This window comes from Phoca vitulina, unplaced genomic scaffold (assembly GCF_004348235.1).
Source record: "Phoca vitulina isolate PV1807 unplaced genomic scaffold, GSC_HSeal_1.0 scaffold4, whole genome shotgun sequence".
Taxonomy (NCBI): Eukaryota; Metazoa; Chordata; class Mammalia; order Carnivora; family Phocidae; genus Phoca; species Phoca vitulina.
This window is the reverse complement of record NW_022589707.1, coordinates 63,563,149-63,706,788: the sequence shown is the minus strand read 5'-3', so window position 1 is coordinate 63,706,788 and position 143,640 is coordinate 63,563,149. Positions and strand designations below refer to the sequence as shown.

At 41.6% G+C, this 143,640-nt stretch overlaps 5 protein-coding genes across 11 annotated transcripts; 2 read left to right on the top strand and 3 right to left on the bottom strand.

The window, feature by feature from the left end:
• Positions 1–4,144: 4,144 nt before the first annotated feature.
• LOC116630559 (protein lifeguard 2-like) lies at positions 4,145–24,782 on the bottom strand. The gene is made up of 9 exons (XM_032401256.1): positions 24,500–24,782; positions 19,908–19,986; positions 19,138–19,191; positions 18,381–18,471; positions 13,305–13,342; positions 13,134–13,221; positions 11,293–11,382; positions 8,490–8,537; positions 4,145–4,297 (listed from the first exon to the last, which is right to left on the bottom strand). Exons 1-9 carry the CDS (start codon positions 24,762–24,764, stop codon positions 4,145–4,147), a joined length of 906 nt encoding a protein of 301 aa, XP_032257147.1. The 5' UTR covers positions 24,765–24,782.
• Positions 24,783–33,721: 8,939 nt separating this feature from the next.
• Positions 33,722–45,413, top strand: GATAD1 (GATA zinc finger domain containing 1). Its single transcript, XM_032402172.1, has 5 exons — positions 33,722–34,179; positions 34,974–35,099; positions 36,714–36,773; positions 41,896–42,079; positions 43,782–45,413. The coding sequence occupies exons 1-5, from the start codon at positions 33,928–33,930 to the stop codon at positions 43,970–43,972; spliced, it is 813 nt and encodes a 270-aa protein (XP_032258063.1). The 5' UTR covers positions 33,722–33,927; the 3' UTR covers positions 43,973–45,413.
• Positions 45,414–73,957: 28,544 nt separating this feature from the next.
• PEX1 (peroxisomal biogenesis factor 1) lies at positions 73,958–115,444 on the bottom strand. Of its 3 annotated transcripts, XM_032402168.1 has the most exons (24): positions 115,231–115,444; positions 110,606–110,749; positions 107,791–107,874; positions 107,260–107,374; positions 106,459–107,165; positions 105,006–105,125; positions 102,151–102,274; positions 101,834–101,934; positions 100,846–100,928; positions 99,349–99,481; positions 94,165–94,261; positions 92,783–92,953; positions 90,977–91,131; positions 86,037–86,226; positions 85,667–85,833; positions 84,108–84,242; positions 80,864–80,928; positions 79,860–80,002; positions 79,677–79,780; positions 78,864–79,040; positions 77,399–77,629; positions 76,336–76,515; positions 75,946–76,076; positions 73,958–74,449 (listed from the first exon to the last, which is right to left on the bottom strand). In XM_032402168.1, exons 1-24 carry the CDS (start codon positions 115,357–115,359, stop codon positions 74,365–74,367), a joined length of 3,771 nt encoding a protein of 1,256 aa, XP_032258059.1. In that variant the 5' UTR covers positions 115,360–115,444; the 3' UTR covers positions 73,958–74,364. The 3 variants fall into 3 exon arrangements, with proteins under 3 accessions (XP_032258059.1, XP_032258061.1, XP_032258060.1); XM_032402169.1 differs by lacking the exon at positions 73,958–74,449 and having other exon boundaries at positions 75,986–76,076; positions 76,341–76,515; XM_032402170.1 differs by lacking the exons at positions 107,260–107,374; positions 110,606–110,749; positions 115,231–115,444 and having other exon boundaries at positions 107,411–107,872.
• Positions 115,445–115,697: 253 nt separating this feature from the next.
• Positions 115,698–123,698, top strand: RBM48 (RNA binding motif protein 48). Of its 5 annotated transcripts, none has more exons than XM_032402162.1 (5): positions 115,698–115,818; positions 116,798–116,988; positions 118,850–118,995; positions 120,488–121,053; positions 123,381–123,698. In XM_032402162.1, exons 1-5 carry the CDS (start codon positions 115,708–115,710, stop codon positions 123,465–123,467), a joined length of 1,101 nt encoding a protein of 366 aa, XP_032258053.1. In that variant the 5' UTR covers positions 115,698–115,707; the 3' UTR covers positions 123,468–123,698. The 5 variants fall into 5 exon arrangements, with proteins under 5 accessions (XP_032258053.1, XP_032258057.1, XP_032258054.1 ...); XM_032402163.1 differs by lacking the exon at positions 115,698–115,818 and adding an exon at positions 115,876–116,078; XM_032402165.1 differs by lacking the exon at positions 115,698–115,818 and adding an exon at positions 117,827–117,920 and having other exon boundaries at positions 116,908–116,988.
• Positions 120,801–142,969, bottom strand: LOC116631044 (EF-hand calcium-binding domain-containing protein 1-like). The gene is made up of 6 exons (XM_032402167.1): positions 142,364–142,969; positions 137,254–137,409; positions 135,029–135,133; positions 129,423–129,574; positions 126,818–126,922; positions 120,801–120,876 (listed from the first exon to the last, which is right to left on the bottom strand). The coding sequence occupies exons 1-6, from the start codon at positions 142,380–142,382 to the stop codon at positions 120,838–120,840; spliced, it is 576 nt and encodes a 191-aa protein (XP_032258058.1). The 5' UTR covers positions 142,383–142,969; the 3' UTR covers positions 120,801–120,837.
• Positions 142,970–143,640: the final 671 nt, after the last annotated feature.

Sequence of the window (143,640 nt, the reverse complement as noted above, 5' to 3'; positions counted from 1 at the left end):
ATTCCTTTACAGAATCTTTAATCTTTAATCTTCATTTTGCTCAAGATCCAGTTCAAAGTTTTTCTGTGTTTGTTGTTGGTTTACTGTATAGTTTCTGATCTAGGCTCAGTCTGTTTTCTTTCTCCAGTGAAGCTCTCCCCACATTGGGCATTTCTTCACTTCTGTGGCAGTAACAGGTTAATCTCATGTCAGGAACCTACCTCCCTTTGTACAAGTGGTAGCTTTTTGAGTCAGAATCACTGGAAAGAAGGCAGAGGAATTTGGCTCAGCAAACCTCTGGAGATTCTAATTGAAATTAAAGTCCACTGTTACCTCCAGGCTCTCCTCAGTTCCACATCTCTCCAATTGGCTACAATTTAGGAAAAAGGGGAGGATGGGCAAGGGTCTTCTAGGTGTCTGAGGCTTGGCTTGCAGCAATTTGAGAGACATACACCCCCACTAAGAATTTCAGAATTGCACGTTGAAGGTTCAGCTCACTCAAAATTTGTCCCTACTGGCACCTGGTTTTCCTTTAGGAGACAAGGAAATGGCAGAAACTTTCTAAAGCAATGGTTAGGATGGCAAGGAATCCTAGAAAAGCTGCAAGAGGAATCCTAGAAAAGCTGCAAGACAAATGTCTGGCCCCAGCAGAAAACAGGTGATATTTGCAAATTATTTTGCCCAGTCAGGTTCACTTCAATTACATGTTAGTCTAATTTATGATTAACTTTGGACCTCTGGAGAACCAAGACTAACCTCCTCGATGGAAGGAATCAAACTTCCTTCCACAGTAAGCTTTTTATTCCCACAGCCTTGATTTTTCAATTTGATTCTATTTTATTTTATTCTATTTGTCTAATTTGCAATGCCGTAGCATCAAAAACAGACTACACGGGGGCGCCTGGGTGGCTCAGTTGTTAAGCCTCTGCCTTCGGCTCAGGTCATGGTCCCAGGGTCTTGGGATCGAGCCCCGCATCAGGCTCCCTGCTCTGTGGGAAGCCTGCTTCTCCCTCTCCCGCTCCCCCTGCTTGTGTTCCCTCTCTCGCTGTGTCTCTGTCAAATGAATAAATAAAATCTTAAAAAAAAAAAAAAAACTGTACAGACAACGCTCGCCTAAATCTAAACTGCTGGCTAACTGATCCATTTCCGATTGATGATGAAAGAATTATGCTATCATGATCTGCAGCCATCACAGAATTATAATCCACTGTCATTTGAAAGTTTCCCAAACTAGAATTCTTTGCTCTTGATTGTGTCTATTTGGAAAAGCTCATTTGCCTTATTCATAGCCTTCTTTTCTCTAATACTTTCGATAAATGAAGTTTTCCCAGTCCTCTCATGCTGACTCCCGCATGCACAACCCTTGGCAGCCAGATCAAACCTCCTCTGCTGTTCTGTGAGTCCTGATCCCCACAGCACAGCCTCTGCAGACCCTACTTCCTCTGCTTCACATCTCCCCTCCATTTCAAAAGAGGCTGCCACAGGTAAATGTTCCAATCCCTCTCCAGTTTTATTTATTTATTTTTTTAAAGATTTTATTTATTTATTTGGCAGAGAGATACACAGCAAGAGAGGGAACACAAGCAGGTGGAGTGGGAAAGGGAGAAGCAGGCTTCCCACCGAGCAGGGAGCCCGATGTGGGGCTCGATGGGGGGCTCGATGCGGGGCTCGATGCGGGGCTCGATGCGGGGCTTGATCCCAGGACCCCGGGATTACGACGTGAGCCAAAGGCAGACGCTTAACCACTGAGCCACCCAGGCGCCCCTCTCCAGTTTTAGAAAAAAGGGCCCTGGGCCTGTCAGGGGCCACCCCTCTTCCCGTCCCTACTCACCAGGATTTTTCTCCATTTCTCGTACCTTCATTTCCTTCTGCCTTCAAACATGCCCCAAATGTCCCCTGTCTTGGAGAGTGAAAAACCAAAAAGTAAAAAATGTACCACCTTTGCCTGCCTCTGCCGTTTCTCTCCTTCCAGAGGTGAAACAACCAGACTTCTCTCTTGGGGTCTGGCCTCCCCTTCCACGATAACCGTTCCTGCCTCCATGAAGTCTGGACTCGGTCTTCTCTGTCCCTCCAAATCAGTGATCCAGTCATTGTCAAATCCACTGGGCTTGCTCTTGCTTTTATTGTGACTTGCTTGACTTTTGGGTATAGATTTAATGAAACAGTGTTGTGTGTTCTTAAGGGTCTGAGACATCACAGCCCTAAGTGAATTATAGCCACACCTCACCAGTGCCTTCCTGAAAGGCTCTGCCAGCCTCCGTAATGTTACCCTCTCACTGTTGTTTTCATGACCCATATTCTTTTTCTTCCTTCCATCTACTAATTACTGGTATTTCTGGAATTTGGTCTTTGGACTCCCCTATATATGTCATTTCTGACTGTTTCATCCATTCTCCCTGCCTCACTTCTCGCCTGTGATGGTCCCCAGTTACCTCTAGCCCCAAGCTTCAGCTCTTGAAACTGCCAGATTCACGTTTCCTGTTTCCACATATTCAAAATATCTAAACCTTTTATCACATCACAACTCCCTAAGCCATTTCCCTCTTTCTTAAGATGGCTTTATTTTAGTAAGTGACAATTACCCGCAGTAAATATGGGACATCCTTATTTCTCCCCTACCCTGAAGAGTCATCCAATCAGACATCAACTTCCATCAGCCTTTTTTGTCCATTATCACGATCGCATGTGATTGACTCATTCTACCCCATTTATCATCCCAGGTCTGTTCTTACAGTGCCTTCAGTGTATGTGATTGCATTAGCTCTGAAACAGCCTTCCTCTCTAACACCTCCCTTCTCCACCCTAACCCACCCACAATGACCAGACTAATTCTCCTACAGCAGTGCCTTCACCATGATACTGCAATCGAAATCTTATGCCTACAAGATGGTCTGAAATCCTGAGCCTGAAAGTTGAGGTCCTCCATCATCTGGCATATACCGTCCCTCTGCATAAATCTCTTCTCTCCAGCTCCCTCCCTGAACCACCTGAAGCACACCACAAGTGGGCCTGCCCCGTGCCTGCTCATCCTGCAGACGTGACTTACGTGCTTCCTGCTGGGGCAAGCACCAGAGACTGGCTGGACCAACACTTGGAATTAGAAACAGGTGAGGCAAGGATGTAGCCATAGGTTCCTTTGGATGGATTTGAAAGTGTGAACTTTTATATCTCAGTGAAAATTTTCTCATCAGGCATCTCACACCAACAAGGTATGAGACTCCAGGAGGGTTATAAAGATCTGTCTAATCTATGACCTTCAGGAACATAATCAAACCAGTTATATAAGATGTGTATAAATAAATAAGTCATGGAAAATGTTATGAGACTTCTTGTTGATCAATGGGTATGGAGTTTCAGTTTTGCAAGATGAAAACATTTTGGAGATTGGTTGCACAATACTGTGAATGTACTTAACACTACTGAGCTGTACACTTAACAGTAGTTAAGATGGTAAATTTGGTTATGAGTATTTTATCACAATTAAGATCATTTTCTTAGTTGTTCCAGACAGTTAGGGGAGGTGGTCGCTGAGTTAAGCCCAGAAATACAGGTGAGACGGTGACAATACAGCTAACACTCTATCCTGAGCCCGTTACGTACATGAAGTCTGTTCATTCTCTCGAACCCCTACTAGGGAGATGCTATTATTCTCCCCAGTCTGACCCTGGAATACAGGGAAAAGGCAGAATTCTTCAGTTTATCTTACTCTTAAAAAAAAAGTCAGATGCGAAAATATTCAAGAATGTCCACAGAATGTCCAAGAAGAGAGAATGGGTAAATATAGGTTTCTGTAATCAAATTTATTCATGTACAGAGATGTTGTTTACAGCTTTAAAGACTGCCTGGAACACTTCAACAGTGTTATGGACATCTTGCAAATGTTTGTTAGTATGTAATTATGATACTCATCTTCTGAATTTATGAAAATCAGAAGTGTCCCCCAGAAAGTTTTGCAATGGGACAATGGAACTAAAAATATCATAGCTACAGCTACCATCTACTGAATGCTTGGTTTCATTTGACAAAAAAAAAAAAGTATTTTTAAATATTTTTTTGTACTAAAAGGCTAATGAAGTGGGGTAACCTCCACATGTCTGAGCCTGGCAACATGTCACAGGCATCCCTCCTTCCCTCTTTTCAACACGAACCAGTCTTGGCCCTATGACTACCGTCCCAGTCCAATCAGTTGCAAAATAAAAAGGAAGAGGTTGATGATATCCAAGTAGATGTTCAGGGCAGCAAAAATGTACTCTTCGGGGTGCAGATCAGAGTGATGGTGACGCCCTCCCACCATGAGCTGTACATCCATTACCAAGTACTTAAAGAAAAGAAAGAAGAATTAGCTACCTAAATTGTACATTTCTATCAAGTAGGTATCCTAAATTACCCGGAAAAAATATTTTAGCATCAGTAAATATACTGCAGAAACTCAATTTGTGGCTATATATATGTTCTTTTTACAGCCTCGACCATTCACTCTGTCCCCAAGTGCATCTTCTATCTATTACAGCAAGTGCTCCATCCTCCTGATGACGGTGGCACCAAGTCCATAAGCCTCCTTTTGCTTTCCAAATGCGGAAACCTTTGGGCCTTTAGCCAATGAAGTGGACCAGGTGGAACGATTGGACACAGAGATAAACTACAAAATTCCCTGTATTTGTGATTTCCCCACACGTTCTTGCTGAACAAAGAACGAAAATAAAGATGGTCCCTGACATTTAGATTCACACACAGCAATAATTCTGAATTCCTGGAGCTTTGGATGATAGCGTTTTTCAAACCTTGACATTGGGATGGTTTTATGATGCTGTTGGTATATCCAAAATAGAAGGAGGGGAAGATGGGGTTTGTATATGGTGAAATATTTCCCAAAATAAACGTTTTAGCTCAGCTACAGTAGGTAAAATTAGGAGTTCCTAAAACATCAAGGAAAAAGTCAGGGAGCCCTCTTGCCCTTGTGCTTGCTGCCAGGTGAGCAGCCCCGGGCAGCAGGAGTTCATTAGAGGAGGAAAAGAAAACAAGCGGCCCCTCACTTCCTTGTATCCAGACTCTAGACGGAGTCTAGTGCTATGGGGCAGAGCCACAGAGCCCCACCGGACAGATCAATGCTGGCACTACAGAGAATTCTTGGGGTGTTAAGGATGCTTTAAAATAACTCGTTTACAACAATATCCACTTCAGTAAGACCCATCCCAAGTGATTCTGGTATCAGCTCTCCGTGGGCCCCAGTTGCCACTCAGACTGGGAGAGATAAGGAGGAAGGGAGAGAAGACCAGGAGGAAAGGAAGTGGGCACTCCTGGGTGGCTTCATGCCAGCTCATTACAGACATCATCTCGTGTAAAATGTGACCCACCTGGTGGAGGCAGGGGAGATTAACTGAGCCTCCAAGAAGAGAAAATCACACTGTGGCGAATGGCAGAGAAGGAAGTCCAACCCAAGGCTGGGCAGGATGCCAAAGCAGGTGCCTCACCTTGACACTGAGTCCCTTCTCCTCACTGCTCCCCTCTCCCTCTGACTGATTCCAGCAACTTCGGGGGGCGGGGGATAAGCTAGGGTGACCAATCATTCCAGTGTGTCCTTGGAAAATGCCTCAGTGCTGGGCGAACCAGGACAGTTGGTCACCCTAGAAAACGGGCTGCCCAGCAGCTGAGCTTCCAGCCTTCATTTATCACCCTGGCGTCCTGGCTTCTATGGAGAAGCGCTTTCTCTCTTCCTCTCCTCCGAGAACTCCTGACTTTATCTTATTTCTTCTTATATGAGGGTAATAACTTCTAATCATTTCACAGACACGTCTTGGTGGTTAGGAGTGCACTTCCCAGGTGAAATGTTTTTGAAAGCGAGAGAGTAAGATGAGCTGGGATTCAGACCCCCAGGAGCATTTGGGGGTAACACCCTGCCTCACCCCTACAGCTCTCATGGTTAACCATCTCCTCCCCACCTCCCCGAAAAAAATTTCGATTTCCCTCTCCCATTATTTGTTTAGTGTTGGGTAGACCTGTCTGAGTCTACAAGAGTATTTGTTCTGCCTCCAGAAAGAGAAACAACAATGTACTTTTGCATGGAAACAAACTATGCCTGAAAACAGGACACAAGAGATATAAAAGCATGCATCAGTATGCAAAGGATGAGAGCAAAAGAGTAAAGGAAAATGAGCACAAGTCAGTTCTCTTCATATCAGCGGAAGGAGTAAGAAAACTAAAATGTACATACGTAACATTAGCCTCCTGGTCTAAATTTTTCTGACATTTGAAAATAGGACAAAATTCTAACAAAAAGGAACACAATGAAGCAAAATGTGGATATTTTTAAGCTGGGTGATAACGTGTGGAGTTTATTACTCCATTCTCTCTAATTCTGGGTATGTTTGGAAATGCCAAAAATAAATAAAGAGAAAACCTAAAATATGTGACATGATAAAAACATAAAATGGAATATCATGCAGCCTTTAAAAAAGAATGAACTCAATCCATGTCTGTTAAAATGTGGAGACCATTATTTTTAAGTGACAAAGCAAAGACAGAACAGTCTTTTTTTTTTTTTTAGGGCCAGTCAAATTTAGCTGTGGGGGGGGTGGGGTGGGCGTTGTATACCAACGTTAGTGTTAACAAGTTCTGAGAACCCACTACCATCAGACCAGCAAGACAGAACATTCTATATAGTATGACTACATTTTTTTTTTACATAAGTGTGTGTGAATGGCCATCACAATACTGAAGGGTGAAGAACAAAGTTGGAGGACTGATGCTACCTGACTTCAAGACTTATTATGAAGCTACAGTAAGTAAGACAGGGTGGTATTGGTGAAAGAAGAGACAAATAGATCCATGGAACAGGCTGGAGAGCTCAGAACTAGATGCACATAAATATAATCAACTGATCTTTGACAAAGGAGCAAGGGCGAGACAATGGAGCAGACATTCTCTTCAGTGGTGTTCGAACAACTGGACATCCATGTGCAAAAAACCCAAATCTAGACAAAGACCTTACACCTTCACAAAAATTAACTCAAAATGGATCTCTGGCTTAAATGTAGAACACAAAACTATAAAATTCCTAGAAGATGACATAGAAAACCTAGATGACTTGGGTATGGTGATGACTTTTTAGATATGACCCCAAAGGTACAACCCATGAAAGAAATAATGCATCAGCTGGGGATCATTAAAATTCAAAACTCCTGCTCTGTGAAAGACAAGGTCATGAGAATGAGAGAACAAGACACAGAGGGGAGAAAATATTTATAAAAGACACATCTGATACAGGACTGTTATCCAAAATATACAAAAAAAAAAAAAAAAAAAAACAACCCTCTTAAAACTCAACAATAAGCAAATAATCCGATTTTAAAATGGGCCAAAGAACTTAAGAGACCCCTCACCACAGAAGATACACAGGTGGCAAATAAACACCACTAGTAGATACCCTGCATCATATGTCATCAGGGAAATGCAAATTAAAACAACAATCAGATACCACTATTAGAATGGCCAGATTCTGGAACACTTACAACATCAAATGCTGGTGAGGATGGAGAGCAACAAATTCTCAGCCATTGCCAGCGGGAATGCAAAATGGTGAAATTACTTTAGAAGACATTTTGGAAGTTTCTTATAAAACGAAACATACTTTTACCATCCGATCCAGCAATCATGTTCCTTGGTATCTACCCAAAGGAGTTGAAAACTTACAAAAACCTGCACACGGATGTTTATAGCAGCTTTATTCAAAATTGCCAAAACATGGGAGCAAATAAGATGCCCTTCAGTAGGTGGACGGAGCCATAAACCGCGGCACCATAGAAAATGTAATGTTATTCAGCACTAAGAAGAAATGAACTATCAGGCCACGAAGAGACACAGGGACTTTAAGGGCACATCACTAAGTGAAAGAAGCCGTTCTGAAAAGGCTACAGACTAGATGACTTCCGCTATATGACATTCCAGAAAAGGCAAAATTTGGAAACAGGAAAAAGATCAGTGGTTGCCAGGGGTTGGAGGTAGGGGGGTGGGGATCAAAAGGTGGAACTCAAAGGATTTTTAGAGCAGTAAAAAAGACTCTGCGTGATGTCATAGTGATGGAACATGTCAGTATATATTTATCTAAACCCAGAGAGTGTGCCACACCAGGAGTGAAGTCTGATGTAAACTCTAGGTGACTGTGATGTGTCCATGCAGGTTCGTCGTGTAACAAATGTATCACTCTGGTGGGGGATGTGATCATGGGGGAGGCCATGCATGTGGGGGGGCACGGGGGGATATGGGAAACGTCTGTACCTACCTTCCTCTCCATTGTGCTGTGAACTTAAAAGTGCTCTAAAAATTGTCTTCATAAAGAAAAAGAAGAAGGATAGGAGGGAAAGGAGGAGGGGGAGGCGTAGGAGGGCGAAGTCTCCCGGAGGGTTTTCGAGTAGATTCCTGACTACTAGACTCTGGGGCCAGCACAGGCTTAGGGGCACCGGTGATGCAGATACCATATGCACTTTGTCAAAGTGAGGGAGAAATGGACTTACAAGTGAGAAGATTATAGTTCCAAGGCCAGCATACAGCAGATGCAACCACTGCAAGGAGAAGAAACAATTGTATGTTAAGAACAAGATTCAGAATAATGAAAGGGCTCACCTGGGTCACTGCTGTCAGATAAGGACCCAATATTACGGAAAGTCAAATCTGTGGGGAAATTCATCTTTTTGAACATCGTGGTCCACAGCATCCACTCCATTCCATTCAGCCAATAAATGAAAACCACCCTTGCCAAATCAGTTTTTTTTTTTTAAAGATTTTATTCATTTATTTGACAGAGAGAGACAGCAAGAGAGGGAACACAAGCAGGGGGAGTGGGAGAGGGAGAAGCAGGCTTCCCGCCGAGCAGGGAGCCCCATGTGGGGCTCGATCCCAGGACCCTGGGATCATGACCTGAGCCAAAGGCAGATGCTCAATGACTGAGCCACCCAGGCGCCCCACCAAATCAGTTTTATCAAGTAAGTGTTAAACATCTCATGCACGGTAGGGCAAGTAGAACATACTGGATATGTTTCACTTTCTGCACCATCACATAGCCCTTCTCCAGCACCTGCCCCTACACTCAGCTCTTGGAACAGGTCACTCTGGGAAAATAGTGACCCTCCAGCGCCCTAGCTAGAGCTGATTGACAAGAGATGGAAGACATCCACTCCAACAGCAGTGACTCTCTTGACTGACCAGAAACCTTATAGGTGAGGAGGATCAAACAAACGCACCAGGCCGGTCAGAAATTCCCAGAGGCTGTTGTATCATCAGCTAGTGCTGGATCTATTACTATCCAAATAGAGTTGGCCCGTCAGCTCAGCCCAAGAGAGGAAGGGGAGGGGACTTCCATTTCTGTGAATCCTGTCGCTTCTTCCCACCTAGGAGTTCCATGAACATCCCCTGGGTCTTTGCCTCAAGCTAGTCTGTTCAGTGGAACCAAAACAGCCCTGATCAGAATATAGGACTGATCTGAATGCCAAAGGGGTTGTCTTTACATGGGGGAGAGGATAAAGAGGTGGTGCATAACATATGAGAAAAATCATGTCATTCACTTTTCAGGACAAGAAAGCTCATCCTAGATAAAGAGAGCATTCTGCTAACCAGGGAAGATTCTTGGTGAAGGACATAAATTAGGAGTCAGTGACACCGTGTGGGAGGGGCAGTGTTTCTGGACTGAGCTAACACTAAGAAAACACCTGATTACTGGAGTCTGAAGAATTCAAAATTGCCCAAGTCAAACAAGCATGTATACTTACCACAAGGTCCTGTCAAAGTCTTCCGTTTAAACGTGTGTGTAAGATTATATATTGTAGATATTTGTGAAAGGAAGTTTACAGTGGGAACTGGGGTTCATCTATCTAGTAGGAAACACAGTTCCTTAACTGCACCAAGATGGTATTGTAAAGACCTACAGAACCAAGCTAATAAATATTTGGGTTATTACTACCAGTATCTGGGCTACCATCCGTAATAATAATTGGAGAGCTGTATGGCCTCTTAAAGCACATCTTTGTGATATCTTTGAGTTTTTATCTCTAAAAGATAGATGCTAAACATAAATTAAAATAAAGTAAATAAAATATAGATGCTATCTCCCTAGCTGTAAGTCTCTACGGTCATTCGGAAAGCTAAACCAATTCAGGCAGAGCTGCTGGTTATGTGTCTGAAGATCACTGAACAAGTCCACTTGTTATCAAAGAAACTCTGATTCAGCAGTTGGGCCAAGCTGGCCTTGGGGCTTTAGTCCAAAGGTCACAGGCCGCAGGCCAGTCCTCAGTGGACCCGGCCGCCTGTCCCCACACAGGGGCCAATGCCAGCCAGGCCACAGGCCCAGACGCTCTGCCTCCACTTCCCCACAGCCCTGCAGCCTCGGTCCGCAGACGGTGCGCAGTGCGGGAAAGGGCATGGCACTGGTGTCACATGGATGGGGCTTTCATCCCACCCCTACCACATACTCTCCGTGTGAACTTGGAGGAATTATTTAATTTCCCTGAGCCTGTGTCCTTACCTATATAGTAGATGACCTATGTACTTTTCAGGAAGGTCGTGAGAATTCAATGTAATGCCTATGTGAAAACCACAGGCTTGTGTCTAGTAAGAAGTCAGTGAAGATATAAAAGGAAGAAAGGAAGGAAAGCAAGCAAGCAAAGCTGGAATTGGAAAACAAGGAGCCTCCTCTAGGCTGTTGTCGGGGAAAGTCTTAAAAAGCCCATGTCTCCACTCCTATCACTTCAAACAAGCAGCACCTAAGGATAGGAGACGGAGTCTGACCTGCCCCGTGGGGAGATTCACCCCCTACACCGTCTGAGGGAAAGACATCTGTGGTCTAGAGAAGGAGCTCAGTCTTCATGCCCCACACCTCGTGTCCTTGGCACACTGGGCAGCCACAAGGACAGGCCTCACGGACCTCCAGCTCCAGGGAGGGGCCTGGCTGCCCCTTCTCAGTCACTGGGGAGCAGCAGAGCCCTTCCTGGGAGACACAGGAGTGCAGTCAACTTTAGCTCAAGGGCCCCTGAAGGCCTTGATGAACCTGCCTTGACTTCCTGTCTAGAAGGCTCCCACCACCCACCTTCCCCCTCCTTCACTTGGCATCAGATACGCTACTGGGGTTGGACAGGTCTTCCAGCCACCAGCGGCTCCCCGGCCCCTATCCTCCCGGAGACATTTCTCCCGTTACAATCCTCACGTGCTTCACGCATTTCAGGTCTGCTTCTCAGAGGACCCAGGCCAACACAACCTACACAACACAACCACGTCACCCTACATTTCTAACGATTCTCTGAGGTTCCCAAATGAGATCCTACTTACATATGATCGTATGAAGAGTAAGAGAATTCCATAGATAATAAGTACGAAGAGTAAAACAAACAGCATTCCATTGAGCATGGTGAAATCCCACTGAGGAAACACAACACAAAAACAACTCAGTTATCATCTATAAGGAATTTCAGGATGTTTAAAGACGCATTTTATACCCATAGATAGACACTGACCCATTTGCTAATATTTACCCAGGACATTTCTGAGAACCATGGAAATCCATTTGCCCCACCACGGAAAAATGCTACATTAAAAAGTGTGCTGCTGACTGGAACTTGCTTCAGGAGGGAGGAGTGGGTCAGAGTATCGAGGAAATCACAGGAGCCAAGGATACATGAGGGTTCATTATACTATTCTATTTTGTATTTATATGAAGTTTCCCCTAATAAAAAAGGTACACTGAATAAGTAGGATGTAAATTTATATGTATAGTATGATCATAATTATTCGTATCTTTAAAAGTGTTGTGCATAGGGCGCCTGGGTGGCTCAGTCGGTTAAGCGGCTGCCTTTGGCTCAGGTCATGATCCCAGGGTCCTGGGATCGAGTCCCGCATCGGGCTCCCTGCTCTGCGGGGAGCCTGCTTCTCCCTCTCCCTCTGCCTACTTGTGTTCTCTATCTCTCTGTCAAATAAATAAATAAAATCTTAAAAAAAAAAAAAAGTGTTGTGCATAGAATACAGTAATGGAATGAAATAGACCAATGTTAACTGGGCACCTTTTTCATGTTTGTATGCATATATTTTAATAAAAATACACTATGCTTTAAAAATTATTGCTAATGATTCTTTTGCAATTTTGAAATTTATTAATATGCTTTTTGGTTTTGCCTTTTTAATAAATCAGGGACCAAATCAGCCTGGGAAAGATGAGGATTCTTTTTTTTTTTTTTTCATTTGTCAGAGAGAAAGAGCACAAGCCGGGCGAGAGGCAGAGGCAGAGGGCGGAGCAGGGAGCTGGATGCAGGACTTGATCCCAGGACCCTGGATACAGGACTCAATCCCAGGACCCCTGGCTCCATGACCTGAGCTGAAGGCAGACGCTTAACTGACTGAGCCACCCAGGCGCCCCCAAAAGATGAGGATTCTTTTAAAGGAAGGGGAATATCATCTTCTGACCTGCATAAGATTATGCAGCAAAAGAAGACCCTTGAAATCTCCGATATTTTGTCAGAGCGTTTTCCTACTTCCTCTATTTCCCCCCTCACTCCCTACCCTTTGCACACCAAGAGAGTAATCTGAAGTATTAGGTCTCCAAGTGTGGTTCCACACCATCAGCCTCACCGGTGCAAGGCAAATTACTGGGCCCACGCCCCAGGCTTTCTGAAGCCGCCACCCCAGGGTGGAGCCCAAGGAACCTGCTTTCGCAAGCCCTCCAGGTGATTCTGATGGCTGTTAAAAAAATGTTTGTCTGCAGCGGTGCATTCAGTACTTGCGGCTGGTGGGCATTTGAAGGGTGGCTCAAGTGAAGTGGGCTGTAAGTTTAAAACACACTGGATTTGAATTTTAGTTCAAAAAAGGATGTAAAATAGTAAAATGTTTGTTCTAGCGATTACGGAAATGGTAATCCCTTGCATATATCCGGTTAAATAAAATGTATGATTAAAATTAATTTCACCTGGTCCTTTTTTTTTTTTTTTTTTTTTTTTTTTTTGCCTTTTTAACGTGGTTACTAGCAAAGTCAGACGCCAGAAGGCGGGGAGGCCACGGAGGTGAGGCCCGCAGGACAGCAGTGAGCAGGAGGGAGGAGGGGTAAGAGCGGGTCAGCAGGGGCAAAGGAACACACATCCGCACACTCGCTTAGGACGGTAATCGGTTCCGGTGATACATACTTTTGTTTGAAGAGCAAACAGAGTGAGCGATAACGTCACCACTGCGGTTGCAGCCGTTGCCCATAACACTTCCTCAGCGTTATAGAAACTGAAAGCAGAGACTGTGATTACTGTTGACATACATACAAGGAGAAGCACGCACGGAAAAGGAAATGTGTATCCAAGACTTACACTGATACGGCTCCGAGCAGCAGACCTTGAAGAACCGTCTAAAAACAAAATGCACAGTAAATCAGAACCCCGATTCCCGAGGCGCAGAAGCCAGAGGAGATGGTTTAAGGGGCGGGTGTTTTTGGCAGGGTCGAGGGAGCGAGCGGGAGCACGGATAACGCTAGCGTGCAAAACTACCGGGAAGATTAATTACGGGAAACAAAGAGTGGAACTAAACATTTTCCTAACATTCCCCCCAAGACTGACAAGATTCTTTTTTTTTTTTTTTTTTTAAGGATTTTACTTATTTATTTGAGAGAGAATGACAGACGGAGAGCACAAGAGGGAAGAGAGTCAGAGGGAGAAGCAGACCCCCTGCTGAGCAGGGAGCCCAATATGGGACTCGATCCCGGGACTCCAGGATCATAACCTGAGCTGAAGGCAGTCGCTTAACCAACTGAGCCACCCAGGCGCCCAAGATTCTTTTATTAGTAAAAATTCTTAGAACGCAGAGTAACTTTCAACATACTTAGGGAATTAAAGATGCATTCAATAGGAATATCGAAACCGTAATAAAAGGTTTATCTGTAGACCATATTGCCGTTAATCCCATGGCGCCAACCACACAGAATCCTAATTTATCAAAGCAGGATATGCTATTTCCACTGATGCTTCGCCAACAGCCTCAGTACGGACCTTCCTACAGTGCTTGGGTGAGAATTAAAAGCTTCAGACCTCAGAAGAAGGGGGAGGATGGAGGCCCTTCCAGCCCCGGGGACGGGGCTCGAGGGCAGTTCTCCACTGCGCGTGGAGCTGCACCTGTAGGTGCCAGTCTCGGGCTCAGAAGCGGGCTGCACCGGGGCTGCACGAGGCGGGAGCGTGTCCACTGACCGCAGCCGGGGCGGGGCCGTGTGCGAGAGAGGCGCTCAAGCCAGAGGAGGAGCCCAACAAAGGCAACAAGGAGGGCCCCAGGGGCACGGTCGGGCTCCAGCAGCAGACAGGTGGAGTGCGACAGCAGTGAGCAGTTGCTGAAGGGCCTGACGACATTCCCCAGCTGGTAGGGCGCCTCCACCAGAGGCAAGTCCGGAGCCTTGGCTCACTCTCTAGTCCGCGGCAAGAGCCAGGAGAGAATCCGCTAGTGCCCGGGAGTAAAAATGAAGACGCAGCCTAACCGCGGGGCGAGGACTGCTAGAGCGGCTTTGAGCTTCTCCAGCTGGCCAACGTTATCCAGGAGAGGAGAGGAGAACGACCGCGGTCCCCAGAGTCCTGGATTGCGTCTCTGCGTGTCCCAAACCCAGTGAGTAGCTGCCTGATTCTCTACTTTGTTAAATTTCCCAGAGCTGTCTTTATTTCCAGTATAGGTTTAAAAAGCTCTATTTGTTCCATGTACACGTGATACTTGAAAAATGTGCTTGCTTCCATCCTTCCTCTTAAGATTTTCTTCTCCTACTTGCTCGATTGCTGCATATTTCTCCATCTTTTGCAGCACGTAAGTGTGTGTGTGTGTGTGAGAGAGAGAGAGAGACAGAGACAGAGACAGAGACAGAGGGAGACAGAGAGAGGGGATGGTGGGAGGAAGACAGAGGTTGGAGGGAGAGGGAAAGATTTAAAGCGGGATACCAGGGGCGCCTGGGTGGCTCAGTCTTTAAGCGTCTGCGTTTGGCTCAGGTCATGATCCCAGGATTCTGAACCCCTGCTCAGGGGGAAGCCTGTTTCTCCCTCTCCCACTCCCCCTGCTTGTGTTACCCCTCTCGCTGTCTTTCTCTCTGCCAAATAAGTAAATAAAAATCTTTAAAAAAATAAATAAATAAAGCGGGAAACCACTCTTCAGTTTTCCCAAGAGGAGAATGAGAAGTCAAACCCGCCTAATGGCTTCAAGAGCACAGAACATGGGCTCTAGGGGCTTAAATGCTATGGGACAAAAGCTGTCCTCAGTGTGTGTGTTTTCATTTTCCCCTCAACTCCTTTTCTGAAATGGTTTTCTCCATATTTTTCCTAATACTTAGTCAAGACATAAAGTCTAGAAGATATAACTAATTCTTTGTCCCTCTATAATATTTTCTTAAGCTGTTACCTGCTTTGGGGTACACAACAAAACCTCAAAGATGAGAGCTTCTTTTGAGACCAATAACTTTGATCTCCTGTAATAATTTAAATTTTTTTCTTGGAAATTTTTAAAATAAAAAATTCGGGAGTTTTTGGGAAAAACTTCCCCACCCTATTGCCTCTGCTCCAGGATTCCCAATATCTTTCTGTGTCTGGCTTTTAGCCCCCACTCCTTCCTGAGTGTGGTCTCTGCAGGAACTGGGAGAAACCACCTGCTCTCCTCAGCAGTGAGCAGGGTATCCACGCCAGGTAAGAAAGGCCTTTCAAAGCTCTGGCAACCAAGGAAGTGCCCACATGTAAGCATCAGAGAGCTAGTCTTCTCCAGCCTCGGGATGAAGCTATTCTTCCCAACATAGAAATCACACTGGACACTGCACTATATGGATGCTGAGAATCTCGCCATTGGCATGTGTCCTTCCTCTCTTTGACCACCAGAAGGCACAGACCCAAATCCAGGCTTATCACACTCAAGTGTGTAGGACGATGCATTTTTTAAATTTTTAATTGAAGTATAGTTGACATACAATATTGTATTAGTTTCAGGTATACAACATAGTGATTTGACAATTATATACATTACAAAATGCTCACCACAGTAAGTGAGGTATCATCTGTCATCATACAAAGTTATCATGATAGGATTGACTACGTTCCCTGTGACTTATTTATAACTGGAAGTTTGTACCTCTCAAACTCCCAACACCTGTGTCTCCTACTCCCTCTCCCCCCCCCCCCCCCCCCCGCCCAACCTCTCACAACCACCGGTCTGTTCTCTGTATTTATGAGTCTGTTTCTGTTTTGTTTGTTCATTTGTTTTGTTTTGTTTTGTGGATTCCACATATAAGTGAGATCATATGATATTTGTCTTTCTCTGTCCGACTTATTTCACTTTGCACTTACCCACTAGGTCCATCCATGTTGTCACAAGTGGCAAGATTTTGTTCTTTTTATGGCCGAATAATACTCCATTGTATATATGTACCATCTCTTCTTTATCAATTCATCTATCAATGGACGCTTAGGTTGCTTCCATATCTTGGCTATTGTAAATAATGCTGCAATAAACATAGGGGTGCACATATCTTTTTCAATTAGTGTTTTCATTCTTTGAGTAAATACTCAGAAGTAGAATTACTGGATCGTATGGTATTTCTATTTTTTAATTTTTGGAGAAACTCCATCCCATTTTCCACAGTGACTGCACCAATTTATATTCCCATCAACAGTGCAAGAGGCTTCCCTTTTCTCCACATCCTCGCCAACACTTGTTATATCTTGTCTCTCTGATAGTAGTCATTTCTGACTTGTGTGAGGTGGTATCTCATTGCATTTCCATAATGACTAGTGACGTTGAGCAGATCATCTGTTGGCCATCTTGTATGTCTTCTTTGGAAAAATGTCTATTCAGGTCCTCTGTGCATTTTTTATTAGATTTTTTTGGTGTTCATTTGTATGAACAGATAGATAGATAGTATATACATATATATGATATTAACTCTTTATCAGATATATCATTTGCAAATATCTTCTCCCATTCAGTAGGTCACCTTTCTGTTTTGTTCCTTCCCTGTGCAAGAGATTTTTAATTTGATGTAGTCACAAATGTTTATTTTTGGTTTTGTTTCCCTTGCCTGAGGAGAATGATCCAAAAAGTATTGCTAAGGCCGATGTTCAAGAGTTTACTGCCTATGTTTCCTTTTAGGAGTTTTATAGTTTCAGGTCTCACATTTAGGTATTTAATCCATTTTGAGTTTATTTTTGTGTATGGTATAAGAAAGTGGTCCAGTTTCATTCTTCTGCATGTGGCTGTCCAGTTTTCCCAGCACCATTTGTTGAAGAGACTGTCCTTTTTCCATTGTATATTCTTGCCTTCTTTATTGAAGATTGATTGACCATATAGTTGCGGGTTTATTTCTGGGCTCTCTATTGTGTTCCATTGATCTATGTGTCTGTTTTTGTGCCAGTACCATACTATTTTGATTACTCTAGCTTTGTAGTAGATCTTGAAATCTGGGCTTGTGACACCTCCAGTTTTGTTCCTCTTCCTCAAAACTGCTTTGGCTGTTTTGCATTTACTATGCATTTTGTATACAATCTAACCACTGGCTTTATTTTCCTACCCTTATTTTTTTCCTTTCATCAGATTCCCCCACCAATTTATCTTATCTTCTTATATTCTGGGTATTTTTATAAGCTCCCTTAAATCTGATGTGGAACCAGATGAAGAATTAATCTGTTGGTAAGTAAATCTTCACAATGGGAGGGTGCTGAGATCCTGGAATCCTTGTGAGCAGCAGGGAAAGGAACTGGCGGCAAGAAAAAGAGCCACACGTTTTCTGTGGCCCAGAGCAGCACTGATCCACAGAGAAAGGACCAACGTGGCAAGGCCTTGTGAGTAGAAGCCCCATGGGAGGCGCTGTGAACCGGGAACTAGACCACGCGTAAGTGAGGGGAGGAGAGCCAAGGACCTGGAGCCCCCCAACCCCCAACTCTCCTGAACTGAGATGCAAGGTGAGGAAATAGGGAGAAGCTGCGCTGAGTTGGGTTTCTGCTCCCGGTGAGACTTGAAACAAATAAATCTTACAAAAATAAGGAAAATTACACTTCTCACCCACGAGTTTGTGAACCAAATGTGAAACCCACTTTCCATAACAAAATGGGTTTGTGGTGCCTGGCAGAGGGCCAGAAACAGTCAAGTTAGCTATTCCTGAAATGCAGCCCGGACTTGGAGGGGGCTCCCCCGTGTGGCCTCTCAAGGCAAGTTTGCCCAGGGTCCCCAGATCCTCTCTCTCAGTAATGGGGTGTGGATACTGTCTCATAAGTAAGTTTATGACTTCGTTACAACCAGAATCCAGCCAAGAGAACATCTCACAAATACTTTATCTGTATTATTCCACAGGAAGATTTTCCACAATAAAAGGAGTGGAATTACTAATGTGACAGGAATAGATTTCAGAGGCAAGCAACAAGGAGTGCTAACAGTCTACTTACAAATAATCCCAGGAGAATGTAATTCGCAGGCACCTGGCGGCGGAGTTTCCCGCAGCAAGCAAGTACAATCAGTACAACAAAAAATGCCGGCCTAAGGATAATTTAAAGCCACGTGTTATTTGCTTCCAGTGATTATATCATATGATACAGGTAGATAAATAGATAGAGATAGAGATACATTATTATATGTTATCATCTGATACTAAGTATAAAGTAAACAAAAATATATGCAGATGATTACCTTTGCTTTTTTTTTTTAGCTTTTAAAACTGACTTTGCTCATTGCCATCCATAGAATTTTTTAAATTTCATTTTGAAATAATTATAGATTGACAGGAAGTTGCAAAAAGACAGAGAGAACCCATGTATCCTTCACTCAGTTTCCCGCAGTGGTTACATCTTACATATATATAGATAATACCAACACCATTAATTTGACATTGGTACAATGTGTGTGTAATGCTAGGTCATAGACCTATGACACAAGTCTGTGTAGGTATGTGTAACCAGCACCACAATCAAGATTTGAAACTATCCCATCATTAAAACATCAACAAAGATCTCCCTCATGCCATCCCTTTATGGGAACACACAGACACACACATACCCTAGCTCCTACTAACCACTAATTTGCTTGTTTCTCATCTCTATAATTTTGTCATTTCCAGAATGTTATACCTTTACTTAATTTTTAATAAAGAACCTCAATCAATAGCTGGTAGAAAAATCACTTTTTATGAAATCCAAGAATACTTACAAGATTGCATAGGTGAACCAGGCATTCATGAGCACCCAAGATTTTAAACCCTTCCTGATTAAAAAAAAATTAATATAGTTTTAAACAATAAATTGTTTAATGTAATACTTAAGTAGAAATAAAACAATTTCATGAGAAAGGGGTAAATCCTAAATGACTGACAATGACAAATGAGGAGTGAAATAATGAAACCTAGAACTATACCTTGCTTCTTAAAATAGACTCATAAAAAGACAGTCATGTAAGTCAAATTTGTATGAATGTACATGTCCTGGTGACGTTTTTATTTTTAAAAAATACTGAGGTCTCTAGGTGTACAAAGCAAAAAAAAAATATATCAACTTCTCATAAATTTGTTTTGTAAATAGAGATTTTCATAGGCTAAGTTTAAGCAGTGATGGATCATAGCCCCGAAATAATTTCTGCATTTAACCGCGTTCCAAGTCTCCAAAGCCTCCATAATCTCCTTCTTCCTTTTATCCATTTTATCTGTGGAAATAGCTCAGGGGAAATAGAAAATGAAATAGTGCCCCAAATAAGAGTAAGACAAAAAGATCTCGGCTTAGGAAGTTGAAGCAAAACCATAGAAATCTACCAACACCTCGGTCTAAGAGTTGCCTCAGAAACCACAAAGCTATAGAGATATCATATCCTATGGATGTTTAAGAGAAAATAGATAATGTTTAATGATCAGAATTAAGTCGAGTCGATTCAATAAGAATTAATGTGAACAACTTAATATTTAATTTACATCAGTAGCAAAGACTTACCAGAAAATAAACAGGCTGACAATTGCCCCAGTGACCACCAGCTGAGCTGACAGGATCAGGAACACTTTGATAATGAAAGCTGAAGAGACAGAAACATTATTTTCATGACACAATATTCAAAACTAAAAATAGAAATGTAATTATCTATTTTTGATACTTAACAGAAAGAATATTTCCTCTGACTTTTTGAGGAGGGGAAAAGGAGCACTAGTTTAGGCTCAGCAGATGGAATAACCACAGAGATCCAGCTCTGCAGACCTTGTGGAAAGTATCCCGTTTGGATTGTTACAAGTGTTTTACTGGAGATCTGAGGGTTTATCTGTGGAAGCCCCCAAATCTAAAAGACAAACAGGAATTTAATTCCTTATTATGCACACCCCATCCTCCTTAGGACTAAAAGTGACCTGAAAGTCCCTGGCTGTCGCAGGCCATCATTAGGGGTCCGGGTCCACCCACGGAAGAAATGGAGCGCAGGCAGAGGGCAGCTAGCCCTCAGAGACAGATGCGGGCTGCCAGGTGTTCGCAGAGCCTGCCCACCACTTCTCTCGCCAGCCTGCCTCCCTTTAGCAATTCCCTTCCCTTCAACTTGAGCAGAAACCGGGTAACATGAGGAATCCTAAGACCACGGAGGTCCCCGCGGCGTGCCAAAGCAGAGGAGGTCAGTGCCTCTTTTGGCTTCCTTCCTCCTGCGCAGCTCTTCCCGGAACCCTCTGCATATGGTGCTGAATATGATGACAGTGAGCTGTTTGGTAGCTTTGTCTCAATTTTAAAGGAAAAAAAAATTCTGCTTAGAGATGACTGTCAGGGTTGTCAACTGTGTCCTTTGGCTAGGTGGTGGTGATGTGTTGGAAGGGTGACAACAAAGAAATGGGATTGAGCTATCTTAATCAAAATACCAGAACATATGTGCCCCAGTGGGGCCTGCCTACATTAAAATATTCATGTAGTCAACATTTATTGCACATCTACTATATATCAGAGACTGTGAGGGAATAAATATTAGATGTGGCCCAGCCTTATAAGACTAGACTAGACGTAAGATCGCTAGAATAGAATTGACAGTCCAGAAATAATCCCTTACATTTATGGCCAACTGATTTTTAACAAATGTGCTAGAACAATTCAAGGGAGAAAGAATAGTCTTTTCAAAGAAAGGTGCTGGGACAACTGGACATATACATACCAAAGGATGAATTTGGATCCTTCCCTCATGTCATACACAAAAACTAATTATTAGTTTAAAATAGATCATAAACGTAAACATAAAAAACAAAACTCTTGGGGCGCCTGGGTGGCTCATCTTAAAGTATCCAACTCTTGGTCCCAGCTCAGGTCATGATCTCAGGGTCTTGAGATCAAGCCCCACATCGGGGCTCCTCGCTCAGCAGGGAATCTGCTTCCCCTCTCCCTCTGCCCTTCCCTCCCTCCCCACCTCGCGCACTCTCTCTTTCTAAAATAAATAAATAAGTCTTTAAAAAAAAAGAAACAAAGCTCTTGGAAGAAAGCGTAGATGTAAATCTTTGTGAGCAGGAATCAGGCAATAAATGTTTTAGATATGACACCTAAAGCATAAGCAAAGAAAGAAAAAAACAAATTGGATTTCATCAAAAGTAAAAGCTTTGTGCTTCAAATGACACCATCAGAAAGTGAAAGAAAACCCCAAACTGGGAGAAAATATTTGCAAATCATGTATCTGATATGGGACTTGTACCTAGAATACACAAAGAACTCTCACGATTCAATAACAGGAAGATAAATAATTAAAAATGGACAAAGCTTGGGCGCCTGGGTGGCTCAGTTGGTTGAGCGACTGCCTTCGGCTCAGGTCATGATCCTGGAGTCCCGGGATCGAGTCCCGCATTGGGCTCCCTGCTCGGCAGGGAGTCTGCTTCTCCCTCTGACCCTCCACCCTCTCATGTGCTCTCTCTCTCTCTCTCTCGTTCTCTCTCTCAAATAAATAAAATCTTAAAAAAAAAAAAAAAATGGACAGAGCTTGTGTAGTGCCCCCCCCAACCGACACTGGGCTTGGCCACATGACTTGTGTTGGCCAATGAGACATTAGCATGCGTGAAGCCAGGAAAGGCTTGACAAACTTCTTGGCATAATGGGGCTTGTCTACCTGGTACTTGGGACCCAACTCCCAAGTGATGAGAAACTCAAGTCATAAAGAGAGAGCCAATAACGAACAGCAACTTCGAGCCATGTCAAGGAGTCGGAGTGGCCACTCAGCCTCAGCTGCCATCTGATTACAACTGCATTAGAACCCCAATTCAAGACCAGCACAAGAACCGCCCAACTGAATCCAGTCAACCCACGGACTCATGAGAGATAATAAAATGGTTGCTGTTTTTTAAAAAGTGGGCAAAGGATTTGTATAGATATTTCTTCAAAGAAGATATTCAAATGCCCAAAAAGTTTGTGAAAAGATGCTCAACATCATTAGTCACTAGGGAAATACAAATCAAAACTACAGTGAGATACCACCTCACATACACTAGAATGGCTATAATAAGAAAGACAGACAATAACAAGTGTTGACAAGGACGTGGAGAAACAGAACCCCTCATACATTGCTAGTTGGAATGGAAAATGGTGAAGCCACTATGTTTAACATTCCTCAGAATGTTTATATTTAACATATAACCCAGCAATTCCTAGGTATCTACTGCCCAAAAGAAATGAAGACGTATGTCTACACAAAAACTCAAATATTTATATTGATCACAGCATTATTCCTAATAACCAAAAAGTGGAAACAGCCCAAATGTCTGTCAACTGAAGAATAAATAAACAAAATGTGTTCTAATGAGGTGATGGAATACTATATGAGCATAAAGAAGGAATGAAGTTTGGACACATACTACAGCACGGGTGAACCTTGAACATAATGCTAAGTCTAAGTAAAAGAAGGCAACTGCAAAAGATCACATATCATATGGTTCCATTGATATGAAATATCCAGAATACACCAATTCATAGAGACAGAAAGTAAGTTAGTGGTTTTCAGAGGCCAGGGGGGAGGATGGGATGGGGAGTGACAGCCAATGGGTATGGGTTTCTTTTTGCGGTGACGGTTGCACAACTCTGTAAATATACTAAAAATCATTGAATTGTACACTTAAAAGGGGTGAGTTTTATGATATGTAAATTGTATAAAGCTGCTTCAAATAATGATAGCCCCCCAGTCCCATAGCTTTTCATCCATTACCCTGCTATACTTTTCCTTTGTTTCCATAAGACTTTCATCTTTTTGCATACCATATTAATTTTTTTTAAGTGGGAGAGGGCCCAGCCTCTGCCCTCCAGGAGAGACAGACGCAAATAACTAACTCTAACAGTGGTGGGGAGGCCTTCAACCTGATTTCCTCATGTGTTAAATGAGACTACAATGCTTTCACTTACAGGGTTGTTGTAAGGACTAAATGCAAAACTCTTCCTCTCGCACAATGCCCGGTGCTGAAGGACTGGCACCAGGGGCAGAAGTGGCTCATGTGGTGTCATCCATCCTCCCTGGCTTCCTCACCACCCAACCCCAATCTGGTTAAAGAGGACAATGGGCCCAACCAAAAAAACTACAGATGGAGGTGGCCATGGGATCCTGGTAGGGTCAATGACGAGCAAGTGGAAATTCTTGGGTGTGGTTTCTAGGAAAGCCTCTGAAAAGAAGTCAGATTTGGCTTACTCTCGGGCATCTGTCCATGAATAGCACCTCTTGGAGCTGTCGAGGCAGCAGACCAGGCTTAGCCTTTCATTGCCTTTGCCTTTCCCTACCTGGAAGGCTAGGGCCCAAAAGGCATCTTTCCAGCCACAAGATGGGAAGTGAGGGCCACAAGGGGACAGCAGTGGGGTTCAAAGCTCACAGTCCACCTTTAAGTTGTCCAGGCCCTAAGAGGGTCTAAGGATGACAGAGTGGTCACTCGGGACCGGTAGCATTTGCCTTGAACTGCATAGTTCATGAAAGAAAAAAGACGTTTATTGAAGCCACAGATTTTTAGGTTTCTATTGCTTACAGCTGAATGTATTTCCCATACAGCATTAATATCTAGGGGGCATTGAATTAATATGCTTTAAAACTAAAGCCAGTATAATGGGGCGCCTGGGTGGCTCAGTTGGTTAAGCGACTGCCTTCAGCTCAGGTCATGATCCCGGAGTCCCAGGATCGAGTCCCACGTCGGGCTCCCTGCTCGACAGGGAGTCTGCTTCTCCCTCTGACCCTCCCTCCTCTCATGTACTCTCTCTCTCTCATTCTTGCTCTCTCAAATAAATAAATAAATCTTTAAAAAAAAAAAACAAAACTAAAGCCAGTATCATAGCATCCCCTTGTAGGGAGGTGAGAACATTCTACAGTCGGTGGGTAATTCATATTTCCCCAGGGAACCACACATTATTTACCGTAATATATTTATTATGAATTTCTGAATACCCTGGACAACTAAGGGACCACCTACTACAGCAGCCCTACATCATGTTTCATGGTAAAGCGTAACTGGGAAAAACTAAAGGCAAAGTTAAAGCTTCTAGCAATCCACTCTGGGAAAGCATTTTGAGAGAACACTTGCTTTTCTCTTCCAAAAAGGTAATTTTATGCTCACCTCTGCGGACCGATGAATCTGAGAATGGATTGGCTAAATTATTGCTGTCATTTGGGGTGGTCTCATCTGAAATTTGTACCACATAGCTATCCGCTCGCTCTTTCGTCTTTGAATGTGGATTCCTGCGAGTTTTTTGTGGCTCAGAAGGTGAAGTTGTGTAGGACTGACTGGACTTGATCTGGACGTTACTATCTGCTGCTTTCCGAACCAGATGCTGATGATCTCCAGAACTAAGGTCTATTGGTTCACTGACCTCCAAGTCCATTTTCCTGGAGGAGGAGAATTGTTATTCAAGTCCTTGTGCTCATACCACTACAATCTTAGCATCCTTATAACATTCAAATAAGTTTTCTATTTTTTATTTTTTTTAATTAAAAAAATTTTTTTAAGTTTTTTAGTAGGCTCTACACCCAACATGGGGCTTGAACTCACAACCCCTAGATCAGGAGTCACATGCTGTACCCGCTGAGCCAGCCAGGCACCCCTCAAATGATGTTTTCTTAATTTTAACTCCCTTAGCTCAGGACTTACCAAGCCAGTACTTAACAAATATTTATTGGGTGAGTGATGAACCAATACTTTTAAGATGAGGCCTATAGAGTAAAGTAACTTGCATTTTATAATGAAATTAATATGTTTATAAATTCATCTGCAAGGAGTTCATAAACTCCCTCTTATGTGCCAGGTGTGGAGCTCCCCTCATCACCTCTGCCCTCAAAGTGCTTATATTTTGGAGGAGAAGATAATCAAACAAGCAATAATATGAAAGCCAAATTAAGCAGGGTCAGGAACGATGGAAGATGATAACGAGAGCCCCTCATAACGTCTGGAGGAACATGCAGGAAGTAGAAGAGGTTGTCACAAGCTTCCAGAGAAAAGGAAGTTAAGGCTGAAAGATGAGTAGGAGGAAGAGGTGGGGAAAGGTTTTCCAAGGCAGGGGAGTCAGCCTGGACCAGAATGGGAAGAAGCAGAGAGGGCAGGTTCCGGAGCAGAATGAGGTTAGACAGAGGGCCAGTTAGGGCAGGTCAGTGAGGGACCGGCAAGCAAATTCATCCTGAAGGCCATGACCACAGTAGGCTGAATGAATGGCCCCCCAAAGATGTCCACACCCTAATCTCTGCAACTTGTGAATGCCCCTCACATGGCAAAGGGAACATTGCCGATGTGATGAAGCTAAGGACTCTGAAGTGGGAATAGGATCCTGGATTCTCTGGGTGGGCCCAACTGAATCATAAGCATCCTTATGATCATACTTATAAGAGGGAGGCAGGAGGACCAGAGTCACGGAAGGAGAGATGACAATAGGAGCAGAGGTCTGAGTGACAGAGTTGCTGTCTCTGACGGCGGAGGAAGGGGCCATGAGCCAAGGAATGCAGGAGGCCTCTGCAAGTTGGAAAAGGCAAGGATATGTATTCTCCCCTAGCACCTCCAAATCCGAGTGCTGGCACTTTGATTTTAGGCCAGGGAGACCGATTTGGGACTTCTGACCTGCAGAACTGTAAGAGAATAGATTTGTATTGCTTTAAGGCATTATGTCTGTAGTGATTTGTTACAGCCATAGGTAACTGATACAACGTGGAATTACTGAAGGTACTCCAGCAGGGGACCAGGGGATCTAACTAGAAAGACTGCACTAGGGCGCCTGCGCGGCTCAGGTGGTCAAGCGTCTGCCTTTGGCTCAGGTCATGGTCCCGGGGTACTGGGATCGAGCCCCGCATCGGGCTCCCTGCTCGGCGGAGGGCCTGCTTCTCCCTCTGCCTGCCCCTACCCCCTGCTTGTGCTCTCTCCCTCCCTCTCTCTCTGTCTCTCATGAAGAAATAAATAAAACCTTAAAAAAAAAAAAAAAAAAAGACTGCACTAGGCGCAGTATGGAGAAAGGGCCAGAATAAGCAAAAGCGGAAGCAAAGAGACCAGAAGTCCGGGTAAGAGGCCCCGGTGGCTCCGGCACTGCTTTGGAGCAGAGCCCGGTTCTTAGAAAACCAGTACGAAATGAACCAAAAATGGCAAAGAAAAGCCCCCCGTTAGCTTCACGGGGACATGAAGACTCAGACAAGCCCCTGTTGCTGACCTGCTTCCCCACAGAAGATTGCTGAGAGGACCAGGGCTTGGTCAGACCGTACCCCACTCGGGAATGGCATAAAAAGAAGGTCTGAACAGAACACCACACTCTCGGAGAGGCAGACTCCATTTTACAAAGATGTCCTTCTCCTCAAATTAACCTCTAAATTTTGCAAAATTCACTGGGATTTTTTTTTCAGTACTTGAAAACATAACTCTAAAGTTCATCAGAAAGAGTAAATATATGAGAATAATCAAGAAGAAAATTGAAAGAGAAGGATTATGGGGAGCTGGGGAGTACTGATTTACCTTATTAGAAACCAAAATACCATGAAGCTACAGGATTAAAAGTATGGTTGTAGCACGTCAATAGATAAATGGATGGATGGGATGGAAGAGATGTAAGAAATAGACCCATGTGTATGAGAATTTAAAATTTGATAAAGGGAGGTGCCTGGGTGGCTCAATCGGTGAAGTGTCAGACTCTTGATTTCGGCTCAGGTCAAGATCTCAGGGTCATGAGATCAAGCCCCACGTCGGGCTCTGCACTCAGAGGGGAGTCTGCTTGAGCTTCTCTCTTTCTCTCCCTCTGCTCCCCCACCCCCGCACTCACTCTCTGTCTCTGTCTCAAATAAATAATCTTTAAAAAAATTTTTTATAAAGGTGGCATTTCAAATTATTGTCCCATAGTGTTGGAACAAGTAGCTATGCTTAGAAAACAAAGTTCAATAACTATTTCACATCTTTTACAAAAATGCATTCCAGATGAATTAAAGATATTATCATAAATAATAATAGCCATAGATACTCTACAAGAAAATATCAACGATTATTTTTGTAAGCCTTTGTAAGAATGCTTGGAAATGCTTGCCAGATGTGGTGTACAAAAAGCACTTTTAATATCATTACAAAATATACCAATAACTCTGAAATGCAAATTTGTGAAAATAAAACTTGCAATATTTACTATACTGTAAGAAGAAGCTTTTAACAAGGAAAAGATGAGCAACTCTTTAGAAAGATGAAAAAAGAATATAAATAGGCAATTCATAAGGGAACTTTAAGTGCTCAATAAACTTAGGAGATAATACCTCACAAATATCCATGCAATAAAAACAATTGTGTACTTTTTTCCCCCAAAAAACTAAAAAGCTAATTCTCAGAGTTGCAAGCGTGTAGAGAAATGGACAACCTAGGGCCACATTCTGACTTGTGGGGTTCCTACATACATTCGCCTTTGGGGATCCCGTCTCTATAAAAAAAATACATGTGCATTTTTTGGCTGCACTGGAATGAAAAAAATACAATCCAGGCTGGATTCATTGTACACTATTCATTATTATTATATTCACTTTTTTTCTACTGATTTTAAAAGAAACTGAAATATTTTCATGACCCTTAAAAGTATGTTGGGCCCTAGGCAATGTGCCTACTGTGCCTGGGGGCTAAGTCAGCCCTGAGAAAACCTGAAGCAGTTGGCAGGTGTGTAAACCTTTCTTTCGTCAGTAATTTGGCAGCATCAGATTCAAAATGTGCATCACTTTACGCCCAACAATTACATTTTCAGGAACTTGCCCCATAAAAATACCCACACAAATAGGCAATGAGACATATATAAGGAAGCTCATTACATTATTCACTGTAACTGCAAAAAAAATTTCAAACAGACTAAATATCAATCATTAAGGAATGGTTAAATTGATTTTGGCAAAGAAAAGTTCGAGATATATATATATATGGATTCATGTCAGAAGTTCACTCCAACACACTTTTGAATAAAAAAAGCTAGGGTGCCTGGGTGGCTCAGTTGGTTAAGCGACTGCCTTCGGCTCAGGTCATGATCCTGGAGTCCCGGGATCGAGTCCCACATAGGGCTCCCTGCTCCGCGGGGAGTCTGCTTCTCCCTCTGCCCTTCCCCCTTCTCATGCTCTCTCTCTCTCTAATAAATAAATAAATAAATCTTAAAAAAAAAAAAGCTAGAGAATAATAAGTAGTAGGATCACACTCATGTTTTATACACCGCACACGTACACATTTCCAGAGGCTGAAGAGATATAGGACAAACCGTTAACATGGGTATCCCTAACACTGCAGAGCTGGGGAGCATACTCTGAGTTGTATGAATTTTTATAATGAGCATTTATTATTTATATTAAAGAAGATATTTACATTTTGAAGAGAAAAAGAAATATTCCTCTTTTTGGTAATATCTGGAGCTCCTCTGAGGGGAACTGTCCTCACACGCAGCTGAGGAGCCCCGCAAGATGCCAGAGTACCCAAGTTGGTCTCCTCCCCGGCGGTCCTGCAAATCAGAAGGGGGAGAGGCAGCGAGAGAGTTTCAAAGCCCTCGGAATGAAAAACAAACAAAAATCAACGGCAGCTGAGCTTTCCTCCTGAAACTACAGGAGGCTGGTGCCTTAATCATACAATGAGGCATTCACCTGGTCTCAGAATGCTTCCCTGGCTCGGGAGCCAGCGGTCATCCGAAGGGCAGGCAGGCCCTGGGGCTAAGAGGGAAGTTCTGAGTGACAGTTGGGGGAGTGGCAGTTGGAGCTCGGGGTGGGCTAGGCATCCTGCTGCTTCCAGAAGACAGGGCGTCATCACCTTCTCCCAAGCAGGAGGAAGACCCCCACAATTATTTCAAATAAGGAAGATTTGTTTATGACAAAGCAAGCACTGGTTTTTCTGGGGGATGATAACGCGCCCCCCCCCCCATGGTATAGGGAGAAGCCTTCCCGGGGCGGCAGGCCAGTGAGGAGCCGGGGAAGCCTGATTTGGGCTGTTGGGTGAGAGAAGTCAGATGATGAGGTAGGAGGGCAGCAAGGAGAGGCATGGGAGCAGACACTTGTCCTGAATGGAGAGTGTTGCTGAGAACAGGCTGACTGACCTATTAACCACTCACTACACTGCTCATCAGTGCGTGCCTACTGTGTGCGGGGCATGGAAGAAACCCAAAGAGGAAAAAAGCAAGCTTCCTGTTCTCAGCACGCTCACTGTCCCGTGGAGGCGACGTGGGTGCAAAGGTACACCGTGAGGTGAGGAGGGAAGAGTCAGAGCGAGGAAGGAGTCGAGCGAGAGCAGAGTCGGAGAATGGAGTTGTGTCCTGAGCGAGAGCAGAGTCGGAGAATGGAGTTGTGTCCTGAGCCGATTCTGGAGAGGACAGGGTGGGGTGTGAAGTGCTGGGAGGGAGCACATTCCAGGCAAAGGGAACATCCTGAGCACAGGGCACGGGGCTGGGAGCCGTGGGACACCCGCACAACAGAGTAATCGCATCAGGTTCTAGCACGGAAGGTATGTCCACAGAGGGAGATGGACATCATGAAGCCCCTCCTGAGGATGAAAAAGGGGACGGTCAGCAAGCTTATCTGCATGGGCTCCCCTCTCCTGCACCTGCCGGCACTTTCATGGGTCTCACTCACCCTCTGTCCCGACCACAATCTCTCTCTCTAGTTTGTCGTCAGTAGACAATTTGAGTTAATTAACGTTTTCCCAAGGTTGCATGTCAGGAGGGTATAACCAGTGACTTGACTAATCTGATCAAAAAAATGCTTCCTCCTCCTCCTCCTCTGTAACTGGCCTCAGAATCAACCTCAATCAGGCACTTACGGAACGTAGACGTTGTTTACAACCTCACCCGCACTAACTCACCGACTCCTCACCTCGACCCTGTGAGGTGCGTGCTCTTGTCATCCTGGTCGGCCCAGTAAGTAAGCGGGGACACGGGCTCTGCCCCGGAGCTGCACAGGACAAGGACATGAGTGCTCAAGGAGTCCCACGCTGCCCATATCCACCAGGACACAAAATGGGATGAATAGTACTCTCTTTGAAACCAGACTGTGATATGTCTTATGCATCTGCTCTCCCCTTTTTTTTTAATTTTAAGAGTTTTGATTAATGAACCATGCAACACCTAAATCATGCAAATTAGCCTGCATGGCGGCATTGATAATCCCCTGGGGAATTCAGCTCTTTCCTTTCCCTTGGTGTTAATTTGAAGACCCTAGGAGGTATTTATTCCTGTCTTCACAGCACACACTTGCTCTCTCTATCACACACACACACACACACACACACACAGTGAGCAGAATTTTCTCAATTTTCTCCGGTATTCCCACAGGCACAGATTGTCTCTGTCTCTGTGTGCAGTTGAACCCTTCCCCTGCGTCCAGGCTGGTCTCTCTCTCTGTCTTTGTTTCAGTCTGAGATCTCTCCCTGGCACCTGGGCACCAGGGAGCCCAGCCTGGCCAGTTGTGGCTCATGCTCTTCCTGAGGCCCCAGCAAGGGAGCAGGGGATTGGGTCACTGACTTCACTGAGTTGCCTTCCTGAGTTCTGTCCTCGCATCCATTTCCCTCACCTCCTGACTTGCCCCTCCACCCCTGGCCCCATCACGTTCTCTGCCTAGCAGCCCTGTCTGTCCCCATGGCACACCACTCTGTTACACCCTAGTGTGGTCTGCACAGGACTTGCGGCTTTGCTTAGAGAAGCCCCACTTACTGACTTAAAACTATGAGCCAAGTTTAAGAACAGATCAAATCTTCACACAGCCCTGAGGTGGGCAATACTGTCCTCATTTTACAGACGATGATCCGAGCTACATGTGGAGGCCCGGCTGCCAGTCCTTGAACGAGACCTGAGCCACCATACACTGCTCTCTCCAGCTGGGAGAGGATTTCTAAGGCTGAAAACCTGCCGGTGTTTCCCTTTTCCCATTTGTGATATTTTCTTTCTTTCTTTCTTTCTTTTAAAATAAAAGGAACACATGATGTGGTGAAAGAAATTCAAACAATACAAAATGAAAAGTGAAAGTCTTCCTCACCGATTCTGTTACCATCAATTGACAACAGTTTTCTGTCTAAAGGACTAAAACAAGTATTCACACACATACAGCTTTTATATTTCCATAAAGTGATCGTATTTTATACATTGTTCTGTAAATTGCTTTCTTTCCTTTATCTTTTCATTTCTGCACGTACAAGAGCCTCAAATAGTTTCCTGTGTCACTCAGGATGTAATCCAAAGTCTTTACTTTGGCCAACATAATCTTTTTTTTTTTTTTTAAAGATTTATTTATTTATTTGACAGAGAGAGACACAGTGAGAGAGGGAACACAAGCAGGTGAGTGGGAGAGGGAGAAGCAGGCTTCCCGCGGAGCAGGGAGCCTGATGCGGGGCTCGATCCCAGGACCCTGGGATCATGACCTGAGCTGAAGGCAGACGCTTAACGACTGAGCCACCCAGGCGCCCCTGGCCAATATAATCTTGACGAAAAACTTGACAAAGATATTACAAGAAAGGAAAATTATAAGCCCATCTTACTCATGAACACATGCAAAAATCTGAAAAATATTAGTAAACCAAATCCAGCAATATGGGAAAAGGATAGTAAATCACAGCCAAGTTGGGTTCATTCCAGGAGTTGCAATGTTAATTTAACATTAGAAGTATATCCATATAATGAACACATTAACAGATAAGTATTATAATCATCTCATAGAGAAAACCATTTGATAAAATTGTACACATTTGTGATGAAAACAGAAATCGAAGGGAAATTTCTTAACCTGACAAAGGGAATCTACGAAATCTATGGTGTCAGAAGTCAGGTAGAGTGGTAAGGGGCAAGTAGGGGCTTTTGTGGTAGTAATGTTCTATTTCTTGATTTGGTGGTTGGAGTTACTTTGTCATAAAAGGGGTAAAAGTGGCCTTCTTCCTGATGATCTCAGAAGGGTGAAGGGTGTGACCAGAAGCTGCAGGAGCTGACAAAAACAGAAGATGGAGATGGGGGCCGAGGAGGAATGGAGGAAACAGGGTGTTGGGTGTTCATACATGTGGATGTTGACCCAACCCAGGACGGTGTCCTATGATGGAGACGAAGCTGGTGAGCCACGGGTCAAGGTTCTCAGTGAATGAGAGGGAGTAATTTGTGGATGAAGTGCAAAGAGAAGTATACACTGGGAGATGGAGACATGCATTAGGGGGCATGAAATTTACCACCTAGATGCCCTTCACAGAGTGCATGGTTCTAAAACGAGACAACAGTCCTTATCTATTTTCCTCAACCACTTTTACAGTTGGTCTTAATCCCCATACAGGTCCTGGAAAGTAGTTAATATTTTGTTCTACTATTGGGGAAACCTAGACTCAGAACAAGAATGCCTGAGCCGCAGCCCAAGCACCAGGGCTCTTTGAGGGCCTTCGGATGTGGTGTCAGAGCAGAGGTTGTGTCGGCCACAGGTCCAAATCATGGTCCCTCTGTTAATCATCAGTTAACAGTAAAACAGGGATAGTAACTCCTTTCAGGGTTGACATAAGCACTATATGAGATTTTGTGACATCGTAGGCGTTCAATACAAGTTTTCTTTCTTTCCCTGGGCCATGCCACCAGCATATGCATTGAGATGTCTCCAGGTGTATCAAGTCTAGAAAACCCAGGATCCTGAAAACAGGTACCTACCACTACACTATGAAGTGAGGCTGAAAAGCAGAGACCCTTTTCCCTGGTGAGGCCTGTTCTGATTAGGGACATTAATAAGAGGGGAACTGGCTTGTCATAATGCTCTTGTCTAGGCCAAACCAGTTGTTTGCCTTTCCACTCTCATGCTCACTGGCGTGCTGATCAGAGGCTACAGGACCTGTGATAACATCATCACCCAACGGCTTAGGAACGTGTGATTGACATTGTAGGCTTTAAAATGTGCTTCTACTCCTAATGCATAAATGTCCATGGATACAACCCATATAAATAAAAGTATTTGGGGTTCTAAATTATAATTTTTAGTACCGTAAAGGCGTCCTCAGCCAGAGTGTCAGATTAGCAAATAAAAATACAGCACACCTAGTTAAATCCGAATTTCAGATAAACAACGAACACTGCATGGGATGCACGCATATCAAAATATTATTCGTTGCTTGTCTGAAATTCAAATTTAATTTGGTGTTCTGCATTCTACCTGCCAATCCCAGGCCTAAAGCCAAAAAGTTTGCCAACATCTTTCCCCAGTAGGCGATCGAGGTCCGAACTACAGTCCACTTCCAGAAGTCCCGGGTGGGGCACTTCCGGTCGCGGGGGGGGTGGAGCCAGCGCGGCGCAGGCCCCACCCATCGCCGGAAGCCTTCCAGGACAGGCCCCGCCCCCGAGCCCGCCTCCCGGCGTTGTGGGCCGCCGGAGGCTGGTGCCGGTTGCAGAGCGGGTGGAACCGCCTTCCTGCCTCCAGGGGGCAGCGGCCTCCTTCGGGTCCCTGCGTGGACAGCTCGGCGCCCGCGCCGCTCTTCCTGTCGCTGGGAGTGGCGGGCCGACCAGCGGGCGGCCCGGGCCGGCGGTCGCCATTCCCGTGTCGCTGCGCCCGCGGGGGCCGCCCGAGCCCGCCACGATGCCACTGGGCCTGAAGCCCACCTGCAGCGTCTGCAAGACCACATCGTCCTCCATGTGGAAGAAGGGCCCGCAGGGCGAGATCCTCTGCCACCACTGCACGGGCCGGGGCGGCGCGGGCGGCGGGGGCGCCGGCTCCGGGGCGGCTGGCGGGACGGGGGGCAGCAGTGGCGGTGGCGGCTTCGGCGTGGCGACCTTCGCCAGCACCTCGGCCGCCCCTCCGCAGAGCAACGGGGGCGGGGGCGGCAAGCAGGTGAGCTCTTCCGGCGCTTCCCGCCCGCGGAGGCCGGCCGGGCGTGGGGTGGGCGGAGGCCGGCGGGGCCGAGGAGGGGGCGCGCGCGTGGCCCTTCCCGGATCGCGGTGGCGGTGCTAGAGAGGGCCGCCCGCTCCCGCCCCACGATGAGATCTTCACTGACTTGGCCCATTCTAAGCACCTTTGGTATTGTGAGAAATTGAAAATGTAAAGAAGCAAGACAATTTAAAACCCTTCAGAAATCCCCCTCACTGTAGTAACATTTGCGGTAGTAACCAGGCATCTCAATACACACACGTAAACGGGGTCATGCTACTGGACCTACTTTCCCTGTTAAAGGTTATTTTATTATTATGTCATGTTATTAAGTAAGATTATGTCATTGTTTTAAATGGCAGCATAAGTATTCCATTGTAGGGAAGTGCCACACCCAGCCCGCTCCCCGGGGTTGGAGAGTTGAGTTGTTAAGGGATGTTCTCCACTACAAACAGCAAACGAATAGTTCTTGCCTTGGCCGAGACTTACTCGTGCACGTCCCCCAGTGCCCTATTGTAAGTACCTCACACCTTTTCGGAGGCTCTGGAGATGCTTGTCTAGGGCCCTCCCTGTTTTAATTAGCCCAGTTCCTGTGATTACCCAGGGTAAAAAGAAAAGCCACATTCTTACTTAATTTTTTAAAAGTCAGCATAAAGTGCATACTCTGAGGTCCTTGTAAGAGGGTTGTATCGGGACAGCAATCTTTCTACAATTTTATTTCTTTATCTTTTTTTGTTCTTTAATTGTTTATGTAACAGAGTAAGCAGGAAATTCACAGGAGGTCTGCTCGGCTCAGAAACACTAAATACAAATCTGCTCCAGCTGCTGAAAAGAAAGTTTCCACTAAAGGAAAAGGGAGAAGACATATTTTTAAATTAAAAAATGTAAGATGATTGTGGACAGTGTCTTTTACAGTAATGGCGTCGTGTGTGTAGTGTGTCCTGTCACTGCCTTCATTTCTCATCTGAACTGTGCTCTTCCGAGCCTTTCTGCAGTATTCTGGGGAGTGGTCCGCACTTCTTAAAAGGAAGTGAGCTCTGTTGCAGGAGGCTTACTGTTTATAGTTAATAATATCCTTTTTCTCTTCTTTTAGCTTTTAATTTTTTCCACTGGGAAATATAAAATATGACTCTAAAAGAAACATAAACCTTGAATGCATTTGATTGGGCCCTCCATGCAAGGAGGAGGTGGGATTATGGTTCTTGATATGGTCAGATATATTAGGGGGAAAAATTTTTTTTATTCTTTAAAGATCTAAGTAAATAATACTGGAACTCATTCATTTCCATATTTGTTTGTTATTACAGCCCCAGAAAAAGTATCTTACTGATTTATGGTGATCAATTTGATGAATGTGAATCAAAAATTTTGCTAAGCCTTTCTTCTGCTGCTGTAAGAAACTAGATGGTTGAAAGACTTATGCTGGGGGTAGTTGAAAGAACCTTTTGTTGCAGTAAATTCTCAGTATTTTTGTAAACACAAGGCGAAAATGGTCATCCACAATGGACAGTGCGTTGTAGACTACTTTTTTAAACCTCAGTATGGTGTTCTTGCCTTTTAGAACAGGAATGCTTCCCTTACCAGTGAAGGCATTTCTGAAATTGGGCGTATTCATTTGTGAAACACAGAGTGGCCCTGTAGTAAATTCTTGTGCCGCTTGCAGATTCTTAGTCAGAATAGTTGACTAATTGATTTAAGACTTTTATAATTTAGTTTTCTTAAAATGAGGCACCTCTTGACAAAGCACGTTAAGTAAATGTGCATGTGATTGTAGTTTTATCACTTACACGTTTTCCTCTTCTGTGTGGTAGAATATGCTCTGCAATTATTTCAGTATCTATTTCTCTAGCAACCCCTCTCTTCAAGGATGGTACCAAGACACACTTGGGGAGGCCTGGTTTTTGTGTTGTGGCATATAAGCGTGTTCTACGGCTTAAGAAGGGGTTGCAGTAATGGCTGGGTGGTGGCAAATGACTAAGCACTCCAAGGAAGTTTCTGTAACCTTAGTTCAGCCTTGCTAGAAAATTACTTCTGATGACAAGTATCCCAGCTAGTTCCATAGTTAAGTTGAGATGGAAAGTGTCTTCAAGGAGACACTTTTTCACATTGTGTTCACCTGCACATTTTTTTTATTACTTCCTTTTTTTTGTCCTGCCCAGGCCTTCAGAGCCAGGATATTGTTTATAACCAGAATGTTAATATGTAATAAAGCTTCGAGAGCGGTTGAGGTAGATCTCAGCAGCTTGTGCTTTAGTTCTCAGCAATTTTTAAGCTGATGGTAGCAGAAATAGCCACAGAAATATTCAGACTGTGCTTTGCCACGACATTCAGAAAATCATTTATCTTTTTATTGCACTTCTGGTCAACCAGCAACAGATTTAGTATTTCTTAAGTTACAGAACTCTTGTAGATGACTGGGAAAATGCCTGTCTATGCTACACACACATACACAGTAGGAATGTGCTAATATTTTTACTTTTGTTTTTTTCTCCCCCTAGCCCATCAAAGCTCCTGAGTCCGTTTCCACTATAATCACTGCAGAATCAATCTTCTACAAGGTAAGCATCTGTAGGGTTACTGAGGGAAGGTTTGGGCCTGTCATAAGATACGCTGCCAAATGTTGGGTTAGTCCAAAGGCCTCTGCCCCTCTATATAATGTGTGATTGCTTTTCTTCTCTAAGCTAGTTTTCCCTGTAGGTGGCTGGTATAAAACATTTCATCCAGAGCTGAGGTAGGAGGGGTAGTTGCTTATTGAGACATGGTATTTTTAAGTATTTGAAGTATCTTAAAATGCTAAGGTATAGTGTGGCGTCCTGAAAGACTGAGCCACTCTAGTTACTCTGCCAGTCACTGTGGGAGGAGCATAGAGTGGGGACTTGGATGAGTAGAGGGAGTATAGACCTGATACCTAGTGGGTAGAGGAGGCACAGAGATTCTAAAATGCCTTTAAGCAGAAGTGAGAGGAATAAGGGCAATGGTGGGGATTAACATCTCCTAGAAGTAGATGGTGAGAGAGTGTCCAAAATGTTTTGATAAAAGAGTGAGGAAGTTGGGGCGCCTAGGTGGCTCAGTCGTTAAGCGTCTGCCTTCGGCTCAGGTCATGATCCCAGGGTCCTGGGATCAAGCCCCGCATCGGGCTTTCTGCTCCACGGGAAGCCTGCTTCTCCCTCTCCCACTCCCCCTGCTTTGTGTTCCCTCTCTCACTGTGTCTCTCTCTGTCAAATAAATAAATAAAATCTTAAAAAAAAAAAAAGAGTGAGGAAGTCAGTTTTCCAAGGGCCAAAGCCCACGGACACCTGCTTCTCCGGTGGAGACATGACATACCGTTATTTTTGAACCAGAAGCCTTAGGAAAGCAGTTGCAACACAGAAACAGCCTCCAGAGCCTGGCGGGCCTGGCACAGGCAGCAGCCGTTACATGCTGTTGATGTCTTGGGGGCTGAACTATCTTTTGGGGGGCAATGGCACGAGTTAGTGCTTCATACCTGACCCAAGTGGACCAAACACTGAAAAACTCAAGTATGATACTCTGTGTGTACCTTTTTTGTTGTTGTTAGCCCAGAATCTGTGTAGTCTAAAACAGCCTCTACACAGGCAAACGCCGTTCCTATATTTCCGGCATTTCACGCATTGTTAATAATAAATAAAGTAGCTAAATTTAGTATGCGCTTGCTGTGCATCAGGCCCTGAGGTGAGCACGTCACAGGCTTTACTTCACTCGGTCCACTCCATGAAGTGCTACTGTTATCCCCGTTTTATGGATGAGGACAGTGAAGCACAGAGAACTGCATGATCTCGTCAAAGATCCTGTAGCCAACAGGTCACGGAGCGAGGCAGTGTGATGGCGGAGCTCAGCTGCTGGCCCCACCGGCAAATGACTGTGTGACTGGGCCGAGACCAAGCTCTCTGGTGTTTCCTCATCTAGAAAATAGGGATTGTAAATAGCAGCCACCTCAGTGGTTCCAGCGAGCTCATGTCTGTTAAGCACTCAGCAGAGTAAGCGCTCAATGAATAGTAGAAATTGGCATCATCGTGTTTTCAGATGTGTGTATCACTCTCACAGCCGAACTCGCAGTTTACAGATTACGTCCGGAAGCAGCTGGCTGGGAGGCACCTGGTTGGCTCAGTCAGTAGGGCATGCACCTCTTGTCATTGGCGTTGTGAGTTCAAGCCCATGTTGGGCGTAGAGATTGCTTAAATAAATAAACTTTAAAAAAAAAAAAAAGGAAGAAGCAACTGGTTTGGCTAAGGATTTAGTGTACTAATGATTTCCAGGCATGTCTCAACCAAAAGGCGAAAGGCCTTTGAACAGGTGTGGGACCTGTTATTACAAGTATCATATTTCTTTTTTTTTTTTAAGATTTTATTTATTGGGGCACCTGGGTGGCTCAGCCGTTAAGCGTCTGCCTTTGGCTCAGGTCATGATCCCTGGGTCCTGGGATCGAGCCCCGCATCGGGCTCCCTGCTCAGCGGGGGGCCTGCTTCTCCCTCTCCCACTCCCCCTGCTTATGTTCCCTCTCTCACCGTGTCTCTTTCTGTCAAATAGATAAAATCTTTATTTTTTTTATTTTTTAAAGATTTTATTTATTTGTTTGACAGAGAGAGAGAGAGAGCGATAGAGGGAACACAAGCAGGGGGAGTGGGAGAGGGAGAAGCAGGCTTCCCGCTGAGCTGGGAGCCGGATGCGGGGCTCGATCCCAGGACCCTGGGATCATGATCTGAGCCGAAGGCAGACGGTTAACGACTGAGCCATCCAGGCGCCCCAGATAAAATCTTTAAAAAAGAAAGATTTTATTTCTTTATTTGAGAGAGAGAGAGAGTGTGTACGTGCACATGCACACAGCAGGGAGCCCGATGCAGGGCTCTATCCCAAGACCCCAAGATCACTGCCTGAGCCGAAGTCAGATGCTTAACTGCTGAACAGACTGAGCCACCCAGTCACCCCACAAATACCATATTTCTTATTGCTGTCTGCCACCCCTGTTTGTTAGACAATAAGGACAAAGTGCAACAAAATATTCAGGTACGCTGCCGATAGCCAGGATTGCAGAGGCTGCCGCTGCACGCAGCACCGGGGCGGGAGGACTTAAGAGGTCATTGCCATCTGCTGAACTAGAGCCCAGATCAGGCATGCGAGAGGGAGCTGAGTGGGAGCCACTGGGTCTGACGGCCAGGAATGTGGGCACCCAAGACCCCAAAGGGTTGGATGGCCTCCCTGTGGCAGAAGAGCCCCATGAACAGCTCTGCTTACTCCTAATCCAGTGTTCTTCAGTATATTGAGTTGACCTTTCTTTTCTGCCAGCAGCCCTGAATCCTCCCTGCAAATGAAGGAACTCCTTAGATTAAGTGCCTTAGTCATGGTTAGCGCTTTCTGTATATACATGCACAACACAACACGTGCTAATAATCACATAACCACGTGCCGGGTACTGCTCGCCGTTGGAAGCTTTTTTTTTAAGATTTATACATTTAGCGTTGGTGGTATAGTGGTGAGCATAGCTGCCTTCCAAGATTTATACATTTATTTTAGAGAGCGAGAAGAGAGCACTTGAGCAAGCAGGGGGAGGGGCAGAGGGAGAGAGAGAATCTCAAGTGGACTCCCCACTGAGTGCAGAGCCCGACGTGGGGCTCGATCTCACAACCATGATCACGATCATGATCTGAGCGGAAAGAAAGAGTCCAGTGCTCAACCAGCTGAGCCACCCAGGTGCCCCTGGAATCTTTCAGTAAGACATTGTCTTTGCCTTGCAGTTCTATTTTCACACTATTATATATTTTGAGTTAATATTCATTTAGCATATATTTGAGTGTCTATGATAAGCAAGGCCCTGTTCTTTGTACAAAAAAATGAATTAATCATTTATAATTTGGGAATAATGATTCTACGTGTAGACAAAGCAAAACGTAAGTGCAAAGTATTTATATGACAAATAACTTAGAACGTTGAGTAGTGGCTCTGAGGACCAGCTGATGATGGATATGAACTAGCCAGTGGCAGATTGTGGCCCGCATTGACTCTGCCCGTCCGTAGTGATCCAGATGCTACCGTAGCCCTTAGACACACGGATGAAGGGTCCACCAGGAAAAGCTCCTGTCATAGCCCACTCACTGGAAGTATTTCTTCAGAATTATTTTTATGGTTGAGGGCACACCTCAGCGCTTTACCTGCTGCCAAGGCCCTGTTTTGAGGGAAGCAGTGGTAAATTGCACTTGGTTCCTGCAAGTCAAGGACACCTTCACCAGCTAAGAACCACACCCACCTAAGGGAGTGCTGAGTACCATAAAGATTTGGATCAGACATTATGGATGCTCAAGGGAGAAATTATTTCCTTTTGAAGACCTAGGGAAGGAGACACGCAACAGATGGCAGAGGCAGGGTCATAGGGAGGGCTCGACACAGACATGACAGATGAGTTAGTTGGCTGCGAAGTGGAGCAGGGATAAGACCCGAAGCTGTGAATGCTGGAAACACAGGTAATTGTCTTGTGGGAGGATAGCAGAGTGAATGGCATGGGACCCATCCCGAAGACTGGTTATGATCAGAAGAGTTCCTCTCATTTCTTTGGGTTGGAATGTGTGGTGTCCATTTTCTTTACGGATGGCCGAGGAGGGAGGAGTGTAGAGCGTATTCTCATCAGGTAAGCACTGCTTTTCAATACAGGACAGATGGACCCGGGAGCTGGTGAAGGAGCCCCGGCTGCATTCTCTGCCTTAAGTAGCCTTCAGCAAAGTCACTTCCCCTTTCTACAGCTCATTGGCTGTAGGGATAACATTGTTCTGATACGAAATCAAAGTGTCTTTATAAACAAACGTTTTCTCCAGATGCACATTTTCGGGGGTGTGTATAATTTTTATTCAAGAGTGAACAACTTTAGAATTGGCATCAGGGGCACCTGGGTGGCTCAGTCCGTTGAGCATTCCACTCTTGATCTTAGCTCAGGTCCTGATCTTGGGGTCGTGAGATTAAGCCCCACTCAAGATTCTCTGTCTCCCAAAAAAACAAAACAAAAAGGGACGCTGGGTGGTGCAGTTGGTTAGGCATCCAACTTGATTTCAGCTCAAGTCCTGTTCTCAGGGTCATGAGATTGAGCCCCAGATCGGCTCTGTGCTCAGCATGGAGTCTGCTTAAGACTCTCTCCCCCTCTCCTTCTGCCCCTCCCAGTCCACACGAGAGCACACACGCTATCTTTCTCTCTCTAAAATAAATAAATCTCACGGTGTGCCTGGGTGGCTCAGCCGTTAAGTGTCTGCCTTCGGCTCAGGTTATGATCCCAGGGTCCTGGGATCGAGCCCCGCATCGGGCTCCCTACTCATCGGGGAGGCCTGCTTCTCCCTCTCCCACTCCCCCTGCTTGTGTTCCCTCTCTCGCTATGTCTCTCTCTCTGTCAAATAAATAAAATCTTTAAAAATAAATAAAAACAAAATAAATAAATCTTTAAAAAAGATTCTCTCTCTCCCTCTCTCTTTGTCCCTCCACCCCCACTCGAGCTCTCTCTCTCTCAAAAAAAAAAAAAAGAATTGGCATCAACCATATAAACACTGATGCATTGGACCATCTTAAAGGTGTTTTACTGACCACTTTGCAAACTGTTTATTTCTTGTTAGGGAGGTTTCATTTCATAGCTGGGGTGCTTTTTTCTGTTTTTATTTCAAATATGGGATTGTCTTCTATTTCCCCCAGGGAGTATATTACCAAATTGGAGATGTTGTTTCTGTGATTGATGAACAAGATGGAAAGCCCTACTATGCTCAGATCAGGGGCTTCATCCAGGACCAATATTGTGAGAAAAGCGCTGCCCTGACGTGGCTCATTCCCACCCTCTCGAGCCCCAGGGACCAGTTTGATCCTGCATCCTACATCATCGGTGAGTTTGACAAGTGGTACAGGTTCTTGAACTCAGGTAATTCTCCGTTATTACATAAAAGAAGGTGTTAGTCTGCTCGGACTGCCATAACAAAATACCACGGGCTGAGTGGCATAAACACAAAACCTATTTTCTCATAGTTCGGGAGGCGGGAAGTTGAAGATCAAGGTGCTGTCAGGGTCACTTTCTGATGAGAGCACTCTTCCTGGCTTGTAGGCGGCCACCTTCTCGCTGAGTCCTCACGTGGCCTTTCCTCTGTGTGTGCACATTCCTAGCTTCTCTTCCTCTCCCTAGAAGAACTTCGGTCCTATCAAATTAGGGCGCCAGCCTATGACCTCATTTAACCGGAATTACCTCCCTAAAGGCCCCATCTCTAAATACCATCACATTGGGGCTTAGGGCCTCAACATACAGAGTGGGGGGAATATAATTCAGTCCGTAACAAAGAGACATAAGCATCATTAAATATTAAAAAGTAAAGAGCTTTATAGAAAATATGAAAGACATTTTATACAGTTGGGGTTTGAGTGCTTTCAGTTATTTTGAGTTAGGGCAGTATATACCTACTAAAAAGTGATGTGGATAAGATTTTTCTGAGGGACCCAGGGTTAAACTCTATTAAAAGAATTTATTGATCAGGCATTAGGCTTATTTAGGCATATTTACTTATAAAAATCTAGTTAAAAATAATTTCAAAAGGAACTGTCCCCGTTATTCCTAGAATCTTACAAATTTTCATTATGTGTCCCTCTACATGTCACACACCTCATCCTAGACCTTTTATAACATATCGTCATGTACAGTTGAAATGGCAGCCACTGTGCTCTTACTCATTTCAAGGCTACAGAAGTGGTATAAATGTTTCTTGATGTAGACTCACAGGAAGAAGTTGCTGAGTCATACAATTTTAAAAGTGTTCAGAGTTTGGAAGTCACCCCATATTTTCAACCTTTCTGCAATGAGCATGCATTACTTTTGCATACAAAAGTTTTGTTTTGTTTTGTTTTTCCAGAGGGAACTCGGGCAAATAACGTACTGCTGCTCTTCTCACCTATGTGTGAAGTTTGATACATGATCAGTTTTAGTCTTCTGCTTGTAGGTACATAGAAGAGTGGATTTTTATCTACGTGACCTATAGGACAGGATTCTCAGCAGCGGCGGTGATGTGAAGAATCACTTCTGAGGCTCCTCTCCCACCCCCTCCTCCTAATCCTCGGACACTGGAGCGGGGAGCACAGCATAGGGGTTCAGAGCACACGCTCTGGAGCCAGACGATCTGGGTTCATAGCCCAGCACCTAAGACTAGCTGTGTGGCTCTGGACAAGTTCCTTCATTTCTCTTGTCTCGTTTTCCTCACACAAAAACCAGGAATAATAATAGTGGCTTCCTCAGAGCACAGTTTCGAGGATTCAAAGTATCGGTGTATATACAGTACTTAGAGCAGTGTGGGCATATAGTAAGCACTGTATAGTACTAATATTATTTTTAGAATCCTTTCTATATTGAATCACTGTTTGGGGGAGTTAAACAGCTAAAGGAGAAGAAAATGACGGAGAGGGACTTCAGAATAATACAGGTATCTAGGACTAATGGCAGGGCACCACCAGAGTGGTTTCTCCTAGCGTCTAGGAATTTTAATCTTTTATGAAAATGATATATATGTTAAAAAATGTGTTTGATCTTTCCATCAACTGCCTTTTAGGACCAGAGGAGGATCTTCCAAGGAAAATGGAATACTTGGAATTTGTGTGTCACGCACCTTCTGAATATTTCAAGTCACGTTCGTCGCCGTTTCCCACAGTTCCAACCAGACCAGAGAAGGGCTACATATGGACTCATGTTGGACCTACTCCTGCAATCACTATTAAGGAAACAGTTGCCAACCATTTGTAGTTTAGAAAGTGAAACTTATTTCCAGTCATCTTGTATTCATACTCCTCTAAGACATGCCGCGTGTTTCTTTCATGAAATTCTTAGATGGGAAGGTGACTAGAAATTTTTCCCTAACTACCCAGTAATCATTAGCTTGTTTATTACTAGTCACTTGGAAATTTAAAAGGGATAGCAAGGAATTAAATATATTTTGAAATTGAATATATTCTATATATGTATCTTCCCAGGCAAAGGCTGCAATTCCCAAGGAGACCAGTAGGAACAGGTAGTATCTATTTTTTTCTCCATGATGTATTTCTAGAAACTCATTACAATCAATGGATTGTATTTTTCTGCTAGAACAAAATATTAATTAAGGTTTGGATTTCTGACCACGGACTTAATCAAATAAAATGTAGCTATGACCAACTGTGTCTATCACAAAGTCACACAAGCTTTATTTCTTCATCTAGAAAATGCTAGATAGACTGTTTAACCTTAAGGAAAGTGATTGGTGGAAGATTCTGTTAGCCTGAGCTTTTTCAAACTTCATTCTGTAGCAAACAGATTCAGAATTATTTTGTTGATCGTCATTGTTTTCATCTCCCTTCTCAGTCAAGGTGAGGCTCCCAATCAAACCATAAAATTTTACAGTGCAGACAGCTTCATGAAGAGCACACAGGAATCACGTCATGTTCAGGCATCCCCCTTGGTAGTTTCTTGACTACCATTAAAAGAACCACTGGGCAGTCATAAAAATGACTTATAGGTCATATGCGTTAATATCTAAAAAACAGTTCTACTTAATCTGCTGTAGACTCATACTAACAGGCCTAAAATAAAGTCTTAGAATTATCAGAATTCAGGTGTAGGTTCTACTCAAGTGCAGGTCAGCTAAGGGAGGGAACAACAATGTGGAAATGGGAAGACGTGGGATTGCACACACGCACCTCTTCTATCCTGACTTAACCAGCATTTTTCAACCCCAGGAAAATTTGTCAAATCTAATTTAATTATAATGATTTTGAGTTGTAGCAGTTTTAACATTTTTCTGCACAGCTATGGTTTGTATGTTAGAAGGAAGCAACTGTAGATAGCTCTGTGTTCATAGTTCTCTCCACAGATGTTACTGTAGAACTGATTGTAAATACCATTGTAAATAGCTAAGTGCCAGTATTCAAACTTTTGGATTAAAATGTGTTTTTTACATTGTATTTACTTTGGGTTTATTTCATTTAAACAATTAAATGTGGGGCTTTCTACCTAAAAATGGTATAAACAGAAAACAGTGTTCTCATAATTTGGAGCAATAGATTGATCAATATATAATTGATTTTAGGAAAATTTCAAAGAGTGGTCAATTGCTAAAAGAAATAACGTATGATACTTATTTAAAATGAGGATACATTGGGGTGCCTGGGTGGCTCAGTCGTTAAGTGGCTGCCTTCGGCTCAGGTCATGATCCCGGGGTCCTGGGATCGAACCCCACATTGGGATCCCTGCTCAGCGGGAAGCCTGCTTCTCCCTCTCCCACTCCCCCTGCTTGTGTTCCTGCTCTCGCTGTGTCTCTCTCTGTCAAATAAATAAAATCATTTTAAAAAAAAGAAAGAGAAAGCAGTATATATACTTACCATGTGTTTATAAATTGGTCCATGTATAATATTTTTTTAAATAAAGATTAAATTTTCACTTTCTTCCTCAACAAATACCAATGGCTCCCACCGCCTACCGGGTAAATTCATTCCTTTTCTCCTGTTATTGAGGGCCTACCCTGATAGGGCCCCAGTCTATATTCCCAGCCTTGTCTCTTCCTTCTACCCACCACTGAAATGTTTCCCCCTGACACCCTCCTCATTTTCCTGGCCAAGTCCTTGTTCATATTGTTCCCTTGAACTCCACCCCAAAGGCCTTTCTTAAGGCCCTTGAATTCTCTTTCTCCATGAGACCCTTCCAGATTTCCATGGATCCTTGAAATCAATCAATAGCCTCTTCTATTGTTGCATTTAAGTTGCTTCTTCTATCACCCCTACTCCCACCCCTGTGCTTCCTGGAGGACAGACATTTTTTGGTTTTGTTTTTAAGATTTTATTTGTCAGCACAAGCAGGGGGAGAAGCAGGCTCCCCGTTGAGCAAGGAGCCCAGTGCAGGACTCGATCCCAGGACTCTAGGATCATGACCTGAGCCGAAAGCAGATGTTTAACCCTGGCATCCCAGAGATGGTGTGTTTTATTTACTCATTTTTATAATTCCCACAGCACCTAACTTGGGTCCTCACTTATGGGAGGTGCTTAGTGCAGAGTCCAAGTTAGATGCTGTTCACTAAAATAAATGCCTGTTGATATTTTAGTTAATATTTAGTTAACTAGTAGTTAATACTAGTTCATACTAACTTTGGCTTAAATTTCAAATTCTCTTGCAGTCAAGTAGAATTTCAGATTGTTATTAGATTAATATTTTTAAGATTATTTTGACAGGAAGTTTTTAGGATGAGCTTTAAATAGTTCCTGTACACAAATAAATCTTGACATGAGTATCTGGAAAATTTATTCCTAACCATTCAGGTTCTTGGCCGATGCAGGTTTAAGTTTGTCTTTCCTCTCCTTCACCTCAAGTCCATCTTCCATTCCAGCCCGCCTGCCCTGCTGGCCCCAGTGCCAGACACAGAAGCAAGAGCCTTGCACAGACTGTTCGACAGGCTCCCACAGCTGTGTAAGGTAAAATCTCTAACATGGATCCTTTACTCTAGCTCATCCTTAGTGGTTCTGCTTTTCTGATCAAATCCTGACACAGTTACTGAGACTCTGAAGGATAAAGCCAGGAACCACTGTTTTTCATCATAAGCTATTTAGAATTACTTGGCTTTTTTTTTTACTATTCGTACTACTTTGATAAATGTTTTAAATTTAAAGGTAATGAGGAAGGGGCGCCTGGGTGGCTCCGTGGGTTAAGCGTCTGCCTTCGGCTCAGGTCGTGATCCCAGGGTCCTGGGATTGAGCCCGCATCAGGCTCCCTGCTCGGCGGGGAGCCTGCTTCTCCCTTTCCCTCTGCCTGCTGCTCTGCCTACTTGTGCTCTCTCTCTATCTCTGTGTCAAATAAATAAATAAAATCTTTAAATAAATAAAGGTAATGAGGTCACCAAGGGAAAGCTGGACAAACTAAATTACAAGATTTTTGTTTTTTTATTTAATATAATGTTTTATTTTTTAAGATTTATTTATTTATTTGAGAGAGTGAGCATGAGCAGGGGGAAGGGCAGAGGGAGAGGGTGAGGGAAAGAATCTCAAGCAGACTCTCTGCTGAACACGGAGCCTGACTCGGGGGTGATCCTAAGACCCTAAGATCACGACCTGAGCTGAAACCAAGAGTTGGACACTCAACCCACTGAGCCACTCAGGCACCCCTATTTTTTTAAAATTTTTTTAAAGTAAGCTCTCTGCCCAATGTGGGGCTTGAACTCATGACTCTCAGATCAAGAGTCATATGCTCCAGGCGCCCCATTGCATAATGGGTTTTTTCTTTTTTTTTTCTTATGGAATTCGGTTATCCTCCTTGTCTTTCCTTTTTCTTTCTTTCTTTTTAATCAGTAGGCATCTTTAATGTTTGTTTTTTGTTTTGTTTTTTTTAAGTAAGCTCTATGCCCAACGTGGGGCTTAAACTCAAAACCCTGAGATCAAGAGTCGCGTGCCGTATAGACTGAGCCAGCCAGGCGCTCCATAAAATTTTAAATTTCTATCTGTCAGAAAAATGTGTATACAAAATAAAAACCAAACCAAAACAAAGGAGGAGAAATAGCTCACTCGTGTGGCTGTTGGCAGGAGGCTTCAGTTTTCCACAATGCTGGCCTCTCCAGAGCTTTGGTCACAACATAGCTTCTACCAGAGTGAACGATCCATGATAGAGAAAGAGGGGGAGAACACCCATACCCAAGACAGAAGCCACCATCCTTTTATAACCTAATCTGGAAGGGACAGGCCATCACTTCTGCCATATGCTGTTGGTCACACAGACCAACCCTGGTACAGTGTGGGAGGGGACCACATAAAGGTGTGAATTCCAGGGGCAGGGACCATTAGGAGCCAGGGCCCTAGGGACCGCTAGGAATCCATGTTAAGGAGATATGAAATGTAGACAAAAATGTGTGTAAGAAGAGGTTGTTTCTGGTATTGTTTAAAATAGTGAAAAGTAAGAAACAACCTGAAGATCCAAGTTCTGGTATGTTTGTAATGGAATTTTATGCAATGAAAAATGCTTATAAAAATGCTCACTGTAGGGCGCCTGGGTGGCTCAGTTGGTTAAGTGACTGCCTTCGGCTCAGGTCATGATCCTGGAGTCCCTGGATCGAGTCCCGTGTCGGGCTCCCTGCTCGGCAGGGAGTCTGCTTCTCCCTCTCACCCTACCCCCTCTCATGTGCTCTCTCTCTCTCAAATAAATAAATAAAATCTTTAAAAAAAAAAAACAAAAAACAAAACCCGCTCACTGTAGGGGTGCCGAGTGGCTCAGTTGGCTGGGCGTCTGCTTTGAGCTCAGGTCATGATCCCCAGGGTCCTGGAATCAAGCCCTGAGTTGGGCTCCCTGCTCAGCCAGGAGTCTGCTTCTCCCTCTCCCTCTCCCTCTCCCTCTACTGCTCCCCCCTGCTCGTGCTCTCGCTCTCTCTCTCAAATGAATAAATTTAAAAAAAACTTTTAAAAAATGCTCAGTGTAAAAAATATAGAACTACATGAACAATGGTTCTGATTCTGTAAAACACCTACATGCATATAAACATATAAAGAAGGGTGGAAATAAAATGTCAACAATTGACATATTTAGAATTAACAGTGAACTTTGTATTCTTATCTATACTTTCATTTTTTTGTATTTTGTAGTTTGTATTACTTACATCTACTACTTATATAATCAGGAAAATACGCTATTTTAGAATGGATAATAAGGCCAAAAGATGGTGTTACGAGCTGAATGTTTGTGTGCCCCCAATATGTATATGTTGAAGCCCTAACCCCCACTGTGATTGCATTAGAAGGTTTGGGCTTTGGGAATTAAGAGTTGGATGAGATCATGAGGGTGGAGCCCCCATGATGGGATTAGTGTCTTTATAAGAAGAAGAAGAAGAAGGGGCGCCTGGGTGGCTCAGTCGGTTGGGTGTCTGCCTTCAGCTCTGGTCAGGATCTTAGGGCCCTGGGATTGAGCCCCGCATTGGGCTCCCTGCTCAGTGGGGAGTCTGCTTCTCCTTCTCCCTCTCCCTTGTGCTCTCTCTTTCTCTCAAATAAATAAATAAAATATTTTTTAAAAAAAGAGGAAGAAAGACAAGAGCCTTTCTTTCTTTCTCTCTCTCTCTCTTTCCACCTTGATTCTGCCAGCACCTTGATCTAGGACTTCCTAGGCTCCAGAACCGTAAGAAATGTTTAAGCCACCCAGTGTATAGTATTTTGTTATTCTATCCTGAAATAAGACACATGAAAACAACCCAAGTGTCCATTAGCAGATGAATGGATACTCAAAATGTGGTATATTCATTCATACAGTGGAATATTATTCAGCCATAAAAGGGCATGAAATTCTGATACTCGCTATGACAAGCATGAACCTTGAAAACATTATGGTAAGTGAAATAAGCCAAACACAGAAGGACAAACACTGTATACTACCACTTGAGTGATAGACCTGGAATAGGCAAATTCATAGGGACAGAAGGGGGCTGGGGGAAAGGGGAATGTTATAGGTAGAGAGTTTCTGTTTGGGATGATGAAAAAGCTCTAGAAATGGATAGTGATGGTTGCACACCATTGTGAATATACTTAATATTATTTGTACATTTTTAAATGGCTAAAGTTAAATTTTACATAATATCTATTTTACCACAATAAAAAATAGGTATGTAGGAGATAAAGTCAGTAGAATTTAATAACTAGTCAGAAGTAAAGAAGGAGGGAGAAAGATGAATTAAGGAAGGCCTGAGTGTTATTTTGTGATAGATAACAAGGAACAGCAGTAGCTTTCCAGGTAGAAGTAACTGACGAGTTGTATCTTGTTTTGTAATAGGAGGGCTGTGAGGCATTTCCTGGATTTCAGTGTCCGTTAGGTACCTGGAAATCCGGATGTGAGAGTTCAGAGAGGCAGCACAGTAACAGCACTCTCAACCCAGCTACTTCTGTTGGGGAGGCAGCCATGTTGTTCTCGGTCCCTGGCCTCCAGGCCCCATCAATCCTATGAGGTCATGTCTCACTCAGGCCCACCACAGCCAAGACTCCCTTTCTCAGTTCTGATCCTCCAGCACAAATATCCCAGGTATAGAAATAGTGCTTCCCTGTCCTTGTGTCCTGGATTATAAATCTAGGAAAGGCCTCAGGAATCCAGAAGTAACAGCAAACCCCTGTGACTGCTGCATGCTTCAGGTGGCAGGGCATTTGGTAAAAAGAGGGCAGGCCACGGAAAGACAGCCGGAGGAATGGCTGCAGCAAGGCAGCCTCTTTCTTAGCAAGCTAGAGAACCCTGCAGCAGGGCCGTGGCACAGGGGTTAGCCATGGAACCATCCCAGTATTTCGATGCCCTGAGCATCAGAATAACACAATGGATGAGCACCCAAAGAGCTCACGTCCAGTTTTATAAGCTGAAACTTGCTAGATAAATATGACTTAATTTTGCTAACAAATCTAGGTTTTTCAACAAGTGCAAATTCTCATAGGTGTTAGTAGCTCATGATCCATAGAAGGAAAACAGTTTTTCAGAGATTCGTGGATTTAGAGACCATCTAATCTAACTCCCTTACTTTACAGAGATGGAAACCAAGGCCTGAAGAAGTTAAGTAAATGTCATGGAAATGTCACTGCAATGTCACTGCAGAACTTCCATAGGTAGGATCCAAAAGAGATTGGGAAAGTGCTATTGTTAGAGATACTATTAGCAAAAACACAAAGGGAAGTTCCTGGGATCAGGGACTGCAAGCTGTGAGCAGAACGGAGGAGGGGGAGGGAGGAAAGCAGGGAAAGAGTGTGTCTGTTTTGCAGAACAAGCAGCTCCCACTGAGGAGACAGTCCACCAGAGACCTCTTGCCTGAGCCAGCTTGAGCCATATGGGAGCTGAGGACCTGTGCAGAAGCCCCCCTGAGTTGCCCTACAGTTACCTTTAGCTCATTATACTACTAAGATCTCCTTGTTCACATACAATGTATGCACTAGCATGTTGACATGGTAAGTGCCTAAGTAGCCAAGTATGTGTAAGTTCCTTAATGCCTGAAGCTCCCTGTCCCTGGTTCCCTAGCACACTGAATAAAAGCCTCCTGAACTAACCCCACGGGAGACAGTGCTTTGGGAGCTACCTTCTCTTCTTACTTGTGACAAATAATAAAAACTCTGAACACTTTCTAGGGTTGTGCACCCCGAGCAGTGATCCCCCTGAGTTCAGTTACAGTACTAGGTTCCAAAGAATCTAGAACAACTTAAACATTTAAATTTTGTTTCTGAAATACCTCTGCATATGGCTGAACTTACATGGTTTCTCTCCCTTTCTTCCTTCCTCCCTCTCCCCCATCCCCACCGCTGCCATCTGTCTCTGTTAAAGAAGTGGGAACCGCTAACCAATATTTCTTTCTTTTTTTTTTTTTTAAGATTTTATCTTTCTTTGAGACAGAGAGAGAGAGAGAGAGCACAAGCAGAGGGAGCGGCAGGCAGAGGGAGAAGCAGGCTCCTCACTGAGCAGGGAGCCTGATGCAGGACTTGATCCCAGGACCCTGGGATTATGACCCGAGCCGAAGGCAGACGCTCAACTGACTGAGCCACCCAGGCGTCCCCACTAACCAATATTTCTTATTCAACATGACAGACTGGCAGGAGCTAATTACTGAGCCACAAGCAGAAAACTTGCAATCATAACATGAACTTCTTGTAACATCATCATTATTTTGAATTGCTCTAACTTCCATTTTCCACCTGCTTAGCAGAAGCCGGGTAGAAGGGAGAGGTTTACAACAAAAGCACCTTCAATACTTAAAGCACCTTAAATACTTCTCCCTGTAGCTAGGAAGATGTGAGTAAAAAGACAATAACTTTAAAATAAAGGGTGTAGGTGCTGTTGGGGAAATGTAATTTAAAAAGAAAACAGGTCATTTGCAATGAGATGTGGATGGAACTAGAGGTATTATGCTAAGCAAAATAAGTCAGAGAAAGACAAATATATGATTTCATTCATATGTGGAATTTAAGAAACAAAGCAGATGAACACAGGGGAAGGGAAGGAGAAATAAAATAAGATGAAATCAGAGAGGTAAATAAACCATAAGAGACTCTTAACTATAGGTAGAAAACTGAGGGTTGCTGGAGGGGAGGGGAGTAGGGGACGGGGTAACTGGGTGATGGGCACATGATGTAATAGGCATTGGGTGTTATATGCAACTGTTATATTCAACTGATGAACTAAATTCTACCCCTGAAACTAATAACATACTATATATTAATTAATTGATTTTAAATTTTAAAAAAGTGGAAAAGAAAAAAAAAAAAACGGGTGCCTGGCTGGCTCAGTCAGAGGAGTGTGCAACTCTTGATCTCAGGGTCATGAGTTTGAGCCCCACGTTGGGTGTAGAGATTACTTAAATAAATAAATAAAATAAAAAAAGAAAAGACAAAATCTTCTCTCAACCCAGAGGTGAGAAAACACTTACTGATTGAGCATTAAACCAGAATGGGATGTTCATCACACACAATTAGCTAAGAAACTGCAAGGATAGAAAGAAATCTCACCCTTTTATATAGTCAAACAGATACAACCCATCACATACATGTTCTCAAGATTAAGCAGTAACTTCCTCAACTCAGAGAACTTGAGAGCACCAGTAGTCATGTGCAGTTCATCCTGACTTGACCTGGTAATTAGGGTGACCGTCTGTGTGAGCTAACTGACTTGATCCAGGGTGGGTGGAAGCAAACTCATATATTTGTGACAGGATGTACTTACTTTTACAACTTGGAGCATTAAAGTTAGGTGCCTAGACTCCCACAGAAACTGGGGGAGAGTGCTATTCTCTCCTGAGGCTTACATTTCAGAGATGCCTCCCAGGTTCTTGAGAAAGACATTCCTGGGTCATAAAGCTGACACAAGGCTCATCGAGTTTCTAAAAAGAAACACTGCAAAGAGACTGAGAAAATACTTACATGTATAAGTTTTCTAAGGTAAATATTCTGACAGGGAAGGGAGAGAAATCTCTTCCCTTATTTTCAACAAGGGGAATTAAGCCTCTTATTTTAAATTCATATTTTCCTGACAGTGCCCACTCTAATTCGGAACAGGGAGAACGGGGACAGTGTTTTTACTCAGGCCTCCATGTCAGGCTGCTTTTAGTACATTTTGGTATCTTTGCGAGAGTTTCAAGATGGCAGCCACTTGGTGAGAGACCAGAGGCTGGATTCCATTCTCATTTCACCCAAGAACATTTGGACAGGGTGTAACCTGCATGACCATCCTTGGTGGTTCTCATTGCGGCTTTGTTAACAGGTCCAAGCGGTTCTGAACCTTAAAAAGGCCAAAAATGTAATTCTGTGCCAGAGGGAAATTCATTTTCTATTAATTCTCCTCCATGAGCATTTGTCAGTGCTTTGTACCTAGCAGGTTCACAATGTCTGTTTTATATTTCAATCATTAATCATACGGATTTGAACATGTTCTTAGATTCCTTTGCCCTCCCCCACCTTTACGCCAGTGAATCACAAATACTTTAGAATCATACCTGCAGCTATAAAAACAACAAAACAAAAAAGACTGCTAGGAACATCCCACAAGTAACCAATTAAATCAGAGTCGCTTGAGAGTGAGAGTGTGGCCTCACTAACTTCCAAAAACTCTAATAAAATTTAAAAATAAAAAAACAAGAGGGGCGCCTGGGTGGCTCAGTTGGTTGAGCGACTGCCTTCGGCTCGGGTCATGATCCTGGAGTCCCGGGATCGAGTCCCGCATCGGGCTCCCTGCTCGGCAGGGAGTCTGCTTCTCCTTCTGACCCTCCTCCCTCTCATGTGCTGTCTCTCTCATTCTCTCTCTCTCAAATAAATAAATAAAATCTTTAAAAAAAAAAAATAAAAAAATAAAAAAACAAGAAAAAACATTTAAAGTTCCAGAGGTGATTCTAATGTGCCGCTTAGAAATAACCACTTGCTTAGGCTAGTTCTTTCTTGGTATATAAAATACAGTTGATAAAAGCTCCAATTTCTACAAAGTGAAAAAAAAAAATCTGACAGCATCCTGTTTGGGGGCATTTCAAGAAGATTAATCAAAGGCCTATTTCTAGCAATGATTCCAGATAAAGTCAATTAGTATATCAGGACCCACAAAACGCAGGCCGACCCGTATCACAAACCTAAAGCTAAGTCAGCCGCACTATGAGTAACACCTGGGAGGGAAGGCCATCCGCCCTACGCCACATCCGCCCTACGCCACACCCACCACGCGCATCCTCCAACGCAGCGGGAGCTGCTCGACTTGCCCCAGAAAACAAGCCGGCTAGCCTATAAGGCAACGCCAACGCCGACCTCCTAGCCAATCATGCCCCGCTTCCGGGTTGCTGCTTCCGCCCGGGTATAAAACGCCGTCTTGCCCACCATCCCTCAGGAGAGCGTTGTGCTGCTTGAGAGGCGCTGTGCTTTCCCCCAGCTCTGGGTTCTTTTCCCAGAGTAAGGACATCAAACTCGTTGCCACATTGTTTTAGTTGTGTCCTTTGACCGTTTTAGCAACAAAATGGGACCCCAAAACAGCAGTTGAAGACTCTGGGGCGGCTGAAGGTGCCCACGGAGCTCTTTTGGCTCACTGCCTTTCCTGCTGCTCTCCGGAATCTGCAGGGAGCTTTTCTTGAGCTTAGCTTGTTTTGCGTTCTGAGCTCTGAGTTTGTCCTGATCCTTCTGGAGACAGAATCGGTGTGTGAAAGACTCCAGATTTTTCACAGTGAGACCTAGTGGGCCAAGACATCTGGTTTGCGGTGGACCTCCTCTACAAGGTAAGTGCTTTTTTTTTTTTCCTGTGATGAGAAATTAAAGATTTACACTCTCAGCAATTTTCAAATATGCAGTATAGTATTGTTAACTGTAGTCACCGTGCTGTACAGTACATCCCCAGGACTTCTTTCGTAACTGCAAGTTTGTACCTTTGACCCTCTTCACCTATTTTGCTAACACCCCCCCACCCTACCTCTGACAACCATTAATCTGTTCTATGTTATGAGCTCATGGTGATTGTTTAGATTCCACATATAAGTGAGATCATACAGTTGCTCTTTGATTTTTTTCATGTAGCTTAATGTACTCAACATCCATCCATGTTGCAAGTGGCAAGATTTCTTTCCTTTATATGGCTGCATAATACTCCATGATATATTATATGTCGCTTTTCGTTTATCCACTGATGGACATTTAGGTTTCCATATGGATAAATACCCAGAAGTAGAATTGTTGGATCATAAGGTAGTTCTGTTTTTAATTTTTTGAGGAACCCTCAAACTTTTCCATAATGGCTGCATCCATTTACATAACCACCAACAGTGCACAACGGTTCCCTTTTCTCCACATCCTCTCCAACACGTACTTGTTTTTCTGATAATAGCCATTCTAATAGGTGTGAGGTGATCTCATTATGGATTTGATTTGCAATTCCTTAATGATTAGTGATGTTGAGCACATTTTCATCTCCCTGTTGGCCATTTGTATTTCTTCCCTGGAAAAATGTCTATTCAGATCCTGTGCCCATTTTTAGATTGGATTATTTGGGGTTTTTTGCTATTGAATTGTACGAGTTTTTGTATATTTTGCACATTAGCCCCTTATCAGATATATGATTTGCAAATATTTTCTCCTATTGTATAAATTGTCTTTTAATTTTGTTGATGGTTTCCTTTGCTGTGCTAAAGCTTTTTAGTTTAATGCAGTCCCACTTGTTTACTTTTGCTTTTGGTGCCTTTGCTTTTGGGATCAAATCCAAAAAATCATTGCTAAGACTGATGTCAACCTTAAAAATAAAACTGTCAGTTATTTTGCCAGAAAAAGTGGGTTTATTCGGGAATAGCAGAGAATTGCAATTCAGGACTATGCAATCAAGCTATGGTAAAACCATAGGCAAGTCTGGAGAACAAAGGACAGGAAAGCTCATGTATAGAGGAAAGGGGAAATGGGAGGGACTGTTAAAAACAAAAAGTCCATTGGAGTAAACTGAAAGTTGGGAGAATAGTGGCTTTTCGTTGGCTGAGCTGTGACAGTCTCTCATGGGCTAGGCTGTTGACAGACAAGAAGAAAATCTTGCTTCCTCCAGTTGTAGTAGTTAAGTATAGGTTTCTTCCTCTTGGGATCTGCAATTGATGGGTGATAGGGTGTGAGAGCTTCCAGCTCTGACCTCCCAACTCCATTTTGAATGAAGTTTCTTTTTATTAATTTTCACATGGTATATGTTTTTTTCTAGGAGTTTTACAGTTTCAGGTCTTATATTCAAGTCTTTAATCTATTTTGAGTTAATTTTTGCATATGGTATAAACTAGCAGTTGAGTGTCCTTCTTTTGCACATCGCTGTCCAATTTTCCCGACACCATTTATTGAAGTGATTGCCCTTTTTCCATTGTATATTCCTGGCTCCTTTGTCATAAATTGACCATGTATGTGTGGGTTTATTTCTAGGCTCTCTGTTCTGTTCCACTGATTTATGTCTATTTTTATGCCAATACCATACTGTTTGATTAATATAGTTATGTAATATAGTTTGAAATAAGGGACCTTGATGCCTCCAGCTTTGTTGTTCTTTCTCAAGATTACTTTGGCTATTCAGGGTTCCATAAATATTTTAGGATTCTTTGTTCTGTATCTCTGAAATACCATTGATCTTTTGATAGGGATTGCACTGAATCTGTAGATCGCTTTGGGTATACAGGCATTTTAACAATATCCATCCTTCCAATCCATAAACATAGAATATCTTTCCATTTATTTCTGACTTCTCCAAGTACTATCTTTTTTTTAAAGGTTTTATTTATTTATTTAACAGAGAGACACAGAGAGAGAGGGAACACAAGCAGGGGGAGTGGGAGAGGGAGAAGCAGGCTTCCCACTGAGCAGGGAGCCTGATGCAGGGCTCGATCCCAGGACCCCGGGACCATGACCCGAGCCGAAGGCAAACACCCAACAACTGAGCCACCCAGGTGCCCCTCAAAGTACTGTCTTAACCGAACACCATGGAGGTTTTCAGAAATCTTGCGTGTAAAGTTGGTCTTAGAATGTTCTCCTTGACAAACACAGAAATGGAACTAAGTGAACAGGGTAGAACACAGTAAGGCCATGGGGTTTGGACCCTAACAGTCAGAGTCAAGTACAAGGTTATTGAAATAATCTTGGACAAGTTACATACCTTCTCAGCGGGTTGATGTTAAATGTAATAACACATGTAAAGTGCTTAGGCACAGTGTCTGATACATAGTAAATGCTCAACAATGCTACTGTTTAACATCTTAGGGCGTCTAGTTAAGTGTAACATAAAGAATGGATTTTAAATAGAGAACGATGTTTGGGGATGCCATTCAATTCAGTTGGTGACCATCCCAGTTAGGCTGGCCCTGTGCTTATTACCCACAGACAGGAAGAAAAAAAGTAAAATAGGAAACTCTGCTCCTCTCCATGGGTTAGTTTTGTGGGGTTTTTTTTCTGATGGGTTGCAATGTCAATCTCACTTTCTCCCCACTCCTCCTTTGGATCAATGTGCATTGATCATATAAGATACAAGAGGACGTGCTCGCAGCCTCTGGCCCCCCGCCCATCACATACTGGCAGGGTGCCAGAGAACCCCACCTGCGCTGTGCGGCACCATTGGCCTCTGGGCTCATCCCTTTTTGAAACCAAAGCTTCTGGCACTGCCAGTCACCACTGCACATGTTTCTGAGCTTCCAGGAGGAGGCTGTGATCAGATGCCATGGTGCAGGTTGGATCCGTATCCAACCAGCTGAGGCCCTGACCTACATCTTTGGAAATGTGGTTAAGAATTTCCCTATCCTCGGATTGTAGTAAACTTAAGTGATGTTTTACTCATTAGTTGAACTGACCGATCCATCTTCAGACATTGTCACCTGGCTGTACTTGTATGGTTTATCACAGTTTCCTTGGAAGGGAAAAGACCTCAACTCAAAAAGTTAAAGACTGCTTAATTTACATGTGGGGTGATTTTTTTAAAGGTTTACTTATTTATTTGAGAGAGCAAAAGAGAGAGAGTGCACCCATGTAGGAGGGGGATGGTGCAGAGGGAGAGAGAGAATCTCAAGCAGACTCCCCCACGGAGTGTGGAGCCAATGCGGCTGGCTCTCAGGACCCCGAGATCATGACCTGAGCCGAAATCAAGAGTTGGATGCTTAACTGACTGAGCCACCCAGGTGCCCCACATGTGGGATGCCTTTAAAACGCTATAATCCCTTCAAAATTGGGAAAGACGAACTAATTAGATAATCCAAATAATTTTACGGCGGAATTGATTTAATGATGAACCCACTTATCTGTATATACTGGAAAATATGAAAGTTTTTCAAGTGCTACTGAATAAATTTGCATCAATGACAAAAAGATTTGGGGTGCCTGGCTGGCTCAGTCAGTAGAGCATGTGACTCTAGATCTCAGGATCATGAGTTTGAGCCCCACAATGTGGGTAGAGTTTACTTAATTAAAAAAAAAAAGATTCTACCAATTGTAAATTTTATAACACCTTTGTAATACTAGGGTATGCTTCTACTTAAATGGGTTGTACTTTGCCAAGAAAGCAATAGGTTTAAAGTGATGTTTTTTGTGTGTGATACATACATAAAATCATAAAATATAAAGCAGTTCTATATTCCATTACTTTTTCCTTTTTAGGGCAGTATTTTTCAATTTGCAAGTCTCAACCGATGTATGGGTCAAAACTAGCATTATTTGTGTGAAATAGAATAGAATAAAAGGGAATAGAAAATATCAGAGAACATCACATGTACTAAGAGTAGGTATTGGTTTTGTAAATTGTTTCAGTTTCGAATGTATATGGACCTGATCTAGATGTAAAATGTATTACTCTGGATTGTGGACATCAGTGGTTTACATTTCAGCATTTTTTGTGAAGAAGCTATAGCATTCCCTTTAACGGACACTAATTCCTACAAAATATCTGAGTAATAGGTCAGAACAAATGTCTAGGGCCAAAATGCATCATTTCAATATTCTGCCTAAAATGGTAGGCAAGGGGCGCCTGGGTGGCTCAGTCGGTAGAGTGTGAGACTCTTGATCTCTGGGTCATGAGTTCGAGCCCCATGTTGCGCATAGATAGAGCTTACTTAAAACAAAGAACCCTAGGCAAAATTTCTCTGTCAATACATGGTTGATGGTAATTGTTACCCTGGAATATTCCTTGGCTTTTAGTTGATTTGATTCTTGGAAACTTCCTGAGAGTTGAGTCCTAATTCAGTTTTACCAAAAAACGTCATGTTGTCTAGGAAATAAGTAAACTCCATGGCATAAGGCCTTTGTCTACTGTTTTACATTTTATATTTTTACTTTTCCTTCTTTATTTTTCCTTTATACTTATGAACATTTAGTATTTTACTATGGGAATGTAAAATGCCCATTTATTTTAAGAATCAATGCTGTTAGTATCTCCTGAAACTATTGTAGATGTCCATTTTCCATTGCTTTTATAATCAAAACTGATTCCCAATCAATCATATCTGCTCTAATCCAAAAAAGAAAAGTTAAGGGCTAAAATATTAGACTTTGTTTTTTCTTTTTCCTATTTATTCAAAGGAGGATTATCCCAATTTGAGTTGAGAAATAAGAATGATTCATTCACAAATATTTATTATCATTGACTGATCACCAGCACAAGGCACTGTTCTAAATCTACAGCAGTGAAAAATGTGCACAAAAACCCAGCCCTTTGTGGGATTTCCAAGATAGTGTAGTGACAACTGGGTATGATTTAAAAATAAAACCTGCAAATTTATAGTCGGTACTCATGTTCAGTGTTCTCCCAGTCAGACTCTTAAAAGATGACTAGATTTCAAGTTATGAATTATTATACTGATTAAGGAAATAACAAAGGATGATGAGACCACCACTTAATATCTGAAATAAAAAATACAAAACTGAATTTTTTGCTTACTGTAGTTTCTATGCATTCTGCTGGTCATGCCCGGTCTCCCTTAGTAGAGCAGACTGCTGATCTTTTTAAATTTTAATTAATTAATTAATTTTTATTTTATTTAAAAGCAATTAGTATATAGTGTGTTATTAGTTTCAGAGGTAGGGTTTAGTGATTCATTAGTATAACACCCAGTGCTCATTACATCAAGTGCCCTCCTTAATGCCCATCCCCCAATTACCTCATTCCCCCCCCCCACCTCCCCTCCAGCAACCCTCCATTTGCTTCCTATGATTAAGAGTCTCTTATGGTTTGTCTCCCTCTCTGATTTCATCTTATTTTATTTTTCCTTCCCCTCCTCTATATTCTTCTGTTTTGTTTCTTCCACATATGAGTGAAATCATATGATATTTGTCTTTCTCTGACTGACTTATTTCGCTTAGTATAATACCCTCTAGTTCCATTCACATTGTTGCAAATGGCAAGATTACATTCTTTTTGAAGGCTAATATTCAATTTTACACACACACACACACACACACCACATCTTCTTTATCCATTCATCTGTCGATGGACAGCTGGGCTCTTTCCATATAGCTTGGCTGTTGTGGACATTGCTGCTATAAACATTGGGGTGCAGGTGCCCCTTCGGATCACTACATTTGTATCTTTGGGGTAAATCCTTAGTAGTGCAATTGCTGGGTCATAGGGTAGCTCTATTTTCAGCGTTTTGAGGAACCTCCATACTGTTTTCCAGAGTGGCTGCACCAGCTTGCATTCCCACCAACAGTGTAAGAGGGTTCCCCTTTCTCTGCATCCCCGCCAACATCTGTCATTTCCTGACTTGTTAATTTTAGCCATTCTGACTGGTGTGAGGTGGTATCTCATTGTGGATTTGATTTGTATCTCCCTGATGATGAGTGATGTTGAGCATTTTTTCAATGTGTCTGTTGGCCATTTGTATGTCTTCTTTGGAGAAATGTCTGTTCATGTCTTCTGCCCTTTTCTTGATTGGATTATTCATTCTTTGGGTGTTGAGTTTGGTAAGTTCTTTATAGATTTTGGATACTAACCCTTTATCTGATATGTCATTTGCAAATATCTTCTCCCATTCTGTCGGTTGTCTTTTGGTTTTGTTGACTGTTGCCTCTGCTGTGCAAAAGCTTTTTATCTTGATGAAGTCCCAGTAGTTCATTTTTGCCTTTGTTTCCCTTCCTCTTGGAGACGTGTCTAGCAAGAAGTTGCTGTGGCCAAGGTCACAGAGGTTGCTGCCTGTGTTCTCCTCTAGGATTTTGGTGGATTCCTGTCTCACATTTAGGTCTTTCATCCATTTTGAGTCTTATTTTGTGTGTGGTATAAGGAAGTGGTCCAGTTTCATTCTTCTGCATGTGACTGCCCAATTTTCCCAACACCATTTTTTGAAGAGACTGTTCTTTTCCCATTGCATATTCTTTCCTGCTTTGTCCATGATTAGTTGATCATACATAGAGTTGAGCGTCCATTTCTGGGCTCTCTATTCTGTTCCATTGATCGATGTGTCTGTTTTTGTGCCAGTACCATACTGTCTTGATGATGACAGCTTTGTAATAGAGCTGGAAGTCCGGAACTGTGATGCCACCAGCTTTGGTTTTCTTTTTCAACATTCCTTTGGCTATTCAAGGTGTTTTTTCTGGTTCCATACAAATTTTAGGATTGTTTGTTCCAGCTCTGTGAAAAATGCTGGTGGTATTTTAATACGTATTGCAGTGAATGTATAGATTGCTTTGGGTAGCATAGACATTTTAACAGTATTCTTTTAATCCATGAGCATGGAATTTTTTTCCATTTCTTTGTGTCTTCCTCAATTTCTTTCATTAAGTGTTCTATAGTTTTCTGAGTACAGTTGCTTTGCCTCTTTGGTTAGGTTTATTCCTAGGTATCTTATGGTTTTTGGTGCAATTGTAAATGGAATCAACTCAATTTCTCTTTCTTCTGTTTCATTGTTAGTGTACAGAAATGCAACTGATTTCTGTGCATTGATTTTCTACCCTGCAGCTTTGCTGAATTTCTATATGAGTTCTAGCAATTTTGGGGTGGAGTCTTTTGGGTTTTCCACATAGAGTATGTCATCTAGGAAGAATGAGGGTTTGCCTTCTTTGCCGATTCGGATGCCTTTTATTTCTTTTTGTTGTCTGATTGCTGTGGCTAGGACTTCTAGTACTGTGTTGAACAGCAGTGGTGATAGTGGACATCCCTGCCATGTTCCTGACCTTAGGGGGAAAGCTCTCAGTTTTTCCCCATTGAGAATGATATTCACTGTGGGCTTTTCGTATATGGCTTTTATGATATTGAGGTATGTACCCTCTATCCCTACGCTGTGAAGAGTTTTAAGAAAGGATGCTGTACGTTGTCAAATGCTTTTTTGGCTTCTATTGAGAGGACCATATGGTTCTTGTCCTTTTATTTATGTAGTGTATCACATTGATTGATTTGTGGATGTGGAGCCACCCTTGCAGCCCAGGAATAATCCCACTTGGTCGTGGTGAATAATCCTTTTAATGTACTCTTGGATCCTATTGGCTAGTATTTTGGTGAGAATTTTTGCATCCATGTTCGTCAGAGATATTGGTCTGTAATTCTCCTTTTTGGTGGGGTCTTTGTCTGGTTTTGGGATCAAGGTGATGCTGGACTCATAGAAAGAGTTTGGAAGTTTTCCTTCTGTTTCTATTTTTTTGAAACAGCTTCAGAAGAATAGGTATTAATTCTTCTTTAAATGTTTGGTAGAACTTCCCTGGGAAGCCATCTGGCCCTGGACTCTTGTTTGTTGGGAGATTTTTGATGACTGCTTCAATTTCCTTGCTGGTTATGGGTCTGTTCAGGTTTTCTATTTCTTCCTGGTTCAGTTTTGGTAGTTTATAGTCCCTAGGAATGCATCCATTTCTTCCAGATTGCCTAATTTGTTGGCATATATTTGCTCATAGTATGTTCTTAGAATTGTTTGTATTTCTTTGATGTTGGTTGTGATCTCTCCTCTTTCATTCATGATTTTATTTATTTGGGTCCTTTCTCTTTTCTCTTAGATAACTCTGGCCAGGGGTTTATTAATCTTATAAATCTTTCAAAGAACCAGCTCCTATTTTGGTGATCTGTTCTACTGCTCTTTTGATTTCTATGTCATTGATTTCTGCTCTGATCTTTATTATTTCTCTTCTCCTGCTGCATTTAGGCTTTATTTGCTATGCTTTTTCCAGCTCCTTTAGGTGTAAGGTTAAGTTGTGTATTTGACTTTTCTTGTTTCTTGAGAAAGGACTGTATTGCTATATACTTCCCTCTGAGGACCACTTTTGCTGCATCCCAAAGGTTCTGAACTGTTGTGTTTTCATTTTCATTTGTTCCCATGTATTTTTTAAATTCTTTAATTTCCTGGTTGACCCATTCGTTCTTTAGTAGGATGCTATTTAACCTCCATATATTTGTCTTCCTTCCAAATTTTCTCTTGTGATTGAGTTTAAGTTTTAAAGCATTATGGTCTGAAAATGCAGAGAATAATCTCAATCTTTTAGTACTGGTAGAGACCTGATTGTGACCCAATATGTGATGTCTTCTGGATAGTGTTCCATGTGCACCCAAGAACAATGTGTATTCTGTTGCTTTAGGAAGAGATGTTCTGAATATATCTGTGAAGTCCATCTGGTCCAGTGTGTCATTCAAAGCCCTTATTTCCTTGTTGATCTTCTGCTTAGATGATCTGTCCATTGCTTTGAGTGGGGTGTGAAAGTCCCCTACTATTACTGTATTATTATCAATTTGTTTCATTAATTGTCCTATTAATTGGTTTATATAATTGGATGCTCCCAAGTTAGGGGCATAAATATTTACAGTTGTTAGATTTTCTTGTTGGATAGACCTTTTTCTTATACAGTGTTCTTCTTCATCTCTTATTACAGTCTTTGGTTTAAAAATCTAGTTTGTCTGATAAAGGATTGCTACTCCAGCTTTGTTTTGATGTCCGTTAGCCTGATAAATGGTTCTCCACCCCCTCACTTTCAATCTGGGAGCGTCTTTGGGTCTAAAATGAGTCTCTTGTAGAGAGCCTATCTATGGGTCTTTTTTTTTTTTTTTTCTTTATCCATTCTGATACCCTATGTCTTTTGATTTAGCCCATTTACATTCAGAGTAATTATTGAAAAATATGAAGTTAGTACTATTGTATTACCTGTAAAGTCACTGTTTCTGTAGATTGTCTCTATTCCTTTCTGGTCTTTGTTGCCTTCGGGTTCTCTCTCCACTCAGAGGATCCCCTTTCATATTTCTTGCAGGGCTGGTTTAGGGTTCATGAATTCCTCTAGTTTTGTTGTTTGGTTTTTTTTGTTTTTGTTTTTTGTCCTGGCAACTTTCTTTTTAATGTTATGTTAGTTGTTCTGGAAACTCTTTATCTCTCCTTCTATTTTAAATGACAGCTTTGTTGGATAAAGTATTTTTGGCTGCATATTTTTCTCATTTAGCACCCAGAATATATCATGCCAGTCCTTCCTGGCCTGCCAGGTCTCTATGGATAGGTCTGCTGCCAGTCTAATGTCTCAACCCATGTAGGTTATGGAACGCTTGTCCCAAGCTGCTTTCAGGATTTTCTCTTTGTTTCTGAGATGTGCGTGCTTCACTGTTATATGTTGAGGTGTTGACCTATTTTTATTGATTTTTTTAAGGGTGGTTTTCTGTGCCTCCTGGACTTGAATGCCTGTTTCCTTCCCCAGATTAGGGAAGTTCTCAGCTATAATTTGTTCAAATAAACCTTCTGGCCCTTTCTGTCTTTCCTCATCTTCTCAGATCCCTATTATTTGAATATCATTTTGATTCATCATATTGCTGATTTCTCGAAGTCTCTTCCTGATCCAGTAGTTGTTTTTTTTTCCCTCAGCTTCCTTACTTTCCATCATTTTGTCTTCTGTGTCACTGACTCTGTCTTTTGCCTCATCTTTCCTACCTGTTAGAGCCTCCATTTTTGACTGCATCTCAGTAATAGCATTTTTAATTTTGGCCTGATTAGAATTTGGTTCTTTTATTTCTAGAATAAGGGATTCCCTAGTGTCTTCTATGCTTTTTTTCAAGCCCAGCTAGTATCTTTATAATTGTTGTTTTAAATTCTAAGTCAGACATCTTATATTCATATTGATTAAATCCATGGCAGAGAGTACTACCTCTTTATTTTGCAGCAAATTTCTCCTTCTAGTCATGGTGTCCAGAAAAGAAAGGAGGAAAGTAAAAACAAAACAAAAACAGGAAAAACAGCTGTAACAACAACAAAAATGAAAACTTCAGAAAGTGTTTCTGGTGTAGCTGTGTACACTCTGCTGTTGTGTTTTGGCTGCTCTTTCCCACCGGTCCTTCCTCTACAGAGTTCCTCCTTGCTTATAGTGGGGAGTGTTTCGACCTTTATGTAGGTGTGCTTTGATTTCTTTGTCAAGTCAAGCCTTGCATCTGCCACGTTCTCTCACTCCAACTGTGCAGATTGTTTCCTTAATCCCGCGATCTTCTTCCTAGTTGTTCAAAATAATTGAATGTTGATATATCCCTCAGGACCCCCACCCAACGTCTCTTGGAGCACCCTGTCTTCTCAGACTTACTGGTCTTAAATGGGGTTTTTCAGGAAGCCAGAATTTCAGGAATGGGCAGATTTTGAGAGGTGTGAATGGGATGTTGTCATCCATATACGGTCTTTTTTGAGTGAGGTTGGTGTTGATTGGTTGGCTCTCAGAGGCCTATGTTTTGGAGTGGGATCCCCTTTAAACCAGTTCCCATGTCACCCAAAGACTGGCCACATAGCCCTACCAGTTTCTGAGCATCTCTTTGCTTTCTGTCTCCAATACACTTTCAACAAATTTCCTTTCTGCTTAAGAAGGCCAGGGTTGGCTTCTGCTACGTAGGAATAAAAAACACTGGTGGATACAGAAAGCAGTGCCAGAAGTGGTCATAGGCAACAGACTTTCAAGAAAATAAGGGGAATCTGGGGACTAGTTTTCTACCCTAGTTAGTAAGTAAAGGCTGAGGGCAAGGAAAAGCCAACTCCTATTAAGGGCCATGAATTTGGCAGTCCACAGCACACAGTGGCAATACCGCTAACTAAACTATCACAAATTAAAATGATAATAATAAAATATCACAAATTATCCCCAGGAATGAAGTCTTCATTGAAGGGGTTGCTGCTATAGAATAGTAGGAAACACATGAGGATTTCAAATGCGTGAGCTGACTACAGTACTAGAGAGCTTAAAGAAAGATGAGTTCAGGTGTTTATATTTTCATCTCAAAGCCTTGGCTGAAAATTAAGGATTGGTAGGGCTGCTAAAAGAACTGCTTGTCTCTTGGAGCCATGAGGCTCAGAGCTGAAAAACAAATGCACAGGTTGATCCCACAACTTAGTGGATTACATTATCCATTGAATTCGGAGGCATATCGGATCTCTTACGGAAACGTTAAGGCATTGGTGGGAAAATAGTAAAGACCCTGAAATACCCGCATCTGTGGGGATCAGTCTTGCAAAAGGAAGGTTATTTGTGCATTCCAACCCTCTCATCCTTTGTCAGAACCCAACATGCCCTGGGGAGTGAATAGGTCACACCTGAAGGAGGCGCCTTAGACAATAAAAGAACTATAATATTTTGCTTTTTCATGTGAAACCTGAAAAATACGTGTGGAGATAGAGTATGGGTGCGGAAAGTAGGTGCAGTAGGGAAGAACATAAATATTGGTCAGGGTGAATGTATTCATGCACTTAATGTTGGTGTAATTAATGCATTTAATTTTTTTATTCAATGTGCTGCTTCAGCATCTGGGAGTATTCTGATGATTCCATGGTTGGGTAACTGGAACCCAGATTCAATGACTCACATTGAATAAAGTTGACGATGCAGGCAGGCTGAGTCCAAGGACCCAGAGGAGCGTCCTGCAGGACCAGCCAAGAGGGTCCTTGGCTTTACAGAGATTAGAAATCAAACACAAGGCAGAGAAAGTGAAAACAGAGTTTATTGAATAGTGTATGAAGAGAAGAGCAGATGGAGTGTCTGGGGGGAAAGGAAAGGAGAATGAGACTGTCACTTGGGGTTGGGAGTTTATACTAGAAAGGAGTCTAGGGTGCATGTTCCTCTGGGAATCAGGATAGGGTCCGACCAAAGGCAGCTGTCAGGTGAACAATAGGTGTTACTCCGTAAATTACTGAAGGTGGGGGCATTGATGCCAGCGTCAGCTGAGGTTGGTTTGAAGCTAATATCCTGGAACATGGTTGGGATCCGGATCTTCTTAGATGTCATCAGGTGTTTGGGGCCTTGGACAAAACTCAGAGGAGGATTAACTTTCTTGCTTCCCTCTTGAAGTGGGAACACGGCTTCTTTGGCTTATTCAGAGACAAAATATGGAATGTGAATAAGTGGGGTCTAGCAGAAAAACAGGAGAGACAGAGCCTTTCTAAGATGGAGTCCCTTCAGCTTTCCTATCTTATCTCCCCGCTGTGGGATTTTTATCCTCCTCATTCTTAAGGGGGTGTTGAAGAGCAAAGGTCTCATCTTGAACTTCTCAAGCTGAGAGGAATGGTAGAGCGTGCCTATTGGGAGGCATAAAAATCTTGAGCTATCTGATTAAATGAAGGGCTCCTAGGTATAGGTTGTCTGGCTCAGAGAAGCAAATGAGGCCTCATTCTAAGAATAGGATATTTAGATTTGGAGGCCATGCAGCAACAAAGCATCCACAGCAAAGGAAAATTCCTGCTGTAATTGCTATTAATATTTTCTAGACGGGTGAACCCAACTAGAGATACCTTCAAATGTTACTGCCATGGGGATATGGCAGGGTGACTGGCAAAGGATTAATAATCCATATTTTGAGAACTTCTTAATCAAACCCAAATGCCGTTTCGAGCCTCCAGTCTTACAGGATACAGTCTTTCCCAAGGCTATTGTACACTTTGCTTGAGGGAGATAGTTATGGGAGAGACGTTTTTAGCCCTTGTAGGGATTTCTATTTCCCATACAGTGGGCTTTACTTTAGTGAGGATGTGGGGAGGGATTTTATCAGTTATAGTATTTTCACCTCCCAATTGTAAAGTCAAACTGGCTAACATGGCATGTTTTTCATCTTCTCTCAGCTCTAACATTCCCAAATGAAGTGTAGCTTGAAGTTTACAAAAGCAAGTCTCTCCCCATCAGGGGGCCGGGGCATTCAGGCACCAGGAAGAAACTATGTGAAGGCAAAGGAGAGCCTAGTATGCAAGTCAAAGGGAAGGGAATAGCCTTACTTGTGGCTGCCCATTTACTCCAGTTAGAATACAAGATTGTCGAGACAGAGGCCCGCTGTGCTGGGTCGGGAGAGTGAGGGGCTCCTGTGTCTAATAAACACTCCATCTTTTTGGGGCACCTGGGTGGCGCAGTTAGTTGAGTGTCTGACTCTTGGTTTCGGCTCCCATAGTAATCTTGGGGTCATGGGATTGAGCCCCATGTGGGGCTCTGTGCTCAGTAGAGAGTTTGCTTGGGATTGTCTCCCTTTCCCACTGCACCCCCCGCCCTGTCTCTCTCTCTCAAATAAATAAATATTTAAAAAACAAAAAACCTGGGGCGCCTGGGTGGCTCAGTCGTTAAGCGTCTGCCTTCAGCTCAGGTCGTGATCCCAGGGTCCTGGGATCGAGCCCCACATCGGGCTCCCTGCACCGTGGGGAAGCCTGCTTCTCCCTCTCCCACTCCCCCTGCTTGTGTTCCCTCTCTCACTATGTCTCTCTCTGTCAAATAAATAAATAAAATCTTTAAAAACAAAAACAAAAACAAAAAACAAAAAACAAAAAACCTCTATCTTCTTACTGGCCACCTCAAGGATTACCCGAGCCTCCTGGAATGGTACCTGGAGATGTCCAGAAGGAGCTATAGGAGAGCTCAGGCCCCTTCAATCCTCAGCCTTTTCGACTAATGCCTTAGGGATTGGCCCCCTCTCCCTTCAGAGGCGGGGACAATCCTTTTTTCAGTGGCCATCTTGCTTGCATAAGGCACATTGATTGGAACCTAGCTCTTTGCAAATGGCGGGGCTGGGGCGGGGTGGGGGGGTGCGGCTGGCTCTAGCCTGGCTTTACCAAGCTCTGGCTTCACAGTCATCTGGAGTGGGTATCCCTGGGGTGGCATAGAGCCCCTGGCAGCTGCTATAAATTGGGTCTGCCACCTGCTCTGAGTGATTTTTGTCTGCCCTGTCCCTATTTTTTAAGACTTTATTTGAGAGAGCACGTGTGCATGAGCTGGGAGAGGGGCAGAGGGAGAGGGACAAGCAGACTCCTCACTGAGAATGGGGCTCCGTCCCAGGACCCTGGGATCATGACCTGGGCCGAAGTCAGACGCTTAACCGACTGAGCCACCCAGGCGCCACTGCCCTGTCCCTATTATTAAATACGGCAAAGGCCAACAGTTGGCTCACAGAAGTCTGAGGCACTGTGGTTGCCTTTTGCAATTTCCTCCTGATATCTGGGGCTGCTTGCACAGTAAAATGCAGAGCTAAAAGAGATTGTCCCTCTGGAGAATAAGGGTCAGTATTAGTATATTTCCTGAGGGCTTCAACCAATCTCCCTTGGAAGAGAGCTCGATTTTCATCCTCCCCTTGAGTTATGTCCATCACCTTGTCATAGTTAACTGGTTTTACGATACATCGTCTCATTCCTTCAGTTAAATAAGTTATCATGATTCCTCTCATCTAGATCTTCTGGACCCCTTTGGTAATTCCATTGGGGGTCTGTCCCCATCTGGGTTCTTTCTCCTCCAGTGTGATACGTTGCATGTCCCTGATTATGGGCTGCCACCTCATTGGCATACTGCCGGACAGCATTCAATATTCTAGCTTTCTCTCCTGCAGTGCAACAATGGGACAACAAAATTTGTAAATCTCCCCAGGTCAAATTGAATTCCTCAGAGAATTTGGCTGGGTCCTCAGAGAAATGGCCAAACTTTTCTGTACACGAGGACAGATCATTCATGGAGAATGGCAAATGTACCCAAATGGTGCCTCCGTCTCCATCTGCAACCTAAGTGGAAATTGAGAGGCCTTGGGTTCAGTATGTTAATGATGAGTGCCTCCATGAGTAACAGCAGGACTTGGTTCCTGGAACAAAGGTGGATAAAGGTGGGGCACCTCTGAGTATGAAGGAGTCATTGGATCAGAAAGGGGCTCAGCAGGACTGGTCTTTGCATCTGAAGCCTTGTTAGATGCAGGGACCCTCCTTCTGGGGGGCGGGCCTACAAGGAGGGGGTCATCTAATCTATCAGAAGATTTTTTTTTCCAATCCTGAAAAATGAGCTGGGCACGTTCTACAATTATCCTTTAATTTGGGGTCTAGATACAGTGCCATAAGGGCCATTACATAAGGTATTTCCTCCCACTTACCCTCCCGTTTACGAAACAAATCAAGCTGTAAGATAGTGTTAGAATTTAAGGACTCATTCTTAGGCCAGACTTCTTGGTCTGTTAGTTGATATTAAGGTCAAATTTCATTGCAACATGATACTAATTTCTTTCTCTTTAAATTGCCCAATCTCTAGGAGGCACCCTAGGGAAGAGTCCTTTGGGATGCCCACAGCCGCCCCCATTTAGGACCATACTGCATGTGGGGATTCTTAAATGGCACTGGGGTTTCCCCTAGTCGCACAAGACCCAGATTTTGCACTCTTTTGTTTTCCTGCCTTCCTCTTTCTTCCAAGTACAAGAGGAGAGCAATAGCAGTTCGCTCTGCTAAGGTTTTAGATCAAGTCTGCTGGCTGATTATCCTGAAATTAACTGTATAACATAAGTGGGCAGAGGAAGTTGGACTTGTTAGCTCAGAATAGGGAATCTGGCAAAACATGTTTTAAAAGGCACTTGAGGAGCACCTGGGTGGCTCAGTCAGTTAAGCGTCCAACTCTTGCTTTCAGCTAAGGTCATGATCGCAGGGTTGTGGGATCGAGCCCCGTGTCAGGCTCTGTGCTCAGCGGGGAGTCTGCTTCTGATTCTCTCTCTCCCTCTTCCTTTGCCCCTTCCCCCCCTCATGTTGAGCGAACGAATCATGTATAACTCACCAACTTACCACCACCCATGTCCCCCAGGATAGTAGGGGTGTCTGAAAATACTCCTTCAAGAAGTCCTTAAGAAGTACATTGGTGTATTTGTTAGGATTGATCTTGGCTGTAACAGGAACGCTACGCAGAGAAGTAAACAAGAGGTTTATCTGTCTCCGGTGTAAAAAAAACCTAGGTGTAGGACATCTAGGGGTGGTATGTCACCTCAGTGATGCCATCAGGGAAACCGGCTCCTTGTCTTCTTGCTCTGCCATTGGTCACCTGTGGTTTTCACCCTCAAGTTTGTGAGCTGGTTGCTGCATCTCCAGACACTGTGCCCTCATTTCAGGAAGAAAGCCCACCCCAGGGACTTTTACTTACCTCTGCTTACTGTCTAGAACTGTGTCACATACCATGCCTGGCCGTAATGGAGATCATGTGACTCAGCCATTCACTTTCCAAGGAGCATAGGAGGGCAAGGGAGAGCGTGTTGGAATGGTTGTTGAAGGAGTCTGTCTGTAGACCCCGATGGATAGGGAGATGTTGCAGTGGAAACGGGCTTTCTGATTTCGGTGGGGCTGAGTGGATCCCGGCCTAACAGAGGCCGGTGGCTGTGACGACCGTAACCAGCAGACTGCGCATTTGTTACAAGGATCGGTCTGCAGGGTTCTTCCGTGCTGCCTAACTAAGTGTGGGGTCCTTAAAACCAAAACAGATGGTCAAAGATCCTACTTCATTTTTTATAATTTAAAAATCTCCCTGTTAATAAACAAAGGTTTGATGTGAGGGGCGCCTGGGTGGCTCAGTTGGTTGAGCGACTGCCTTCGGCTCAGGTCATGATCCTGGAGTCCCGGGATCGGGTCCCAAGTGCTTCTCCCTCTGGCCCTCCCCCCTCTCATGCTCTCTCCGTCTATTTCATTCTCTCTCTCAAATAAATAAAATCTTTAAAAAAACCAAACAAACAAAGGTCTGATGTGAGTCCTCAACAGTATCGTCGTGGCCCCTCCCCCAGTTCTCAGGTCTAGGTCCGACAGAGAAGGAAGAAGCCAGGTGTCTAGGGAAAGAGCCCTGAAATAATTTCATAAGTACTTGCCATGGATCTTGCTTCTTCCAAGTCTTCCCCAAAGGACCTGAAGCGACTCATCAGACCATTCTCCAGGTGTCCTGAGAAATAACCAGACATTCTGGGGATTACGAGACACTGGGTCTGCACTAATGTTAATTCCTAGAGACCCAGAGCTCCACCATGACCTACCTGTCAAAGTGAAGGCATTACTGCTTTACTCAGGGGATAGCCCTGACAACCAGTGGAGACAGAAAATCCTCCAAGGTAGCAGATTTTTTTTGAGTAGCCTGCCTCTGTCATTTTGCCAGGAGGTAGAGATGTCTGATACAAAAATCCATAGTCAGTGGCTAACAACCAGGTGATCAGAGATTTACAGAGCAGGAGTAGAGAACTGGCCAGGAGGATGCCCAGGGGAAACTATGGCCGGAGTTCTCAGAATGCACTCAGAGAGTAAGACTATGGATGATCGAGGTGAATGTTCAATTCAAAGTCCTCAGTGCTTTTAATCATCAGGAGTTCTAGATGAGCTCTCCACAGATGCTCATCTACTTTCATCTCCTGCCCCCCATGTTTGGTTAGTAGACTCATAAACTAAGTGGCCATGGTGGCAGGGAAGGGGGTGTCTGTCATCTGTACGACACTGAGGCTGACCCAGCTTCTGTCCTGACGACCCCTGGTCTGCAGCAGTGACCAACCATGTAGGTGTACATGCAGGGGACACCAGCCCAAGCCTCGTGGAAGGTTCATAACGTGTGTCTCTCCTCTATCAGAGAGGAGGCAGCGATCTCTCCTCCCTGGAACAGACACATTCTGGGTTGGGATTTGCTTTGTCCTCCACACATCTGCCAATACCATCTTTCAAGGACTTACTGATAGACTTTTATGTTATTATGCTGTCCCACAGGACCCTTGCTTTCTGATCATGAAATTCACCCTGCAGACTAAGGTGGTGGGCCTCGAGTGGAATCCACTGGACTTACTATAAACACTCATCACCCTGAAGCAGCTGGCCTTCTGGGGTGACGGCTCTTTGTGAGGTTGCAATAGATACAGTCCATCTAGTATATGTGGTGAATCAGGGACCATGGCCTCAGTAGACGCAAGGATCTGGCAACGAAGGGGTAAGGGGGATAGCACTTCTCAGTTAATACCTAAGTGACCCCATGTCTTTGCCTCCATCCCCTGTGATTGTGGGCTTTGCTGATTGAGAGGGAAGCAAAGGAAAAACACAAGAGGAACACAGTGGTTTGGAAGGCGGGGGGAGCGTTACAGTGTTGGCTGAGGGAACACGGTCTTGCTGCTACACAATACAGGATGGGACTTGGTGCTAATACTGAATGTAGTTAAGAGTTCATGGAAGATTTCTGTGATAATGGCTCAGATAGGAATGAAGTAGTTTAGACTATCCCACCTAGTAAAGCACTCTAATCCACCGAGGTGCTGGCTGAACTCAAGGAACATGGAATAAGTAATGGAAGAGAGAAGTCCAAAATACTAGCCACAGCCTCATGATTAGCTGCTGAATGGGCACTAGGTGCTACCTGTACATTTTTCTTTGCTGTTTCATGTATTTATCATGTATTTCTATATGTCACCTAACCTTCTCCCTTTCTCTCTTCCCTTAAGGCCTTACTAGATCTGGTTTGGGTTTAGTTCATAGATTAGAGAACATCCAGATGATGTCGTGATAGAGCAGGGGAGGAATGGACATCATTCAAGGACCTGGCCTGGGAGCTGCATGTCATAGATTAGGGGGATGCGATCTCATTTTTGGTGGAGGGAATAATTACATTTACTTGAATTTGCGGGTGAAGTCTACCTGTTCTGAGAGAAGAACAGATCATTGGATCAGTAGGACATTTCCAATGGTCACAGTTGCTAAGCCCAAGATTTGTCAAATGCAAGGAAGATGCTGAATATGTGAGTTCGAAGAAATGTATTTACTGCAGATGAGGAAAAAAATTAGTTACACCATTTGCACAGTATTAATTTCACTAAGGATTTAATTTAGATTTATAGGAAATAAGATACAGAATCTGTTATAAATATCCCAATTCTACCATATTAATTTCAAGTATTCCTGATTATTACATAATCAGAGGTTTACCAATCTGTGATTTTATAGATTAACTTAATTTGTTAAAAAGAACTTTAAAGACACCATTTTTACTGTTACAACATAGGAACAAGCCAGCAAAATCACTGAGCATCTTTTATGCTAGAGTTACTTTCTGTCCAGGTCGAAACATTGTTCCACTTTGATTTTTTCTCTTCTTTGGATTTTGAAAGTTTTCATACCTTAAAAAAATGACACGGTATTTAACACATGTAAATGCTAAAATCACAAAAGGGAATTGTTTGCAGACATTTTTTCCCTTTTGTTAAAATATAATCTAACAGAAATTAGAGTTCTTTATTTTTGAAAGTTGAACATTCCAATCAAAAAAGGAACAAAGGGGATAAAGACACAAGTTAGAAAAGAGAAAACAGACATGGCAGTGACATTAAAAAACCTGTTTTAATCAAAGATGTAAATTGTTAAACAAGATTTTTCTCCAAGTACATGGGCCAAGTTTAGAGAGAGGATTATGGCCGGTGTTAGGGCGGTGCTATTCTCAATGTACTGCGTTGTGCAGTGTGTCTGGAAGGCAGTAAGCCTTTAAGATGTGAGCATCCTGTGATGTAATGATTCTACCTCAGCCTCAGTGGAACAGCTGAGGCTCTGTGCAAACCTTCAGCTCCAACGGTGTTCATTAGCACATAGGTGTAATAGTGAAAACCCGGAAGCAACTTAAAAGTCCCAATACTGCACTATATAGCACTAGGTGCAGAGGGGCTTAGTGGGAAAAAAAAAACAACTTACAAATATATGCTTTGGGAGGGGTGGGAAGAAGGCAAATTTGTTTTCTTATTCTTTGTTTTCTACAATAAATACATAAGAATATGTACTTATTGGGGAGTAGAATATGCCCCCCCAAAATGGTCCGCTTTGGCATGTGGACTATTTTGAGCTGAAGGGAATCAAGACACAGCAGACTCAGGAAAAGCTTTTTACCTTCCTTAACTACCTAGATGAATTTAGGTAGCCCTCTTTCTAGTACAGGTTCCCTATTGACCAGAGCGAACTTCTTTGTACTGCGGAGCAGGGAAAACATCTGCTCTTCTCATCTTCTGTGAATTCCTTCCTCCCCTTTGAAGCTGCAGGCCCGTCTCTTTCCTTAGCTCAGGATGGTGTCTAAACCTTAATTGCCTGAGTTTCCTACTTTGTATGTATGAAATTATTTTTCTCTTGTTATTTTCTTTCGTCAATTAATTATTAGACCAGCCAAAGAACATAGGAGGGCAAGAAGGGAAGTTTTTTCTGCCCTCACAGTGTTCACACACCTGCCCATCTCAAGCACTGCAAAATGAAACTTTCAAGAAAGAGTTGTAACTTACTTACTAAATCCTTTACCTACAGTGGTCCCCAATCTATGGGTCTAGAGCCAACTGCAAGAAGCCTATAAATCCAAATGTGTGTGAACCATGGTCCACAAGTGAATAAATTTGAATGTATTTATTTCTGAACGGTTCTGGCAAACTATTTGAGCTTTTAATAAAGGTTTTAAAATTAAATCAGTTCATTATAAATCAAAAAATGAATTTTCATTATCTGGTTCACTTGATATTTACTTCAATACTCAAAGTTTTGGGGTGTTTAAATGCACAGCTACTGTTTTGAAGGGGCCTTTACATATTCCAAGTTTAAGTGAACGGTCCCCTGTAATTTCTTTACTCCCGAATCGAGTACTTACAGTTCAGCAAAATTCTTCCAGTCATCTTCACTAATGGATGGCCTCGTGTGACTGAGAGCAGCCATTAAATGCGACTGGCTAATAGCCAGACTGGTTTTGACTGGTCCTGGTTGGTGAAGGGAGTCATCCTCCTTAAATAAGAAAACACAAGGTTAACATAGGGCTGTGATGGGAAAAGCTGCAGCCCATTTTTCAGGAGACTGTACATTCCCTTTCTCATAAGATTACTAAAAATTGTTTCAAAGCAGGATGCGCATAACCATTTGATCAATGTGTTTCAGTCCCTTCTTTATAGAGCTCAGTTACTGACCGAAATACACATCAAAAAAGGAACAGTTTTTACAGTCTTTACAATTATGGGGGGGGAGGGGCGGAGAAGATAAGCCATACTCCACTGTGGCTCCGGTATCTGCCTTTGATGATGCTGATCTCTGCCCGCAGCTGCTCTCTCTGTTCCTGGCTGAGGTCTTGGTAGCCCTCCTGTGAGGCTGTCCGCAGCACCGGAGGTCGTGAAGGAACTCCAGAGAAATCCTGCGTCATGGAGCTCGGCGCAGACAGGCACTGTGAGCTCTGCTTAGTTCAGCGTAAAGGGAGGAAAAGAGCGGGAGAAAAGGGTATATGTATCAAGGATCAAATTAAGAATCTGAAGTAGTAAAACCTTAACATGGACAAGCTTACATTTGATTAACTGGCATTAAACAAGTTCAAAATATGTTCATCTTCTATATGCTGCTGAACCAACACAGGGTGAAAACTGCCACAAGGGTTTTTTAATGCTTGGGTAGTAATAAATCCAGCACACTAATGCCCTCAGGGTAGGTTCCAAATGCGCCTTATTCTAAGTTTTGTATACTCTAAGGTCTGGAACAGCTGCAGAGAAGTTAAACAGAAAACAAAGACTAGAGCTAGAACAACAGCTTACTATTCTTGGGAATAAAAATGGTTCACTTTTAGATTAAAAACCTGAATAAAGCAGATGTGCAAAAACCAAAAATAGAACTAAATATACTTAAAAAATGTTACGTGCACTGATAAAGTAACAGTGAACCACCATTAATTTTGGGAGGATGGGTGTTAAATGCTATTTTAAGTTAGAAAAGCAAGGATATTGCCCCTATGAAATCTAAACGTTTTCCTTGTTGCAACATTACATCAAATTCCTCATTATCTTCAACTATCTTAATGATACCAGAGTGTAATATAAAATGGATCTGCTGCTAAAGATGTTTTAAAACCACTAACGAAGGAAGGTAAATGCCCAGGAAACGGAAGGCTCACCACCAGCTCCGCCTCAGAGCCCTGACACCAGGGCCGAAATGACTAGTTCGGGTAAGGAAGAACAAGACCGCTTTACTGAAGAACCAGCCAGAGAGCACAGGCGGGGCTGGTTAGATTTTACACCAGCCTACGGCTTTAGGTATCACAAGTGTACAATGGCAACCGCCCAAGATACCAAATCAGAAGAGGTTCCGTTTCCCAGTTCTGATTCATAAGAGCTTCCAAAGTAGAGCCGGTACATATTGAATTTTGATTCATCTGGAAGCATCTCGGACATCTCTAGAGAAACCAGGGACTGTTCCAAGCCACATTCCCCGTCTCCAGCTGAGTCATCAGAGCCGCTGCTGTGGTTAAGGAAAACCATTGAAGACAGACTCAGGTCACTATCAGAGCTGGAACTTCCATCCTGAAACACAAAAGGACAACAGTTGTAAAGATCTAAATAATCTACAACTCTGAAATAACACAGAGAGCATTTTCAAAAGTTTTGTTTTTGAACAGGGGTCTTGTCCACGCTGTGTCCTCTGGGATCCCCTCGCGCCGGTCTGTAGTGTGGACGGCACGGGTGTTAGAGCTCTCCCCACGCACGGTACGGCGGTCCTGCGAGCCAGGCCCCGACTGAACGCTTGCCGCCGGACTGAACGGACGCCGGATGAGCCGTTGTTGCCGGGACTCGGTGACAAACGAGGCCGGCTGCCTGACTGAGCAGCACCTGACACTTAGAGAAAGGAAACCACCTGCACTCCGGAAACGGGCACTGAGCCAAACTCTGGCTCCAATTTTCTTATGGTTCCGAGGCACATAATATTTTAATAATTAAAATAGAATGTGTACATGGGATTCAAACCCCTGCATTTTATTTGTATGAATCTTTCAACTATGAAAGGATGATTCAACCATGCGATGCAGTGCTTTATCAGTCCAGTGTGTTCACTAACAGAAAACGTGTTTATTTATAAGAGGGTGGAGAACATCAGTGGCTTGCCAAAAGAAATAGCAAAAACTTGATAGTATCTGATTTAGGAACGTTAGGCCCTGTGAGCATTTCCAACCGAATGTAGCAGGGAGGAGTACACAGGAAAACCCTTCCTCAAAAGTATAAAGTCTCTAATGTAGCAGAAGTCAAATTATTTGCTGCAAAAATTTAAATACTATCCTGAGAGGAAAAGGCTGATGTTAAGTCTGGGGTACAGAAAGTGTAAGGTAAACCTAGAATACCTTGTCCCATCAGGAATAAAGTCAGTGATCAAAGAATGATGAGGACACAGAAGCCATCCACAAGCGGCTCCTATGGACCAGTTCCGGGACAGTTTGAGCTTCAAAATACTTTTTATAAAGTATAAAACAACTAAAAATATTCTTCTGTTTATATTATCTAATTCATGATATCCCAGTTGAAATAATATCCTTCCATTCACCAACATTTTACTAGTAAGGTAACGTTAAAGAAATAGACACTGAACACTTCATAATTACAGATTCTCTGCAGAGCTAATATTCCAACGATAGACCATTTGGCTACAGGTAAATTTCCATACAGTTTTACTAAAGCTGTTAAAAAACAGCAATTATAAGGTTGACATGCTGACACTGAACTGCTTACTCTCTGAAAACAGCACGGCTCTCCTGCTGTGACTTACTGGGAGCCCCGAGGACAGCAGCTGTCCAGGTAAGGCCGCTAGCTGCGCGTTGTAAAGTAAAGCTTTCAGATCCGCCCCCGTGAAGGAGTCGGTCACTGAGGCCACGTGCTGAAGGTCCACATCGTCTGCCAGAGGTAGAGAGTCACTGAGAACGTTTAAAATTTCAAGACGTGACACCTGAAGGGAGAAAAGCTAATTGACTTAACAAATAAACTTAAATATTATTTTAACCTGTATTATGTTTTTTTTTTTTTTTACAAATTAACTACATCTCTAATAAGCAGTACAAGCTGGAAGATGTCCCACTAATCTCTCTCTCCTCTGGAGCTTTTTCCCTAACAGCAGAGACAGGAAAATGAATGAAAATCAGTATTCTTAACCCTTCAGTGTAAATCCTTTCTTACTCACACAGTGCTGCTTTTCTGGATTTCGGCAAATGAGCCAAGAAAATGTTTCAAAAGAAAAAATTTAATAGCTACAAGTAACATATTCATTAGTTTCTAAATTTGGGGACAAGAGGGGGGACAACACAGACTAAGAACAGTTAAAATCTTACCTCTCTGTAACCTGTTTAGAGTCTTGCCAGGATAAGGAGCTGTGTGACCTTTGGACACAGGGAGTGTGGACAGACTACAGACTTTTCCGACTTGCAGGGAAAATGGCTGGGCTTTGCATCTAATTTGGAATCTGTGACTAAAGCCTTGCCTAAAGCTGCTCTTCTAAGGACAACTGCTAGTACCAGGCAGAAGTCAAGTTCACGAGGCAAGAGCGTAGCATTTGTTGGGTTTTAGACTCTAAGTAGGAAACTGTCACCTGATCAGGAGGAGGGCAGTATACACATTTATCGAGTCGGCCAGGCCTCAGCAGGGCAGGGTCAATCAAGTCAGGGCGACTCGTAGCGGCCAATACATAAACACCTGGGGGGAAAACAGTCTTTACTTAAATCCTGGTGAAATAATTACTGTAATAAGATATTTCTGTATTTACAGTTATTACCCTGTAAGCCTTCCACTCCGTCCAACTGAGTCAGCAGCTGGTTAACCACACGATCCGTAACGCCTGTATTATCATGGCCTCGCCGAGGAGCGATGGATTCAAATTCATCAAAGAAAAGAATGCAGGGCTTGGCCGCCTGCGCTCTGGGGAAAACAAGGTTTCATATTTGAATAAGGCTTCAGAGTTTGCAAAGTAATAATTGTGTGTGTGTAAGTCTTTATAGCAAATTCTTAAGGAAGGCAAACTGTATGTAATTATCCTTGTTTTCAGTAAACTGGGTCTTTGAAACTTACTGTTGCTATGTATGGCCCATAGGGCCAGTTTTCAAAAAATATCCAGGTGTGCTTAAAAAGACTATTCTCCAGTTGTTGGGTACGTGTTCTACATATGCTTAGATCAATCTTGAGTATGTTGTTTAAATATTCTGAGACCTATGAAAATCTTCTATGAAGGTAGATTTATCCATTTCTCCTTGCAATTCTATCAATTTTTGCCTTAAATATTTTGAAGCTACTTTTAAAATTGTAAATTTGTCACCATGTGGTGACTGCCTTTATCTGTAACTGTTCTGCTGCTTAAACTGAGTGGTGGAGATACAGGAGTTCATTTCATTTAAAAAATATATGGACATTATATTCTCCAAATGTGTATTTTATAATGAAATTTTAGAATGACACAAAGTAGTTTAAATTTAAAATCTTACTTTCATTCTTAAATACTAGCTTTTGTATTTTATACAAATGCCACAATAAATAGTTTCTTTTATAAATTAACATTGCATGTGGCCAACTTAACCTGGAGTAATTAGTGCTTCATATTACTTGGAGATTCCTTTGAATAACCACTTATGATTTACTTTCAGCATTTCATGAATATTTCTATTGTAAATATAAAACTAATTTTCAAAATTTAATATCAAAAATGTTAGTGTATTTGGAGAAACAGTTCTCAAGCTTATTAATAAATCACAGTGTCAGTTACTTAAACAGTCATAGGGAACCAACCTAATAAAAATATCCCGAACCGCTTGTTCACTTGCTCCAATGTATTTGCTCAGTAACTCTGGCCCCTATTGGGTAAAATAAAATTAAGTTAGAATTGAAATAGAATTCTTTAAAAACAAAATATAATTGTTGTTTATGACTTAGTCCAAATGCAGTCGTGGGGACTTTTTAATATGATCAAACAGCTGTCTCAAATCCATCTTAAACATTATGTGGCTGGAATAAATATCCTATCACAGGTTCTAGACCTTGTGTCTCCTCTGACAGTCTCAGGGCTTAGCTCTCTGACAGAATGCCACATCCTCAGAAAGGCCTGGCTGCCGACCCCATCGGATCCTGCTTGTTTGTCTCTCTCCACCAGTAGAATGTAAGCTCCAAAAAGGCAGTTTTGTTTACTGAAACCCCAGTGCCAAAAACAGCATAAGTATTGAATAATTGTTTACTAATGAACGGTTTAAAAAGGGAAAATGTTCCATCTATCTCAAATCTTTGGAGACTCCAAAAAATGTGTAATGAGATATGAATTATTTTAATCAGCATTTTCAATTCCTGAAACCAATCTATTTGGACAGAAGGTGAAGAATAGATCTTTTTTTTTTTTTTAAAGATTTTTAAAAATTTATTTATTTGACAGAGAGATAGCACAAGTAGGCAGAGCGGCAGGCAGAGGGAGAGGGAGAAGCAGGCTCTCTGCTGAGCAGGGAGCCCGATGCGTGGCTCGATGCCAGGAGCCTGGGATCATGACCTGAGCCGAAGGCAGCCGCTTAACCGACTGAGCCACCCAGGCGCCCCTAGATCATCTTTTCTAAAAGTCAACTGAAAAACTTTCGAAACTGTTCCTTTAACAAAATCAATAACGAGGACAGTCTTTTCTTAAATTGGGATCTTTTTACAAACTGAATAGGCCCAGGGGCACCTGAGTGGCTCAGTCAGTTGAGCGTCCAATTCTTGGTTTCGGCTCAGGTCATGATCTCAGGGTGGTGGGACTGAGCCCTGTGTCGGGCTCTGTGCTCAACACGGAGTTGCTTGTCCCTCACCCTCTGCCCTTCCCCCTATTTGCACACTTGCTCTAATAAATAAAATCTTTCAAAACAAAACTGAATAGGCCCTAAAGTGATCTCTAGTGAAAAATCGTTACCTCAAAAAGACCAAATACTGATCAGGATATGTGACCCCAATAAAGAATTTCTAATACTCACCTAGCTAGGTATCTATTGACATACTAGTATTTAATGAGATTTCCTAGTCAATGCAGAACCACAGAGGATGGAACAAGAAACAACTAAGGCAAAATACTATGAACAAGCAACATACTGGTGTCAGTGAAGGCCCTTGTCTTTGATGCATGTCTCCCAGGCTCTACCCTGACCCACCCAGACAGAATTTTCTTTACTGAAACCTTTCTGTTGAGAATTCATTCCAAACCATGATTTGAAGGTTTACGAAAAGGGACAAGATGGCCTCCCTAATGGAACAATCTAAAATACAACAAGACGCATAAGCTTTAATCCCAAAGATTGTTTTCCTTTAAATAGTGAAACTACATTTTAGTGACAAGCAGAGTATATATGATCACAGTTATTCCAGAATCCAGGAAAAGAAGGGAGGAAAATTTAAGTTACAGTGTTTCTCCATCACTGCCAGGGTAGCTGGTAACCATATAACCAGCTCATTTAGAAAAAAAAAAAAATCATGTCATTACAAAAAGGGTAGGCATAACCTGATTGCAAATTACTAAACTGGCTTTCACATTATAAATCAACTTTGAAAAAGGCTACAATCTGTATCGATTCCTTTCCCTTGAAATCTAATCACTCTTTAGTGCACTACTGTGGGGTTGCTGAAAGCGTACAAATAAGATATGGCACCTCAGGCTGCCAGGACATGCCAGCGGCCGACTGAGGCACTCCCCAACGTTGTCTGCCGGCGTGTCCTGTCATCCCCGCTTGCACCTTCTGAGGACACTCGGGCGCAGTGTGGCACACGCGGGGCTGAAACAGCCACCAAGGAACGGAGCTAAAAAAACCCGACTTCCACCTTAGTGTGGCCTCCGACCCCTAGTCTTCTAGGTTTTCTTCCCCCTTCAGGTGTAGTTTGCTCTTTTATCTGAGTATTTATGCATGATTCTACTTGATAATGCATGAAGATTTACATTAAGCAAAAACAGCATAAGCCCTACAACAGAGACGTGGCTCATGATGCAATGTCCCACACAGCCCAGTGTGGAGCCCAGTGTGGGGCTTGAACTCAGGAGCCTGACAGCAAGACCTGAGCTGAGATCAAGAGTTGGATGCTTAACCGACTGAGCCACCCAGGTGCCCCCTCCCACAGAGCTTTAACTAAGAGATGGATCGCTGCTACTAGTTTTCCAAATATGAGACTAACCCACAATCGAGAAATATAAATGGTGTGGGCAAGGTTATGGAGAACCAGGTACACTCATTGCTGGTGGGGCCATAAAATGATGCAGTCACTGTGAAAAACAGATCGGCAGTGCCTCAGTGAGTCACACACAGAATCATATGCCCCAGCAACTACACCGCCTAGGTATATATTCAAGAGAAATGAAAACATGTCCACACAGAAATGTGTACACAGATGTTTACAGCAACATTATGCATAAGAGCCAAAAGGTGGAAATAACCTAAATATCCACCAATCATGAATGGAGAAAAACCTGACACCCACACAATGAAGTATCATTCAGCTTTATAAAGAACTGAAGTACTGGGGTGTCTGGGTGGCTGAGTCAGGTAAGCCTCTGACTCGATCTCGGCTCAGGTCATGGTCTCAGGGTCGTGAGATGGAGCCCGCACTGGGCTCTGTGCTGAGCATGAAGTCTGCTTGAGATTCTCTCGCTTTCTCCCTCTGCCCCTCCCCCCCCATAAAATCCAAAAAAAATGTGTCTTTAAAAAAACAACAAACTGCAGTATTGACAGCTGCTACGACTTGGATGAACCTTGAAAACATTCTAAGTCAAGGAAGCCAGTCACAAAAAGATGACATACTGCATGATTCCTTTTATATGAAATGTCCAGAACAGGAAAATCCCTAGACAGAAAGAACATTAGTGGCTGTCACGGGCTGGGGGGACAGGGAACAGGATGAAAAAGTTTTGAAATAAGAAATAAGAGTGAGGTGGTGGTTACACAGCACTGTGAATGCACTACATGCCACTGAATTGTCTACTTTGTTATGTAAATTTACCCCCATTGAAAAGAGAAAAGGTAAATGCAAGACAAACCTTGACACTAATGAAATTCATTCCACTCTCCCGGGCGATTACTCCAGCTAGTAAGGTTTTTCCTGTTCCGGGAGGACCATACAACAGTACTCCTGTTCTTTGTCGTATGGGCAAGTTTGCAAACAGTTCTGGGTACTGAAAAACACAAAAATATGACAAAGAGCTCAAGTCTAAAAAAAGGACTAAGCAGCAAAGTCAATGTACAGGAAGAAGTATTTGGATGGGAGTAACTTCCACCTTTACTAACCGTATAACGACAGAAAATGAAGTTCCGACTCAGTATATGAGTTCAAAGGAACTACCACCGATTTTTACCAATTAGACCCACGGAATACATTCTTCATAAAGTGTGTATAACTACTTCTGAACTTCCTTCCATTTTGTCATGTTTTTTAAAAATATTACAACAGTACTACATTTAGAAAATAAACACCAATCTTTCAACAAGCATATACTGCCTTCCCCGTGGATGGTTCACAGGGCAACTTAGGAGAGCTATGTATGTTCAAATATACTGAATCAAAGAAAGAAAAATAATAGAGAAGCACGTATAATGATGACCGTAAGCTCTCCCAAGAGCCTCCATGCCGAGCGGGTGACTGACTGCTTCTAAACTGCTGGAGAGCAAGACTTTGTGAACAGGGGAGCCAAACATCAGGCTGCTGTCAGCATATCCTGGCCTCCTCTGTTAGGTGTGCCTATCCAGTTCCCCCGCTGACAACATTCTAACCCCATCTCTCTCTCCATTCTAATCTGAAGAGGCCCCAACGTCAGCCACTATGCAAAGAGCCTCTGTGAATCTGGATGCCGATGCCCAGACCGAGCATATGGGGGGCATGATCCTGCTGGCAAGTGCTTCCACGCCCACCTTCTCTCAGGCTTTAACCTGCAGTCCTGGGCTGCCCTCAATATGCCCCGGGCCCACTGGCCACGGTTTCTAGGACTTGCCATCTAGTCTCATGTAACTGAGGCCCTTACCCATGTCTCTGCTCTTTGCATGGGTCGCCGATCTCACGCAATGATCCTTCCCTCGCAGGTTTGCAGTTCAAATGCACTACCACCCAGATGGTCCCTGCTGATCTTCCGAGCAATCCACCCCTGCCCCCTTTACCCTGCCACCTCCCCAGTCTGTGCCGCCTGCTGTCTGTCTGTCTAGGACTGAGACCCAGGATCTGGAATCTGACTTAATCCCTCAGTTCTAGGGACCTAGATGACTCTTCCAGCTTATTCCTACCCGTTTCTGTTCAAATCCCAGCTGACAGTTCATTTGCTTTAGTATCATCTGAATGATTCAAGCAACACACAAGATTTATGCAGTTCACATCAAAATATACATACTGTAAATATCACCCCAGCTTTCTTTTTAAGTTATGTACAGGCAAGGAGTATATCAAATACTTCAAAAAATCTGTTAAGAGTATCAAAAATAGTGCTGGCATTTATTTGGTAACTCAGTAAATACTTCTTGAATCGAACTGAGATTAGGCAAGCCAACACATAAAGCCATTCAGTGGTTCTTCTGGAAGTAAGTACTTGTTTTTTTTTTTCTTTTTAAGTACCTTGGCTGGTAACTGGATGGTATCCACGAGTATCTGCCGAACTTCATGTAATCCACCAATCTTATCCCAGCCCAGGTCCCTAGGTTTATGCAAGTTGACATTTCGCAGAGACACAGGAATAAATCCACGGAGAGCCTTTTGGAAGTCCAATGTTGTTAAAGCTAATTCTGTTTAAAAATAAACACAACTTGTTTTGGTAGTCATATCTATATATGAATCTTTAAAATTTGCTACCATCTTAGCAGGAGAGGCTGATTTCCTACTCACCTGCTTATCTGAATACTAAAATAGAATATATTTAATTCTTACTATATTAACTTTCTCTGCAATGGCAAGATTTCAAATTTTTGGATTTAATAGGAACACGTACCTTCCCTGGTGGATATGCTCTGATGAGAGAGGTGAGAATGTATGGCTCGATCCACAAGCACTGTAAAATCTCTAACCACAAACCCTTCAGTTTCTTTAGCTATATGTTTCAGGTCAAGATTAGTGAAATTGCTTATTTCACAGTCCAGTTTATTTTTTATTACGTTATGCAGAATTTCACACCTTTGCTCCTAAAGAAAAAAACACAAAATTCAATTTTTTTTTTTAAGATTTTATTTATTTATTTGACAGAGAGGGAGAGACAGTGAGAGAGGGAACACAAGCAGGGGGAGAGGGAGAGAGAGAAGCAGGCTTCCCGCTGAGCAGGGAGCCCGATGCGGGGCTTGATCCCAGGACCCTGGGACCACGACCTGAGCCGAAGGCAGACGCTTAATGACTGAGCCACCCAGGCGCCCCACAAAATTCAATTTCTAATTTTACTCAAATGTAAACTCTAGTACATATATTTTCAGAAAAACCAGGTTGATATAATCTAGGGTAACAGAAAGAGACTGGCGGTTGTCTGCAGATGCAGCGGGGGAGGGACGGATTGCAAAGGGGCACCGGGAAACTTTTGGGAGTGATGGAAATGTCTGTTCCCTTAACTGTGGTGACGGTTTCATGACATATACACGTTAAATGGTATATACAGTAGATAATATATACATGTTAAACATGATTAAATTGTACAATTTTTTTTCTAATTTTAAACTGTACACGTTATTTTTTTTTTTTAAAGATTTTATTTATTTGAGAGAGAGAGACAGATGGTGACAGAGATAGTGAGAGCACAAGCATGGGGAGAGGCAGAAGCAGAAGCAGGCTCCCCGCTGAGCAGGGAGCCCGATACAGGACTCGATCCCAGGACCCTGGGACCATGACCTGAGCCAAAGGCAGACGCTTAACGACTGAGCCATTCAGGTGCCCCTGGGCATCCAACTCTTGGTCTCAGCTCAGGTTTTGATTTCAGGGTCGTGAGTCCAAGCCCTGTGTTGGGCTCAGCATGGAGCCTACTTAAAAAAGAAATAGATATTCAATGACCAATACTACTACCATTCTGTTATACTTACTACTAGGTTTAATACTTTCATTCTTCAATAACAGGTAAATAGCACAAGGTCTGAATATTTAGGATAAGAATTTTAAAGGGGCGCCTGGGTGCTCAGTCGGTTAAGTGTCCGACTCTTGATTTTGGCTCAAGTCATGATCTCACGATTGTGAGATGGAGTCCCATGTCAGGCTCTGTGTTCAGCATGGAGTCTGCTTGAAATTCTCTCTCCCTCTCCCTTTGCCCCTCCCCTGGCTCGTGTGCTCTTTCTCGCTCTCAAAGTAAATAAATAAAATCTTAAAAAAAACAAAAAGTATTTTAAAGAAGAGGTTAAAATGTGCTTGTCTGTCCTGGAACATACTTCTTTGAGCTAAAACCTTCCTGAACGTGAGTCCCCAAAGGGGACGATGGGCCATATGGGCTTGTGATACTGTGATTTATGATAAGAAATACAGATTTGGTTTTTGTCCCTGTTTCTGGCCCAGATCTCCTAAAACCCTTAGAATTTCTTAAGTGGTAAGAATGATAAAGGCGCCCTGATATTCACACCCTTTCCAACACCCCAGAATTTATGTTAATGAGGGGGGCCTTTCAGAAAGCACCTAAGGCTGAGGGCGGCTGCCAGGGCACCAACCCTAAATGGAGGGCTGACACCTGCGGTACCACACTTGGATTTCCAGGAAGGGGAAGGGTCGAAGGTTGAAGGCTGAGTCAGTTGCAAAAGGCCCAAGATGTAATCGATCAGGCCTATGTAATGGAACTTCCACAAAAACCCAGAAGGAGAGGATTCAGAGCGCCTCCAGGTTGGTGAACCAGAAAGCTTCCATGTGCCATCTTGCCAGGCCCTAAACGTCACAAGGACAGAAGCAGCTTGGTGAGAACAGAACCTCATCCTTTGTATCTCTTCATCTGGCTATTGATTTGTATCCTTTAATATCCTCTGTAATAAACTAGTAATCTACTGAGTAAACTAGCTTTCTTAGTTCTGTGAGCTGCTCTGGAAAAATTACTTAAAGCCAAGCAAGGGGGGGGCGCCTGGGTGGCTCAGTTGGTTAAGCGACTGCCTTCGGCTCAGGTCATGATCCTGGAGTCCCGGGATCGAGTCCCGCATTGGGCTCCCTGCTCGGCAGGGAGTCTGCTTCTCCCTCTGACCCTCCTCCCTCTCATGCTCTCTGTCTCTCATTCTCTCTCTCTCAAATAAATAAATAAAATCTTTAAAAAAATAAATAAATAAATAAAGCCAAGCAGGGGGTTGTGGGAACCTCTGATTTACAGCTAGTTGCTCAGAAGCACAGGTAACAAGCTAGACTTGCAATTGGCACTGAAGTGGAAAGCAGTCTACAGGATTGAGCCCTTAATCTGTGGAATCTGATGCTATCTGAGGAGACAGCAGAATTAAGTTGAATTCTAGCACACCCATCTGGTGTCTGAGAATTGCTTGGTGGTGTGAAGGAAAAACCCACACATTAGAATTGAGTACTAAAATCATAGAGGGTAAAGAATATTGGTGCTCGTAAAGAAACAAATGTTTAATCAAATTTTAAAAAAACATCTATTTGGATAAAAAAGGATAAAAACCATATGATCATTTCAAAAGCACTGGACAAAGTATAACATCCATTCTTGATAAAAACTCTCTGCAAAATACGTCTAACAGGGAATATACCTCAACATAATAAACGCCAAGAAAAGCAAAGCTGGAGGCATAATTCCAGACTTCAAGTTATATTACAAAGTGGTAGTAAGTAAAACAGTATGGTACTAGCACATAAAAACAGACACAGAGATCAATGGAATAGAACAGAACACCCAGAATAAAACCCAGAATTAGACGGTCAACTAATCTTCGACAAAGGAGGAATGAACATAAAATGGGAAAAAAGACAATGTCTTCAACAAATGGTGTGGGGAAAACTGGACAGCTACATACAAAGAATGAAACTGGACCACTTTCTTTCACCATACACAAAAATAAATTCAAAATGGATTGATGACCTAAATGTGAGACCTAAAACCATAAAAATCCTTAAAGAAAAAAAATCCTTAAAGAGAGCACAGGCAGTAATTTCTCTGACATCGGTCAATGCAACATTCTTCTACGTGTATTTCCCAAGGCCAGGGAAATAAAAGCAAAAAATAAACTGTTGGAACTACATCAAAATAAAAAGCTTCTGCACAGCGAAGGAAACAATCAACAAAACTAAAAGGCAACCTACTGAGTGGGAGAAGATAGTTGCAAATGATATATCTGATAAAGGGTTAGTATCCAAAATATACAAAGAACTGATATAACTCAGTACCCCAAAAACAATCCAATTAAAAAATGGGCAGGAAAAAAATGGGCAGAAGACATGAACACAAATTTCTCCAAAGAAGACCTACAGATGGCCAACAGATATGAAAAGATGCCCAACATCACTAAGCATCAGGGAAATGCAAATCAAAACTACAATGATCTAGGTATCACCTCACGCCTGTCAGAATGGCTAATAAAAAACACAGTAAGTATTGACAAGGATGTGAAGAAAAAAGAACCCTCATGCATTGTTCGTGGGAATACAAACTGGTGCAACCACTGTGGAAAACTGAAGAGGTTCCTCAAAAAATTAAAACTAGAACGACCCTATGATCCAGTGATCACACTACTGGGTATTTACCATCAAAAATACAAAAACACTAATTCAAAGGGATACATGCACACCTATATTCATGGCAGCATTATTTACAATAGCCAAATTATGGAAGCAGCCCAAGTGTCCATCACCAGATGAACGGATAAAGGAGATGTGGTACATATATACAATGGAACGTTACTCAGCCATAAAGAAGAATGAGATCTTGCCATTTGCAACAACATGGATAGAGCTAAAGAGTATAATGCTAGCGAAATACATCAGAGAAAGGCAAGTATCATGTGATTTCACTCATATGTAGAATTTAAGAAACAAATGAGCAAAGGAAAAAAAGGAGACAAACCAAGAAACACTCCTAACTACAGAGAAGAAACTGATTGTTACCAGAGGGACGGTGGGTGGGGGGATGGGTGAAATACATGATGAAGGTTAAAGAGTGTATTTATGATGGGGGGAAAAAAAATATGTGTGTGTGTATATATATATATATATATATACACACACATATTTGTAATTCTATTTGCATTTCTCACTAAATGCTCTTTCTTACCAAAAAGAAATCTTTAAAAAAGGTAACTGTAAGGTAATGGATGTGTTCAATTAACTTGATTGTAGTAAATATTTCATAATGTATATGTAAATCATATTGTATAAATATATACAACTTTGTTAATTATACCTCAATAAACTGGAAAAAAAAATTCGAATGTCCATGATATATTTACAGATTTCACCAATGGAAAATGAAGCAGTTCAGAATTTGTAGGGTTTTTGTTTTTTAAATGGAATAACAAAACTTCAATAATTTAAAAAAATGTTTTCCAAAAAGCCTTGGAAAGTACACAGTAACATTTCAGATGGTTATAAATGGAAATTGTGCATCTGAGCACAACATGCACCAAATGTCACCTTTTAAATATCCTTAAGCGTAAGTTTAAAGCCATAAATTAGTAATAAAATTAAAAAATGAGGGATGCCTGGGTGGCTCAGTCAGTTAAGCGTCTGACTCTTGATCTCATGGTCATGAGTTCAAGCCCTGCATTGGCTCCATGCCTACAAATAAATTTATTTATAAATATATTTTATATAAATATTAATTAATAAATTTAATTTATAAATAATAAATTTATGATAAGTACAAATATAATATATAAATTATTTAAAATAAATTTAATTAATTAAATGCATAAATAAAGTAAAATTGAAAAATGGTTTATATCAAGAGGGGCATATTTCAACAATCTTCACAAGTAGTATTACCTGATTAGGAGGTTGAATATGATGGACACACTGAAATACGTGAATTCCTTGAGCAGAGACAAGCGAAGGATGCAGAGAATGTTGAGACTGGCTTGTGGCAATCAGTGCAACCAAACTTCCCATGGAAATAAACTCTTTCATCATATCACTCAAAGCTAGAATAAAGCAATACAGTGAAAAAGCTTAGTAAATATAAACATGAAATTTAAGAATTATACAGTCATTAAAAATAATAACCTGGGGGCACCTGGGTGGCTCAGTCGTTAAGTGTCTGCCTTCAGCTCAGGTCATGATCCCAGGGTCCTGGGATCGAGCCCCGCATCGGGCTCCCCGCTCTGCAGGAAGCCTGCTTCTCCCTCTCCCATTCCCTCTGCTTGTGTTCCCTCTTTCACTGTCTCTCTGTCAAATAAATAAATAAAATCTTTAAAAAAAAAAAGAACAACCTGAATTTGAGCTTTTAGGTGGAGTACAAAGAGTATGGATCCTTCATACCTTCTAAAAATTAAATCTGCCACTCATTCACTGATTGATTTACTGGGGACCTAATAGCAGCCCCACTCCAACCAATCTAATGGAGGCAGAGGAAGTACTGTAAACTCAGTCTGTCTACTCAGAACAATGCCTAGGTGGTTCCTTACTTCTAGATCTTAGAAATAAATGAACAGGAGTCTCTGCAATAAATACAGAAGGATGATAAATTCCCATATTGTGCTCTGTTGATTAGGCAAAATACAGTTCCTATTCCTATGACTTCCCGAACAATCTCTTTCCACCCCAGGTCTTGCCAGGTTTGGTTGTTAGGAGGTCAGAACTGCAACAGGCATTAATCAGATGTATCTGAGTCTTGACCTAGAAATTTGCAGCATTCCATTAAACATTACACTAACAAGTTTTGCAGATCCTACAGGACTCAAACTCTGAGATTAACATGAGTTTATAACAACCCAAGGTACTGTGGTTGCATTTTGTCTCTGTTCCAGCTGTCACGAACCATGAGGCAGCTACATGCGGCCAAAGCCTCTGGCACTCCCCCAGCTCCCTGCGTGAATGCTAAGCTCCAGGCACAGGGTAGTCACTAACATCCCACCATTTCTCGTACCTCTGTGCCTTTGCCTGTGGATCATGCTTCCTTTGCTTCCTCGTTAGCTGCTTCATGCTAATTTCTACTCCTCCGTCAAAATTCAGTTAACTGCAGTTATCAACTCCCCCCAACAGCCTTCTCTGCTAACTCCTGACCACCCCTCCCAGTCCCAGTTGAGGGTGTGCGCTCCTACGGTGCCCCACGTACATCTCCAGCAGAGCAGATCCCACCACCTCTGAGCTGTGCCACCCTGGTCAAATGACTTAATCTCTCCATTTTCATTTATTCACCCGGAGAATGTTTGCATGTAGAGTACAAAACAATCCTAACCCAGAAAAGGCACTCAATGCATGGTAGCTACCACTATTATCATCAATATTCTGTACGAAAATTGTCCATTTACTTTTCGTTCCGCTCCTAGACTTTGAGAACACAACTGTGCATAAGCATTAGACAAACATTTGTCAAATGAACAAAGCCAGAGTAAATCTGTACAACGAAGCAATTTCTAATAAGCACAGGAGAATGAAAAGACCCCAGAAGACTAATCACAAAGCTGCAGAATTTTCACACTGCACTTGTCTACCAATTTTACTAATACAGAAGCCTCAAAAGCAACACGTAACATCGCATTATCTGAAGAGAGCAGATTTATCAGTAAGACTAAAACTGTTGGCTAACCAAAGGAAAAGGCCCACGGCCCTGAGCGGATGCGTTTCCATTACCATGTGCCAGCCGCTGGCTCTGCACGGCCTCAGGGCCGTGCTCATGTTCTGGGACAGCAGGCCGGCCTACGATAAGGTCAAGGTCGTCCAGCAGAATCACGGAAGGCTGCCTCCATGCCGCCTCGGAGAAAGCCAGCTCCAGGGTTTTTTGTACGTTTTCAAGCCTTTTCCCTTAATATGGAAGATATGAAATGGTTTTAATGTTATTTCAGGCCTGGTAAGTTCCGGCTGCCCTTTTGAGAGCATTAGAAAAGCTCAATATTGATTTAACTCTGAAAATTTCAGCCGCATTTTGTCAATATACCAATCACTAAAATTTGTCAATCATTAACTTGGTTTTAGTTAATGTAGTCTCAAAGGACTCACTAAAGAACTGAATTTTATAAAGTGGAAAAAAAGGAACATGCTACTCTAAGTCCTGTATGTACATATTCTTACCTGGCCTTATTCCACAGAAAATTTCAGATGGCATACAACAAAACAGTAAAACAAAGGACGATGTGGAAGAACGTTAAATAAGAGTAGGGGATCAAGATTCAGATAAAATCAAACATAAATGTAGCTGTCCAGAGATCCTAGAGTTACTATATTTCAGTCATACATTGGCTTCAAACTTCCTGGTGAATTGCCAACTTTTAATTTTCAAAGAACAGAAAATACACAAATTCATAAGCCAGAATAAAGAGTTCCTGTTACTTAGGTCTACAACAAAATTTTCACATGAAGCCTCAAGTAGGACTCTGAGAGATGGACAGTCTCTCTAAAACCACCTTTGTAGCATACGAAGTAATGGGTTTTCGAAGGCTATTTCTTGGTTTCTTACCATATACTAGATAAAATACACAAACACAGAGCATGGGACTAATTGGGATGACATGGCAGAGGTAGCCAAGGGCGGGGGGGGAAGTTACTCAAAATAAAATCTTTCCAATCTTGTTTTTAAAAAAAATAGGTAATAAGCAGTAAAGACTTAAAAAGTACCAAAGTGTACATGGTAAATTGTAATTCTCCTCTTCACTGTCCATAGCCAGCCTTCCCCGCCTCGCCCAGGGTTTCTCTAGCAATTCAGGGATAATGTATACCCATTAGAGTACACCTTAGATACTAACGTTCCCAGAATGGTCTAAGTTGGCATTTTCAGGAATATAGTTTACAAAGAGTTTTGGCTAGGAAAAAAAGGAGGGGGCCTCCATCAAGTATGGAGAGTTTAAAAAATTTTGCTGAAAATATTAGAAAGCCAAAGATTTTAAATTTCTTAGGAATTTCAATGACTAACAGAAAAATTAAAGATCAGATATTCACATTTATTAGATGAACGGCATTAAATAACATTTCCATCTTTCTAGCAAAAAAGGGTTTTATATAGAGTGTTATATTCATACCTCGTAAAGTTTTACAGTCAACTATCTCCACGTGGGCATCCAATATGTCAGATGCTTCTTTACAGACTGCCTTGGCTAAAGTTGATTTTCCAGTGCCCTAGAAAATAATTGCTTCATAAGCAATATATTCAATCACAGAAATAACTTCTGTTACTGTGGCAACCATCAAGATTCAGCCTCACCGATCAAGTGTACACTACCCAATGTTCTATGTCTGTTATATCTCAATAAAGCTAGGGGTTAAAAAAAAAAAAGAGAGAGAAAGGAAAAGAAACCCCACATCCCTGGAGCTCTAGGATCATATTATGGTGGGTGACATTTAGTATAAATAGGAAGGAGTGAAAATGTGGACTCAGGAAGTTTTAAGAGCCCTGCAGGTAAGTGGGAAAGATTTCCTAAATATGTATTTAAGTCTATCAAAGAAAAATATGTAATATTCTGCAAAGAAACCAGGAGGCTCCAGCTTCCCAGCCTTCATATGGGAATCCCAGGATTCAAGTAGTACGGAAACACAGGCAAGGGTAACAGAGGACAACCCAACCTCTGGAGTATAAGCCGCCCAAAAAGGGCATTTCCCACCCCAATTCCAACCCCAATTGGTACTGACACTAAATATAATAAATTGCTTTGAGAAACTAAAAAATATATATACCAGTCTAGTACTATGTGAAAAAGACAGGTGTTACTAAAATGACTTTTGTTTCAAGCTGTTAGAAGCTGGATGTATCCTATGTTCATTATAGGGCAGAGACAGAAAATGCACATCTAATTTGTTTTTACAATTTGTTAAAACAATCACTAATAATTTCTTTTACCTTTAAAAACAGACAATGCTTCATTATTTACTAGAAGGGAATAATGTGAATATTAAATAATTTTTCTAGAGAAATGAACCCTAATCCCATTTAATTTCAACTGTTTTTATCTTTTTTTTTTTTTTTAAGATTTTATTTATTTATTTGACAAGAAAGACACAGCGAGAGAGGGAACACAAGCAGGGGGAGTAGAAGAGGGAGAACCAGGCTTCCCGCAGAGCAGGGAGCCCGATGTGGGGCTCGATCCCAGGACCCTGGGATCATGACCTGAGCTGAAGGCAGATGCTTAACGACTGAGCCACCCAGGCGCCCCTTAATTTCAACTATTTTTAATGGAAACATTTATTACCCACTTCCCTATTATCTTAAATTAACTGTAATTTTAATCCAGTTTCTTGATCATTTACAGTATTACCGTGACAACCAATTAGTGTACCATGTGGCCCTCAGAGACTCTTAAGGTGGGCAGAACTGTTTATTTTTATATTAAGTGACTCCCAGACTATATAGGGTTTGATCCTGGTTTATAAAATATGCAAAAAATACAAAATAATGATAAACACTTAGCAGAGAAAGGTAAAAATGTTCTATAATCATCCCACCTCACAGAAGGAGCCAAAGTCAACTGTTCTGATGTTTCATCCTTCCAGACACTCCCCGCACATTTTATGTAAATTTATGAAGATGGGATTATCTGTGCGGGTTCATGACAAATCACTGTCCTCCCTATGGACAACTACGGAGCCGCACCCATTCCCCAGGGCGCCGCTGCTGGGACCTACTGGACTGTACCAGGCTCCATAAGCCCCTTCCTAATGTACATTAATGCTGCTTCCAATTTTTAACTATTATAAGTAAAGCTAAAATAAATATCCATATGCCTGTTTACTTATTTGTCAGATTGTATGTTCAGAATAAATTTCTAGGAGTGGGATTACTATATCAAAAGGTACACGTTTAAAATTTCGCTGAACATTGCTATAGTGTCCCCTAGAAAGGTTGACATTGGTAGGTTTTTATAATTCTTTTAATACAGGTTTTCTCCTTCAGTGTACTATTATTTCCTACCCTCGTTGCTTTGTCTAGCTTTAAGAGCCCTGCACCAGTTCTAATATTTTGTTTTTCAGCACCATGAGCTGGCAAAACAGCCAAGCTTGTTATACAGTCTGAAATTTGGCAGGCACTCAACAAATCCTACCATCAATACAGCTTACAGAATTGCATTTACATTTAAAGTCAATGGGCTCCAGGGGCGCCTGGCTGCCTCAGTTGGTGGAACATGCAATTCTTGATCTCAGGGTCATGAGTTCGAGCCCCATATTGGATGTAGAGATTACTTAAAAATAAAAAATCTTTAAAAAATAAAACAATAAAGTCAATGCTCTCCAAAGAACAGAAATTAGGGGTGCTGAGGTACAGGTCCCCTGCCATAATCATTTTGCCCAGTCAGAGGGCCTTCTCCTCACATAAAGTCATTCCCATTTGTATAATAGCATTTTTCAGTTTACAAAGTGCTTTCACACATATTATTTCCCTTAAGTGAAGCTAATCCTAAGAAGGCAGATAAGAAACCAAAAACCTGCCTGAGGTCACAGCCGGTAAGTACATGACAGAGGTGGGACTCAAATCCAGGTCTTCTCTGCTTGTTCTTTCTATTAACCATGCTACCCCTAGGTGAGATGGGGAAGTCTGGTTTCTGAGCCAATAGAATATGGCTTTTTCAAAATAAATACTCTACAATGAGGATGCATTTTGAAATCTGACAAAGAAAATCTAGAAACCACACAGAATAGTTGCTATATGTCACCAGCCTTGCATATCTGCGATAAATCCCACTTGATTATGGTATAAATTCTTCATATACATTGGTTGACTTGATTTGCTAATATTTTGTTGAGGATTTCTGCATCTATGTTCATGAGAGATATTGGTCTATAGTTTTCTGTTCTTGTAATGCCTTTGTCTGGTTTTGGTATTAGGGTGATGCTGGCCTCATAGAATGAGTTATGAAGTACTCCTTTTGCTTCTATCCTCTGAAAGAGATTGTAGAAAACTGGTGTAATCTCTTCCTTATGTGTTTGATAGAATACACCAGTGAACCTATCTGGGCCTGATGCTTTCTGTTTTATAAGGCTATAAATTATTGATTCAATTTCTTTACTAGATATAGATCTTTTTATATTGTCTATTTCTTCTTGTGTAAGTTTTGGGAACTTGTTTCTTTCAAGTAATCGGTCCATTCATCTAAGATGGTTATCACATTTGTGAGCAGAGTTGTCCATGACTATTACTATTTTATTATCCTTTTAATGTTTATGGAAACTGTAGTGATGTCCCCTCTTTGATTTCTGATATTACTAATTTGTGTCTTTTTTTTTCTTAGACTGGCTAGAGGCTTATCAATTTTATTGATCTTTTCCAAGAAGCAGCTTTCGGTTTCATTGATTTTCTCTATTGATTTCCTGTTTTCCATTCACTGATTTCTGCTCTAATTCTTATTACTTCTTTTCTTCTGCTTACCTTGGATTTAATCTGCTCTTCTTTTTCTGGTTTCCTACAGGGGAAACTTAGGTTATTAGAGTAGTTGCTATATTTTCAATAAGAATCAGAAGAAAGCAACTGGGCTAGTAACAGGAAAAAAGTTATTTTACTGGAGTTAAAAGTGAATGGAATTGAAAAAGCCTTAAAATCTTGAAATGAACGGAAGAGCAAGCACTCACAAAGATCATACTGTACCCCTGAAAACAATACTGCATTGGCAGAGAATAAAACTGTAAGCCCTTAAAAGGACAGGGGAAACCCTAGCAAAATGAAGATTCTTTTTTTTTTTTTTTTTTAATATGTATTATTTGAGAGAGACAGAGATAGTGAGAGAGAGCACAAGCAGGAAGGAGGGGGAGAAGCAGACTCCCCGCTAAGCAGGGAGCCCAACGTGGGGCTTGATCCCAGGACCCTGAGATCATGACCTGAGCTGAAGGCAGATGCCCAACTGACTGAGCCACCCAAGTGCCCCAAAACTGATGAAGATTAAAGAGAAGACACAAATCACCAAGATCAGGAAACGGCCCATCACAACAGACTCCATAGCCATTCAAAGGATAGTAAAAGGAATACGGTCAACAACCCTATGCTCATAAATTTGACAATTTAGGAGAAATGGACCAATTCCTTCAAATTACAAACTACCAAATGTCTGCCAAGGTGAAATAGACAATTAAGGAAATTTAATTTATAATTAAAAAGTTAAAGGTGAAGTAATCTCCACACCCAGATGGTATCACTGGGGATTTTACCAAACATTTAAGGAAGAATGAATACCAACTTTAGATAATCTCTTCCAGAAAATGGAACAGGAAGGAACACTTCTCAACTCATTTTATTAGTCCAGTGTTACCCTGATAGCAAAACTAGACAAAGACAGTATGAAAACAGAAAACTACAGGCTAGGGGCGCCTGGGTGGCTCAGTCGTTTAGCGTCTGCCTTCGGCTCAGGTCATGATCCCAGGGTCCTGGGATCGAGTCCCACATCAGGCTCCCTGCTCAGTGGGAAGCCTGCTTCTCCCTCTCCCACTCCCCCTGCTTGTGTTCCCTCTCTTGCTGTCTCTCTCTGTCACATAAATAAATAAGATCTTAAAAAAAAAAAAAGAAAACTATAGGCTAATATCGCTCATGAATTTAGATGTAAAAATCCTCAACAGAATATTAGCAAACAATGGAGCACCTGGCTGGCTCAGTCAGAAGAGCATGGAACTCTTGATCTCAGGGTCATGAGTTTGAGCCCCATGTTGGATGTAGAGATTACTCAGGTTAAAAAAAAAAAACTGGGGCACCTGGGTGGCTCAGTTGGTTAAGAGTCCGACTCTTGGTTTTGGCTCAGGTCATGATCTCAGGGTTGTGAGATCAATCCCTGTGTCGGGCTCCCTGCCGAGCAGGGAGTCTGCTTCTCTCCCTCTCCCTCTGCCCCCCCACCCTCACCCCCAATTCGTGCACGTGCTCTGTCTCTCTCAAATAAACAATCTTAAAAAAAAAAAACTTAAAAAAAAAGAGTATTAGCAAACAAACTTGGCAATGTATACAAAGAATAATATACCACAACCAAGTGGGATTTATTACAGATACGTAAGGCTGGTTCAATATTTGAAAACCAATCAACCCTATCAACACCCTAAAAAGCAAAAATCATACAATCGTATCAATTGGTACAGAAAAAAGGCAGGGAGAACGTCACCTTTTTCATCACCACTTTCTAAATTTCCCAAGCAAATGTAGCCTTCCCAAATCTTGTGTTAACAACCCCATATAACAGATGATCAAAACCCAGAGAGAGGAAAAAAGTGATTAATGCAAGGGGCACATTTTAACCACATACCTTTCCTCCTGTGAATAAAAGGGCTCCATTCCTAAGTCCTGCCACCAGGGACATCAGCTGTCGAGACAAAGGGCGTCCCAGGAGGCTATGAGTGATGTGTTCCATGGAGGATACACCTAAGGAATTCACTCCTCTGCAAAATATATACATTGTTGCATGATAAAACACTGAAGCAGGATAAAATCCAGCTGTAAAAAATTCTGTAGCTTTCCTTCCCAGGCTGGTTAATGATTTTTAAAAGAGTAAAATGTGGAAATTTTCCCTTACTTGAAAGTATATTGAATTAATGCCAAATCTGAGTTAACAGCTTTTAAAATTAGTTTTATTACTTTCAAACATGTACTCGGGTGCCTGGGTGGCTCAGTCGTTAAGCGTCTGCCTTCGGCTCAGGTCATGATCCCGGGGTCCCGGGATCGAGTCCCACATCGGGCTCCCTGCTCGGCGGGAAGCCTGCTTCTCCCTCTCCCACTCCCCCTGCTTGTGTTCCTGCTCTCGCTATCTCTCTCTCTGTCAAATAAATAAAATCTTAAAAAAAAAACAAAACAAACATGTACAGTAACTAGAAGTTTTGTCTGAACAGGGCATCTTAAGGAATTTGTCTTAACACACACAGACACCCCTCTCAAAATGATTTTTGGTTTGGTAATCAACATAATCATAAATGCGTACATTTGAAGTGTTAGGATAATTGCAGACTGATTTCCTCTTAAACTTAGCCTTTGAAATCCAGTTTCAATCTGTAGATTATACAAGCACGAACTTCAACCTACTTCCTGACTCTAGCACTTTCTTTCTGATAATAAATATAAATTCCTAAAATCAGAGTCTGAAGAGATTTTACTTTCAACATGAATAATATGCTGTATTTAAACATTGTTACTTTATGGTTTAATCCTTTTACTAGCACATTTACAGACTATATTATTACAGGAAATCAAATCACTACAACTACAAAAAGCCTCTGTGAAGAATGGGAAGATGTAATGATTACAGGAGATTCTCATATTGCATAAGAGATAAAGAAATTAAGAGGGGGTTCTTTTCAGACTTGTTTGGTTTTAAAAGTTAAGGAAAACACAAATAATTCCAATTAGTAAATTAATAAGATAGTTGAAGGAATAACTTAATTTGAAATATTTTTAAACATTCAAATAATATTTTTAGATTTAACGTTTAAAATAAATGTATTAGCTCTAAGAAGTACTGTTTTATTCAAGCACATATGATCCAAGTCATACCCAGTTGCTTCCTTCTCACAAATCAAATCTCAAAGCAAAATTTCTAATAAGCTTCAGCCCTTTATGTAGTTACCTAAGAAGACAAGGCAAATTACCACGCAAGGTGTGAAAATAGAAACAATCCTTGAAAAAGTATCTATAAATGCATTATTAAGATTATTCAATATTAACATCTACTTTAATGTTCATACATAAAAACCCTGACAGAGATCATGTCAAACATGACTGTAAACATACTAGTTTGGCCAGAACTTCTTACCCCAAGCACTTCAGCTTTAAAAAAGGAAGAATAAAGTCAATTTCCTCACTGTTTTCTTCTTTTACCATAGGGTCTAGAAGGACCTATAGTAGCAAGGAAAAATCAGTTTTACATTTCAAAGTTATATCTTTGGCCTGTTTTTCTCAGGTCCCAGGAAACTGAATTACTGATTCTGTTACACAGAGAGAAAAGACACATTGTGCATGCAAGATCATTACTCAAAATAGCCTTCACAACAATAATTTACTCAACCAAGGAACAAAAATATTTATGGTCAACAACCAGTAAAGGATGTCATCTCCTTCATACATTTTAAGGACACATCTTTATTTGCAATTTTGATGTGTGTCATATTTACTCTTCACAAGTCTTACATTTTTACCTCCTCTGAATGGTATTCCTTCAGTTTTATCTCAAAAGTAGAGAGACAATGTCTAGTTTCCAACCATTCAAATTCTAAACAACTAGAGCATCTTCAATCCTATAACAACAAGAGTGAATATCCTAACGAAAACCTAATATTCTAAAAAGACCACTTATAAAATCCTTCTGGAAGAAAAGTGATCTGATAATATTTGTGAGGAGCTGAGAATTTAAGAACTGCCAAAATAATATGGGTTATTGCAAATATGGGTTACAGCAAAGCTGCAAGTAAAAATATGAATTTAAAAAATCAAACCCCTAAAGCTAAGTTTTCCTGTGTTTCAATACTAGAATAATACGAAATCATGATTCATTTGCCAGTTAACACAATCAATTCTATTCTTGAAACTTAATTGTGCATTGATTTTAAGTTTAGGACAAATCAATTTGTTTAGATAAATTAAAGAGACTATATAAGAAAATATTTTAAATCAAGTTATTCCTTACTCTTATTCACATTTCTAACACACTTCAGGATGCAAAGTCTTACAGGTAAACTCATACTTTATTATCGATCCTATGTGACAAATATTATTTCATTAAATATTCAATAGTACGTGATTACTTGTATTGTGGTCTTCTGCAGCAGACTAGTGCTCAACAAAAAAATGTTTTCTTTTTCTTTTTCCCAAGAATGAACTATATTTAGAGAAAACTCCTTCAACCCTATCAAAAAAAAAAAAAAAAAAGTAATAAATGTAGAGTTAGCACTGAAGCGGAGATGAAATAATTTAAGATTTAAATTTATTTAAATAAAGGTATTCTTTGATATGTAAAACCATTTACTTATCATTATGTTTCCTGTTCACACGTATGACAGGTTGGAAAAATCATGAAAACTTCTTCAATAGGAAAAATATCAAAATAACAAAATGTACCCACCGTCTTTAATTCTCAGCTTAATATATTCTTCCTCTGATAGTATCAAAGGAAGTGTGGTGGTAGTACACTGCTGTAGCCATGAAGAGAACACAGTTTTTACATCTTCTTCACTTACATCTTTAGGCTGCCAGAGCAAAGGGAAGAACAGTAATGAATTATCCAAATACCTAAGTGAACGTTAACATCATTAGCTTAACACCTTATCGTGCTAATAATATGTAAACCTCGATACAGCTGATGCACCTTAAACAAGCCTCTTAACCTCTCCGAGCCTTGTTCGCCTCACGTGAGAACCATTAGCTGGTGTCCATTAGGAGGAGACTGGTCAATTAAGTCAATCACGGTATATACCCATTCAGCAACAGTTTGGCACAAGTGATTACATGTGCTGGTTCAAGATGCAACGAGCCTGGCATGACCATTTATTATCTGTGTAAGTGTGTGCAAATTAATAAAACTGTCTGAACCTCAGTTTTATAATCTATTAAATGGGAACAACTAAAAAATAATTAAAAAAAAAAAAGCAAACCTTATGAAACAAAACCAGGAAGGATGTTCATATTTATAGGCACAGATTGGGGATTTGACATTACAGGACAAGCAGGACAGTGCAGCCTGAAGAGACATTTACAGGGGCGCCTGAGTGGCTCCGTTGGTTAAGTGTCTGACTATTGATTTCGGCTCAGGTCAGGATCTCAGGGTCATGAGACTGAGCCCCACATTGGGCTCCGCACTGGGCATGGAGCCTGCTTAAGATTCTCTCTCTCCCTCTCCTTCTGTCCCTCCACCCCCTCACTCTCCCTCTCTTAAAAAAAAAAAAAAAAAAAAAAAAGAGCAAAAACAAAAAAACATTTACAGAAGTGGTGAAATTTTAAACACTCCTTATCTCTATGACCAGTGATACATGTACCATGGTTTGGCTCACTGGATCACCATTCCAACCCCATTCTCCCTTGCCTCCCTCCATTAACGAGGTGGGAAAGAAAACTCCATTCCCAACCTGGAGGGGTGTGTGTGTGTGTGTGTGTGTGTACACGTGTGTGTGCCTGCACTGTGACCAATGGTGTACAATCAGCAATCATTGGGAAGGGCTTCTCCTCCTAATCGAAAGGTAGAGAAACCTTGCAGAGAAGGCTTTTGCTTTGAGCCTTTCCTTTTGCTGCCAAGAATGCAGATGTGATGCCTATTAGTACAGCAAATGCATTGCATCTAAGAGGAGGAAAGTTACAGGCTAAGGATGGCAGAAAGACCAAAGGAGCCTAGATCCTTGATGACATAGTTTAACTACCTCTGAGCTCCTCCAAACTTCTTCGTACATGAGAAAAATAGGCTCTTTATATGCTGAAGTGACTTTTTTTTTCTGTTAAGCAGGCCACAGTGCTGATATACTCAATAAGTACAGTGTTAATAAACTGTTCAAAAGGAATGAAGAAATTCTAAGAAAAACACTATTAATTTTTAAAGTTTTAAAATCAGAATTAAGTTTTTAAAACCTATTTGAAGCTAAAAACAGGAATACCCAAAAATTCATGTAGGAAAGATCATTAATATGTGCCTAGGAAAATAAACCTCCATTCTACCATTTTTCAGCTGGTCCATTTCTGTTCTCTCCTCATCCAATGTCATGCTAGGTCTGCTGATTAAGCTCAGTTTAGAACCTGATCACTACAAAAAGCAAGCTAAACTAAGTACAGGCATTGCTTTCATACTCTTAAAGATCACAGAAATAGTCTGTTTGTGTTTGGGTATTACTGGGCAATGGGATTAAAGACCTAAAGGAAGAGCGCCTGGCTGGCTCAGTCAGTGGAGTATGCAAGTCTTGATCTTGGGGTCATGAGTTTGAGCCCCACTTTGGGCACAGAGCTTACTTAATAAAATAAAAAGCCAAATTATCCATGTTTGCATTGGCACAATATACATAATATATGTGTTGCTTACTAAAGATTTCTTGGTTTCTCAAAAAGTTGAACAGAATTACCGTAAGATCCAGGAACTTGGGGTGCCTAAATGGCTCAGTTGGTTAAGCGTCTGGCTCTTGATTTGGGCTCAGGTGATGATCTCAGGGTTGTGAGATCAAGCCCCACGCTGGGCTCCGTGCTGGGCGTGGAGCCTGCTTAAGATTCTCTTTCCCTCCCCACCCCCACCCAGCTCTCCCTCTTTCCTTAAAAAAAAAAAAAAAGAAAAAAAAAATATATATATCAATTCAACTCCTAGGTATACACCCAAAAGAACTCAAAGCAGGGACTCAACAGATACTTGTATACTAACGTCCATAGCAGCATCACTCACAATAGCCAAAAAGGTGGAAACAACCCAAGGGTCCATCAACAGATGAATGGACAAACAAAATGTGGTATACGCATACAATGGAATATTATTTCGCCATAAGTAGGAATGAATACATTCTACAACCTGGACGAGCCTTAAAAACATGTTAAGTGAAATAAATCAGATGCATGGGACAAATATTATTGGATTCCACTTATATGAAATAACTAGAATACGCAAATTCATAGAGAGAATATAGATTACAGGTTACCAAGAGCTGGGAGAGCAGGGGCTGGTGCATTATGGCTGAATGGGCACAGAGTTTCTGTTCGGGGGCTGGGAAAGTTTTGGAAACTGAGGGTGGCGATGACTGCACATAATGAATGTAATTAATGCTGCTGAATTGTACACTTAAAAATGGTTACAATAGCATTTCATTAGATATATTTTACCACAACAAAATAAAACAAAGACTTCTTTGCCCTTCTAGCAAAAAGGAATACAACATTCCTGTTACTTGGCCGAAGCAGCTAGAAATTTTACATGACATGTAAAACAACTGTGATAGAACATAAATTTGAACTCACTAAGTTTTCTCTAGGTTGTAATTTTAGAGATCTTGGAATTTTAGGGGTAATTTCCACTGGAGTTATTCTGACTACTGCATGCATTTCTATATTTAGTCTCTTTCTCAGGTCATCTGGAATCTGAAATTTAAAAATAAATAGATACATAAATATGTGAAAACTTGATTTAAAAATATCCCACAGCATACATAGTTATTAACTTCTATGAATTCAGGTAAATTGATGGAAGTTATCAAGATTCATAAGAGTAACCAGATGGGTATTCAGGCACTGTTTTATCACAAACATTTCCATTTTTCCCCTTCATTTCTTTATTTCCACACCCTCTTCGGAATGAGATCCATCAATCTGGATCTCTCAAGTCAAGCCTGCTTGAGGACTGCCACTCCTCGGTGCCCACAGCCGCCAACCTTTCAAGTGGGGCGGGAAGTGTGGACTCCTCGCTGCCATCTTATATGGTCCCTAGGCCTCTACCTGGCACTTCTTCACCCTGTGCTCACCATGTGTTTTCAAGGAAAAAAATGGGATTGCCACCAAATGGCAGAACCATTAATAGAAAAGAGAAGTCCTAACCAGTTCAGTGTTAGACATTTTTATTTTGAAGATGCAGCAGGATCTCCTAAACTAAGAGTTTAGAGCTAACGGAAAATAATGAGCTGACGGTCTGGAATTTTAGCAAACGATGTAGGCCAAAGCAATGAAAACTTTGTCAGTTGCCAACACAGAGGTCAGAAGTGAAACTGGCAATAAAAGAAATCTACAAAGGAGATCCCCTTCCTCTATTTTTCTTCCTTGTCCTAGTAATTTCCTCCCTTTATCACCATGAGGTCTCGCTTCACAATGGCTCAAATTAAGTTCAAATAAAAGGGGCTGGTGACTCGTTCCACATAAACTAAGCATTACTATCTGAGGCCAGAATGAGAAGGTGGGCACTGGTCGCTCTCCTCCCCTCCACAGTCCCACAAAGAGCGGATTCCAGCAGGGTAAGCAGCTTCTGGGTACACCCCTCACGCTATGGGTCTCTCCCTACCTCGGTACTGCCCTCAACACACAGCAAGTCCTTCCTTGGCTTTCAGGAACTGGGGAACAAACCTTCTGCAGGCATTAAAGATGTGAAGCTTTGTAAGGCACCCCATGCTAAGCGCGAACTTGAAGTCAGCCCGCCTGGGTGTGAATCCTAGTTGTACTTACTATGTGACTCAGGCAAGTAATTTTGACCTCTCTGGGCCTGTATCTTACAGCTGTCCAAGTTTCCTTAACCAGAAAATACGCAATCTTCACCCAAACAAGGACTTTACCTGCAATCATAAATGTGTCCCTGCAGGGACTTTAGACACTCTTTCTTACTGTACTGATTTTCAAATTGTATATAAAATACTATTCTAATTCATAATCTGGAGAATTTCAAGCAACATGAAATTGCTTTCTCCCTAATAATACATTTTATACTAACCCAGACTTTCCCAAGATGAAGAGCTTCTACAGTTTTGGTGTATTTGATGGCATTCTTCAATTCCTCAAGTCCATTCCAGACTACTTGTAGCACACAGGCCTTAGCTGCTTCCGAGTTGATCGGTTTTTGATCTAGTGGTTCTGAGATCTGCTTCTCTTTTTCAGGTGACAGGATATTTTGTTTTGTTTTACGTTGCTTTGGAGAAAATAGCTTAATTAGCTTCCCGTAGGTCACAGTAAAGCTGGGCTCCACATCAAAATATTCCTGGTCCCATGGAAATACATGAATGGCATAGTGTCTGTGAAACTCCGAAGTTGCTGTTGTGTTACACATACTGGGAGGCTGCGATTTGCACACTCTGAAAATATTGTCTAGGGGAACAACTTTGGACTGCATAGTTTTGAATGCATTCATTTCAGTTAAACCCCAGGATAGCTCCGGTTTCTTCTCAGACCCAAAAGAAAAAATGCTTCCTATCACAGTCCATAAGCTTGGCATGGATGGTGAGCCAGTGGTCACCCCTGAGTCTGTCTTATTAGACCCAGTGCCTATCAATCCTTTTTGGTCTCCTCCGGAATTATGAAATTTCCCATGTGCATTATCTGCTTCTGAAAATGTATTCTCCTTGGCTTGGCGGGTCTTTGGCTGAATAAGGAGTTTAGTGTCAGTTTCCAGCCTTCCATAAGCAGCTGCTGGTGTTAGTGCAACTGTGTGGGGAAGCAAGCCATCAGTACACATTCACCTCTGCCAAGGGCTCAACGCTACAGTGTAGAACACAATGGAAAGTACAACAGCACCTACCAGTTTGGATAAATATGTAAGTTTGCTGATCAACCCAGACAGGAAAAATGGCTTTTGGAAAAACTATTCGAATTTGATCCAGAAGATGCTGTTCAAGGGAAGCAGCATGCAGCTCCTACAACCAACCAACAAAAAGATCTATTCACTTTACCTTTTGTCATTCCACGTCTAGGAAGGAAATCACAATTCATTCTTCTAACTTGAACCAACTCAGAATACATAATGTAGCTCAGAAAAGAGAAATCTAAAGACGCTGATATTTTGGCTTCCAGTTATGGAATGATTAAGTCACAGGGATAGAAGGCACAGCATAGGGAACGTAGTCAGTGGTATCGTAATGGCACTGTCTGGTGACAGATGGCAACTACACTTGTTGTGAGCACAGCAAGACGTACAGAGACACTGAATCACTATGTCGTACACCTGAAACTGCAGTGACATTGTGTGTCAACTATACTTCAATATAAACAAACAACTATGTTGAAGTAGTTTAACGTTACACTGGGCTAGTTCTCACTGTATTTTCTTTACCAGTATCTCCCAGTCATCTGCTGAGAGGGGTTCCACCTCGACTTGCTGACAAGACACCACATGGGAACACAGCTTGAGAAACACCTGGAAAAAATGGAAAATGTAAAACTACTTTTAAAAGACTTTTTGTATCCCTAGGAAATGAGAAGTTCTCTTTAGGTAAGTAAGTGTGAGCGAGTGAATGAGTGCACATGTGTGCCTCTATGTATTGTATAGATCTCCACTGGACAAGTATTTATTAAGCACTTATTCTTAGGTAGGCCTTGATATACTCAACATTTTAGGAAAAAACTGTCTCATGACTAATTATAGAAAAAAGGAAAATATATCCTAGCACAACATATTTTTAAAAAAATAAAGATAAGGGGCGCCTGGGTGGCTCAGTCCGTTAAGTGTCTGCCTTCAGCTCAGGTTGTGATCCCAGGGTCCTGGGATGGAGCCCCATGTTGGGCTCTCTGCTCGGCAGGGAGCCTGCTTCTCCTCCTCCCACTGCAGCTCCCCCGGCTAGTTCTCTCTTTCTGTCAAATAAATAAATAAAATCTTTGAAAAAAAAAAATGTAAGAAGAAACAATAATGACATCAAGTCATGGCTTGATCTAATATATATACACTTTATTATTTATAAAAGTTTTTTTTTTTTTTTTAAAGATTTTAGTTATTTGACAGAGAGAGAGAGATAGTGAGAGCTGGAACACAAGCAGGGGAAGTGGGAGAGGGAGAAGCAGGCTTCCCGCAGAGCAGGGAGCCCGATGTGGGGCTCGATCCCAGGACCCTGGGACCATGACCTGAACCGAAGGCAGACGCTTAACGACTGAGCCACCCAGGCGCCCCTTATTTATAAAAGTTTTATGACTTAGTTTTATAACTAACCTCAAACCATGGTGCTTCTAGAAAAGTAAAAAAAAAAAAAATGCAGAGACAGAGATCAGAGCCAATTATTTACAAGTATAAACATTCACAGCTAGAAGTAAAGTAAAACAAATGTGTCCTCATTCCAGTCTATGGATATATACGAAATGCTAGTGTATCTCAAGAAGCTGGAATCCACCACCTTACTTTCTTTCCCCTCTTCTATAGGCATTTCTGAGGATTGAGGAGTAAAATCCAAAACCACCAACTGTTACAGGCTCCAGTGAACTAGCCCTTCCTTCTCTGCTTTTGTGGATTGGAGCCAAATTTCCCCAAATGCCTCACCATCAGTGAATCTCCCTTCAGCATCTCCCATATGCCCTATTTGAAAAAAGTGATTCTGGGGGTGCCTGGGTAGCTCAGTTGTTAAGCGTTTGCCTTCGGCTCAGGTCATGATCCCAGGGTCCTGGGATCGAGCCCCACACTGGGCTCCCAGCTCAGCGGGGAGCCTGCTTCTCCCTCTCCCTCTGCCTGCTGCTCCCCCTGCTTGTACTCTCTCTCTCTCTGTCAAATGAAAAATTAAATATCTTTAAAAAAGAAAAGAGTGATTCTGGGAAAGTACGAAGCAGCTCCTGCCCACCAAGAAGCTATAATCCTGGGTGAGCCAGTCCACTTTGTTCCTATTCTTTGGGAGATAGTGCCTTAGGCACAATACACAGAGGATCCGCAGAAAATCCGGTAAAAGCTCACTCTGAAGCAAAGAGGCATTAAAAACACAAAAGACTGTTCGGAGGCTGATGAAGACATCAAGGTTGGGAACAGGAAGCTGGTGTTCCCCACACGGAAGGACCACATACTCGAAGCGAGCAGAACTTTAACTTGCTATGCAATCCTGGGCAAATTGTTCTATTTCCCTAGGTTTGTAGAGCAAGGCACCTAAATTAGTGATACCTAGGGTCGCTGTGGTGCTAAAGTTTTAAGATTCTACCAAAGATTTAGGGTGAGCAAAAGACTAATAGTAGGCCTATGGATTTATCATTAGTGGCCTATTCTCATTATCAAAAATATGCATGAACAAAATCAGTCTGTGTTCAAAACAAGTTAAAAAGATGTGATGTTCTTGGATCTGTTGTGGGACACTGGAAATAGAATGCAATTTAGCCCCATTTATCAAAATTTTAAATATGCAGCCCCCTAGACTCTGCAATCCAATTTGTAGTATTTTATTCCATATATATATATACAAAGATGTTCAATGCATATTGTTTGTAATACATGGAAAGGTATCTCTGATATATTTTGTGGGGGGAGAAAACTGCAGAAAATGTGTATGATCCCATTCTTTAAATCCTAAAGGTGTACTGAGATCCCAACATACAGTACATACTCATTCTAAGGCTGGGGTTAAAGAAAGAGAAAAACATTTTTTTACTCTCACTTGTAAAATATTTGTAATGAATGTGTATTACTTCTGTAGTTTAACATATTTAGAAGGGAATAAATTGGTGAATACAATAAAATGAAAACACAGACATAAGTCCTTTAGCTTTGGGGTTTACAACCTAAGCATATTAAATTCATAGCCAAGACAAAAATAGAAAAATAACAACTCTTTTGTTGGACAGTTTCAAGTATGACCCTGGAAGGTTAGAAGATTTGCCAGAAACAAATGAAGTTCAATAACAGTAAGTAAAACTCAATAATTCATAAAGCAAAAATAATTACATACAAAATTAGAGAACCTGGAAAGTGAGTAAAATAGAACACAAATTCAAGTAGGGAGCAGACCACAAGATAATGACTTAACAACAGTATATAGTTAACTTGAATATCCTGGACTGGTTACAGTAGCAGACAAATCAGGTGTCATCTCACCTCCTTAAAAAAATTAATCTGAACATTTTCTTCCCATTGCTATATTATGTGACATTAGGAGAAAGTCATAGTCATCACATTTTGTACTTACCTGGTCCCCATTTGAGAGTCCAAGTTTCTGACCAACTTGTCTGTTAATTTCAGCCACATTTTCGCCTTGATCACTAAAATGCCTACCTTCCACCCAACTCAAGAATGCAGGCTGGTGACCCCAGGCTACTTCTATAGCTTGATTCTGTTTATTCAAGAAATAAGAAAGGGGGTGGGGAGAAGAAATAAGAAAGGAGGGGTGAGAGTTTTTATATGCTTTTCTGGATTCACATAAAAGATAAACTATTATTGCAACCCACACATAAAAAAAGAGTTCTACAGATGGATGGTAGCTCTCTGTTGTGCACATTAGAGCATTTAAAAAGCTATAAACAGGGCACCTGGGTGGCTCAGATGGTTAAGCATCTGCCTTCGGCTCAGGTCATGATCCCGGGGTCCTGGGATCGAGTCCTACGTCGGGCTCCCTGCTCTTTGGGAGCCTGCTTCTCCCTCTGCCTCTCTCTCTCTCTGTCTCTCATGAATAAATAAATAAAATCTTAAAAAAAAAAAGCTATAAACATTTCTAATAACCAAAGCTGGTGATGCTATGGGTGAAACCAATACCCCTATTTTCTTATTATTTTTTAAAGATTTTATTTATTTATTTGACAAAGAGAAACACAGTGAGAGAGGGAACACAAGCAGGGGGAGTGGGAGAGGGAGAAGCAGGCTTCCTGCCTAGCAGGGAGACCGATGTGGGGCTCATGTGGGGCTCGATCCCAGGACCCTGGGATCATGACCTGAGCCGGAAGGCAGACGCTTAACAACTGAGCCACCCAGGCGCCCCTCCCTTGTTTTCTTATGATGCAAATTCATTCAACCACTCCAAAATTCAAAATGGCAATAGGTAGCCAATGAATTTACCTAAACTCTGAGCCATGTATATATATATATATATATATACACACACACATACTTATTCTGAATTAATGATTCGAAGAAGAAAACCACACCAGAACGTATCTCTGCAGTATTTTCTATAACAGTGAAAACTTAGGACTGTCTTAAATGTCTATTAACAGGAAAACTATTAAATGAGCTACAAATTTACTATTTTAGTAAAGCATGAGTCAATAAGTAGAAATATATGATCATTAAAAATGTAACAGTATTTGTTTATTAAAAGAGAATAAATGTACATGGTAAAAGCACAAAAATTACAAAAAATAAAAGAAGCTAGGTTCCTGTTCCCACAGGTAATTACTGTTAATAGTTTCTTATGTACATTTCCAGAAACTTTATATTACACAGCTTCTTAAATAATTCTGAAAGTTTTACAACTATGGAATTATAAGTACAAAAATCAAAATATAAAAGGCATTCCCATTAAGATCAATTATATGAAATATGTTAAGTTTGTGACTAAGGACTTAAAAAACAATGTTTTCTATGAATAAAGAATTACAAACTCATTATCGAAACCTTAAAAAATATATAAACTTGGAAGAAAAAAGGAATTACTGATATTCCCTCCACAAGACAACCACATGAACAATTTTGTCTAGCTAATCCTGTTTTCTATGCAAAATTTTTTAAATAGTTGTATATTATAGTCATGATTTAGTATCCTTTTCCCCACTTAGCATTGTATCATAAGCTTTTGCGCACACATATCATTTTTTCAATAAAAAGTAAGGACTTCATTAATAGCCATCAAAACTTACCCATCTCAGGAAGTTTTAGTATTTTGAAAGTCATTTATTTATACCAAAATAAATTAATTCATTTACATCAAACTTTACTACCTCAAAACTGATTATATAGGCCGCTTATTGTTTCTTTAAATAGGAAAAATTTCAAAGGATGTTGGAACCACTTCTGATGCAATATAATGTACTTTAAATTAGCCATGTTATTAAAATGTTATTAAAACTTTGTATAGAAGAAAGTCATCATGTATCACTTGTGTAATTTTTCCCACAATTCACAGGATAGTCCAACCGCTCAGGGTAACAAAACCCTTCCATCACGCACAGTGTGATAAAGTACACAGAGCCCTGGATTTGGAGTCAAATTCCAAATTAACTTGTCAGCTGTGTGTGAGCTGAGGTTACAAGGGTGAAGATGACCAACCGGCCACGTGCTTTCACACTCTTTCATCAGAGTCTGTGGCATATAATTTCATAAGAAGAAACTTTCAAAACCAGAGATGTTAAATAAGGAAATACAAAATATGCCCTGAAATATCAAAGAGGAGGGTTCTACCAACTCACTGGAAAAGGGGAAAATCAACTTTATTAAATAGGAAAAATACTTCAGTTATTCATTTGGTCAAAACGTAGTAACCAGCTCCATAGTCATAATATATGTTCAGTTGGATTTAGTAAACTTTGCAGACTAATATGAGTCCATTTTCATGTAAAACCTTTCCCACCTGAACCACAGAACCTCAGATAAAGAGAAGAAACCAACAGACTGAAGAGAAAGGAGGCTGCTTCTCAGGAGCTCAATCAACAAATGACTGACCACCTGCTTTTGCCTATCCCTGTGGTACCGGTATCACCTGGAGGAAACTTGCAGGTGAAACCACAGGTTGTCAGGCCTTAGGACCGGCCAGATCTGAGGCCGGGGTTCTCCCCTGCTAACACAAAAACAAATGACAAGTCTGCACCTGGCCATTTCTGGAGGGTGATTTAGGTTTATCTGTCTGCATTCAGTGTGGATGTGAATCCTTTCCCCCATTTCAGCAATCACAGCAAGCACTGAGCCCAGCATACAGACAAAATAACTGAATTAAAGCAACGGTTCTCAACTAGGGGCGATTTTTGTTCCCCAGGAGACATCTGGCAACGTGTGGAGCCACGTGGAGACGTGTTTTTTTTTGCTATCACTACTGAAAAGGAGTTGTGTTACTGGCATCTAGTGGACAAAGATCAGAGATACTGTTAAATATCTTATAATACCCACCACAGTCCCCCACAACAAAAAATTATCCAGACTAAAGTGCCAAGGTTAAAAAATCCTGAGTTAAAGCATCTACTGCGTATCCAGTCCTGAAATAAGGACTTGGATAAGCAAAAGACGATACTTGAAACACAGAGTACAAGTGAGATGTGTCACATAAACACAACAGTGAAGTTTTGAAAAGGAGACAAATGTGAACCACCCAGAATTTGAAAGCTAGGCAGAGGAGGTAAGATTATGCTCAGCTTTTGAAGGCATGAAATGAAAAACGTTTTGGGGAGAAAGAATAGCATGAGTAAGAGTACAGAAATAGGAAGGAGCTGGGTTATGAAAGAACAGTGAGAAGACCAGTCTGGATGCTGCAGAGTAAGAGACAAGAGGACAAATTACCTGGAAATGGTACCCACCTAGGAGGGCTAGTTTCCTAACATGTGAAAGTACAGAAATGATCTAGATACCGCAGGTCCCTTTCGCCATGAACATTCTATGATTTTGTAACAGTAGGTCTCAATTCTTGTGCATCCAAGTAGCCCAAAGATATTTTTTAAATTACAGATGCCTGAAGCTCACTCCCCAAGATTCTGATTCAATAAGTCTGAGGAAGGACCAGAACATTCGTATTTTGAAAAGCTTAAAGGTAAATCTGACACAGGCCAGGAAACTATTCTTCTGACCCTCTTCCCATTACAGCATTATAGGTATTATGTACTCCATGCTTCAGCCCAAATAAAACAATTCAACACATTAACTCCCAACTCATGACTTCCTGCTTTAATAATTACCTATGCCCTCTAAACCAATAATGCTAGGGGAAAAATAATCTAGAAAAATAGTTCCAGAAAAGTAAAGTGGAAAGGTGGGATACTTAAAATTAATGTAAACTCTTAAATATGCACTCCTGCATGATTAGCCAGTGGTGGGTACCATGCATCCAGGATTTCAAATATTCTATCCCTTTGCCCGCATAAGCATACTCAAACTCAGAGACTATGTGCTTCTATTTCTAGTTATGAAAGTGCAGATGCTGTATCTCTTTTAATAATTAATTAGAAGGGTAACGGCAGAGGTTCAAGTATCCTACTTACGTACTTCCAAATATGCGTAATTCTGCACATTTCTGGTACACCTCGGAACTGTTCCAAGCATCAGCGACACAGGGAAGAACCTTATTTTATTAACCTACCCCGCTCGGGGGACACGGTGCTCAGTCCCTGTTAACGTACCCTGTTAACCTACCGGGACTCTGCAAACCAAATCTGCCCCTCCCTCTGGAGGCCGGGACGGCAGCCGTGCAAGCACCTGGAAATCACTAGCAAGAAAAACATTTTTTCTTTTAAATTAAAAAAAAAAATTAGCGAATTTCCAGGAGCTTTTCCAAACTGGAGAAATATTTCTGAATGCAGACGTAGAATATTAGGATGCTTGAAAGCCCAGTCTCACCGAGTGAAAACACCTGAAAACAGGGCAAGTTAAAAAAAGGCCCAAGGCTGCACTAAACGTGGTGTGGGCTGCAGAGCCTGCCCCCGCCGGCCTTGCCCTCGAGCGGCCCTCAGTCTGGCCTCTGAACGGCTCGGTGGCGACGAAAGGCAGCCCGTGCCACGCCGTCCCAGAGACGTGAGGGCCGCCGCGTCCCTAAAAAGTCTTGGCCCCGTCCGACCCCAGGCTGCCAACCAGGTGTCCCGAGTCTGGGCCGGGAGCCCCCGTCCAGGGCCGGTGCGTTACCTGCAGCAGGTGCAGCTGGGCCACGAGGCGCCGCGGCAAGTGGAGGAAGCAGTCGCGAGCGTTGGTGAAGACCACAGTTACCGCCACCCCACCACCCTCCGCACCCGCTAGGCGATCGCTGCCCCACATTGTGGACGAGCGAGGAGCAGCCCCCAGCCGTCCACTCAAGCGGACGGGGGCCACTGGGCAGACCGAGGGCGTCGGAGCCAGAGAAGATCGATCGGCCCCGCCCCCCTCGCCGCGCGCGCCCGGACGAGGAGGGGCAAGCAAGCTGCTCCAGCTCTCCGAGGTCTCTCCGCCAGGCCGCTGGAGGGCGGCACCTCATTCACCGAAGACTCACTCACAGGAAACGATGCCCGACGCTGTCGATTCTCCAGCCAATCCCGGCACGCCTTGACCCATCTTCCTCTCTTATTGGGTGAACAGGAACGCGGCGAGCCGGATGTTGCCATTTTTGCAAGGGCCAAAATAGGCAAGATGGCGTCGAGCGGCGGGGAGCTTGGAGGCGTATTTGACCACCACGTCCAGAGGGCTGTATGCGACACGCGGGCCAAGTATCGGGAGGGGCGGCGGCCTCGTGCTGTCAAGGTAAAGTGATTTTGGTTTCATTCGCTATTCCTGATAGCTTTTTCTTAGCTCTAGCTCCACATGCCCAGTTTATGTAAATAGAGGCTTGAAGGGCTGCGGTCCTGTCCATCAGTCATTGGAGATGGGTATGAGAAACTGGTACTCAGTGACCAAAGATTCTCACGAACCCTTTGGTCAACTGCTATAACGTCAGCTCCGGAAGGACAGGGCTTTGTTTTAGTCATTGTATCTTCCGTGTTTACAGTAGTGCTCGGCGCATGGTAAGCACTCAGTGAATCTTTGTTCTCTCTCTCTAGTAACTTCTTCTGAGCCAACTTCTGCAAGATATGTCGACTGAAGATAGTCTGTGTTTTAATTAGAGGCCCTCACACGGAGGGGTGAATTTATTCTTTATTTTTTCTGCAGACCGGCTGAACGGAATGTTTCCTTTTCAGAGCTTTTAAGTTTTTAATTTTAATTCCAGTATAGTTAACATACAGTGTTATATTAGTTTCAGGTACAGTGTAATGATTCAGCAATTCTGTACATTACTTAGTGCTCAGCGTAAGTGTAGTCTTTAATCCCCAAAGCTTTTTTTTTTTTAATAGAAGATATGTCTTACAATTATCATATGGTTTCACTTATTTGTGGAACATAAGGAATAGCATGGAGGACATTAGGAGAAGGAAGGGAAAAACGAAGGGGGTGAAATCAGAGGGCAAGACAAACCATGAGAGACTATGGACTCCGGAAACAAACTGAGGGTTTTAGAGGGGAGGGAGGTGGGGCGATGGGTTAGCCCGGTGATGGGTATTAAGGAGGGCACGTATTACATGGAGCACTGGGTGTTATATGCAAACAATGAATCATGGAACACTACATCAAAAACTAATGATGTAATGTATGGTGACTAACATAACATAATAAAAAATTATTTTAAAAAAAGATATGCTTAGGTTTATTTGGAAAATACATTTTTATGTGTTTGCATTTCTTTTAGGTATATACAATCAATTTGGAATCTCGGTACTTGTTAATACAAGGAGTTCCTGCAGTGGGAGCAATGAAGGAATTAGTTGAGCGATTTGCTCTATATGGTGCAATTGAACAGTATAATCCTCTAGATGAATACCCAGCAGAAGACTTTACAGAAGTTTATCTTATTAAATTTATGAATTTACAAAGTGCAAGGTAATGTGCAGGTTAAGCATAAGTTTCATTTCCTCCATTCCCATTGCTATCACTTTGGTCCCAGTTGTCCCTCATTCATACCTGAATTACTCAATAACCTAACATGGCCCTATATTATTTTTATCTTACTCCAGTCTCAAATGTCATTCCCATGCTTAACAGCCTTTGGTCATGTATTGTGGTAGATTAAAAAATGGGTTTGGGGTAAGTTTTCGAACTCCACTGCTTACTAAAATCACGACTTTGGACAAGTTATTTAACCTCAATAAGCCTGTTTTTTCTTTTTCTTTTTTCTTTTTTTAAAGATTTTATTTATTTATTTGACAGAGAGAGACACAGCGAGAGATGGAACACAAGTAGGGAGAGTGGGAGAGGGAGAAGCAGGCCTCCTGCGGAGCAGGGAGCCCGATGCGGGGCTTGATCCCAGGACCCTGGGATCATGACCTGAGCCGAAGGCAGACGCTCAACAACTGAGCCACCCAGGGGCTCCCAAGCCTGTTTTTTCTATTCTATGAAATCTGTATGGTGAAAGGACCTATCTTGGGGGTTGTGTGGGGATGGTATGAGATAATCCATGTAAAGGGGCTAAATGTAGTGCTTCCTATGTTCAGAATGCAGTAAACATTAGCTACTGAAGTTCTTAATGTTATGCACCTTTGTGAATTGACCTAATCTTTTCCAGCTTTCTGTATAACAAATTCTCTGCTTCAATAAGGCTGAACCATGAAATGCCTTATCTAGTTTTATGTTGACCCCATGCTTGTCACTAATTTGATCCAAGACCCATCCTTCTTTGGCTATTACCATTCATATTTTCTTTTTCTCTCTTTTTTTTAAGATTTTATTTTTAAGTAATCTCTACACCCAACGTGGGGCTCCACCTTACAACCCCGAAATCAGGAATTGCATGGCCTACCGACTTAGCCAGCCAGGTGCCCCACCATTTATATTGTCTTTCTGTACTACAAATAGCACTTGCAGTCTGTCACTTGATTTTATGGGGTCATGTACTGTTCTCAGTTTGCTGTCATATGTAATCTCACTTTCCTTAACCAACTTGCCTGCCCCTCACAGGGCATATTTTCTAGAGCTTTTGCATCTCCCACAGCACGTAGTACAGTAGGCTGTGGAGTTCAACATCTCAGTTTGAATCACAAACTAGTGTGAGCATGTTATAAATCTCCCTAGGCCTCAGTGTCATCATATGGTTTTTATGAAATGTTAATTCACTTAGGGCACTACCTGGTGCGTGGTAAAATCTCAGTAAGTATTTTTATCTTTATCCCTGGGCACGAAAGTACTTAAGTATTTATTGTAGTATAAGGCCTGGCCACTTACATATATTTAATAAGTATTTGTTGAATATCATCTTCTAACTTTCTCATTGATTAATTATGTATTCAATATTTACTTAATTATTAAAGATTTTACGATTACAGTATTATTTTTATTAATTTTTATGTATGAATCCCTTTTAGTAAAAAGCTAAATTGGGTATGAGCTAACTCTTAAGGGCCATTTAACACAGAGAGATCTCTATTTCACGACCACAGATTGTGTACCTCAGGTTAACTGCTGGCTCCTAAGTTAATTAAAGGGAGTCTGGTTATGTGTGGATGACTTAGCTCAAAACCTGTTAGCACTGTAGCGAGAGTGGATGAAAGGCGCGAAGAGTGCGCACCACATCAGTAGAGTCAGTTCCATCCACAGGTAGAACATCTTAACTGCCAAACAATAGGATGTAGGTACACATAGCAAAACCTGAACTTTGCTCTTTAGATCAATGCATTGTATACTAGTTCAGCTTTTATCCTAAGTAAATCAGGATTAATAAACCATGCTATCATGTATTTCTGTTTAGGACAGCCAAGAGAAAAATGGATGAACAGAGTTTCTTTGGTGGATTGCTTCATGTGTGCTATGCTCCAGAATTTGAAACAGTTGAAGAAACTAGAAAAAAATTACAGGACAGAAAGGCTTATATAGCAAGAACTACTAAAAATAAAGGTATGGAAAGCCAGTTACTAAACACCTCCTATGTGTCAGGCACTCTGCTAGGTATATCATCATGGAGCTCCCAGTCTAGTGGGAAGAGAGGCAGATAAATGATCACAATATTCAGTAACTGTAAACTGCAGGATTCTGTGCAGCACTCTTAAGTAATCTGGGCTGGAAAGGGAGAGATGTTGGTTTGTGGAAGAGTTCCTACAGAATGAGAAAGGTGGCCACTGAGTTTTGAAGGATAAGTAGACATTACTCAGAAGGGGAGAGGAAGCGATGGGAAGGTAGGCCAAGTGGCATGAATAAATGAGCATCATGTGTTTGAAGGAACATGAATAGTACAGGATAACCACAACACAAGGGCTACACGTGAGAAATAAGACTAGAAAAGAGGACAGGAACTGAATCATGAAGGGCCTTGTATCCCATGCTAAGGAATTAAGGCTTGACCTAAAGGCAGTGAGAAACAATTATGATTTATTTGCAGACTAGTTACCAGCTGCCAATCTAAAACTGCTAAATTTGGAAAAATTCTACTTTTTACCAGCAGCTGGCCACGTGCCCCATATTCCCAGCTGAGTTTCCCTAGACACAAATTCCAGGTGCCTGGAATAGGGTCATGGGATCTGGTACAAGGATTGTAGGAACAGAGCACTCAGAATTGGACTAAAATAATGTACGTGGTCTGAAATCTGAATAATACTGGAGGCTCAGATTGTCAAACTTCTGCCCTTTAGTTGAAAGACAGAGTCAGTGTCCATATAGTTATTGACTATGACGATTTTATGACTGATTGGAGAAGGGTGTGTGGCAGAGGTGAAGAGAGAAATAAGGTGGGAAGACTTTTGGAAAACTTACCTGAAAATTTGGCAAGAGAGCTGTTGAGAGTCCCTCGTCATTAGTAGACATTGAACATTAACCTGTGGGATATGTGAATAGCTCCAGGAAAGCTTTTATGGTTGTATAACAAATAAAATAACAAAATATGGGTCCAGCATATTTGCCGCCTTTAAAAACTAACAAACACAAACTAAGCAGTATGATATATTCATATAGTAGAATACTCCAAAGCTGTGAGAAAAAAAAAGCATTTAATGTAATGACCTAGAAAAAAACCTCTAAGGTCTACAGTTAAGTGGAAAATGCAAAGGCACAGAGAAATGGATATTATGGGAGAAAAAGAGGAGTCGGTGGGAGGAGGAAAAGTAAGACATACTGGGCAGATAAATAAGAAAGTAGGGATTACTTATGGAGGAGTGGAAACCAGGCATATGGGGAGCAAAGAAAGCGAAGCTTGACACTAATAAACCCTTTATCCTTTTTAGCTTTTAAACACATGAAGGTATTGCCGGCTCAAGAAATAAATTTTTCAGGGTAGCATTTGTTAACATTTTAAAGTAATGTTTGTTCTTAAAATTACACATTTCTGAATGATGGAAACAATAAATGAACTATTTTTTTTTTCCTCTTCTCTCACCTTTTAAATTGTAATATAAAGATCATTACATGACAAAGAAGAAACTGGTTACAGAGCTTAAAGACACAAAAGATTTTAGACAGGACTTCCATTCAGGGACATCTGGATTTTGTGCAACCACGCACACTTCTACTGGCAACTCAGATCCTTGTCTTCCTTATTCTTGTGAATTGCCTTTATGTTATTTTTCCTCAAAATGTGCATGTTCATCAGGGGAGCATATGGACAGGGAATCAAACTTCTCTCAGGATGGTAGAAACCATGCTGAAACAGTGGAACATTGTATGTACAATGACTCTTCGCAGAAGATACAAATGAAACCTTTTAAAAATTCGTTGGCTTGCCCTGGTGCGCAGAAGGCTGTTACTTCTTCAGAGGCAGTGGACAGATTTATGCCTAGGACAACACAGCTGCAGGAGCGGAAAAGAAGAAGAGAAGATGACCGTAAAATTGGAACTTTTCTCGAAACGAGCACGAGTAGTAATGAGGTTATGATTGGGCCTCTGTTACCAGACATACCTAAAGTGGACATGCATGACGACTCGTTGAATACAACAGCGGATTTAATTCGGAATAAACTTCAAGAGGTAAGATCACTTTTAAAAAACCGTTTTAAGGGCGCCTAGGTGGCTCAGTCGCTTAAGCATCTGCCTTCGGCTCAGGTCATGATCCCAGGGTCCTGGGATCGAGCCCCGCATCAGACTCCTTGCTCAGCGGGGAGCCTGCTTCTCCCTCTCCCTGCCTATCTGCCTGCCTGCTTGTGATCTCTCTCTCTCTTTGTCAAATAAATAAAATCTTGAAAAACAAAAACAAAAACTGTTTTAAGAGACCGTTTGGTCATAGGACTAACAGCTAAATGGAGATTTGTGGCAACTAAAGTATTGTCATTAATTTTCTTCATTTTCAGTTTTTTGATTTTTTTTTTTAAAGATTTATTTATTTATTTATTTATTTGACAGAGAGAGAGACAGCAAGAGAGGGAACATAAGCAGGGGGAGTGAGAGAGGGAGAAGCAGGCTTCCCGCTGAGCAGGGAGCCTGATGTGGGGCTCGATCCCAGGACCCTGGGATCATGACCTGAGCCGAAGGCAGACGCTTAACGACTGAGCCACCCAGACGCCTCATTGATGTGTTTTTCTACAGTTCTCTGTTGAAGTAACTGAATCTAACAGAAATGTATGTGCTTTGATGTCATTAATCCTTGCTTTAAACAATGAACATAACATATTTTATATCATTCCAGATCTAAAATAAAAAGCAGTGGTTTTAGTCAGTGAGGTCAGCCTGTGAGAGTGGAGCCCAGGCCCTCCCTTTTTAAAGCTCTCCAGATGGTTCTATTATGAGCCAAAGTACAGAACTACTGTGTTGAAGGAAAATTATTACAACTTATTTCTCTCAAGTTCAAAGTTACTACAAATTACATCAAATTAAAATGCTTTTTGCTTCTTTGATAAAAATAGCCATAGAATAAGGTGAGATTTCTAAAGACTAGGCCCTAAGGTCTGCATTTCAAAATGTCAACTTCTTAAATAGATTACAGTTTCATTGTGCTACTTAAGTAGTAATTTCTTTACATGTTATTTATGTAATCATTTGCCATTTTCTAAGCACAAATGAAAGAAAGCTAACATTTGAATTAGCTTTTGAAAGATACCTTTTTATGGGGCAAGCCTTTCAGAAATCTAATTGAGGGAGAAAGACCATTCTCCTAAACTTTAACTCTGAGGTTCAGAAAGTGCTTTTCATGCAGTTGTATATGTATTTTACAGTGTGATGAAGGGAGTCTAAGGTGGCTTAATTTATGTGTTGTTTTGTTACCTGAAAATTATCTGATTAAGGGTGAGGGCTTATTTTATAATAATAAAAATCTGTGAACACAATTTCCATGCTTAAACCTCTTTAATTTTTTTAGTTTGTGCTGGCCCCCTTCCTTCCTTCAGATATAGTTGAACTGAGGCGTAGATGCAGATACATAGCTCTCTTAGCCAGAGCTGACTATATTTTCAAGAAAAAAGTTGTTAGGGGACGTCTAGGTGGCTCAGTCGGTTAGCGTCTGCCTTCAGCTCAGGTCCCAGGGTCCTGGAATTGAGTCCCGCATGGGGCTCCGTGCTCCGTGGGGAGCCTGCTTTTCCCTCTGCCTGCGCGCTTGCCCACACTCTCTCACTCTCACACGTGCTCTTTCTCTCTCTGACAAATAAATAAAAAAATCTCAGGGGAAAAGAAAAAAGTTGTTAGGTCCAAATCCTAGATAACGAAACAGTAGAACAACAAAATTGAGAAAAACTAACTACAACTTACTACAGTTTCTAATAATTGTGCATCTAAATGAAGACTGTCATACTCTGCTTTAACTCATTGTCCACTCTTTTTCTGATGGTGTGTTTGGTTTCCCTTCCCTAGGAAATTGAGTATTATATCATTTTCTGCTTATTTCTCCAAATTTCTCATCTCCCCCCTCAAGGCTCCATGTCTCTTAAATACATCAGATGTTATCAGTGTTTCGAGTTATGCAGAATCAGGATGTCTATCTGTATCCATCAGATAGCAAGTGACTTCAGATATATAAAGGATTGTTAACATAGAGTATGTATTTACATTTCTCTCTTCCAATTTTTTTTCTCCTAAATGGCTTTAGAAATTTTACTCTCGTCAGTGTTTGGACAGAAAACTTTGTGCCTAGATCGTAGGCTGTACCCTGAAATTGGGCTCACTCTGCCTCAAACGTGAGGGCAAGAATTGGACTACTAGATGTATATCCTACCTCTTCTTTTTATTTATTTATTATTATTATTTTTATTTTTTTATTTTTAGAATTTTTTTTTTATTAGTTATATCCTACCTCTTCTAATAGTTTAGTTTACTTATTCTTGTACTATAAAAGCTAATTTTGGTGGTTCTCTTTTTTTTAAAACTAGGTCATTTCATCTGTGCCAAAACCTCCAGAAGACAAGCTGGAAGATGTGCGTACAAGTCATCCATTAAAGCAAAGAAGAAGAATATAGACTGTCAGCAGCAAATTCTGTTTTTTACAGCACTCTTTGTTTTTTATTTTTAGCCTATCGTTTTAATTGTTGAAGAGATTCTACTGCTGGTATTTTTTAATGCCCTCCTCTTTGTAATAAATATCATTCAAGCTACTTACCTAATAAAATTTCATTTTTTAAAATTAGTTTATCATGGACAAAATACATGCCAGCCAAATATGTTCCTTAAAAAAAGAAAACTAAACTTTTCCAGGAGCTCTACTCAGTGACTTTGGTTACATCTTTTTGGCTAGAAGTGGGCTCATGGCCGTTGCTAAACTGGGGACGTCTGGCATTGTGAATGTTTATATTTCCAACTTCTGTGGATGAGGAAGCAAGAGAAAAGAGGGTTGTGAAAGGCTTATTCACAGTATTTGCCACAAGAACCAAGCTTGTTGGCTAACTTAAAAAATAAAATTAGGGGCGCCTGGGTGGCTCAGTCGTTAAGCGTCTGCCTTCAGCTCAGGTCATGGTCCCGGGATCCTGGGATCGAGCCCCGCATTGAGCTCCCTGCTAAGCGGGAAACCTGCTTCTCCCTCTGCCTGCCATTCCGCCTGCTTGTGTTCCCTCTCTCACTGTGTCTCTATCTGTCAAATAAATAAAATCTTTAAAAAAAAAATTAGTTTATCATTACTTATTATAGGTGTTATTTTGATCATACTTAATATTACAGAAACTGGGGATGCCTGGGCAGCTCAGGTCATGATCCCAGGGTCCTGGGATCAAGTCCCGCATCAGGCTCCCTGCTTCTCCTACCTGCCGCTGCTCCCTGCTTATGCTTTCTCTCTCTCTCTGACAAATAATAAAATCTTAAAAAATAGAAGTTACAGAAACTGTTCTTTTAATACTACTTTCCACATTGTAGTAGTTATATGTAAATGAACTGAAGCAAAGATAGAAACTTTACAATGCAAATGAAGATAAGCAGTCAGGATCTGTTTCTGATTTTAATATAAGTATTGAGTGATTCACATTCAAAAACTAGAAGTCAGGATGTGTCTGAATGCCAGGGCTTCAAAATCAATACAATTCTGTAAAGTAAAAAAGGTAAACTATTAGAACAAAGCTGAAATTAGAAGCCTACATTCTTCAGTTAACTTGTAAGAAGAATTTGCTTATCTATGGCAGAAATGAATCCGTATTTGTAAATGCTAGACTGCTAACCACTACTTTTAGCATACCCACATTGCTTTTCCTGTCAGTGAACCACATAATTGGAAATTGGAATAAGTATGTTCAGGCTGTTGCCATTTTTTTTTTTTTTTTACTGGTAAAAATAACTTGAGAAGGCCCATACCAAATGGTGGTCTGTTTTTCTTTTCACTCTATACCTAAAGACCTCTTGCCTATTGGATTGAATTTGAATATACCAGTTAGGAAGGTTCATCATCAGTTATGACCTACTGATACAAACTTGCTGGGATGGCTCCAAGTGGTGGATGGTTTTAAAAGAAAGTGCAGGCAGGGGGTTTGTGGCCTTACTTCCTTGTAAGGTAATTAGATATTTTTCTCCGCTGAACTGTAAAAGACACCTTAGAGACCCAAGCATAGAATTGGAAAGAGCAAGTTACTGTCTAGAACACGCTTCTCAGACATTAAGATGCTATGAATCTCTACCTCAGGGCCTTATTAAAACACAAAGTCTGATGGTAGTGGCCAGGAGCTGGAGGATGGTGGGAATGCAGAATTGTTTAAAGGTATAGAGTTTCAGTTTTGCAAGATGAAAAGAGTTCCGGAGACTGTACAACATTGTGAATGTACCTGAAGTTACTGAACTGTATGTTGTTGTTTTTTAAGATTTTATTTATTTATTTGACAGAGAGAGACACAGCGAGAGAGGGAACACAAGCAGGGGTAGTGGGAGAGAGAGAAGCAGGCTTCCCGCGGAGTAGGGAGCCCAATGTAGGGCTCGATCTCAGGACCGTGGGATCATGACCTGAGCAGAAGGCAGATGCTTAACGACTGAGCCATCCAGGTGCCCCCCGAACTGTAGGTTTATAATTAGTTAAGACAGTACATTTTATGTTAGATGTATTTTACCACAATTAAAAAAAATTCTCTGAGGGAGAATTTTTAAATTCTTAAAGGGAGGAGCTGCTCAATGGGTTCTGTGTTGTTGAATGGATTTCTGATCTTTTCAGGATCTTTTCAGTGACTGTGTGGAGGCTAGCATGCCTCCCCATCCCCACCAACATACACAGTATTTGACCACAATGACAGAAAGAAGAACCTTTGCTGTGTCAAGCATCAAAAGGAAGGAAGAAAGGAAGGAAGGCGAGGAAAGGGAGAGGGGAAGGAAAAAGAGGAAAGGGAAGGAAAAAGGAGAGGAAAGGAAAAAGGAAGGAAGAAAAGAAAGAAAAGATTCTGAGGCATTTGGTTTGGGGTGGGGCCTGAAATTTTACATTTCTCACAAGTTACTAGGTGATACCATTGCTGCTCATGCACAGACTACACTGAGTAGCAAGGCTCTGGATAACTGAGCTCCTGAATTCTGGGAGCAACTGAAGAACTGTTGGTGTTGCATCTGACCTAAGTAGTTACTCCATTCCAGTCCATTCTATACTGTTCCCCATCAGTCTCAAAATGAGAAGTCTGCCTTTCACACATTGCATTTTACTACATATTTCCAGGCAGAATTAAAATGTGGGAATAAACTACAATGGGACAAATTAGAGAAATGAGCTGAGATAGCTCAGGAGAGCTTAACATTATGCAATTTCATGCACAAAACTGCCATCCAAATTACTACAGAGAATAAAAGGTTTCTACAGGTTTACAAAGCAGTTGATCAAAGGAAGAATTAAAGGAAATATTAATGTGTCAAATCAATTATTAGGCTGGCTCTTCTGGCTCAGAAAACTTGTGTCAAATTCATCAATGAAAAACCTTCATGAGCACAAATACTATAAAGTACTTTAAATGTGTCCAAGATTTTTAAAACTTAATTATTCTCATTGTTTGACAACATTTGGGTTGAAAGAGACCAAGTTTTGTCCTAGCAGTTTATGGTGGGTACTTGCTGAATACACTGTTCAGTGTTCTATCCCTTAAGCAAACCAATATACCCTAGTTTTCTTTGGGAAAGTAACATTAACATAAAAGAAATCAGGAATTGTGTAAGCTAAAGAAGTTACAAGCTCAAAAAGTCTGTTGAATATAATAAATAGTCATTATTGTTGGGCCCCACATTAGGATGGAGCAAAGACCCTCATGTTTGCCTGAACTGCAGCAGTGGGCCAAAACCCCTACAGAGGTGAGTTGTCTAGCAAGTATTACTTTCTCATCCCTTATAATTTTCTCTTAACCAATTTGAACTGTTGGCACTGTACCTTTGCTTCTGGTAAACATGGTCCAAACACCTCCAACAAAAGTCTCTCTTCTTTTACTGCTTTTTCAAAGTCTGCAAAAGATATTTTGCCATCGTTGTCATAATCCTAGAGAGGAAGGTGATTTCTTGATAAATGATAGTTTTTAATTTTGCCTGGAAAATAACTCTTTGCCAAGGAAAATTATTAGTTACACTTCTGTGGACACTACTTACATAAATCAAAAGGTACTTTTTATCAAGGCTACTTATCTTATTCCTGTAAGTCTATTTGGAATACCTGGTATTCTGGGCTGAATGTTTGTGTCCCTCCTGCCTCCGAATTCACATGTTAAAGCCCCCAGTGTGATGATTTTGAAGGTGGGGTCTTTGGGAGGTAATTAGATTTGGATGTCTTGAAGGTGGAGCCCCCAAGATATAATTACTATCCATGTAAGTGGAGAGAGACCAGAGCTCCCTCTTTCTGCCACGTGAGGACACATTGAAGTGGTGGCTGTCTACAAGCCAGAAGAGAGCCCTCACCATGGAAGTGAATCAACTGGCACCTTATCTTGGATTTCCCAGTCTCAGGACTTTTTTAAATTTTATTTTTAAGTAATCTCTACACCCAACATGGGGCTTGAACTTACAACCCTGAGATCAAAAGTTGCATACTCTACCAATTGAGCCAGCCAGACGCACCCCCCCAACCCTGCAGTCTCAGGATTTTGAGAAATACATTCCCACTTAAGTCACCCAGTCTGGTATTTTGTTATAGCAGTCCAAGAGGACTAAGACACCTGAGTTACTTTAGATACATAAAATATAGCCCTGTCCCTAAAGGACTTGCACTCTAATTGGGGGAATAAGACAAAAAATTAGAGGACACATATTATTATATTGCTACTTTTGTGATAAAAACAGTGCCATAGGGCATAGATTTTCAAGTTTAATTTGTAGTAGTAGAACTTGTTCCTCAAAGGATCTCTGACTTGGGAGCCCATTATGTGAAAAGGATAAAAGTGAAGTTGCAAAAAAAAAAAAAAAAAAAAAAAAAAAGTGAAGTTGCTCAGGTAAGGAGCAAGGCACTGAGAGCAGTAACAGTTCAGGATGGGCTAGAATCATGAGAAGATGCTTGCAGACCACTGGGAGGTCTTTCAGGATGGTTGAGATGGCCTTTAGGTAGCCAGAGAGGTATGGGGAGGAAATGCAGACGAATGGCTCAACCTGAATTCTGACAATATGAGGGAGTGTAAGTCAGGAAGAAGACAGACCTGCCTGGAGTGTTAATGACAGGGACTATGGGAGATTAAACATAGGGAGACCATGTATGTAAATTATAAATGCCTTTACTTAATTGAATTTGAGTTTGATTTGATGGGCTCTTGTTTTTTCACTTCTGGGCATAACTAAATCAGGGTTGCTGAGAGTCTAACTTAGAGAAAGGTTTGAATAATTATCAGAAAAAATTCATTCCGTAATATTCCCTTTCAAAAAAGAAGGGAGTGGGTTTAGTACTGGGGAACATACTATCTCTCAAGAAGTCTACCCTCAGCCCTAGCAGCAGCTAGTGAGAGTATCTCTAATGGAAGAAGATATGCTAGAGTCTGTGTTAGGTGAATGTGAGACTCAGCAACCCCCATCATCTATTTCCTTCCTGATCCGCTGAAGAGTAATGGAGGTGAGCTGGGTCCAGGCTGCCTCAGAGTGACAAATTTTCACCGGTATCCAAGATAGGGTCATAGTAAGAAAAGGAGAGAAATTACTATGTTCACAATAAAGTGGTACTATTGGTTTCATTGAAAGAATTCTGCACCCCATTTTCTAGTGTGACCTTGGGTAAACCTATTTGTACTTCAGTTTTCTCATCTGTAAAATAGAGATCGTAATTTCTACTACATAGGGTTGTTTTAAGGTTAAAATCAGTTCATATATTAAAGTTCTGTGAAGGGCCTGGCATATAGTAAGTACTCTATAAGGGACAACTATTTCAATTATTATGTTATCTTGTTACTGTGTTTCGATGGATTGGAGGCTGAGGGTCATGAAGACAGATGAGAGTAGCACCCCATTTTACACAAATCAAATCTGCCGCACTACCACCCACACATTAATGAGGTTTTACGGATAGTAAAACATTTTAAACTAATTAACATTCATTTTGTGTGGTGATTCATTTACTTATTTATTTATTTTAACTTTTTTTTTTTTTAAGATTTTATTTATTTATTTGACAGAGAGAGACACAACGAGAGAGGGAACACAAGCAGGGGGAGTGGGAGAGGGAGAAGCAGGCTTCCCACTGAGCAGGGAGCCTGACGCGGGGCTCGATCCCAGGACCCTGGGATCACGACCCGAGCCCAAGGCAGACACTTAACGACTGAGCCACCCAGGCGCCCTGTGGTGATTCATTTAATCACCCAGCCATTCCATAAGTATTTACTGAGCACCCACTATCAGCCAGGCATTGTTCTAGGCAATGGATGGAGCAGAAAACAAACAGACACAAAAATCCCTTGCCCTCGTAAAGGTTGCTATCATTATAGAGGGAAATAAATCATTTCTTTGTCTTTAGCTTTCTCTAACATCTGCTTGATTGGATATAATAAGTTATAGGTTTTCATTCTTACCATTTTCTTCAGTGTTATATCTACCAACTCTTTTATTCCTTCATCAGTCTCTTCTTCAGATGATTGTTGGCATAGACTGTTCTTCAACATGTCAAATATCTCTTCTCGAGAAATGTAACCGTCACCATTCAAATAGTAAACTTCAAAACAGACTGTCCAAAGCACAAGAAATTTAAAGACTTGGATAAGAACAGTTAAAATATCACTAGTCTTCCCCTTAGTTATTTCAATATATAGTTTTTTAAAAGATAAAAACAATTTATACAGCCTATAATTATTGGTCCATATGATAGAGAGATTTTAAAATAAAGCACTCTTTATTATACTTCTTTCCACAGGATTAAATCCCCCCTTGGATGTGGATTTTGAAAGTGAGAGTTCAAAAATGTTATGAAACCTGAAACCATGAAATTCCTAGAAGACAACCTAGGAACAAAGCTCCTTGGCATGGGTCTTGGTAATGGTTTCATGGCTATGACACCAAAAGCACAAGCAACAAAATAAAAAATAAATAAATGGGACTATACCAAACTAAAAAGCTTCTGCACAGTAAAAGAAACCATCAACAAATGAAAAGACAACCTGTGGAATGGGAAAAAGTAGTTGCAAACCATATCAGATAAGGTGTTAACATCCAAAATATATTTTTTATTTTTTTATTTTTTTAACATATTCATTTTTTTATTATATTATGTTAATCACCATACATTACATCATTAGTTTTTGATGTAGTGATCCATGATTCATTATTTGCATGTAACACGCATATAACACGTATAACAGTGCTCCAATAACTCCTACAATTCAATAGCAAAAAACCCCAACCCAATTAAAAAGTGAGCGAAGGACCTCAATAGACATTTCTGCAAAGAAGATAAATGAAAAGTCAACAGGTACAAGAAAAGATGCTCAACATCACTAGTCATTAGGGAAATGGAAATTAAAACCGCAATGAGATATCGCCTCATGCCTGTGAGAAAGGCCATCATCAAAAAGAGAGCAAGAGAGAGAACAAATGCTAGTGTGGATGTGGAGGAAAGGGAACCCTAGTTTACTGCTGGTGGGATTATAAACCAGTGCAGCCATTCTGGAACATAGTACAGAGGATCCTCATAAAACTAAAAATAGAACTGCCCTATAATCCAGCAATTCTACTTCTGGGAATATATCCAAAGGTAATGAAAACACTAACTCAAAAAGATATCTGCACCCCCATGATCATAGCAGCACTATGTACAATAACCAAGGTTTGGAAACAATCTAAGTTTCTATCAATCAATGAATGGAAAAGGAAGTTGTGGTATATATATATTCATGTAATGGAATATTATTCAGCCATTTAAAAAATGAGGAAATCCTGTAATTTGTAACCACACAGATGGGCCTTGAAGGCAGTATCCTAAGTAAAATAATTAAGACAGGGAAAGACAATACTTTGTAATCTCCCTTATATGTGGAATCCGAAAAAACAAAAACCAAACCAAACCAAACCAAAGAAACAAAAAACCTGACAACAAACTCATAGAAAAAGAGATCAGCCTTGTGGTGACCAGAGGTGAGAGGGTTGAAGGAAGGGAAATTAGAGGAAGATGGTCAAAAGGTACAAACTTCCCATATAAGTTAAATAAGTACTAGGGAAGTAATGTACAACGTGATGACTAGAGCTAACAATGATGTATGATATAGAGAAAAGTTGTTCAGAGAGTGAATCCTGAGAGTTCAACTTGTCACAGGGAGAATTTTTCCTTTCTTGTCTTTTTTTCCTTTTTCTTGTCTTCTTATTGTATCTGTATGCGAAGACAGATGTTAGCTGAACCTGCTGTAGTAATCATTTCACAATATATGTAAATCGAACCAATCTGTATTGCCTTGAACTTATACAGTGATGGATGTCAATTATTTCTCAATAAAACCAGAAAAATAAAAGAATTTGGGGGAAAAAAGTGGTTGACAAAGATGCAGATTCCTGTTCATGTGTACCTAGATTGGAGAGGAAACAGTTACGGATTGGATATCAGAATGAACTTTGTAAGAAACATTTGATATTAAGTCTTCATAATTAAAAAACAAACAGAACTCCTCATTGAGACAGCACAAAGGAAGAGCCCAGATTCCTTGGTCGTAGCAGCTCAGGAAATGCTATTTTAAAATGTTCTCCAGGTGGGGGCGCCTGGGTGGCTCAGATGGTTAAGCATCTGCCTTCGGCTCGGGTCATGATCCCAGGGTCCTGGGATCGAGCCCCACATCCGGCTCCTGGCTCAGTGGGGAGCCTGCTTCTTTCTCTGCCTCTCCCCCTGCTCGTGCTCTCTCTCTCTCTCTCTCTGTATCCCTGTGTCTCGAGTGAAAAAAAAAAAACTTTAAAAAAAAAAGGCTATATCAGTGTTCTCCAGGTGAAACTGTATTTTAAAATGTTCCCTAGGTAAAACTGATATAGCCAGTTGAAACCATTCCTCAATCCATATTGGAGAATCAGTCCTATAGGTACTTTACAACTAACTGTATTTTAAAAAGCAGCTCATTGGAAATTTACATATCTAAGATGTCTTGGCATTTTGTGAAGTATATTTAAATATACTACATTATCCTAGTTGGTGACTTCTTGTTTCTGGTATACTTGAAATCAACGAGCTTAATTTAGGTACTTGAAACTATTTATAAACAAATAATATCTTCTGTATTCAAAGAGATATCATCAATTCCAACTTGTAAATATTAACAGTCTTTTTCCTCTTCTCTGTCCCCACTGTTATTTCCTAGATAACTTCAACAATCTCCTAAGAAACTCCCCTGCTTCCAACCAATATTTCATTATTTATTATAGTTGATTCACAGCTGTCCTCTTAGGGAGTGTTGGGGAGAGGAAACTGATCCTATTTGCTAAGACTCAACTTTAATGATATACGTTCAACTTACCTTATTAGCCCCACATCTCGATACCAATTTTCCCAACTCAACATGCTCAGTAAGACATCCATGCTTTTATTCATACTGTTCCTACTGTCTAGCATGGTTTTCTTTCTAGTTTTTTTCTGCTCAAGATTTACAAGAACCAACTGAAAGGCTAGTTATTCTGTGAAAGTGTCTTCTGATCTACAAGATCCACTAGAAAGAACTTTCTCATCACTCCCATATAGTATTTTGAAAATACATAGATTTCTAAGCAATCCCATTATATTGTGGTTATTAGTTTATATGTATTATGTGACCCAGAACTGAGCATCTCCTCTAGTAGAATGATTTCCTGGGTCTTAAGTAAAACACAAATAAAAGAAGAATTTTATAGACTTTGAAAAAATGTGATGAAACTGCAATAAAGGAGATATATAAAAATATTTTTAAAGTAAACTCTACATTCAATGTGGGGCTCAAACTCACAACCCAGAGATCAAGAGTTGCATGCTCTACTGACTGAGCCAGCCAGGTGCCCCTGGAGATAAATATTTAAACCTATGATTATTCAATACATATATACTCGTGTATACATACCTGTGTGTGTGTGTCTCAATATTATGATTCTCTTCTTAAATAGAGTATAAAAACTAAGTACAAACTTGATTACATAACTGACAAAGAACACTTGTCAATATATTTGGGTAGTGAGTCTGTCATCCCCTTGGAGCCTGCCTATTGCACTATCCAAAATGATCTCTGTCTCCCTGGAGAGTGACTTCCATGACTTCCAACCATTCATTCATGCCACAGATGACCTTCCTCAGGTGCTAAACATACAGTAGAGAAGGAGCTTTTCTGGAGTTTGTAATCTAGCTAAATGTTTTGGCAAAAGCAATAGAACCAGGTATAAAATTCCAGAGTATCAGATTAACTGTGCCTTTTTTGTTGAGGTACTTTAATCCATAGCACACATGCAGCACAATCCTATGAGAAGTAATATTTTCCCCAAGTTAACATATCCTGAAATGTATATGAAACATTTTTAGGAAAAGGGATTGGAGGAGGAAAATTCTTTGACAGTGTGATGCTATTCACTCATGTATAACAACACTTGGAGTCCCAGTCGTTTTCCCTATGTACCAGCACAAGAATTTACATCCATGAAAACTTAAGCTTTTCACTTCTCAGTGAGACTTTTGTATAAGAAAGCTGCAACAAACTTAAGTGGCAACTATATTTAAATGTTACCCCCGTGAAAAATTAGACTGGAGAAAAGCTAAGGGAAAAAAAAGCCCCAACACAGGGGCACCTGGCTGGCTCAGTGGAGCATGCGACTCTTGATCTCGGGGTTGTGAGTTCAAGCCCAACGTTGGGTGTAGAGATTACTTCAAAATAAAATCTTAAAAAAGAAAACCCACATAATGTTGTATGTCAATTTCACCGCCATAAAAATAATTAAGAAAAAATCCCCACAAAACAGAGAAACAATCATAAATACCAGAGAAAGTTGGTGGTTTTTAAAATTGTTGCTATTGTTTAAAAAATGTGTGTTTAATGTAGGGATCTTCTTTTCCACATCCCAAATCCAAATTCAAGTGGAAGAACAAGGGACAAAAATTTGCTTACTTACTCAGAACGCCACAGCCTTTTCTTAAGCAATTTGACACTTTAAGCAATTTTGACACTTTAAGCAATTGTTCCCTTGAAGAATGCCATTTAAAACTGTTCCTATTCTCTTTCCAGGTTCCTCACCCCAAAACCTGGCCCCAGAGGTATAAAACATAGAAAATATACATCACACCAATGGTACAGTGAAGTGAGGCCAGAGCTATTTATTTTTAGGCAAAATTGTGAATAGGGAAATTTTTGTCTTTGGAATTCCTAACATTCCTGTCCTGTAGGAAACTCCTGTAACCCTTCTCCCTGTGGGCCTGTGGGCATTCTTTGTCCTCAACCTTCTTCCCTCCCTTCACTCATCTACACAAATTCTAACACTAGAGTATTGATGTCTGATGGTTAATGTCCGTTTCATCTGGTTGTTTTTTTTTTTTTTTTAAGATTCTATCTATTTATTTGTCAGAGAGAGACACAGCAAGAGAGGGAACACAAGCAGGAGGAGTGGGAGAGGGAGAAGCAGGCTTCCCGCGGAGCAGGGAGCCCAATGTGGGGCTCGATCCCAGGACCCTGGGATCATGACCCGAGCCGAAGGCAGACGCCCAATGACTGAGCCACCCAGGCGCCCCTACGTTTCATCTTGTTTTGTGTCAATCCCTCACATATATTTTCTTTGATCAAGACACAAGGAACGGCCTCACTGTGACTTATGCACTGCCCTATATCAAGGTCCATTTCCTGCTGAGCCCAGAGGCAGCCATAAAAACCTTGGCCTTGTTGGCTGATTAGAGTTGGCATAAGCCCTGACCTTGACTTGCTGCTCTTGGCCTGGGCCTTAAGCCAAAGAGTGGTCCTGGTGACATTTAGGCATTATAGACCCAGTGAAGGAAGTGTTTGGGGTTCCTGGGTCTAGGGACTCTCCCATCAAACAGGCCACCCATTTCATGTTTTGATTTTTTTTAAAGCTGTCATGAACTATTTTTGAAAGGTTGCTATAGAGAACATGGATTTTGTATTTTTAAAAAATGTTTAAGCATTCACTAAATACAAAATTGACAATGTATATTAACTAAGTCAGTAATCACATATAGAAATCTTACACTTAAGCTTTTCTTCAAAAGTCCCTCGAAGAAACACTGATAATCCTTTAACCCACTCTTTCGCATTTATGCAGTTATCATTGTCTTTGTCAAATGCAAAAAATACTGAAAGAAAAATACCGTAGAAGCATATTGTAATTTACAACTATTTTATAATTCAAAAGTATACAGTATATATGAAAAGATTTTTAAAACTTTCCTCCAAAACAAAAACAAAAACAAAAAAACACACCGAAAAACTTTTCTCCCAAATTGAGGGGAAAAAAAGTTTTGGCACAGTCTTTCTTAAAAGTCAAAATTACTAGAAATATGTTTCCCCCAGATTTTTGTAGAAAGAAAAGAGTAATTCTCCTTCATGATCAATGATGAACTTCACTTGTGATGTTTTGTACAGTTACTATGAGCCAAGAAGAGCAACAGTGGAGCTAATCAAGGTGATGATAATTTTTATTTTAAAAAGAGTGGCAGGGGTGCTTGGGTGGCTAGTTGAGCAGCCAACTCTTGATTTTGGCTCAGGTCATGATCTCAGGGTCCTGGGATCGAGCCCTGAATCGGGTTCGTGCTCAGTGGGGAGTCTACTTGAGATTCTTTCTCTCTCCTCTCCCTCTGCTCCTCCCCCTGCTTATGCTCTGTCTCTTTCTCTCCCTCTAAAATAAATAATCTTTAAAAAATAAATAAATAAAAAGAGAGGCAAAGGGGGCACCTGGCTTAGGTCAGTTGGTAGAGCATGTGACTCTTGATCTTGGGGTCATGAATTTGAGCCCCACGTTGAATGTAGAGATTACTTTAAAAAATAATAATAATCGGGGCGCCTGGGTGGCTCAGTCGGTTAAGCGACTGCCTTCAGCTCGGGTCATGATCCCAGAGTCCTGGGATTGAGCCCTGCATCGGGCTCCCTGCTCAGCAGAGAGCCTGCTTCTCCCTCTCCCTCTGCCTGCCGCTCTGCCTACTTGTGCTCTCTCTCTCTCTCTGTCAAATAAATAAATAAAATCTTTAAAAGATAGTAATAATATAAATAAAATCCATTTAAAAAGAGTGGCAAAATTCTGTTCTAAACAGTCTGTATAAATACCTAAAGATAAATTACTAAAATAACATTATTTTTAAAATTACCAATGAAATCTTAATATCCTATAGAAAATAAAGTGTTATTGACTCTCTTAGGGGTGATGTTGATTATTTTGATTATGATTATGGTTTCAAGGTATACACCTACATCAAAACTTATCAAATTGAACACTAAAAATTTGTTAATGAAACTGGATCACATTAAATAATTTCCTATTTCAAATATAAGATCTTGTCTTTTATTTTTTTTAGTATAATGAGTAATTATCATTTTTTGTACTGACACAGTATTTTTAGGAGGAAAAAGAAGTCATTTAATAGTTTACATGTCTACAGCATATGAATCCAAAGACATCATGAATAAAAAGCCATATGCTTAACTTTAAAAAAAAATATTGCCAGCTTATTTAGTTCATTACTGGTTTATTTCTCAAAGTGGTACAACTATGAGATAAGAAATTCTGAGTTTTTATTAAAAACCATCCTCACAATCAAATCAACCTTTGTTTTATATTGGCAGTCTTACCACAATTCTTTCTAGCCTGGCTTTGAAAAATTCAAGGGGCGCCTGGGTGGCTCAATTGGCTGAGCATCCAACTCTTGATTTTTGGCTCAGGTCATGATCTGGGGGTTGTGGGATCAGCCCCCAAGCTCCTGGAGGGGCTCTGTGCTCAGCACAGAATCTGCTTGTCCCTTTCCCTTTCCTCTGCGCCCCCCCGGCTTGCACTCTCCCTCTAAATCAATCAATCAGTCTTTTATTTTTTATTTTTTAAAAAGATTTTATTTATTTATTTGACAGAGAGATAGCGAGAGCAGGAGCACAAGCAGGGGGAGTGGGAGAGGGAGAAGCAGTCTTCCCGCGGAGCAGGGAGCCCAATGCGCGGCTTGATCCCAGGACCCTGGGATCATGACCTGAGCTGAGGGCAGATGCTTAACGACTGAGCCACCCAGGCGCCTCTCAATCTATTTTTTTAAAAAAAATTCGGAATCTTTGATGACAACTGCATACATATATATATATATGTATATATATATATATATATAAATTTGCCATATATGAATTTGTCATTACAAATATATATTTGCCACATATTAATATATACACCATATATATTGCCATCTCAGCTTGGCTCATTTCAATTTCTTAAGACTCTTACCCCTATTCATTAGCATATCATCAGTCATTCCAAATATGCTGTGCAGGATCGCTCGAAAAGCATTACGATCTAGTCCAAAATTATTAAGTCTTACATTAGCTCTTTCCACCAAGCTGTGAAAAAGTCTTAGGAGACACTCTACTTCACTTTTTTTGACTGCAAAATAAAAATACGAATAAATACAGCTTAGACTTAGTCCTTGAGTACTCCAATCTAATAAAAAATATTTTACTAAGCAGCTCTTCTGTTCCTATGGTGCTAGATGCTCTAGCAATTAAAAAGTATGACATGACTTGTTACTTGAGGGCTTACCTTTCTGGGTGTCACCCAGAAGTCTCATAAGATAGTGTGTAAATGAAAAATTATGTAATATTAACACTCACCATTATAGACATGTAAAGAAAGAGAAATCAATGTGGGAAAGAGGAGTTGGGCCATTTTCATGGGAGCAGACTTTGAACAGAGACTTGAAGAATGCATAGCATTTATACAGGAAGGAATGTGTTGGGGCTAGTACAATAGAGAATTACAGGGAGAGAAAACATGGGTAAAGGAAAGAAGTAGAATTGCGGTTGGGTTTGAACATGCTTTATTGGGAGCACAGCAAGTTGAGAAGAGAAAAAACAAGATTGAAGACGATGGGCTAATGGCAGATGGCCTTGAAAGCCTAGTCAGAAAATTAACATTTACAGTTGACTTGAACCACATAGGTTCAAACTGCGGGTCCACTTAAATGTGATAAAAAAAAAAATAAACATAGTGCAGTACTGTAAATATATTTTCTCTTATGATTTTCTTTTTTTTTTGAGAGAGAGAATGGGGAGGGGTAGAGGGAGAGAACCTTAAGACTCCATGCCCAGTGCCCGATCTCACAACCCTGTGATCACGATCTGAAGTGAAATCAATAGTTGGAAGCTTAACTGACTGAGCCACCCAGGTGCCCCATTCTCTTAGGATCTTCTTAATAACATTTTCTTTTCTTTAGCTTACTTTAAGTATACAGTATATAATACATAAAATGTATGAGATATGTTAGTTGACTCTAAGTAAGTTCAGTAATAGGCTATTGGTAGTTAAGGTTTTGGGGAGTCAAACATGGATTTTTAACTGTGTGGGGTTGGTGCTTGTATCCTCCAGGTTGTTCAAGCATCAGCTGCATTTTACTGGAGCAGTGATTTTCTCATGGACCATCTTTGGACCATCTGTATGAGAGAATCAACCCCCCCTCCATTGTTTGTTTAATCCAGATTCCCATGTCTTGCCCCAGACCTACCAAGTCAGAATCACTAAGATCAGGCCCAGGAATTTGCTTTTATTTTTTATTTATTTTAAGAGTTTTATTTATTTGAGAGAGAGCACAAGTGGAGAGGATGGGCAGGGGAGAGCAGGCTCTCCACTGCACAGAGAGCCTGACACGGGGGTGATCCCAGGACCCCGGGACCATGACCTGAGCCGAAGGCAGATGCTTAATTGACTGAGCCACGCAGGTGCCCAGGAATTAGCTTTTAAACAAGAGGTGGGTTGACTCTTCTAGGCCCTAAGGGTTGAGAAGTGGTTTAGGAAAATTCATCTGGCAAAATTATATTTAAGGGGAAAACTGGAAGCATAGAAGCCAGGCTTGGAAGTGATAGGGCTTTGGTTAGGGAGGTGGAAATGAGGTCAGAAAGTGGGAAGGGGCTGGAGATGTTAATTTTCAAACAGAAATTTCCAATATTCATACACTCAGGTTTCACTCTAGACTTAGGAAAAGGGTATTTTTAAAGAAGTGCATGGATGATTCTAATGCATTGTCACGACTGAAAATTAAAGGATTAGATTTAGCAGGTTGGGGGTACTAAAGTGCCTGGATTCTACTTCCGTTTCTTACCTAAACAGCAGACTTAGACAAGTCATATAGCTTCTTTATGGCTCAGGGTCCTCACCTATGAAACTGGGTATTGTCCTAGATGATCTCTGAGATTCTTCCAGTTTCTAAAAGCCCAATTCTATGAATCAAAGATTATTTGAAAGAACCAGAAGAGTTAGGAAGGAAAGCTGGTTACTATTTCTTTTTTCTCCTCCAACCCCCTCCTCCTTTTTTTTTTACTTTTATAGGGTAAATTTTAGATGCTGTCTTTGAGATGATTTCATGTCACCCAACTGAAATCAATGACAACACATAGCACATATGCAGTTTACAACATTAGGGTTTCTACAATGGTCGGAATGATTTGGTTCTTAGGGGAATGGTTGACAAGTTTGAAGAATAAGCAATTACAAAGGTACCTACTAACACTGTTTTATGAACTGAATTAGATTCTCAGGCTCCACAGTGTAACTATAAGTCCTGAAATATGACATAAAGGTCATTTTTATCCATCCAATAGGCATTAATTAAGAGCCCCCTGCGAACCGGGCATTGAATACACCATGCTTCCTGCCCACCAAGTTGTTACACTTTGGCTAAGATATAAAAAAGTGCAACAAGGTATGACAAGCACTATGATTGATGGTGTTTGGCAGTGACCCAAAGGAAGGAATAATCAACTGGGGGAGGCAGTAGGAAATTAAAAGTCCCAAGGAGGTGTCACTTGAGCTAAGGCCTGCTAAAGATAAGCATTTGCCAGAGGAGACAGCTTGGAGTTATGTTCTGAGAGCTAGCTGCAGATGATTTGGTGGGGCTAGGTAGCAGACTTGACTTTACAGACAATGAGGAGTTTCTGAAAAATTTTGGCTGGCAAGTTAACAGGATCATATTTGCACTTAAGGGAGAACACTTTGGTAGTAGATTCTTGAAACTACCTTATGAATGGTGAGTTCAGAGGTGACAAGGTTGTCTTCCTAAAGACAATTTTAACAGTCCATCCCATCCCATTTGCTCTTTGTACAATGACTTTGATACTCCTCTGAGAGATGGAGTCTCTCCTTTACTTGAACCTAGGAGGGGGTAGGGTGTGTGTGTGTGTGGGTGTGTGTGTGTGTGTGACTGTTTCAATCAGTAGAGCTCAGTGGAAATGAGGCAATGTGACTTTTCAAGGCTAGGTCACAGAAGGGGATGCAGCTGCTCTGAGGACAAAAACTTGAAAAGCCTTCTTCTTTTTTTTGAATGTGAAGAAAAAGGAAGCTCAGGTGTGGATGCACTATATGGAGTGCAGAGTATGTTAGTGATTGTCTGAAAGTAGTCCTGCTCAATTCTGAGGGAGAGAATTATCAATGAGTGGAAATGTTAGCACGAACAACGTGAAAATGGATCCCTGAGGAAAGGGAGGTTTTGGGTCAGGAGCTGCTCTGAGTCGAATACTAACAAGTCATTCAACACAGCTATCAGGGATTTTAGGCACACTCTTTAGCAGGTAATAACTTTTTCTGGGTTTTATCCATGTAAGCTCACATTTCATTATACCTAAAGACCTTACTCATGAGGTCAAGGAACCATTGTAAAAGATATGTGAAAGATCATAGGTAATGAGAATGGTGAGGTGCTAGAGATTGGCCCATGTTATTTAACTTCATTTTGGAATAATTTTAGAGTCACGTAAGAGAAGCAATGATGATAGTTTGCATAAAATCTTCACTCTCTCCCTGTTAACACCTTACAGAACCATGGTACAGTTGTCAAAACAAATACACCAACATTGGCACATTAACCGAACTACGGATTTTACGTTTCCCACTAATGTCCCTTTTGGGGAGGTTCCAGAATCCAAGCCAGGATATACTTGGTTGTCATGTCTCTTCAAATCTGTTAGTTTTCAGCCTTTCATGACCTTGAGATTTTATTTTGCATAATGTTCCTCAATTTGTGTGTGCCTCATGTTTTTCTCATGATTAGACTGTGGCTAGGTGTTTTGGGGAAGAATACTAGAGATAAATTGCTGTTCTCACATGTCGGGGGGGATATATATTAACAAGGTTAACTGCTGATAACTTTGATCACTTGGTTTAGCTAATCTACAGGATTCTCCACTGCAGTTACTATTTTCCCTTTCCACAGTCTATTCTTTAGAAGCCAATTGCTCAAGTAAAATGGAATTCCACTTCTTGGGAAGGAGTATTGATACTATTATTTGGAGTTCTCCTGAAAGGACAAGGTCTTTTCCCATTTACTTACTCATTTATATCACTATGGGGGGGGGGGGTGCGGTCACATATACTTATTTTATAATAATTAATTTTCTTGGGGCACCTGGGTGGCTCAGTCGTTAAGCGTCTGCCTTCGGCTCAGGTCATGATCTCAGGGTCCTGGGATCAAGCCCCGCATTGGGCTCCCTGCTCCGCGGGAAGCCTGCTTCTCCCTCTCTCACTCCCCCTGCTTGTGTTCCCTCTCTCACTGTCTCTGTCAAATAAAGAAATAAAATCTTAAAAAAAAAAAAATTGTTAATTTTCTTGCTTAAATTATTCCAGTTTTGGCCATTAGGAGTTTGAGTCGGCTCTTGTATGTTTCACATAGCACAATCCATTGGCTTTTTCACCTCTTTGCTTCGTGGCCCTACTTGCCAGGTCAATCTCATATCACCCCTGGGTAAGATAACAGGAAATACATATATTGGTCCCTGCCCCTGGTTCCTGACACATAGCTCCCAAAACTCTTGGGATTTCCTAACTCATCTGAGCAGTAGGAGTATCTTTTGTTCAATTTAGTCATTGACCCTGGTTCTCAACACAAAGCTCCTAAATCCCTTGGAACATCAGGGGTGATAGGAATCTTTTGTTCTAATGAGTGACTGCTGGTGGCTCCTGGATGGGAGCGGGTCACCAGAAAGACCAAACCATTGATTGAAAGCCTGGAACTTTCAGCCCCACCCCCTATTCTGCAGAGGGGTTGGATATTGAGTTAATGATCTATGATGGCTATGTGATGAAACCTTTATGAAGACCCCCAAAGTAGTGTTTAGGGAGCTTCTGGGTTGGTGAACATATGATGGTCCTGGGAGAGAGAATGGAAGCTCCATGCCCTTTTCCACACACCTTGCCCTATGCATCTCCTCCACCTGGCTCTTCCTGATTACATCCTTTTGTAAGAAAACAGTAATCTATTAAGTAAACTGTTTTCCTCAGTTCTGTGAGCTGCTCTAGCAAATTAATTGGACCTCCAATTTATAACCAGTCAGTCAGAAGTGAAGATAACAACCTGGACTTGTGATGGGCATCTGAAGTGGGAGATAGTCTTGTGGAACTGAACTCAACCTATGAGATCTGATGCCATCTCAGGTGGTGTCAGGATTAAGAAATTGCTGGGATGTCACAGAAAATTGCTTGCTGGAAAAAACCACACAGTTGGAGACCAGAAGTGTCAGAAGTATAAGTGTGGTAGTAATGTCAGAGTAAAAGAGAAACACACAGGTGTAGCATAGGGTTTCCTTTACACTCCGTACAGCTACTTCTTCAAGGAATCCTGGTTCTTTTTATTGGAGACTGGTATTTAGACACCAAGGTCTAGGCACTGGGTGTGCTTGTTACTACCAGGGCATTAATATTTCTAAGCCCAATACATAATGGGGGAGGGTAGAATATTTCTAAGCCCTCTCGGCAGACATAGCTGGAAAATATGTATGTATACTAACCTATGTATGCATACATATTGGCCCATGTTATGTTTCACAAATAAAGTGAAATGCAAATACTGGACTACTGGGTCTATAGATGGTCCTGGGCTAAGTCCCAAAAGAGATGATCAATTGTATTAAAAAATTCATTGGGGTGCCTGGGTGGCTCAGTCGTTAAGCGACTGCCTTCAGCTTAGGTCATGATCCCAGGATCCTGGGATCAAGCCCCGCATCGGGATCCCTGCTCAGCAGGAAGCCTGCTTCTCCCTCCCCCACTTGTGTTCCCGCTCTATCTCTGTCAAATAAATAAATAAATCTTTAAAAAAAAAAATCATCAACACTCAGGGCCTCATGAATTCACAAGGGTATATCATACTGCATTTAATTTATTTCCTCCTTTTAGTAGGAGTGGATCAGAGAAATGTAGTTCACAAAGTATTTGGATTTTAGCAAGGCATATGAAAAATCTCTTATCCTTGTATTAATTATCTATTCAGCATCCAGGAGTACCAAGCACAATAGTAGGCTCTCAAATAAATGTTTGCTAAATAAATGATAACCCCTTGTAAGAGAGGTAAAGGAATATACCGGATGAGTCAGGATCCAAAGTAACTTCTTGGCAAAATAATCACTTGAATCAAATAACATGAAATTACTGGGAAGTTTTAAAATTCTTCACTTAGCTTTAAAAAAGTTTTAATCTACTAAGTGTAAAAATTGTGGCTAAACAACAGTATGTGTGAAAAAGACTGGGTCAATTCCTAACTCACTATCAGTCAAGCTGGGATTGCTATTAGGCGGACAGAACTGAAGTTTCATGAAACTAGTGATATATATTGGCTAATTGAATTTTAAACTAAAA

Coding starts and splice junctions, on each gene's coding strand:
- LOC116631044 (XM_032402167.1), bottom strand. Junction 135,134..137,253: donor TGATATGCTAATGAATAGGG/GTAAGAGTCTTA, acceptor TTTTTCTTTCAG/TATTTTTTGCATTTGACAAA. Junction 120,877..126,817: donor CATGTTTACCAGAAGCAAAG/GTACAGTGCCAA, acceptor CCGCTCCTGCAG/CTGTGTTGTCCTAGGCATAA.
- GATAD1 (XM_032402172.1), top strand. CDS start 33,928: ATGCCACTGGGCCTGAAGCCCACCTGCAGCGTCTGCAAGACCACATCG. Junction 35,100..36,713: donor ATATTTTTAAATTAAAAAAT/GTAAGATGATTG, acceptor TTCTCCCCCTAG/CCCATCAAAGCTCCTGAGTC. Junction 42,080..43,781: donor TCCTGCATCCTACATCATCG/GTGAGTTTGACA, acceptor ACTGCCTTTTAG/GACCAGAGGAGGATCTTCCA.
- PEX1 (XM_032402168.1), bottom strand. CDS start 115,359: ATGTGGGGCAGCGATCGCCTAGCGGGTGCGGAGGGTGGTGGGGTGGCG. Junction 107,375..107,790: donor CAGATGACTGGGAGATACTG/GTAAAGAAAATA, acceptor GGTTGGTTGTAG/GAGCTGCATGCTGCTTCCCT. Junction 80,929..84,107: donor TGAATTTCATTAGTGTCAAG/GTTTGTCTTGCA, acceptor TTTACCCAATAG/GGGCCAGAGTTACTGAGCAA.
- RBM48 (XM_032402162.1), top strand. CDS start 115,708: ATGGCGTCGAGCGGCGGGGAGCTTGGAGGCGTATTTGACCACCACGTC. Junction 115,819..116,797: donor GGCGGCCTCGTGCTGTCAAG/GTAAAGTGATTT, acceptor CATTTCTTTTAG/GTATATACAATCAATTTGGA. Junction 121,054..123,380: donor TTCGGAATAAACTTCAAGAG/GTAAGATCACTT, acceptor TTTTAAAACTAG/GTCATTTCATCTGTGCCAAA.
- LOC116630559 (XM_032401256.1), bottom strand. CDS start 24,764: ATGGACTTGGAGGTCAGTGAACCAATAGACCTTAGTTCTGGAGATCAT. Junction 13,343..18,380: donor ACATTCTCCTGGGATTATTT/GTAAGTAGACTG, acceptor TTTTGTTTTTAG/ACGGTTCTTCAAGGTCTGCT. Junction 4,298..8,489: donor GAACTATAATCTTCTCACTT/GTAAGTCCATTT, acceptor CTTTTCTTTAAG/TACTTGGTAATGGATGTACA.